The 132955-nt window shown below is 44.1% G+C and overlaps 1 protein-coding gene across 1 annotated transcript; it reads right to left on the bottom strand.

The window, feature by feature from the left end:
• Positions 1–38151: 38151 nt before the first annotated feature.
• LOC144669167 (uncharacterized) lies at positions 38152–117825 on the bottom strand. Its single transcript, XM_078531583.1, has 7 exons — positions 116247–117825; positions 105418–105488; positions 83717–83806; positions 79175–79273; positions 71532–72098; positions 71322–71440; positions 38152–38976 (listed from the first exon to the last, which is right to left on the bottom strand). Exons 1-7 carry the CDS (start codon positions 116398–116400, stop codon positions 38277–38279), a joined length of 1800 nt encoding a protein of 599 aa, XP_078387709.1. The 5' UTR covers positions 116401–117825; the 3' UTR covers positions 38152–38276.
• Positions 117826–132955: the final 15130 nt, after the last annotated feature.

Here is a 132955-nt window from a genome sequence, read left to right as displayed (position 1 = left end):
AAAACTTGCCACATACTGTAGAAAATACTAAGTTAACCAAAATGTTCAGCCTTCCCAACATAAGAGCCCAAATTTTAAAAGAGATGTTTATATCCCTCTAACATGGGGGGAGCACAACAAAGGAATTCAAACAAGTACGATTGCCCTATCCTTAAAAATCCCATTCGATTTTCATTTCATTAGCTTAAATAGCAGAAAAATCAGAATGGTTTAGTCTCATTACTAATGAAATTGTGAACATTGCTTTGCAGCAATTGGGCCCATTTCAACTTCAATCTATTTAAATGACTGAAAGAAAAATCAGGGTGAAAATTTTCCCCCCATCGGTGGGGTGGTTGTGTGGGAGTGGGCTGGGCAGACACAGACCCGACCGGCGTCCCCGATCGGGTCCGCGCTGCCATTTTACGTGGGCGGGCCAATTAAGGCTCACCCAGCGTGACGCGCACCCAGAAGCGCTGAGCGCTCCCTGTGCGGGTTGGTGGGGGGAGAGGGGTTCCCTGAGTTGGGGCCTGCGCTCTTTCACGCTTGCGCACAGGTTTTGAGCATGAGTTTAAGTTTTAAAAATTTAAATAAAGAAAAGGAAACATTTTAAGACATGTCCCCTCATGTGGCAGTGCCACATGAGCTGGGACATGTCAATGAATTTTATTAAAAATTTTTATTCAATTTATAAACACTTCATGAAACCTCATCCCGCCTGTGAATGAGATTCCATGAAAATTGTGATGATCACCTGGGCTCTTCGTCTGCCTGCCAATTTAAGGTTGGACGGGCAGCTCAGTTTATTAGGTTAATTAGTTTTTAAATGGTCTTAATAGGCCTTTGACAGTTTGGTGGGCGCGCAGCCGAGTCGGCTGCATGCCTGCCAAACTGAAAATCTAAATGACGCGCAATGACGTCGGGACACGTGAGGGTGAGGTCAAGTATGTTTTTCCCTCTCATTTGTTCCCTCACCACCTGCCGTAGACCCAGTCTAGCAGCTATGTCATTTAGGACTTGGCCAGCACGGTCAGTAGTGGTGCTACCGAGGCACTCTTGGTGGTGGACATTGAAGTCCCCCACCCAGAGTACATTCTGCGCCCTTGTCACCCTCAAGTGTTGTTCAACATGGAGGAGCACTGATTCATCAGCTGAGGGAGGGTGGTAGGTGGTAATAAGCAGGAGGTTTCCTTGCTCATATTTGACCTGATGCCTTGAGACTTCATGGGGTCTGGAGTCGATGTTGGGGACTCCCAGGGCAACTCCCTCCCGACTGTAGGTGGTAAGAGTGGGACAATTTCCTGGTGAGCCATCCTGCAGAAGACAAGGGCAAACCACTGTAGCATAAACAAATCCAATGGAAGTCCATGGTCACCAACGCCTTCTTAGGACATGGTACCTGAAGGAGGCAAGTCTAAGTATACAAGTTTGGATTTGCTGTCGGCCTTGGCTCAGTATCAGCACTCTTGTCTCTCAGTCAGAATGTTTATTGGTTCAAATTTCACTCCAGAGAATTGAGCACATGATCTAAGCTGACACTCTGGTGTGAGATTGACGGAGTGCTGTGAGAGGTGCAGTCTTTTGGATGAAACTTTAAAACTGCCCTCTTGGGTGGATGTAAAAGATCCTGTGGCATTATTTCGAAGAGGAGCTCAAACTCCTGGCCAATTTTTATCCCTCAACCAACATCTCCAAAAAAAAGTTATCAAATCATTATCATATTGCTGTGTGTGAGGCATTGCTGAGTACAAATTGGATGTCACATATCCTACAAAACAATGCACTTCAAAAATACTCCATTGTCTATAAAATGCTTTGGGAATTCTGAGGCACAAAAGGTGCTATTTAAATACAAATCTTTCTTTTTAATTGATAACAGAGAGAAAATGAAAGCACAAGCTTGAGAAACAGAACTGACAGCTTGCAGCATTCAGCAACTTTGAGAAGCCTTTTTATTTGGCATTCTGTTGAAGTGCAGTCACTGCTGTTATGTAACCATATCCTCAATCGGCTTTCATCCATCAATGAAGAAGCAATCAACAGGCAACCACAGATTGCCATCAACTGCTCTCTTGATGATCCTCCCCCACCATTTGAAATGATGAATGTGACCAAACTCCCGTCTAGAGGCAAAGCTCCCAGGAGCTGTTGCTATCGCAGCTGAGGTCAACGAGGCTGACAGCTAATGCCTGGTCAAGAAACTCACTGAACTCCTTCACCCTATGTGGGAGCAAGGAACCATCCTGCAAGAATACAAAGCCACCTCTATTGTCCACCTGTACAAATGGAAAGCAACTCATCAGTCTTGTGATAATGACAGAGGAATCTCACACCTCTCCATCACCAGCAAAATCTTAGCCAGAATCCTTCTGAACCACTTATTGCAACATGTGATGGCGAGACAAAACCAAGAATTGGCAAAGCAAGACCAGCCTTCAGCAGACTTCAGACATCAGTCTGGGAATGAAGTAGAGTAAGGCCTCAATTGTCCCGGATGCACTAAGTGTGGTGGTGGGCAGGTGTTTTACCTACCAGCTGCAATAGCGACTTTTCATGCCGCGCGTTAATTGTGAATTCCTGGGAAGCACGCAGTTTCCATGGCGGATGGGCTCTCATTCGCCCATCACGCCATCACCTCGCCACTTCAGCACGCCGGATGCCAGATTTAAAGTCCAGCCATGCACACACCTCTCAGCGCTTCCAGCCCACAACTGCTGCAAAGAAGACATGGCCCTGAAAGGCAAAAAGACTGCAGCCACCAGGTTCAATGATGCATCCCCCGAACACCTTTTGGACGCAATGGAGGCTCGCTGTGATATCTTCTAGCCCCGCTGTGGCCGCAGGTGGGCAGCAACCTCACTAAATCTGCTAGGGAGGCGGTGGCAGCAGTGGTCAATACCAATGCCCTTCAAAAGAGGACAGCCACCCAATGGGGCAAGAGGATAAATGATCTCTTCCGTTCCGCCAGGGTAAGTCACGCTTCTCATCACTCTCAACTCACACACTCATAAACCCATCACACATCCACAGGGCTGTCATTCCCTCCCGGTTCAAGGGGCATCACCATTCAATCTCTCACACACACCTTTATTGTCCTCATCCAGCCCATGGGACCACTCACCACCCACATGTGCCAGGCATACTTACCATCTGGCCTGGTAGGTGTCCTGCTTATGCACTGTCCATCTCTATTCATGTAGGTCAAGCTGGCATACAACAAAAGGGAGAGGTCGCAGACCGGTGGAGGAATGCCTGAAATCAAAGTCCTCATGGACTTTGAAAACAAAGCCATCCAGCTGGCCGGCAAGGACCTGGATGATTCCTGTGTTGATGGTGAGGCTGGCTGTGCTCTGCCAAGCGAGGATCCAGCAGTGTAATATCCATCAGATAATCATGCTGTGACTGACGTATCCTGTTTCACAGGCTACTGCCACGCACTAATTATCTCCCCTTGCTTCCATAGGCACATCTGGGAAACAGCCGATGGAGTCCACGACCCAGGGTCTCCAATCAAGCCCCAAAGAAACCCATGAAGAGGAATCTAAAGGCACCTTCCTTGAAGACCCATCACAGTCTCACCCACACCCTCCATCAGCACAGAGACATACACCTCGGTGGGATCTAGCTTTACAGTAGCCTCAAGATCACTGTCTGATCTGCAGCAGGCGGCGGCAGGGACTTCCCAGGTGTCTGGCACTCAGAGGACTGCTGGAGGCCAGAAATTTGCTGAGCCTGAGTCAGATGATGAGCCCCTGGACTCGGTCATGTCACAATTCTGGAGCTGCAAAGGCAAACTTGGGAACATCAGGAAGGGATGTCTGCTGCACTCCTCAGATTGTAAGGCACGATGGAGGAATCCGTCTGCCTTCAGGCTGAGGTGATAGCGCCGGCATGACAATGCACCAAGATCAACACTGGCAAGATGGCTGCTGCCATGGCGACCTTGGTCCAGAACATTGCTCCTGCACTGCTTTTCAACTACATCGCTGAAGCCATAGTTGACCTCCAACAGTGTGTATGCGAGAGGGCTGCGGAGCAACTCGATCTCACTCCAGCTACCCCTTCCCCTCAAGGAGTCAGCTAGGGATCCTTGGGCGCCCATAGGGAGGAGGATCAGCAGGTGTACCCCTGAGACCATCCATCCATCTGACTCTGCAAGTGTCCAGCCCAGCCAAACCCTGTCTCCTCCTTGTCCCCGAGGATCCATAGCTGCAGCTTCTGTGGAGCTTGGAAGACGTCAGGGATCTGAGACCGACTGAGAATGTAGGAGTCATGGACACTCCCTGGAAACCGTGCGCAGACCTGCAGGATGCAAATTTGGTGGTCTTACACCAGATGTATATGGAATCCCTTGCAGTTGACATAGTTGACCATGTGTTGCAGTGGAGGTCTGAGCGCCACGTGAGTGCAGTTGATAACTCCCTGCATCCATGGGAAACCCGAGGTATGGGCAAATCCAATCGCTCTTGCCTCCTGGCTGTCCTGGTTCTGGGTGAAATGCACAAAGTTGTGTGCCCTCACAAAGATAGCATCCTTGACCTCATGGATGCATATGTGGATGGCTTATTGAGAAATGCCCCAGAGGTCACCTGTGGAGCCCTGAAAGGAGACACTAGCATAGAAATTGAGCACCACGGTCACTTTCATGGCCACTTGCAGTTGATGCCCTCCATGTCCCCGAGGCACCAAATCCTGCAGTAGCTGGCAGATGTGACTGACCAGTTCCCTAGACATGCGCAGTCTTCAGCGACACTGGTTGTCGGTCATCTATAAGAGTGAAAGGTGGCATCTATTGACCCTGGGTGTAACTAGGCACTGACCAGCGATGGCTCGCTGTGGCTCTTCAGTGGCGTGTGCCGGAGCCCCAGCTGCCCCTTCTTCCAGAGGGTGCTGCTCCCCTCTCTGTGCAGCCAGGAGCCTCAGTCATTCTCTTCTCTGTCGTCTTCACTCTCTGTATGCCATGAGGCATACAGCTAGTTCACCAGGCTCCATGATCCTGATGTACTCCTCATGCAGGATGAAAGAAAGAGATGCATTGGTTAGCAAGGGTGCACTAAGGTTTTGCCTTGGTTAAGCCTGAAAGCCCCTTAACACATCCCAGAATGTGCTGGCCACCATTTGGATGGCCAGCGTGTATTGCGCTGCATGGCTGCCCGAAACCCCAACCACCTCCGCCCCATTTCTCCCATTGTTCTAAATCTGTGCTCTGAGATCAGGCACAGGCATCCTCCTAACCTGCGCTGCAGGCCTGCACTGTTAGCTTGAACCATGGGGGAGACTGGTCCAAACCAGACATTGCAAGGGGCTGTGAGCACCTCCACCAGTGACTGCTCCATGGCCAGCTTTAGCAAGAAGATTTTACAATGTGTGCAGTCATCCAACTGTTCTGCAGTCCACTAAATTGCTCATTAGTCTGCAGTCTGTGGCTGAAACGCTGTGGAGCGCTTGGTGGCATTTTGATGCCTCTGTGTTGCTTGAATGGGCAGAGAAGCTAGAAGCCTGACTCCAATCATATCAATGTGGCTGTGCCTGAACTGTCTCAGTTTCAGAGGAATGGTCACTTTATACAAAGAGTCCCTAATGTGCAGCCACTTCCCTCGCCCGGCCCCCCACCACCCTGCACATACTTGTTCGTTAACTTCAACTACAGGGCAGCCCTTAACCCACCCACCCCATGCGCTTCAATCACAGGGCAGCCCTTAACCTCAACCTTAAAGTCCAACAGGTGACCCAGGTGAGCACTCCACAATGTTACTGTGCACTCATCTCCAAGTTCTCCTCAAAGTGCAGCCCACCAAGTGCATGCCTTTTATATGCTGTTGTGAAACACATCATCGTGGGTGGATGATCCAGTGGGGGAGGGGGTGGGGGGGGCGATTCTGCCAGGCTGGGCTTATAATGATATGCAGATGTATTACAATGAGGTTCCCAACGAGGCAGAGCGGACGCTCACATACTGGTTGCACAACATCATGAAACCGATTTTTGACCTTCTCGTCATATTGTCCGCTGATGCCACTGAACATGCCCGGTGCCAGCAGGCACAGACAACTCCGACCTAAGTCTGCCTATCAAACTGAAAGTTTATAGAGCAATTGTCCTGCCTGCTCTGCTCTGTGTGAGGCTTAGACTTGTACCAGTGTCATGCCAAGAAGCTCAACGACTTTCACTTGAGCTGCCTTCAGAAGCTTCTGAAGATCAGATGGCAAAAAATGGCAGACATTGCGGTGCTCACCTGAGCTGACATACCAAGCATCCACATCATATTGAGGCAGTCACAACTGAATGCCTGACACTCACTTACCAAAGTGAATCTTATATGGAGAGCTTGAGTCTGGGGTGTGCTCTCATAGTGGTCAAAGGAAGCACTACAAGGACACTCTGAAGACTTCACTTGGGAGTTTTGATATCAACCCCGAGTCCTGGAAGAAACTCACTGCACCAGGCGCAACCAAATAAGAAACATTGCGTTTCCATTGAAACCAAGTGCATTTCAGGGGCAGAGAAAAGACACAAACAGGAGAAACCCGGAGTCAGCAACTTGTCCAAAACTCAAACATATACAGCATCCTGCCCAATTTTCAGTAGAACTTTCCAAGCGCATATCAGCCTTAGGAGTTAGCTACAAACCCACCAGAATCCTAACCAACGCCCCAGGTGATGATCACAGTCATCTTCACCTCGAAGGGTGAATAAAGAAGAAGGGAAGAGTTGTAGGGAAATACAGCAGCTAATTAGGCACAACAAGATCCCGCAATCAGCAAATGAAATGTTTCTGGTCGTATTTTGGGGAATTGAAATGTTAGTCGAAACATTTGGAGAACTCCCTGCTCTTTCTCAATTCGTGTCATGGGATCTTACGTATCTACCTGACAGACCATTAAAGAGCTTCAGTTTAACGTGCCAAGAAAAAGTTGGCACCTCAGGCATTGTAGCACTCACTCAGCACTGCACTGAATTGCATTTGTTGGTTAAGGGAAGACTGTTGGCCAGGACACTTGGAAATTTCACTGCTCTTGTTCTAAAAGAGGGTTGAAATTTTGCTTTGCAATCACAACAGATAGTATTCAATACAAGCGTGTGAATATATTTAAACCAATATTACACAGCAACAATGTCAACCTAAAGCAGAGGAAGAGAGTGACAAAAAAAAACATGAATTTATAGGAATCCAGGTAGAAGAGAAGCCTGGGAAAAGCTGAGACTATTAAAACTGTATCTGTTATCTGTTGGTTATGGTGTAAAGAACTAGTCTTAGTAAGTGAGTTCCGAAAGGCATCAATTAATGTTATTCACTTTCATCCTGCACTGCCACTTCTTCCTGTTTCCAAGCTGCCAGTGACAAGCTGGGAAAGCTCAGGTTCTGCAAGCAAGATAGATGCAAAAATAGGCTGACTGTAATGATCTTCCCTGTGTCTACCCTCTGTCATGGGAAAGTACAACTCAACAGCACTCCACTTGACTTCAGGAACTGAGTGATGTGTAAGATTGAGTCTGAGACTCTTCTCAGCAATAACACTCCAATATGGGGCATGACATCAAATGTTGCACTCATGGCGTCATTTGGAATCAGAAGCTCAGATACCCACTGGCTGAGAAGTGATGAGTTTTACATGACAATTACATAGAAATGTTAAAGTGTTTCATTTGGGATCATACTTTTAGGTGTATTAAGACAAGATAAAACATCGTTGACTCTATAGCAAAGACAAATAAGACATTGGACTTATTGAAGTCAGCATAGGTCAATGTTGCGAAGCATATCAAAGGGAAGAGAGTAGCTGAAGTAAATGTTGGTCCCTTAGAAGGTGAGACTGGGGAATTAATAATGAAAAGGAAATGGCAAGGACTTTAAACAAGTATTTTGTACCTATCTTTACATGAAAACATGAAAATCATCTCGATAATAGTAAAAAAAAAACAAGAGGAAAAAGGGAGGGAGAAACATAAAACAATCACTATTACTAGAGATAAAGTACTAGGAAGACTAATGGGCCAAATGTGAACAAGTCCCCCTGACCTGATGGCCTGTGTCCTAGGGTCTTCACAGAAGTGGCTGCAGAGATAGTGGAGGCATTGGTTGTAATCTTCCAAAATTCCCTAGGTTCTAAAAGGCTTCAGCTAGCTGTAAAACAGCAAATGTAACATCTCTGTTCAAGAAAGGATGGAGACAAAAAACTGGAAACCATTGGCCAGTTAGCATCTGTCATTGGGAAAGTGCTGGAATTCATTATTAAGGAAGTATCAGGACATTTAGAAAGCCATAAAATAAACATATAGATATGGTTTTATGAAAGGGAAATCATGTTTGACAAATTTATTTGAGTTGTACATACGAACATACGAATTAGGACAGGAGTAGGCCATTCGGCCCCTTGAGCCTGCTCCGCCATTCAATAAGATCAGGACTGATCAGATTGTGGCCTCAACTCCTCATTACCCCTACCCGCGATAACCTTTGGCTCCTTTGTTAGTCAGGAATCTATCTACCTCTTTAAGAATATACATTGAACCTGCCTCCACTGCTCCCTGGGGAAGAGAGTTCCAAAGATTCATGACCCTCTGATGAAAAATTTCTTCTCATCTCTGTCTTAAATGGGAGACCTCTTATTTTTAAATTGTGACCATGTTGACTCTGCCTGATTGCTTTGAAATTTTCTAAGTGCCCTGTTATAAACTCATATAACCTCATAGTAGATTCCAGCAATTTCCATATATCAGATGTTAAGCTAACTTACCTGCAGTTTCCGGCTTTCTGTCTCTGAACTTTCATGAATAGAGAAGTCACACTCGCTGGGGAGAATTTTCCCCATGTCGGGCGGACTGAGCAGGAGCGATCGGGTCCGCGCCGCCATTTTACATGGGTGGGCCAATTAAGGCCCGCCCAGCGTACTTCACGACTCCCGTGCATAGCGGGAGTGGGCAGGCGGCGGTGGACGCGCTCAGCCCGCAGGGTCCAATGGCGACCTGGTGGCCTGTATAAAGGAAGGCCTAGCGGCCTTGGAAAGGTTGCTCACAATGGCTGGGTGAAGGGCTCTGCGGAGGGGCAATGGAGGTGACGCAAGCCTGGAGGGTAGGCCTTTGGGGCAGGCCAGGCAGGAGGGTAGGCCTTTGGGGCAGGCCAGGCAGGAGGGTAGGCCATCGGGGCAGGCCAGGCAGGAGGGTAGGCCTTTGGGGCAGGCCAGGCAGGAGGGTAGGCCAGTGGGGCAGGCCAGGCAGGAGGGTAGGCCATCGGGGCAGGCCAGGCAGGAGGGTAGGCCTTTGGGGCAGGCCAGGCAGGAGAGTAGGCCATGGGGGCAGGCCAGGCCAGAGGGTAGGCCTTTGGGGCAGGCCAGGCAGGAGGGTAGGCCAGTGGGGCAGGCCAGGCAGGAGGGTAGGCCAGTGGGGCAGGCCAGGCAGGAGGGTAGGCCAGGGGGGCAGTGTGCCCCTCGTTTTTCAGACGAGTGGCTAGCTGCCCTCCTGGAGGAGGTGACCGGGCGGTGGGAGGTCCTTCTTCCAAGGGGCAGGAGACGGAGGCCCCCCCACCCGACCAAATATGCGTGGGAGGAGGTGGCCGAGAGTGTGATCTCCCGTGATATGGTGCAGCGCACATGGCTCCAGTGCTGCAAAAGGTTCAATGATCTCCTGAGCTCGGGAAGAGTGAGTACCTTGTTTCCTCAATTCACTTAATGCAGTTGTCACCCTTTCCCCCCAACCACCACCCCCTCCCCACCCACCTACATCCCCATCAGCTCTGAATACAGTGACATCATTGAATCCCTCATGGCATGGATCCCTCGCTGGGTGTGACTGCAGAGATTGCCCATGCCCAATTCACACTGAGAGGGTTGAGCTAGAATGTGTTCTGCATCCACAGCATGTGTGACACTGACACCCAGAGTGTAGAATGGGGTTGAAAGTCAAGGATCTGCACCTAGACAGAGTGCTGGAACTGGGAAGCACGTCAAAGTCAGGGTGCTAACATGTTGGGAGGGGAGCGTCCAGTTGGCGGGGCATCGATCCATCTTTTGGTGTTTGCGATCTACGTACTTGTGCCTCCTTGCTTAGCAAAGTGGCACCTTGTGGTGCCACATGTGAAGGAGGCAGAATTTGGCCAATGGCGGTAGGGGTCAGCCCTGGCTTGTTTGGGTGAGTGTTCGGCAGCTGCAGGGTGATGAAGAACTGGAGTCCTGCAATTTCCAAGTCTAGTTGGGGTGGCAGGGATGCAATGGGAATTCAGGTGCAGGCTGGACTAATCAATGCTCCTCTCTCCTTTTCAGGAAAAGACTGCATACAATGCGTCAGGACGAATGTGGACTGGCAGAGGGCAGGCCCAGTTGGCCATTCTTACGCCTTTCGAGCGGCAGGCCATAGACCTTGAGAGGCACCTTGCCCCTAGGTCCACCGGTGGTGATGAGGCTGGGGTGCTACGGAGAGGTATGTTTGACGAGCAGACAGGTCACCATGTGAGTCACAGAAGCCATGGCACTGCTGAATGCTCCGTGATTGAACTTAGCAACATGGATTTACCCTTGATTATTGAAAGATAAGCGCATAATGATCTGGGGTGGAGCGGCATGCAAGTTGACATTGTCTGCACTGTAACTAATCAAATGTCCTTTTCCTTCCTTTCAGCATCACCGGAGCAGGGCCAGGAGGAGGAGGCAGAGGGCCCACCTCTCACCCCTGAAGCCCCCAAGCAAATGCACTCACCAGCGTCACACCATCTCAGCCAGGCAGGTATCAGTGGAGATACTAGCACCTCAGTGGGAATTAGGTCTTCAGCTAGTGTCCTGGGGCACAACGGTGATGGCACTTTACATTTGCTTGAAGTGCAGGCAGAGACAGAGAGTGCCCAGGGCCAGGTACTTGCTCAGTCAGTGGCTGATGATGTGTCTCTGGAGTCGCTCGTGGATGTGCAGCAGGGTATGCGGGACGATCTGACAGAGATACATGAGGTTATACATGGCATGGTGCCCGTGCTGGAGGAGTCCACGCGGACCCTCATCGATGCAATGAGCCTCATGGCTGAGCACCATGCTTCCTCCATGGAGAGAGTGGTGACTCTTGTGGAGAAACACCTCCAGGAGAACAATCAGGTCCTCCTGGGATTGCACTCGGACCTGCAAGCCCTCACAGCGGCATTGGCCACAGCTGGTCAGTGCCAGCATGGGAGATGGTCTGGGCACCAAGTATCCCAGCTCATCCATCCATCTGCAGTGAGCAAGAAGGTCCGAAGCGACCTCACATGGGCACAGCAGCTGCCTGTCATCTCTGCGGGCTCCTCTCAGGGTGCTCCGGATGAGGCCCCTCTGCCAGTGACCATGGCATCTGATGAGCCAACTGTGGAGCTGGCTGCTCCCTCCCAGGCGGGGCCATCAAATGCTCTCCGGGCCAGAGGACACCCGCCAAGGTCATCGAGGCCAACAGGACAGCACAGTGAGCAGGCTGTCTCCAATGCCAGTGCCGGAGAGGGGACAGCATCTAGACGTAGCACCTGTAAACATAAATTTAAGTCACCTTCGACACACCACGGGTTTCTCATTGATGCTTTTGTTAGCCTGTAGTAGTTAATGGAAGACTTGGTGTGATGTCCAACACTGTTTTTGTTTTGCTTTATGAATTTATTTTTTTTGCTCAATAAATCTTGACATGTTGCCATACCTCAGGGTGATTCCTTACTTCTGCATGTGCATGGGAAGCCATGATGTTATGAGTGAGTTGTTTGACATTGAGCTTTATTGACAAGGGCTTTAGTTAATGTTATTATCCAGGCAGATTTAGCACTCAGGTATCGAGTGTGGAGCCTGCAGCCCTGGCGTGTGTTGAAGTTCCATCTGTGGTGGGCTAGCTGAAGGTTCTTTGGATTAAAGCCTCCCTGGTGTCCCTGCCTCTCTGGAGTATGCCCCGGTCAGCGTCTACCCCCTCAGCATTCTCCTATACGTGCTCATCCTCAGACTCACTGCTGGACTCATCGTGTGCATCCGGAGCAACTGTGTCCACATCTTCCTCGTCCACTGCATCGCCCCTTTCCAGCGTCAGATTGTGGAGAGCGCAGCATGGAACCATTATGAGTGACACACGATCTGGGGGGTACTGGATTGCGCCCCCTGAGCGGTCCAGGCATCAGAAGTGCAACTTGAGAAGGCCGATAGTTCTTTCCACCACAGCCCTTGTGGAGACGTGGCTCCCATTGTACCACTGCTCAGCCTCTGTTCTTGGATGGTAGAGAGGCGTCATGAGCCACCTTCTGAGGGGATAGCCCTTGTCACCCAGCAGCCATCCATCCAGCCGGGCCGGAGCACTGAAGAGACCCGGCACCTGGGAGTGTCTGAGGATGTAGGTGTCGTGGGAGCTGCCTGGGTACCTTGCACAGATTGGTAGAATCAGCATCCTGTGATCACTCACTATCTGCACGTTCATGGAGTGGAAGCCCTACCTGTTGATGAAGGCACCGGGCTCACCTGCTGGCGCCTTGATGGCTAGATGTGTGCAGTCTATAGCACCCTGGACACGGGGGAAGCCAGCAATGGCCGCGAAGCCTCTGGCTCGCTCTGTCTGACTGGCATCGTCCCAGTGGTAGTTGATGAAAGTCAATGCACGCCTGAACAGAGCATCTGTCACCTGCTTGACACAAGTGTGGACAGCTGATTGGGAGACTCTGCAGAGATCACCCAGCGACCCCTGGAAAGAGCCGGAGGCATAGGAGTTGAGGGCAGCTGTGGCCTTTAGAGCCAGTGGCATGGGGTGTTCACCCACACAGTTTGCAGAGATCTCAGGGCCTATCATCTGACTAATGGAGCACTGGGCCTCAGTCATATTGAGGTAGCTGCTTCGCCGCCTGTAAACCCTGGCAGCAGGATATTGACGTCTACTGCATCCCCTTCCAACTTACACTTCCTGTTGGCCCTGCGCCCCTTGTGCCTGCGCTTCTCCTCCCAAAGGTGGCTCCCCTGGAGGCTGAATGTGGAATCCTTGCTTCCCCCCTCGACTACTGACCCTCCCTTCCTCCTCAGAGAAGGTGCCTCCAGTGGAAAGCACAGCTCCCATTCCAAGGCTAAGGGAAGGCTTCCTAAAAGCTGCAGGCCCCAGAAATGATTTCTAATGTAGAGTCCTGACCAAGGCTTTTACTCCTGTCCTAGCAGCTTGTATGAGTTTTGAAGTCTTCATGCTCACATAGGCAAGTAAAAGTTACTTTCACACTTAAATACCTCAAACATCACATTCGCAACCCCACTCACCCCTCTTATCCCGCCCGTGGATGAGGTTTATACAAATGTCTCTTACCCACCTGCCCATTGCACCAGTGCGATGTCTTGAAGATCGCACAGGCTATGCAAAATCGAGATCAATTGCTGCCTCAAGGGCCTTAACTGGCCCGGTAATTGATGGTGATGCACACCTAAACTTGTAGCACGCCCACCTTCCCAAATATCTCGATGCCGTGCGGAGATGTTGGGACACTCACCCGACGTCACCGCACATCATTTTACACATGGGCATGCCGGGCCCGCCTCCAAACGCCAAATGTGAAAATTCTGGCAACTATTTTCCAATCTGATGGTACCTTTCCAGAATCTAGGGAATTTTGGAAAATTGAAACCAATGCATCTACTATCTCAGCAGCCATTTCTTTTAAGGCCCCTGAATCAAGTCCATCGGGACCTGGGGACCCGTCAGCTTTTAGTTCTAAATGTTTTCTCAGTACCCTTTCCCTGGTGATTGTAATTGTTTTAAGTTCCTCCCTCCCTTTTGCCTCCTGATTCACAATTATTTCTGGGGTGTTGTTTGTATCCTTTACAGTGAAGACAGGCGCAAAATATTTCCTTAAAGTTCCTCTCCAGCCCAGAGCAGATGTCCTGAACCCTAACACCGGGCAAGCAACCCAGCTGCCTGGATGCCCGCTCTCGGCTACAGAAAACTGTGTCTAACCCCTGATTATACCTTCACTCCCCCCGCTTGAATGACTTCCTGTACTAGGGTGTCATGGTCAGTTTGCTCATCCATCCTGCAGTTGTCGCTTTTATCCATACAGGCTGCAAGAACCTCGAACCTGTTGGACAATTGAAAAGGCTGAGGGTCCTCTACCTTCTTATGCATGGAGGCTTGAGAGATCCCGCACTGGTCACCTGTGGAGCCCTGGAAGGAGCCACTGGTGTACAAATTGAACGCCACAGTCACTTTCACGGTCACTGGCCATGGATGTCCTCCCTGTCCCTGTGGCGCTAAATCATGCAGCAGGTGGCATATGTGACTGAACAGTTCCCTAGAGGCTGAAGAGATGGGGGGTGGCCAGCCCCACCTAAGAGGTCCTGAGAGCACACAGAGAGAATGATGGAATTCTGTGACACTGCCCACACAGGCGACACTGGTCCTCAGACACCAACAGGAATGACAAGTGCCATCTATAGACCCTGGTGCTAGTGAGGTGCCTACGAGTGACAGCTCTCTGTGGATCTTCAGCTGCGTCCACAGCAGACCCTTCCGCCCCTTCATCTTGAGGGAGATGCTCCTTCTTTTGCCAAGCCAGGCGCCTCCACTGCACTATTCCACTTCTTCTCTGCTCCCTGTAAGCCATGAAGCATACTACTAAGTCGCCAGACGCCATGATCCTGATGTTCTCCTCCTGCGGGATCAAAGAGAGAGACGTGTGGGTTAGCATGGGTAAGAACCTCTCTTGGTTAAGTCTGAAGGCCCCTTCACGCATGCAGGAAATTGCTGGCCACCACTGGGATGGCCAGTGTGTAGTGCGATCATTGGTTGTCTGAAACCCCACCCACCTCCGCCCCACTCCACTTGACCGATTGGCGGTAGCTTCAGCCACTGGACTGCATGCTGTGCTCTCAGCTCAGGCACAGGCATTCTCCTAACCCGCACTGCAAGGCTGTCCTGCTAGCTTGAACCATAATGGATACTAAACCTTAATTAAGACATTGCAAGAGGCTGTGAGCACCTCCACCAGTGACTACGCCATGGCCGCCTTTCGCAAGGGGGCTGTACAACTTGCCCAGTCGGCCAATTGTTCTGCTGCCCCTAACATGCTCATTGATTTGCAGTCTGCACCTGAGGGGTGAAAAGTTCTGGAGCATTTAGTGGCACTTTCATGCTTTTGCGTTGCTTGAGTGGGCAGAAAAGCTTCAGAGGCCCAACTCCCAGCATGTCAATGGAGCTGCTACTGAACAGTCTCAGCCACGAAGAATCCTCACTTCAGACAAGCTTTTCCAGTAGACGGCCACTTCAGTCAACCCCCCTCCCCCATCCTCCCTACCCCACAACTCCCTGGCACGTGCCTATGCTGCCTTGCAAACCCCCCCAACCACCTGGGCTCACTCGCACTGGAGCCCTTGCCCTGGCACCGCACTGAAAGCCAACCAGGGAAAGGTGACTTGCCTGTGCACCCGCCCCCCACTACGAATGCTCTTCCTCAATGTCCCACTGGCAATCCTCGCGAGCGCTGCGCAAGGATGTGTGCACTCACCTCCGAGTTCTCCTTGAAGTTCAGCTCGTCGGGTGCACACCTTTTAAAGGCAGTTGTAAATCACGCCGTTCTGAAGTCACGCTGACGTGGGTGGTAAATTTGACATGCGAGGAATGATTCCGACTAACAGGGTTTATAATGAGCTACTAAAGTATTGAAATTAGGTTCCTGATGTGCGACAGCGGGAAACGCAGCCCGCCATTGACAGATGGAGCGGTGATCACAAACTGGTTTCACAACAGCATGAAACCGATTTTTGGCCTTCTCGCCATATTGTCCACTCATGCCCACCATGACGCCCACTGCCAACAAGACTATTTGTTAACTATTTATTCAACTAATGCCCTGGAATGTCAACCTTTTGTGCTGGTCACCGTTTTTTTGTTCTGTGTGTAAAAGAAATTGAAGCACTTCAAACACAATTGCGAGATGCTGCGTAAAAGGTAGAACGAGGACTTCTCCTTATCTGTGTTAATTGGCTGTCCACAGAAGGGGTGAAACAAAGACAAGGAGACAGGTCGATCCCATGTGGGATGAGGCACCAATCACTGTTGGATCTGCACATCTCCAATCCCAGGGGAGGTGACCTCTTGCAGGAATCGACCCAAGCGACGCCAAAGAGCAGCTGGTGGCACATGGTGTTCAGCCAGTCAAAGACCCCATCCCATCCTTGTCACATTTGCTCCCGCCACCACAACAAATCCACCAAATCCAGCCACACGGGGAATTCTTGACTATCATGACCTGGGCTGCTGACAGGCAAATAGATTTTCATATAAATTTTATACAGCATGAAATGTAATTTACAGTCAGCAATCATCAAGTCGTGATTCTACCTACACAGGACAAAATGTAACAGTCGCCTTCGGCAATTCTTTGAAAAGCAGCAGCAGTGGTTTCAGGATCGCTTTGGTTCAAATGGTTTTAAGTGCCAGCTGACTGGGGCCAGATCACTTTACGAGGGATCAGAATTTGCAGCTTTTTCTAGTGGCACATCTGGGACACCAATGACCATAATATAAAAAATGAAAAAGAGAGTGTTACCGTCAACCATAAATGAATGTTACAGAGGCCAATTTGAACAAGTTCAAAAAGAGAAGTTGCTAGATCTATTGGAAAGAAAAGATGGCAAATAAGATAGTGCACAAACCTTGGGAAGTGATTAAACTGGAGATGATTGTATAACAAAGGTTCACAGGACGCCATTTGCAACTGTCAGAAAGATGCATAATTACTGACCAATAACATGAGGACTGGAGCACATGACGTACATATGGCTGCCAATGGTTGATGGTGGTGCCAGGGTGGGGGTTTGGTGGAAAACAAAAAGAAGCAAAAGAGTCAAAACAACAGTCACCCTGGCTGGGAAGATTGTTTCCATGAGGGATGGAATGGCATTGATGTGAGGAATAGGGGTGGCATGGATGGGGTGGCATAGGAGGGGAGAATGTGATGATGGAATTGCTTCAGCATGGTAAAATGGCAGGGACAATTATTTGGTACAACTTATTATTTGAAAGCCATTCTTTGTGCTAAAAATGAAGGTGCACTAGGTTGGAATGAAAACGTTTTAGAAAAGCTGTAAGGCAAATTAAGAGAATGCATTAGTGTTGATAACAATCTATACCCTCCACAGTCTAACTCCAATGGGCATGCAACCTCATGAACTTAGACTCAAAAGGAGCAGTTATAACGGTGCGACAAAACTCGAATCCCAAACGCAGACTTTGTGATGGAACAAGATTGGTAGTTTGAAAGCTGGTTTCTTCAGTGAGTGATGGTGAAATTGTAAGTCAGACTTCAAGGAAATAAAGAGCTCAATCTTCAGCTCGGTGAGTGGGGGCGGGGCCCGCTCGCTGAAGTGTAAATGACGTGGGATGATGTCAGGCGTGCGTCCTGGCGTCATCGCGCGTCATTTAGATTTTCAGCCAAGTCAGCTGCACGCCTGCCGAAAAGCCTGTTAAGGCCATTAATTGACCCGTCCACGTAAAATGGCAGCCCAGACCTGATCAGGGGCGCCTATCGGGTCTGCGCCCGCCCCCACGCAAACCCCCGACGGGGGGATATTCTAATGAAAGTGTTTCTTTATCAAATACGTTTAGCTCACCAGGTGAAAACCCAATTGAACTTTCATAATCTATGGGCTGGATTTTATGGTCCTGCAGTCGGCGGGAAAGCAGGTGGTAGACCGATGAATTAGGGCATCACGATTTTATGAGCAGTGGGCCACCCACCCATGATTCAATTGATGCCCTTAAATGAGCAATTAATGCTGACTTGAGGGCCTCATCGCACCACCACTCAGATTTAATGGGCGGCAGAAGAGGCCTAAGCCCAACGTTAGCCTGACAGAATTGTCCCTGCTGGCTGCCAACCAGTGAAAGGAGGGGCATTTCTTTTCCTGGCCCCTGATTCCAATTGGAGGCCCCCACAGTTTTCCATCCCCAAGTCCACCCCTGCCCAACACACCAACCCCCTCTCTGGCCAGGTCCCCTCGCCGGGGCCTGCCAGCAAAGCCTCGGCGAGATCCCGGACTGATCTGGGTTTCGGGGCATCCATGTTTGCTCTTCCTTCCAAGCCTCCTGCAGTACTGGCAATGGCCACTGCTCCTTGTGGCACTGCTGCTACTGCACAGCTAACGGTCTCTGATTAGCCATCAGCTCTTTGAGATGAAACTTCCTTCTGGAGGACGAGGGTGGTCTCACTTCATAACAATCAAGGCCTGTCGACCAAAAAAATTAAAGCTGGACAAGCTGACCGAGGGAATTTTCACCCCTGAATTTTATGCTGGGGAGCCCAACCTCAAGCGTATAATACGGCCCTATGACTATAAACAAATCACAAGGCCTGACTCTTGACAGAATTTGTATTCCTAGGTCTGTTTTACATCAAGAGACACGCCCCTTAAATTGACCAATCAAAACTGTCCACACAGACAAAAATTGAGTGTGTAAGACTCAAGGTGGTCAATTGTAAATAGCTAAGGCCACACACTGAATAGGCTGACATCAGAGTGGTTCTTTTTCACTCAAAAAGGAATGACTAACTTAAATCCTCTTAATTCTGAGGCTCTTCAGAAGACTCTGACTGGAACCACCTGACTGCTCTCAACAGGCATAGGGCATTGGGGGTGAGCTGACTGGATTTCCAAAGCCAATGGTCAAAAACCCAAATTGCACCCACAAAGTTCAGTTTTGGTGTAATGGAGATGGACCCAAGAAACTGAATCTTGCAAGGCTGCAGCTCAGTTCTAAATTGCCCACTCCCTGGCTTCTATCCACACGCCTCCCACTAGAATTCCATCACAATTCTGTCTCTCTCACCCTGTAAACTGGGATCTGTTACATCTGCCAAGTCCGATAGGAAATAGTGGCAGACAACTGGCAAAGTAGTATTCACAGAAAAGCTGAAGATGTTTAGTTTAATTTTTGGGCAAAGAGAATGAAAAGCCATAGAGATTTAACCATGCTTTCATGTAGAGGCAGAATTTTAATTTTCCGGCTCCCGGTGGGATACTTCACTACAATTAATTAAAAGTTTAATGAATATTGCCAGGGGTAAAATAATGTTGGAGGAGCTGTCTAGTTGGGTTGAAGCCAATATGCAATCCCAAAATCACTCGGGGAGGTCCCAAGTCCTTTAAACCTCTGTTATTCAATGAAAGCAACTAACATCTGGCTGGAGAAATTGGTTTGGGGCCTGCTTTCTAGCCCGAAATAGTTGAGGTGCTTCAAGCTTGGTCCAGAAGCCAAAATGCCCAAAGTTCACCTGAAACTGGGCCTTGCTTTAATAACAGAGGTGAATTGCCTGTCAAGCCTTCAGAGGCAGCTCAGCCATTTCTCCCCTGTGTCGTCTTCTATATTTGGAAGATTTTTCTTCAAATGGAACTTATTGGATCTTTCAAAGAACTGACAAAATGGTTTGAATCACCTTTTTGTGTTGTATCATTCTATTCTATTTATATCAAATGGATGATATTGTGTTGAAGAGATTAAGTTGAGAAACAGTCTTAATGCGATGAAAAATAAAATGAATGTAAAGCAATAGCACAAAAGCTGCCCAGAAAATAATTTGCACATACTTGAATCAGAATGTATAGATTATATGAATTTTAATGAGAAAATTGACTAGATACTTTACAACAATGTCAACTTGCAGATGGTGAAATCTGAATTCAATAAAATTCTGGAATTAAAAGTCTTATGATGACCGTGGGCAACATTTTCCCCCTGTCGGGGGGATGTACGGGAGCGGGCGTGGGCAGGCGAGTTCCCAATCGGTGCCCCGGTCGGGAGCGCACCACCATTTTACGTGGGCGGGCCAATTAAGGCTCTCCCGGTGTGACATCAGCTCGGAAGCGCTGTGCACTCCCTGTGCGGGAGGGGTGGGGGATACCCTGAGCCGGGAGTGCGCTCTTTCATGCATGAGTGCAAAAGAGCGCAGAGAGCTCCCTGAGGCAAAGTTCCGCCTCAGGGAGGTCGCTGGAAGTTTTAAATATTTGTGGAAGTGGGGTAAAAAATTCCTGACATCTCCCCTCATGCGACACTGTCACAAGTCAATTTCTTTTATTTCAATATTTTGTAAACATTTTAAATCCCCCATGAAACCTCATCCAGCCCGTGGATGAGGTTTCATGTTTTTTCTAAAGGCCGCCTGGCCTCCTCGCCTGCCGCCAACCTTAAGGTTGGAGGGGCAGGTCCATTAATTAGCTTAATTACTTTTTTAAAGGCCTTAAGTGGCCGTTGACAGTTCGGCTGGCGTACAGCCGAGTCGGCTGCGTGCCCGCCAATCTGAAAATCTAAGTGACGCGGGGTGATGTCGGGACACATGCCTGACATCACCCCGCAGCATTTCACGCATCGGCGAGCGGGCCCCATGAAACCATTGCCGATTGCCAAACCCATCTAGTTCACTAATGTCCTTTAGGGAAGGAAATCTGCTGTCCTTACCTAGTCTGGCCTACATGTGACTCCAGACCCACGACAATGTGGTTGACTCTTAAATACCCTTTGAACAAAGGCAATTAGGGATGGGCAATAAATGCTGGCCTAGGCAGTGATGCTCAAATCCCATGAACGAATAAAAAAAATTAAGGTAATGAAATCAATATAGGAAAAGTTTTCAAAGTGCTTTATAATCAGAAAAAAATATTGACACCAAGCCTCAAAGAGGTGTATATTAGGATAGTTAACTAAAACCTTTGTCAAAGAATATTGATTTTAAGGAGAGTCTTAAAGGAGAAGAAAAAGGCAGAAAGGTTTAGTGAGGGAATTCCTTAGGGTATTGGCAGCTGTAGGCATAGCTGTCACTGCTGGGGCAAAGACAGTGGGGGGATGCACGAGATCAGTAGTGGAAGAGCACAAAGTCCTTGAGAGCTATAGGCCTGGAAGAGATTATAGTGATGGGGTGGGGAAAGGGCATGGTGAGATTTGAACACAAGGAAAATAATTTTAAAATCAAGGCAGCATGGGCCAGGAGCCAATGTAGGTCAGTGAGCTCAAGAGCGGATGGATGATCAGAACTTGGTATGAGTTAGGAGATGGGTAACAGAAGTTGAAGTTTATGGTGGATGGGTGATGGAAGTTTGGCCAGGGGAGCATTGGAATAGCTGACTGTTGGAATTAGGAGAAAGTATGGATGATCACTTTAGCAGCCTGGGTGCGACTACTCTCACCTGTTTCCATTCTTACCTATCTCATCATAGCCAGAGAATCACAGAATCTGTCTGCACCTGCAGCATTAGCTCTGCTGTCCTGTGCTATCCTATTTCTTATCTACATGCTGCCCCTTGGTGACGTCAATGAAGGCACAGCATCAGTTTTCACATGTGAACTGACAACACCCAGCTCCATCTCACCACCACCTCTCTTAACTCTGGCACTGTTACTAAATTAGTAGAGTGCTTATCTGACACCCAGTGTGATGCATACAGTGTGAGCAGAAAATTCCTCCAATTAAATATTTGGAAGAACAAAGCCATTTGTTTTCAGTCCTAACTTCATTCCCTAGCTATTGACTCCACCCCTCTCCCTGGAAAAAGTCTGGGATTAATTTTACAACCTTGGTGTCACATTTGATCCTGAAATGAGCTTCTGGCCTCATACTCATGCGATCACTAAGAATGCCTTTTTCCATTTCCATAACATCACCAACTTCATCCCATCTCAGCTCATCTGATACTGAAACACTCATCCAATCCTTTGTTACCTCTAGGCTCAACTATCCCAACTAATGCTCTCCTGGCTGGTCTCCCACAGTCAACCCTTTGTAAACTTGAGGTTATCCAAAACTCTGCTACCAATTTCTGAACTCGCAGCCAAGTCCTGTTCCCCTTTCACCCCTGTGCTCGCTGACCTCATTGGCTCCTGGTTAAGCAATGTCTTGATTTTAAAGTTCTCATCCTTGCGTTCAATCCCACTATGGCCTTGTCCCTCCCTATCTCTGTAAGCTTCCCACAAGCCTCCACGATATCTGCACTCCTCTAATTCTGGTGCCTTGTGCATTCTCAATAATAATTCCTCCACCACTGGTGGCTGGGTCATCAGCTGCCTATGCCCCAAACTCTGGAATTCCCTCTCTACACCTCTCTGCCTCCCTATCTCATTTGCATCCTCTAAGGCACTCCTTAAAATACACCTCTTTGATCAGCCTTGATCAGCCTCTGACCTAATATCTCCTTAAGTGACTCGTGTGTGATAGTCTGTTTTATAATGTTCCTGTGAAGAGGCTTGGGATGTTTCATTACATTAAAGGTTCTATATAAATATACGTTGTTGTTGTTATGGAGCTGGAAACAGGCAGTCTTTGCAATGTGGATATGACTTCAGAGCTCAGCTCAGGACCAAATAGGCCATAAAGGCTGCAAATAGTCTGGTCCAACCTAAGGTGGTGGCCAGGGAGGGAGATGGAGTTGGTGTCTATGGAAAGGAGCTTGCGGTGAGGCCGATCGAAGCTGGTGATTTCAGTGTTCCCATGTTTAATTAACAGAATTTGTGGCTTATCCAGGACTGGATCACGAACAAAGTCTGACAACCCAGAGACAGTGTAGGGATCAAGAGGCGACAATTTTAGCCGGATTTTGCAAATTCAAGAACACTGGCACAGTAAATGTGACAGAATTTGCCATCCCTTCCTCTCCAGGCCTGCCCATCACTTTCAAGATTTCCTGCTGAAAGGGCTGGGTCATCGAGCTGCCTATATATGGGCGGGCAGAATATGCAAACTCATGAAAAGACAAAATAAAAGCAAAATACTGTGGATGCTGGAAATCTGAAACTAAAAACAGAAAATGCTGGAAAAACTCAGCAGGTCTGACAGCATCTGTGGAGAGAGAAACAGAGTTAATATTTCAAGTCCATGTGACCCTTCTTGATGAAAAGACATCTTCCAACATGAATGTGCATATAACAACATTGGCACAATGGACACTGATACCTGTAGAATCGATGGCTGAGCAATCAATGTCACAGGCTTGGACTCCAAATTTTTGCATCATTTAAAATTACTTCCCAAATTTACGCTGGCAATGCTGCGACTGTCTGCAGCACAGTGGTGGACAGGCCTCAGAAGCCTCCGTCCAGGAGGCAGGCTTATCAGCAGAGGCAGGGGAGGTGAAATGTGATCTGGGGACAAGCCCAGCACCCATCAACAGCAGCCAAACAAAAATCAGTGCCTCATGAAGGGCAGGAGGTTGGAGAAGAGGGAAAAGTGTAAGTATGGTGGCAGAATTGGTAAGGTTGCTGTGACAGATGCAACAGAAAAGGATTTACGGTAGACCTATTTAAATTTAATGCTTATTGTATGTCATGGGTTGTTATGGGACAAACGCAAATCCACCAGTGGCTGGATGCAGTTAAGTTCTCAATGAGCTGCTCAGGGAATTGAAGGAGCAGAGTTCTAGCCTTCCATGATGCACACAAGGTCCCAGAGAGGCAGATATAAGTGTAAAAGAACAACTCATTATAACAATGCTTCTCTTTCTGTAGGCCGAGTTTCAAGCACTAGAAACCTCACTCCATCAGACCCAACATAAATTATTGTGCTCTCAGTCACACTAAATTGGTGAATTTGAAGGTCAGGTAGCTCCCCTGAGTGAATTTGCTCCAGAACGTTTGTATATGCACCATATTAAGGTGATGCTAATTACTGAAAGGCCAGAATTTATAGAACAGAAACAAGCCATGCAGCCCCACAGCAATCGCCAGGACAGTGGAGTTGGAGGTCAGCAAGCACCCCTGCTTCTCCTGACTCCACAGAAAGGGGTTCTTTTGCAAAACACAAAACACTTACCTTCTGAGCTTGATCCTGCCCCATTCATCAGTAGCCCATTTTTTAAGGGGTCCTTTCAACAGGTGTTAGGCCCCTCATTAATACATTAAATGAGCCTAAAGCCTTTTATACATCAGTATGGGGTATCTAAAAACTGGGCCCTCCGATTTAGCTGTGGGCCCAACACCTCCAAGATTGGGTGCAGGGGTCCCACGGCTAAATGCTTTGCACATGTTTTATAGCTGAAAAACAGACACAATCCGTACCAAATTCCACCCTGTTGTGCCATGTGCAAAATGACCGGAATCTCCTCAGGTATCTTTGTTTTATTCATTTACGGGATGTGGGTGTCGCTGGCTAGGCCAGCATTTATTGCCCATCCCTAATTGCCCTTGAGGATTTGATGGTGAGTTGCCTTCTGAACCGCTGCAGTCCCTGTGGTGTAGGTACCCCCACAGTGCTGTTAGGAAGAGAGTTCCGGCGACAGTGAGGGAACGGTGCAATACATTTCCAAGTCAGGATAGTGAGTGGCTTGGAGGGGAACTTCCAGGTGGTGGTGTTCCCATGTGTCTGCTACCCTTGTCCTTCTAGATGGTAGTGGTTGTGGGTTTGGAAGGTGCTGTCTAAGGAGCCTTGGTGAGTTTCCGCAGTACATCTTGTAGATGGTAGATGCCGCCACTGTTTGTCAGTGATGGAGGGAGTGAATGTTGTGGAAGGGTGCCAATCAAGTGGGCTGCTTTGTCCTGGACAGTGTCAAGTTTCTTAAGTGTTGTTGCAGCTGCACTCACCCAGGTAAGTGGGGAGTATTTCATCACTCTGCTGACTTGTGCCTCGTAGCTGGCGGACAGACTTTGGGGAGGCAAGAGGTGAGTTACTCGTTGCAGGATTCATAACCTCTAACCTGCTCTTGTAGCCACAGTCCAGTTCAGTTTCTGGTTAATGGTAACCACCAAGATGTTGATAGTGAGGGATTCAGCAATGGTAATGCCATTGAATGTCAAGAGGTGATGGTTAGATTCTCTCTTGTTGGAGATGGTCATTGCCTGGCACTTATATAGTGTGAATGTTACTTGCCATTTGTCAGCCCAAGCTTGGGTGTTGTCCAGGTCTTGCTGCATTTGGACATAGACAGTTTCAGTACGTGAGGAGTTGCAAATGGTGCTGAATATTGTGCAAACATCAGTGAACATCCCCACTTATGATGGAAGGAAGGTTATTGATGAAGCAGCTGAAGATGGTTGGGCTGAGGACACTAGCCTGAGGAACTCCTGCAGTGATGTCCTGGAGCTGAGATGACTGACCCCCAATAACCACAACCATCTTCCTTTGTGCTAGATATGACTCCAACCAGCGGAAAGTTTTCCCCCTGATTCCCATTGACTCCAGTTTTGCTAGGTCTCCTTGATTCCACACTCAGTCAAATGCTGCCTTGATGTCAAGAGCAGTTACTCTCACTTCACTTCTGGAGTTCAGCTCTTTTGTCCATGTTTGAACGAAGGTTGTATTGAGCTCAGGAGCTGAGTGGCCCTAGCGGAACCCAAACTGAGCAGGTTATTGATAAGCAAGTGCCGCTTGATAGCACTGTTGAAGACTCCTGCCAACATTTTACTGATGACTATCTGCATAATAATATGATTTATAACTGTAGTGACTTTCACAGATACAAGCAGATTAGCAAAAGTCAGCCAGTTACACTCCATAATCTGGGGTTAGCCCTACCAAATCTGCATTACTATCATTATTGGTTAACCTAACCTACTTACATACTATTCATAAGATAGTTTCAATAGTTTATTCTCATTCTGTGCAGCTTTCTCCAAGATAGTCTTTTCTTCTTAAATCAAACCTCCTCAAAGTGCAAAAAGCAACTAAAGCAAGAAGAGGCAATGCAAAAATGATTCAGTTACCTCTGTTCAAGTTGGGCATAGGGTTCAACAAAAGCAACTTGCATTTATATAGCACATTTAAAGAAATAAGATATCTTAAATTGCTGAGTTCATGCAGTAAATCATTTCAAAAACAGGAACATGGCAGTCTAACTAGTATTAGCACGCCACATCCACACTCCTGAGGATTCTGTGCAACTGACCTAATGACATTAGGATTCAGCGGGAGAGAACAATGCATAACGAGATAATCTAAGAGAGGGTTTAAATTCTGGGGAAAGAATATTTATTCCATTAGTGATTGTCATATTAACGATTCCTATCCCAGTGGCATCTACCTTGATTAGTTCCTGTGGGTATCCATTAAACCATCTGACGATAAATAGAAAGTTTGTGCACCAACATTCTACTGAAATCTCTCTGAACATGGAAGCCTTCTCTAACCCAATTTCTGTAGGTCATCCAAATACACAGTGTCCCACTGGTTCATCAGACTGTGTGAAAGTCAAAGCCATTTGTGGGTGCCCATTCAGTCACAGCTATGCTGTCAAACAGAATACTTCATCATGTATAAGGCTATCATCTCCAGGAAAGTGCAATTTTTAAAAAGGAAAACCATTCAATGCTGTTCTGGGTCATGCCCCTAAAATCACACCAATAATGTCACTTTTTCTTTTTATAACTTCTGCACTTTGCACCATACCTCAAACACACAAACGTGTCAATGCAAGTCTGAGGTAGCTACTGGGAATCTGACAAGCAAACAACCGGATTAATCATTCATTGGAGGCCAATTATCTCAGCCCCAGGGCATCGTTTCAGAAGGTGCCAGAAGCATATGGAGTGGGCAGACAATTACACCAAATAGTGCCTTACACTAACTTGCTGCACCATCTGCCATTTTGGATGTCACAGGTCCTGTTAATGCCCTTAAACACTCCAAGTTGTAAATTCATTCAGCTACACAAAGGAACACCCTCCTCCCTCACCATCCTTCTCACCCCTCACCCCCCACTGCCCTCCCACAATGAGCATTATTTAAGGGAATCATCATGAGATTTCCAGGTGAGCTGCTTTTGACTTTCTATTGCTGCTGAGTGAGTGCAATTACTATATACGAACATAGTGAGTAGGAGCAGAACCTGCTCCACCATTCAATAAGATCATGGCTAATCTGTTTGTAATTTGAATTACACATTCCCATCTACCCCCAATAACCCTTGATTCCCTCGACTAACAAGAATCTATCTACCTCCACCTTAAAAATATTCAACGACCCCGCCTCCACCACCTTCTGAGGCAGAGAGTTCCGAAGTCGCACAACCCACTGAGAGAAAAAAAAATTGTGATTGAGGAGTTTGGAAAAGCTTTTGGGTTCAGATGCAGTGGTACTGTACTTTGACAAGGAGGTGAGAGGAGTTTGAAGGCTTGTCAACAGGAAGCCTGTGATCACTAATGAGCATTATAGTTGCAGTCCCTTTTGGGTAGTATCACGACAAAGACATGAAGTCCAGACAACAAAGAGAGGTAACTGTGCATCGAGGGAGAAGGAGGAAGGCTCTCATTAGTAGGCCATACCTGCCAAGGCTTCAAAGACTGTTCCTATCTCCACATCTGCTTCAGCCAGCAGCAGTATCTGAGGAGTTACGCTTCATCAAGGAGTAGTGACCGAACTGTGCTCCTCCTGCAACCAAACTTAGTACAGCCAGCTGAGGATGGCGGCTGCCACTGATCATGAAGATCACTGTGGCCCTCAATTTCAATGCCAGAAGGTCCTTCAAGGCACTAGCAGGCAACATTGCCAACATATTACAGTCTGTCATATATCATTGCATCACAGGGGTGACAAAGGTCCCGTACACCAGAAAAGGGAGCCTCATTGCCTTCTCACTTACCAGAAACATCAGCCCTCAGATGCTGCAACATGGCTGAGTCTTCAAGTACTGTCATGGGGATGGCCACTACTTCCACACTGGGACAGATGAGCTCCAAGCTCTGTGTGAAGCATTGTGCCAAGTCGGAGCTGGGCTCCGCCATGCTCTTTGACAGTGACAACACACTCTGTGGCAGGCCTGCCAAAGCGCCAAGCAGCTCTGTGTACATGCATTCTCCTGTTTGCTGCTCCAACAAGGCCCTCATCTGAGTCCTCTGTAACTTGCCTGTGGCCTTGCCCTCCAGTGCGTTGGTAAATAGACTATTCACTCCCCGTATACTTGCAGCAGCCTACTTGTGCTTGAGCTGTTACAAAGTTAGGTGGAAATGTAAGCTGTGAGGAGGATACAAAGAGGCTGCAAGAGTCATAAACAGGTTAAGTGAGTGGGCAACAAGATGGCAGAGAATAACATGGGGCAGTGTGAGGTTATTCATTCCAGTCATAGGAATAGAAAAGCAGATTTTTTTTTTAAAGGGTGAAACTTTTAAGTGTTGATGTTCAGAGACACTTGGATAAACCTATACAAGGAACTCAGAAAGTTAACATTCAAGTACAGCAGCAATTAGGAAAGCAAATGGTATATTGGCCTTTATTGTAAGAGAATTAGAGTACAAAAATAAAGAAGTCTTGCCACAATTGTCCAGGGCTTTGGTGAGACTACACCTGGATACTGTGTGGAATTTTGATCTCCATACTTAAGGAGGGATATACTTGCACTGGTGGCGTGATACAGTGAAGGTTCACTGGATTAGCCTCTGGAATGAAAGGGCTGTCCTATGATGAGAGGCTAAGTAAATTGGATCTTTATTCTCCGGCATTTAGAAGAATGAGAGGTGATCTCACTGAAACATCTGAGATTGTGAAGTGGCTTGACAGGTAGACACTGAGAGGTTGTTTCGCCTGACTGGGAGATCTAGAACACTGGGGCACAGTCTCGGGATAATGGGGCCAATCATTTAGAACTGAGATGAGAAATGCCTTCAGTCAAGGGGTTGTGAATCTTTGGAATTTGCTAACTCAGAGGGTTGTGGATTCTCCATCATTGAATATATTTAAGGCTGAGATAGATAGATTTTTGGTCTCTTAGGGAATGAAAGCACATAGGAGTGGGCAGAAAAGTGGAGTTGAAGCCCAAGATCAGACATGATCATGCTGGGGCTCGGCATTGTCTACTCCTGTTCCTATTTCTTATGTTCTAATGTTGTGCCTGGAGCACACCACTTTCTGACCCCGGCTCTATACCACCCTCCAAAGTACATGTAATTCCAGTATCTGAGCTGCCGGCTGAGTCAGTTTAAGTGATGTGTTTTAAGTGATAAGTATTTGCTGTTGCTCCCTCTCACCATTGTGAGGCTACTCTGGCTGGCCAGGCAGCAGTTCTTGGGTATCTGAGAGCAAAAAGGCAGAAGGGAAAGGTTGGGGTAAGGGAAGTGGTGTGGGGTTAGGTCGAAACCAAGAGGTCCATGATCACACCTTCTGCAACTTGCACTTCATGCCAGATAATAGAGTGAGGGTGAAGTGGGGCTTGAGAGGAAGAATAAGGCAGGGACATACTGTCCTCCTGAAGGTTATTCTGATGCTGGATGCAACGGCCTCAGTCACTGCTGGGCCTATAAGGTGGAAAACCATATTCTTCAAAGGGCTCAGTTGATGCAGGTGTGCCTGTCTTCTGTGGCCCTCTACTCATCCCTACTCTTATGTACAACCTTGTCTTGCAAGAGAAAAGGAAAAATGTCAGTGGGTGTATTGCAATGTGTTCTGGGTGATATGTGCCATAGCTGGATAGCTGAAAGTATGTGGAAACTGTGAAAAGTGGATGTGAATCTGGCAACATTGGTGCCTGTGTGGAGGTGAGGTGGAGTATCTGAATGTTTGGCATGAGTTCAAATTGCTGCTGAGTCAGTGATGGTGCAGTGGAGCATTGAGCAGTGTGAAAAGTTAGTGCTACACTGGGTAGGAAATATCATTTGAAGATGCATTCACTGACCTTGTCATTCATGTGAGGTTATTGAACTCTTTGCGGCATGGCAGCCAAGTTCAGCCAAGGGCCTTCTGTGGAAACATAGTGCTGGACTTTACAGGCACCACTGCCCACCCTTCCACCACCCTCTCTGGTTAAAATATCAGTGGGGGGAGCCTGCCCACAATTCTAATGCCTGCCCTGTTACAATTTAACTCTCGGAGCAGCAATGATTGCTTTAAGCTGAGACATCCACCCTTATCTTGGGATGAGAGTTGCCAGCTGATTCGATTAGTCGGCAGCTTTGTAGTCCCACCAAGCACTCGGGAGGCCCTCTAAGGAGCTCTGGTAACTGCTGGGATAATAGGCAGTCCCACCACTGGGACTGGAGAGCCCAGGTAAGACTAGGGTCATATATCTTGGTGATGATGGTGAAGTGGGTGGGGCTGGATTCAAGAGATAAGGGGAGACGGTTGAAGGCAGGGGTGACCTTTGTGGGGCTGCCTACAATGGGCACATGGGGTCCTCTAAGAAGGTCCTCCCCCTCTTGCCCAGCATCAGGCCATGCAGCTAAAGCCGCCGGGCTTCGAACATCATGGACCTTTCTCTGATGTAAAATACTGAGGGCGGGATGAGGCCTATAAGTGGCCCAATAGGCCCAAGGGCGGACATGAGATCCAATTCCTTCCCTGCCCCCTGTAACATTGCAGACAGGTCAAGGGCAGGTGGATAGGTGGCAGGAAGGCTGGATTTTAGATGCCTCCTCACCCCTCCACCACCTTCAAATCCACCGGCAACGTAGCATAAAATCCAGTTCGTGAACTCCTTCCTCCTCTCAACCTCCTGGACTAAGGCCTCCAGCACTGTGTTATAGAACCTCATTACCAACCATTGTCACAAGGTTACCTCTAATTCTGTACGCTTTGATTAGAAATTTCTTTACACAGAGTGCTGTTGGAGCATGAAATGCTTTGCCACAGGGAATGCTTGACGCAGAGATCATTGCATCTTTTAAAGGAAAATTGTATAAATATTTGAAATAGATAGAGGGCTATGGGGAAGAGAACAATACAGTGGGGGTTAATTTTGAATTGCTGTAGCAAAGACACAATGGACTGTCTGACCTTCTTTGTATAGTAAACTTCTTTGATTGTAACAGTTCTACCGAGATTAGTATTTCATCATACTGATAGCTGTGGTCTCAAATCTGTGCCCTATCATTCTATAGCAAAGCAAACTGGAGCTTTTACATAACTTAAAATAACCTTTAAAATTATAATGTTTGTTTATACTGATTAAATTTTCCAGTCCTCCTCCTTCAGCTTTACCCACTCCAGTACACTTTCATTACTGGCAATGGAAATATTATAGATATGCATTGAGAATGTGTTCTGTAACTAGGCTAGAGGCACAGTGGGGGCAAATTAGAGGATGCCTTTCCACCTGCTGCCCTGGTAGCATCTGTACTAATTTCAGCTGCATTATACTGGAGAGTCTTATTAGAGTTTCTTACCACATGCTGCTATTGACCCTGTGGAAGTGTCTGCCTCTGCCTTGTGTGATTAGGGTTGTGAGTTCATTAATGATGCTATTTTTAGCTGATTCCTTCAGAAAATGCCTAAGGCAGTTGAGATATACTGAGCTGTTCCTGTGTACATAAGTATACGGATATATACTTACGCATTCATGATAAGCATAAGCCATATGAGAAATATTTGTCAGTAACGGAACAACATATTTTTAAGATGAAGTATTCTATTCTATTCACTCTGAGCTGTAATTCAAGCTTTCAAAACCTATTATATGCATGTGTCCCAGATAACTCTTTGGAAAGTGGGACAGTTAGCCTGCTCTACTTTCAAGGTGACATAGCAAACAGAGGAGAGCTATAGAGTACATTGCTGCAGATTGGCTCACTTGATAGAAAATTGAGGGTTCAAGCCCCATACATGAACAAAAGGGGTAGGATTTTCCAGCCCCACCCACCGTCGGGATCGTCCAGTCCCACTGAAATTGAATGGGCTTTTGGCTGCTCTGCCGCATTCCCCGCTGTGGGTCCCACCACGGTAGGTTGGAAAATCCTGGCCAGGAAGTTGAGCATGTAATCCAGACTGAAACAACAGTCCTGTTGATAATGTCAATTTAAGGACCCCACAGTAAGATTCTAACAGCAGGAAACTGGCTGGTGCTCTGACAAGCGTTCATCCCCAAGTAGTAACGTTTGTCAGGAACGTGCAGAGGTGAAGTTGAGGCATCGGAGGGGGCGCACAAACCTCTAAACAACCTATCTACCCAACCCTTCAAGCACCACCTGCCCTGCTTGTGGCAGAGTCTGCAGATCGCATATTGGACTTATCAGCCATCTCAGAACCCATCGAACCGGAGTGGAAGCAAGTCATTGTCGATCCCGAGGGACAGCCTATGAAGAAGAACTTAATAAAATAAGAAACGGGAGCAGGAGCAGGCCCCACACAGCCCCTTGAGCCTGCTCTGCCATTTAATAAGGTTATAGCTAAACTTCTACATCAGCTCCACTCTCCACTTCTATCCTCATACCTTCGAGTCACTTTGCTCCCAAAAACTATCCATTTCAGTCTTGAATAAACTCATTGCCTGAGCATCCCCAGTCCTTTGGGGCAGAGAATTCCAAACATTGGCAACCAAATGGGTAATGACATTTCTCCGCCTCTCATTTCTAAATGGCTAGCCCCTTATCCTGAGACTATGACCGCTTGTTCTAGACCCTAGCCAGAGAAACAGCTTGTCAGCAATTATCCTGTCAATTTCTCTAAGAGTTTTATATGTTTCAATGGGATCACTTCTCATTCGTCTAAAATCCAGAGAATAATCTACACTCTCTCTACTCACAGGACAGCCCTGGTATTCTAGGAATCAGTCTAGTGAACTGATTCATTCCACCCGTTCTAAAGTAAGTATATCCTTCCTTAGGTAAAGAGACCAAAACTGTGCATGTTACTCCAGATGTGTAGTTGTGTAGTGGTATCAGTGGTTTCTTGCCAAAATTATCCAGGAAAGCCAAATTCTACTCATCCTCAGTGGGAGTCTATGGATATCTTGGAGATAGGAATCCCCTTTCTCTAACACAGTTTCAGATTAGGTATCCTTCATAATACACCACAGCAAAGAAATCAGATAAAGGATGAGGTTTCAAAGCGATTAATTCTAAATAACTCATTTGTTATAACTCATTCAACTCGACAGTATTAACTAATTTAAATAACCTGTTTGGGACCGAGATGAGACAAAATTTCTTCAGTCAGAGGGTGGCAAATCTTTGGAATTCTCTGCCGCAAAGGGCCATGGAGGTTCAGTCACTGAATATGTTCAAAGGAGAGGTTGATAGATATTTAGATACCAAAGGCATCAAGGGATGAGGGGATAGTGCGGAAAGATGGTGTTGCGGTAGAAGATCAGCCATGATCTAGTTAAATGGCAAAGCAGGCTGGAGGGACCGAATGGCCTACTCCTGCTCCTATATTCCCATGTTCAACAGTGAGGTCACAGTTTGAAAATTATGTGTACTTTTGAACACCCTACCTTTTCGAATCACATTGATATGTTGGACAGGGTTCAGAGAAGTGGTAACAGCAAGGTTTCTATTTGAATGGAGCACAATAATGAAATTTAGAATAACTTTAGCATTTTCTACTCATTTACATCACAACTGCAATCATTAAAGATTTTTTTTCTCTAGGTTGTACAAAATCTTTTTCAATTTATTTTCCCCTACTCATCTCTGGCACCACACACCATGTATAGTGGTGTCTTGTCCCTTAAAGGTTGGGAGTCCTGAAGGAGGCTCATCAGCTGCAAGATTGGCATAAAATCCAGTCAGGCTCCCTCAAATGGCACAGCTGTCCCCGGCTTTCCGGTTCATCATCACTGCCACTTTGACAAAACCCAGCCCTATGTAACTGCCCTTTGAGAAATGAGATAGATGTATATCATTGTTAAAACAATATTATAGGGATCACTTACTATCCAGTGACTCTCACTTGATAGAATCAGCAATGGGAACCATATCTTATTTATCTCTCTTCAGCCCATGGCACTGAGCCAAAAGTACTAGCCTTACTCTTCGTCCCACAAAGGTCAGCAACCTCAACACATACCCTAAATCAACCGGAGAGTTGCCATGTCCATATGGCTCAGTTCTATCGCGGACTGTACCCTCTCAAACTGAGCCATCTGGGAGAACTCAGTGCAATGTTTTCTCCAAGATGCATTTGAATTATACACATACTCTCATTGCATGAACAGAGTGTTTAGATGGCTCATCGCTCCACATGGCTTCCTGTCTCAGTTATGTTAAGTTTTGTTTATAGTGTCAGTTTGCACAACTCATCCAACTCAATTGTATCTCATGAAGTTTTGAATTTGTCTTTTTTCCACAGCTGGCCTGATGACGCTCCACGCAAATAAGATTAGACCTCAATCAAGACAAAATTGATTTCACGCTTGCAGCAAACAGGTGCATGTACATGCAGACACGCAAAGGAAAAAGGCTTGGAAGGAATTAATGTCACTGAAAGCCACCACGATCATTATTTAATTTTTAATCGATATATAAGCTGCTTTACTCCATATTCAGCACCAATCTCAGACAAAATAATTACATGTCAATAGGCCAGCAAATAATTAAAAACAAAAATGAGATCAGGAAAACAGGTAACAGTTTTACATAAATTATTTTCTCATCATTCTTTTTAAATTCAGCAAAATATTCTACATCCATATTTGCATGTGCACTTTTGAATCAAAGGTCATGATAACAAAAAGCTCTGGACACTTCAAAACCAAGCTACTGTGATTAATAAAATATTCAATCAGCTACAGCAGTATCAGTCCTCTTCATTCTTTGTCCACAATTCAAACTGCACAATGTAATGCTCTATTACCAAGTGGGGAAGAAATGTTTGTGAAAGAGTTACTTTAAAAATCAAGCATCATAAAACAGCCATTTTTGTCAGTCAGTTATATTTAAAGGCCTCATTACAAACCACGCTTCTAGCTTCTTGATTGGGGGAAGCCTATTTGAAAATTAACAGGCGGTATAAATACATTCATTAACCAGTCAAGAAGAAGGGCTTCTATCTAAAAGGCTCCTAAACCCAAAGGGGTGACCTGATCAAGTCAACTATTGTAGAGCACTTGATGTGTTAGCGGACTTATGCTCATCATTTCTTGCCCTGTTTAATGACAAAATCATTGGAAAATGGAATGAATGACCCAGATCTTCCGGTCTCCAGTGGGGTCGGAGAGTCAGGGGTGGGTATCAGAGGGCTGGGGGTGGGGAAGGGGGTCAGAGGGTGAGGTGTGAATCAGAGGGTTGGGGGTAGTCAGCGGGCGTTGGTTCAATGGGGAGCCGGTGGGGTTGTGGGGAATGGAGTTACCCGGGAGTTAAATTTGGGTTTTTTCCTGTCTAACATTTCCTGGGATTTCATTCTGGTAATAGAGTCAGAAACCTCCAACATCTCTGACTCTAACTCAGAGTTGGAGATTTTTTGGAGGGTCCTGGGAACAGGTGATCTGTCCTATTTCTCAGGCAATTCCCACAGAGTCCTTGCATTGGGACTTCCAAGGGGTTCCCCACCACATTTTCCAGGGTACCTCCGGGTACAACATCCAGAGAACCTAAGATCTCGGCCATTATTTTATCTTGGCACTTCAGCTCAGTTTTATCTAAAACAAACACATAGAAAGAGGTCAAAATAATGATTTAAAGCATAGCCATCACTTTTACTGCAAATCTGAGATATTGACTGCACTCCATATCTAATTATTTGGATTTTTAGAACATTATTCATTATGGTACTTTCTTACTAAACTGATTGTTCAAAGAATTTATCTCAAAATGAAAGACAAAAATTTCATAAAGACTACAAAGACTGCGTCCCTCGTTGAATGCTCTTCAGTCATCAAGCCAGACCTTGCACAGACTGCTAGACTCAGCCCAGCTTACTCAAGCAGTATGTGGAGGGTGCATTCAATAAAGCAATTAAAGTATTTCTATTGAAAGGATGTATGTCTCACACTGCCGCATTAAGAGACACATTGACGGTTCTTTCACTACTATAGATTATGTTTGGTACAGCGTGAATTGCTGGAGTCCAAAGAACAAATAGTTCCTTGGGTTTCTTATCTGCCAAGATATCACAAGGCAGAGCTATGAAATAACTTTGTTTCCCTCTAGTTCCATAAATATTACATTAAATATACAGTTTAAGATCTATTACCATTCTGTACTTTGCAACTAGATTGGATCAGTCACCGAACTATAGGGCAAATTTTTATCTTCAGTGCTCAGGGCTTGGTTTGTGTGGGGGTGGGGGGTGGGGGGCGGGGAGGGGGCAGGCAGTGGGGTTGTGCATGGAGTTATGTTACAAATCAGCCATGATCTCACTGAATGGCTGAACAGGTTTAAGGCATGATTTACTCCTGTTTCTATGATCCTACCCAAGTTCCCAGTTTGCCCTTACAGCAAACCAAGCACCTTTATGAAACAAGTAGAGACCCCCATCAACAATTCATCCTACAACATCCATCACTCTGAATACATATCAAAGTTATTTTATTTCTATTTTCATCAAAATAAAACCAGCCTAAAATTAAATTGAGTGACTGCACAGAGAAGGATACAACATCTGTGATAAACAATGGAACAATGGGCGTTGGAGTCATGATGATCAGAGACGTAAAACAAAACTGCAGGAGCAACACTGAAGAACACCAAACTATGTAGCACAAGGATGCGTAGCATCTTAATATCCTGGCAATCTGTGTCAGAATGTGCAAGATTAATTTCCCGTAATTTGAGTCCTCTGATCTCACAGGTCAAACAATATATGCCCAGTTGATAATGTACCAATTGTTCAATCACCAGGTGCAGCCATTTCACACTGATACAACAACAACCAGTTTTTAGAAGAAGAGAAACAAAAATGCAATAGGTATGCATATATAAGGAAGAGGTAGTCAGGTTTAAATTGTAGAAGTGTAGAAGATCAGTCTTCAGTTTACATACTTATTTATGCCCTGCTCCAATCCAGTGTGGGACTATATTTATGCAAATAATTCACCACACCAATCCATTATCACCTACCATGTAATCCCGTGTCTCATTGCACATGTGCAAGGGAAACAGATTAGGGTTGTTTAGAACACAAGTTAATGTTTTGCATAACTTATTTGATTAGTGAGTGGGAAGGCAGAAAATAAAGATATTTTATTAGTTTTTTTAAACTCAATATAGAGTTAGAACTCTAATATTAATCTTTCAAAGTGGAATGCTTTCTACCCAGTAAACAACATTTAATAGGACTAAAAGGCCACATCGATTGCTCTAAGAGCCTTCTGGTTCTATAATTAGTGAATTATTTTTAAAGTTTAGATCATTATAACTATTGAATTTGATTTGATTACAACTGGAGAAACCCTCTCCGTACAGGACCCAAACATTCCACCTTCCAGTATCTGTGTTCCACTCCTCCCATCTCTTACAAATGTGGTCACCAACAATGACTTCAATAATAAATTACTGATAAATTACTCCACTAATTAAAAATAGTCACGAGCTAATAGGAACGAAAGCTTGATGAATGTTTACACATTCCACATAACAGAATTAAATGAAATTTACAGCACAGAAACAGGCCATTCGGCCTAATCAGTTCATGCTCAACTTGAACCTTCTCCCATCTTTCCTCATCTAACACTAATAGTGTAATCCTCAGTCCATTCTCCCTCAAATGCTCATTTAGTTTCCCCTCAAATGTATCCACACTGTTTGCTAAACCATTCCCCACAGCAGCGAGTTCCACACTCTCTGGGCAAAGAAGCATCCTCCAAGCTCCCTGTTTAATTTCATGGGGATTATCTTATATTTATAAGTTTTGCTCTTCCCCAAAGTGGAAACACTCTCTCTGTCTGTCTACTCTCACAAAAGCCTTCACAATTTGAATGAGCAGATCACTAATGGGCCTTTAAGAGAAAACACAGCCATGATATCCATCCTTTCCTGATGGTCTCACAGTTCTTATCAACCTTGTTAAATGTTTTTTTTGCACCCTTTCCAGTACCTGTGTATATGTGACTAATTTCTAAAAACAAATGATATTTTAATTTTATATTTGGGAATATGTCTATCCACCTACCTTTAAAGAAAATCCTCGTTGCAAAGCGGAGTAAAAGTCTCCAAGTATTCTCCAATTAAATTGTTCATAACTGCTCAGTATAACATACATGTGTGCCAAACGGCCTCTGCCATTAGCAGACCCCGAAGGGTCATTCTTCAGGTGTAGGCCTAAAGAGCAATTGCTAGGAGACAATCAATCAACGGAGAGATGTTAATATCACAGCCAAACCCACTCCTGTCCCATATGTGATATCCACACATGTGAGTAGCAATCGGGGGAAGGAACCTTGGCTGTTTTCCCCGTTCTAGCTTAGAGGTACAATTCCCTTCGCCTCATGTGAATGTACCTAAAGAGAGACTGTGAATCAAACCAGAAACCATGCAATTTGTATGGTTTAGTTAACAGCTCCCTATACCCTGCCACTGGAAGAACTGCCAACAACTGTCTCCCCTTTGTCCTTATTCAAGATTTTTCGAATTTATGGGCGTTAATTCACAAAATCTTTTTTTACAATCAAATTCTAACAGGACAAACAACATTTTAATCATATCAAATTATTTATGTTCTACTAAAAGATAATCCCATTGTTACAAAATAATATTTTTCTCTGCTAATTAACTATCAAGGTTTTGAATGTTTACTCTAGTATACTGCTGTCTCCTTCAGCATCCTGATTTTCTGCTGTGGGCAGATTGTCATCAGCTATTAATTCAGATTTGCCCATAATATCCCTTGTGCTCTTCGGACCTTCATCCACCTGATCTTGGGTGTTTTCCACTGTTCCACTAACTCCAACTTCATAATGAGGCACAGCTTCTTCTGTGACCTCATCACCTAGTTCATCAGGGGGTTCAATAGCAATCTCAGTGCCTTCCTTAGTTTCATCGTCTGTATCCTTTTCTGCAACAAAACCTTCTAATTCGGTGCCATAGATGTCAACGTTCGCTGCACCGATAGTTGTAGGCTCAAAGAAATCTTTCTGATCTAACTCGGTCCCACAGATATTCTTTCCAGCTTCCTCAGTGGCCATGTCTGACTCAGATTTGTTGTCATCTTTTGTATCCTGTTGCAGTTCTGCAGCACAGACATCTACATCTGCATTAAAATTAAAATTTTCCAGCAGAGAGCTCAGTTCTGTAGCACAGATGTTTCCCTGTGCAATGTCAAGCTGAGCTGTACTTCCATTGCCTTCCAACCTGCTCGTAGGTTCTTCATGGTTTACCCCAACTGCCTCTAAAAAACTGACATTTTCATCCTCAGCAAATGTCAACTCTTCTCCTGAGTTATACTCACTCCCATCTGTAACTGGATACTCCTCCTCATTGTCATTGTCAGCTCTGAAAAATAAATGAATCCCTATTAAACTCTGACATCCTAAATTATTTTATACTTGTTTTTTTCATCTAGATATAGAATTGATTCAACATCAAATGTACACATTGATTGTATTGAATCAAAATCAGCCCAGATCAATGGCATTAAAAGTCATTTCCAGCTGTTGTTTTTTAGAATCCCTTGTGGTGTGAGGATGGTCTGCAAAAATGCTCCTAATTGGCAACTTCACTCAAGGAAACAAAAGAGTGGGAAATGAAAAAAAATGTTACATTTGGGCATGAATTTGAGGAACATTGCTTGGGCAAGAATGGAGGAATTTTAACTGTATTAAGTTGTGCTGTTTCTGACCTTGGAGTGTTCGGTACTGGTCACCCAAAACACAAATGTGCTCCTTTTACTGTTATAAACATTCCTCACTTTGATGAACAGAAAATTCACAAAAGAAAAGGTAAACAATTATAATAACCTAATAAACATTATCAAATGATTTAAAAATAAAGCATAATCAACAAAAAGGTGAGCCTGTTGATGATTCATACAGCTCCACATCACAAGGTACTGATCGGAAAGAGGAGGAAGGGAAGTCAAGCAAGTGGCTTAAGGGCAATGTGACTGGAAGCTATTTGTTTTAGGGAAGAGGGTCAAAAAAACCAGGGTGGAGGGGAATGTCAATTTCTCAACTAAAGATATTTTGCTTTTCAACATCAAAATTAAGTGGCCAATTCAAACGCTTAAATTAAGTAACTTTATCTTTAATATTAAGAACTGTCAAATCTGAATAACATCATCAATTACTGGGTATTGACAAGCACAGAAGTGACTGGAAGGCAGTTGTTTATGTACTGCACTGTTTTTACAACAATGATGGTGTGATACCGAGTGGAAACCTTGTACCTATGTGTAGTGTCACTAATCAGAAACTTGTTAATCATCATAAAAATAATCAAGTAACCAGAGTCTTCTTTCTTACAAATGATAATTATTTCACTATTAAAGCAGAGTTTCTTAATACATAAAAATAACAACCATGAAGAGAAGTAGCAATAGCGTGGATAAAGGAGGCATATCTTCGCTCACACTGAATAAAAGCAGAATTTGATAGGTACTTTTTGATGTCAAATAAATGCAGAGCTATAAATTGGGTGTCAAAGTCCGACATGAGTTGGAATAAAAGCAGAGCGAAATTAGTTCCAAGCTTTGTTCACTTGGCTCCTATGTCAAATCAGCCCATAGCCCTAGATTCATGATGCAATTCATTGCAGCACCAACACTAAATTTGCAGTGAAGTAGACGCTACTAGTTATAAACCTTCACCTATTTTTCAAGATCATTCTATAAAACACAGATTATATTTTTAAATGCTGATGTCTTTAAGTAAACTCAAACACAAAAATAAACACTTGTACAAACAAGTCCCAACCACACATGGGCAAAATGTAACCATTGTCTAATATGTCTGAATGACTTGACAATTCAATGTTAAATTATTTTACCAATTAAAGATTAGTCCTAGTTCATCAATGTGTGAGATCTGGAAACTTTTTTTTATTCTTTCATGGCACATGAGCATTGCTAGCAATGCCAATATTTCTTTCCCATGCCCTACTGCCCTTGAGAAGGTGATGGTGAGTCACTTTATTGAACCACTGCAGTCTATCTGATGTAGGTACACACACAGTGCTGTTAGGAAGGGATTTCCAGATTTTTGGCCCAGTGACAGTGAAGCAACGGTGATATGGTTCCAAGTCAGTTTAGTGTGTGGCTTGTAGGGAAGCTTACAGGAGGTGGTGTTCTCCTGCATTGGTTGCCCTTGTCCTTCTAGGTGATAGGGGTCGCAGGTTTGGAAAGTGCTGTCAAAGGAGTACTGGTGATTTGCTGCAATGCATTCTGTAAAAGTAAAAGACACCGCTGACAATTATGCATGACTGGTGGAGGGAGTGAATGTTTAATGTGGCAGATGGGGTGCTGATCAAGTGAGCCGCTTTGCCCTGGATGGTGTTGAGCTTCTTGAGTGTTGTTGGAGCTGCACTCATCCAGGCAAGTGGACAGTATTGCATCACACTCCTGATTTGTGCCTTGTAGATGATGGAAAGGTTTTAGAGAGTCAGGAGATGAGCTGCTCACCACAGAATTCTCAGTCTCCGGCCTGCTCTTGGAGGCGCAGTATTTATATGGCTTTTCTAATTTAGTTTCTGGTCAAGAGTAACCCCAGGATGTTGATAGTGGGGGATTCAGCGATGGCAATGTCATTGAATGTCAAGGGGAGATGGTTAGATACTCCCTTGTTGGAGATGGTCATTGCCTGGCACTGTGTGCTAAAAATGTTATTTGCCACTTGTCAGCCCAAGGGTTGTCCAGGTCTTGCAGCATAAGGACATGGACTGCTTCAGTATCTGAGGAATCATCAATGGTACCAAAACCTGTGCAATCAGAGTACATCCCAACTTCAGACATCATGATGGAAGGAAGCTAATTAGTGAAGCAGTGAAGTAGATGTAGATGGTTAGGCTGAGGACACTACCCTGGGGAACTCCTGAAGCAATGTCCTGCGGCAGAGATGATTGGTCTACAACAACCACAACTATTTTCCTTTGTGACAGGTATGCTCAACCAGTGGAAAGTTTTCCCCCTAAGTCCCATTGACTTCAAATTTTTAGAACTCAGTCAAATGCTGCTTTGATGTCAAGGTCAGTCACTCTCACATCGTCTCTTGAATTCAGCTCCTTTGTCCTTGTTTGGACCAAGGCTATAATGAGGTCAGGAGCCATATGTTCTTGGCAGAAGCCAATCTCTGCATTGGTGAGCAGGTTATTGCTGAGCAAGTGCTCCTTGATGGCACTGTCGGTGACACCTTACATCACTTTGCTGATGCTCGAGAGTAGAATGATGAGACAATAATTGGTCAGATTGGATTTGTCCTGCTTTGTGGACAGTCATATTTGAGAAATTTTTCACATTATTGGGTAGATGCTGGTCTTGTGGCTGTACAGGAACGGCTTTGCTATGAGTGTGGCTAGTTCTGGAGCAAAAGTCTTCAGTACTATTGCCGGAATATTGTCAGGGCCCATAACCTTTGCTGTATCCAGTGCCTTCAGCCATCCTTGATATCACGTGGAGTGAATCTAACTGGCTGGAGACTGGCATTTGTGATGCTGGGGACCTTCAGAGGAGGCTGAGATGGATCATCCACTCGGCAATTCAGGATGAAGATTGTTGCAAATGCTTCAGCCTTATCTTTTGCACTGATGTCCTGGGCTTCTCCATCATTGAGGATGGTGATATCTGTGGAGCCTCCTCCTCCAGTTAGCTGATCAATTGACCACCACCATTCACAACTGAATGTAGCAGGACTGCAGAGCTTTGATCTTATCTGTTGGGTATGGGATCACTTAGCTTTGTCTATCTCATGCTGCTTCTGCTGTTTAGCATGCATATAGCTCTGACTTGTGCCTCACCAGGGGGTTGGCACTTCATTTTTAGGTATGCCTGGCATGTTCTCCTGCACTCCTCATTGAACCAGGGTTGATCCCCGGCTTGATGTTAATGGTAATTGAATGAGGTATATGCCAGGCCATGAGGTTACAAATTGTGGTTGAATACAATTCTGCTGCTGCAGATGGTCCACAGCATCTCATGGTTGCTCAGTTTTGAACTGCTAGATCCATTCTGAATCTATTCCATTTAACATGGTGGTAGTGCCACACATAATGGACCGTATCTTCAGTGTGAAGATAGGACCTTGTCTCCAAATGGACTGTGCGGTAGTTACTCCTATCAATTCATGATGATGGGATGCATTTGCTAAGGTCAACTGCTGAGGAGGGGGTCAAGGAGGTTTTTCCTTCTCAATGGTTCCATCAACACCCACCACAGGCCCAGCCTGGCAGTTATGTCCTTCAGGGCTCGGCTAGTGCAGTCAGTCGTGGTGCTACTGAGTCACTCTTGGCGATGGACATTGAAGTCTCCCACCCAGAGTACATTCAATGCTTGCTACCTTCAATGCTTCTTCTAAGCAGTGTTCAACATGGAGTACCACTTTCTTCAGCTGAGGGAAAGTGGTATGCGATAATCATGGGAGGTTTCCTAGCCTATGTTTGTGTGATGTCATGAGACTTCATGAGGTCTGGAGTCAATGTTAAGGACTCCCAGGGCAACTTCCTCTCGAATGTATACCACTGTGTCACTGCCTCTGGCGGGTCTGTCCCACCAGTGGGAAGACATACCTAGGAATTGTGAAGGAGTTGCCTAGGACATTGACTGTAATGTATGATTTGGTAAAGTATGCCCATGTCAGGTTGGAGCTTGACAAGCTCCCAGATGTTAGTATGGAGGACTTTGCAAGGTTAACTGGGCAAGGTCTGCATTGTTGTGTCCAATGGCTCAGTTGGTGCCAGATCCAGTTTTATTACTTTGTGACTTTTCTGTCAAGGTTTGCTACAACTGAGTGATTTGTTCAGCCATTTTAGAGCGCAGTTAAGAGTCAACTGCATTGCTGTGGGTCTGGAGTTACATGTAGGCCAGGATGCATAAGGATATCAGATTTTCTTCCCTAAAGGACATTAGTGAATCAAATGGGTTTTTACAACAATTTGATAATTTCATGGTCACCATTACTGAGACTAGCTTTCAATTCCAGATTTATTAATGAATTGAATTTAAATCCCACCAGCTGCCTTGTGCAATTTGAACTGATATTCCCAGAGCAAAAGCCTGGGCTTCTGGATTACTAATTCAGTAACATTTCCACCAGTCCACTCTAAATGTATATGTACATGTGTAAAAAAAAAAAAATCTTCAATTTGGACAGTGCAACAGTTTTGCAGTAAGGTGATATCACATTTATATAGTAAAACAGACTCCACATAAGAGCCAGAGGTCATGCTGGAAATTGGAAATGGGCCGAGACACAGTACAAGAGGTTTAGCACCTCAGTTTCCTGTTACATGCCCTATCCAATATTCAGTTCCGTTGAACTCAGTAAAACTAAATATTGCACATCTGGTATAACGGGGCAAATGCTATTCCATCTGTTTTGTGTCCTAGCTCATGACCAGTTTCAGTCCTGTCCTTTTTAACTTCAATATACATTTTGTAAATTGAATTATTCTAAAATGATTCTGGCACAATGTAGCCTCTGTTATAGTTTCCCATCAATTCAGAGTCAGGCTGGTATCAGTTCTCAGTGTTTGCATGCCTGCATCTGTTGACCCATTCTGTACACCCCACAATGCAGGGCTAAATATTTGTCCTATTCAATTCAGAAACATTGACACCTGCAACATTTGGACATGTGTTAAAGTTGCACTATGTTGTATTACTGAAAGCAGCATAGGGACCAGCAAAATGCAGGAACAAGAGTTCTGAGTTTTATAGTTGCCTCTCCCTTTTAAATCTTTTTATATCAAACAGCATTCTGCAGCTGAAAGGATAGGTAGGGAACCTTTTTTCCAGACCTCTGGTTGACCAAAGCTCTATCAGCTACTGAAAGGTGGGCCATAGTCCAATTTTCCATCAATATGAAGAAATGCATAAAATATTCCTTTGACAATTTTTCCAATGTTGCATCAGAAATCACAAACTGGAAATGTGGCTTCAAACCCACGCCTTATTGTTCCGAGAGGAAGCACATTTCAGTGACATACTAGAAAAGCAATACTTAAATCTAGAAAATGCTTCATTATTCTTCACATATTATTATTGGTAGTGCAGGCTTACCTATTCTGATTTTAAGCTTCAGAGAATTTCTGACTTCGGTCTCTGGTACTAGGGCCTGACTATAAGATAGCCTCCGCTTTCATTACTTTTTTAAAATTCCTGAATAGACAGCCCAAATCGCTTGCTTCTTGATCTATGTCCTGAATTAGTTCTCTGTATCAAGCAGCAGTTCCATTCTCCATCCCTGATCTAGAAAGGATAGGCTAGAGGTTTTCAAATTGTACTGACTTGAACAGGTGACGACAATATATTCCAGTCTCTTGTTGACCTGATGAAGGACCTTGGTGAGAAGTCTAACAGTGTCATCTAGACTGCAGCATCATATAATAAACATAAATCAGTGGAAGTTAACATTAGCTGATTTTAGCAAAAGAGAACACTGCCCACTGGCAAATATTTTCCAAGTTTTTACCAACTTATTTCCAAATCCACCACTTTGTGTACACCTTTGCCTTAATAAAGATCGTATAAAGGTTATGGGTGGTGTTGAGGGTCACTATAGAGTTAAAGCCCAATTCCAAACTGCGCTTCTGATTAACGAGGGGTCTGTGTTTTAAGTATGGATGACCTCTGGGCTAAAAGCTCCGGCTTCAAGTCCCACTTCAGGACTTGATGACATTAGAAGGTGCATTCATAACGAGGACAAACAGGTTGATTCTCAACCTGTAAATCCTTCCAATACATCTGATGGTGGGTGGTAAGAGAGGGAGAGTTTCCTGGCCAGCCATACTACAGAAGGCAATGGCAAACCACTGCAGTACTTTGCTAAGCATAATCATGGACCCATCCAATGAAGTCTGTGATCACCAATGCTCTCTTAGGGCATAGTACCTGAAGGAAGAGGAGGTGTTTTTAAGTGGGAGAAAAAACATAACTGGCATTCTGCTTAAAATTACTGCCAAAAACAGATTTCAGTAATATGTTTATCTGTCACAGAGCCTTGAGCACTAAGATGTGCATAATGCTGCTGATACAACCCATCAAAACAATTAATGTTAATATGAATACAGCTGTTGCTAGTAAGATTTTGCTTAAATATTCCCTTATTTGAAACTCCATAAAATATGGTTTCCAATAATACAGTATAATAATAGTAATAATATGGGAGACTTGTGTTTTAAATTTCTTGATGGAAAAGCTTTAACAACATTGTTTATCATACCTAAATACTTTTCAAAACAGCAATATTCTTTACAGTAATGTTAAATAATGAAGACAATATAACTCTACAGGGCTCCTATAAATTCTTGAAGCATCAACTATCGAGTCCACACCTATTTATGGGATGATTGATGGTTCTGGATTAGCATAAATATAAGGTTTCCTTATGCAGAAAGAAACAAATAACACAGCAAAGGAGCTGAGAAGGATTATCTATTTAGAGAGTTATTGTCATGATAAGTGCTCTATAAGTACATAATGCTATGGCCTGTGATGCAATCAGATTATGTCACCCCAAAGGTCTAAATTTTAAAAATATTTTGAATAAAAAGTATGTAAATTTGAAGAAGTAGTTGAATAAATTGGATTGGAACAGCAGCTTTGCTCAACAGTCAACACGTTTGGGGCAGCCGTGGGGGTAGTGAGGCTGCGAGTGGTGGGGAGGGGGAAATAACCTGAAATTCATCCCCTGAAATGAGCAAGCTACCTGGTGGAAATTTGACAGTGGCTCAGCCAAATGACTGAAGTACGGCCCAAGTCCCAATTTCTGGCTGGTCTTGGACCTCCCAATTGTGGGTGCACAGTGCCTGTGCTGCACCGAATCGGCCGAGATGCATTTGTATCCTCATCAAGTCTATCATGCAGAGTTGTGCTGCCCAAGGTATTGTGATTAATGCCCCCTACCCTTCAGTAGCCTTGTAATCTCCTGGAAGAGGCAAGAGAAAGATTTTTTAAAAAGCCATTTAAAGGGGAAAAAAAAACACAATCTAGAAAATCTCTCTTCTACCACCTTAGGTGATCAGAAACTATTCCAAGCTATCACATTGACAATGTTTATATTACCTGGTTTTCACCTACCTTTTATGAGGTGTGATCTCTGCCCCGCTAAGAGCTGTTCCAGCTCTCCTATGAACTTTTTCAGGGTGTCAGCATTGAACAAGACGGCAACTTGTTTCAAACATCTACCATTTTCTGGGAAAAGAACTGCCTAACATTTAACCCCACCATTATGCAACATATTTTATGAGTCCTGGTATCCCCAATCTATCAAACTAAGTAATCCATCAATAAGAACACAATGTTGTCCTTTATCTATTTCATGTACCCCTATCAAATAATCCTGAAGTTTACACATCTCTGAAGTGAATATAATCCATCTTTTTAAATCTTTCTCAAGCAATTAAAGTTGTTTTAGCTGTGAATCGTTCTTGTGTTTCCCCATTGAACGATTTCCACAGCTTCTATATCACCCTTCATATCAGGGGACCAAAACTGGGTGCAATATTCTGAATGTGGTCTCCTCAAGGTCTTGTACAAGAACAAAATTGTGCACTTTGTTTTATGCTGAATCGTCCTATTAATACAAGCTGATGTCCTATTTGCTTTGGCTATAGCTTAACTCAGCTCCTAGTTCACTCAAAATGAATGTTAAAATAGCACCACAGAAAATTGTGAGAACCTACTGATTTTTATGTTAAAGTCGGAAAATCAAAAATCAACATAATTTCCTTTTAAATTAAAAAGTTCAAGTTGTTTTTATTAAAACACAAATACCCACTGGTAGCAAACTATACTCTTGGTCAGAAATGAATGGTACTTTGTAAAAAATATCCTGGGCCCAAGGTAGTAGCCAATACCTTATGGATGTGACTGCAGGTTTTCTATGAAGAAATTTATCATACTACTGGCTGTTCATCTTTCTAATTTTGCATATTTTGGGAAATATGAAATGCAACCCTCGGGAGGTTTATGAGTTGGCCATTGGGAGTCTCTAGGGGCAGAATCTTTGGCTCAGCAAGCAGGGACGGGGCCCGCTCGCCGAGGCGTAAAATGGCGCGCGGTGATGTCGGGCGCAAGTCAGCTGCGTGCCCGCTGAACTGTCAAAGGCCTTTTAAGGCCAGCTAACTCTCAATTAAATCAATAAACTGAGCTTCCCGTCCAACCCCACCCCCAGCAACCCCCCCCCCCACCCCCACCCCCCCTTAGTTGGCCCGCCCACGTAAAATGGCGGCGCGCAGCTGACTGCGGGCAGCGATCGGCTGCATTCACACCTGCGTTTGCTCCCACTCAACAACCCCGACGGGGAGAAAATTCTCCCCTAGATAAAAAAAGCCAAATGACAAAGTGTCTTATCCAACTTATGATGGGCAGTGCCTGCACTTCTAAAGTACTCCATTGGCTGTAAAGCACTTGGGGACATCCTGAGCTTACAAAAGTCTCAATGTGAAGGCAAGTCTTTTCATTACCCTGTGGGACACTATGGAAAAAAATGTGTTTTCTAATCTATGTGAGATACATTTGTAATCATAAAGTTAATCATTAATACAACTTTATTTACATAGCATTCAGTTTCAGATCCAATATTGGGGGTCTGAGGGGTAAAGCCCTGTCAGCACATATATTTGCGATTAGCATGCCAGCAAACATTACTGCAGAAAACTATTACCCTTATCATACATCATCCTTTTGTTTTACAAGCAATTCATTCTTCACCACACGACACAAAGCCCAGAATTATTCTGTCGTCGGGCAGGCTCGGTAGGAGTACGCGGGGGCAGTCAGGAAGCTGACCGCCGCCCGCGATTGGCTCTGCACCGTGATTTCACGTAGGCGGGCCAATTAAGGCCCGCCTTACGTGGAACGTGAGCAGCAGCGCTACCTGTGCAGGTGGAGGGGAGGAGGGAGAGCGGGCCTGGCGCGCGAAAGAGCGTTTCAATCTCCCTGAGACATGAAGCGCACTTTAAAAAAAAATATTAAAGACAGTAAAAAAAATTTTAAAACGTCCCCTCATTTGACTCTGTCACATGAGCTGAGACATGGTTATAATTCAAAAATAGAGTTTTTAGTTAATGTTTATTTGCTTTAGGAAACCTCATTCCACTCATGGATGAGGTTTCCTAAAAAATGTAAAGGCCAATTGGCCTTTTCGCCTGTCTGCTAACTGCAAGGTTGGACAGGCATCGTTAATTTGATTTTAATGAGCTTGTTAATGGCCTTAGGCCTTTCAATTATTGGCAGGCGCGCAGCCAACTCTGGCACGCGCCCGCCAAACGAAATATCACGCGAGTGCGCGATGACGTCGGGACGCACGCCCAACGTCATCGCGCATCATATTACACTCGGGTGTGTCGGGTGCGCACCCACATGCTGAACATAAAATTCTAGCCTTACAATATTCATGCCAAGCAAATAGGTTTTGACCTTGTACTACACTCTTTTTCTCCTCTTTTCTCCTAAACAGTTACTTCAAAAGTTATAAATTCAGTGAAATGCTTGAGACATTTTAACATGGTAAAGCACTATGAATGCATGGATCCTTGTCGCCTGCTGACCTCGTATGACAGTGCAGATAGGAAGCCTTGATTGAGATCTTTAATGAGGATGAGGGAAGTGCAATTGATGTTGCACATATGGACTTACAAAAAGTGCTTGGTAAAGTAAGAGGTAACAAACTCACTCACTTTTCCAGGACTGTTTCATCCAATTCAGGGTCGTGTGGAGTCAGAGCCTATCCCAATAGGCAAGTTGCACTAGGCAGGGTACACCCAGGACAGGATGCCAGTCCATCACATGGCACACACTCACACAGCCACACACACTGGGAGACAATTTACCGTAGCCACTCCACTGTCTTGTGGGAGGAAACCTGAGCACTCGGCAGAAACCCACGCAGACATGGGACAAACATGCGAACTCCATACAGACAGACACCAAAGCTCCCTGGAGCTGTGAGGTAGCAACATTATTACTGCGCCACTACGCCATCTGAGGTAACAAGCTATTTAGCAATGAGGCGGATGGTAACAGAGTTCAGTAGGGCATAAGACAAGTGGTCAGGTACTTGGTAGATGAAATTTAACACAGAAATGTGGAGTGATTCAGTTTGGTAGGATTAATGAGGAGAGGCAATATAAACTAAATCGTACAATTTTAAAGGGGGTGTGAGAATGCAGAATCAGGAATGGAGTGTATACACAGAGCCTTTGAAGGTGACAGCACAAGTTGAGATGGCTGTTAAAAAATACAGACTACTTGAATTTGTAAATCACTGTGTCTCTTGCCAACACAAGATGGCCGCAGCACCCATCTGAGCATGTGGACTTGTCCACGCACATGCAGAAAACCTAAAGCTGAGTCTTGCCGACAATGGAAAGCAGATGCCCAAATTTAAATTGCCACTCAGAATTTGAGGTTAGTTAACACGTGATTTATATATTTAGTATTCTCATCTAATTTTTTAAAACTTGGTGCAGATTTTTATGTTTCTAACTTGGGCATGTTGAATCATTCAGGTACAGTGCATTGAAAAATCAGATGAGGAGGATCACGTACTCATAAGAGAGCCAGCCAATTTCCCAACCCAATTTTAATCTTTGTGGCTGTGTCCAAGTGTTTCAGTAGCTTTAGAAGCAGGAACATGAAAATCTGCTCTATTGCATTTTAAAGGGAGTTTGAAGTCTCCAACCTCTATCCTCGTTGTTTGAAATGGGTTTATGCCAGAGGAAAAGTTAAAGTGAAAGGAAATTGCCTTTAAAATGGAAAATGGGTATTGTATTTTGTTCTGAAATCTTAAAAAATGAGACACTAAACAGAGAGAATAACGATCACACCGAGGTTGAATGAATGAGTAGAGTTCTGATCTCCATCGCTTGTAATAACATCACGGTGTGAAGAGGTACAACTGTGCATGCACTGCATTGGCAGCAAATGCAGCGTTTATATACAGAGGCTCATAGAGTACAAAAGCAAGGGAGTTAAGCAAAACTTCAATAAAACAATGGTTAGGTCCCAGCTATTTAGGCTCATTCTGCATGGGCACCACACACTAGGAAGGGTTTTAAGGCCTTAGACCTGTAGAGCAGAATTACTAGAATGGTGCTATGGATAAATGACCACAATTACACAGAGAAACTGGGACTGCTCTTCTTAATGCAGGAATAGTTAAGGGAAGATTTGGTGACGGTACTTAAAATCTTCAAGGGTTTTGATAGAATAAATTAGAAGAAATTGTTTCCAGTGGTAGAGGATGGATAACCAGAGGGCAGAGGTTTAGGGCTACTGGCAAAAGAACCAGAGGCACATGAGAAAAGAAATATATAGAAAAACGTTATGATCTAGAATGCACTGCCTGAAAGATGTAAGCTGGATTTTCTGTGCCTGCTGGCATCGGGCATGTTCGGTGATGTGAGCAGACAATATGACGTGATCGGTTTTACAACGACAGGAAACCAGTTTGGTGGGTTGCCATTGAACGTCGGGAACCTCATTGTAATACATCTGCATATCATTATTAGGTCCACCCACCGGAATGGTCCCTGCCCCCCGCTGAATCGTCCATCCACATCAGCAGGAAAGCTCGCCTATGTGTTTCACAACAGCACATAAAAGGTGCGCACTTGGCGGGCTACACTTTGAGGGGAGCTCAGAGGTGAATACACACCAACGATGTGCAGCGCTCTCCAGGGTCACCTGTTGGATTTCAAGCTTGAGGAGCATGGGGGGTGGGGGTGGGTGGGGCCTATGGCAGCCTTGCCATTGAGGTGACTTATGTTTTGTGGGGGTGGTGGGGTGGTCAAGGGCATACCTGCCTTTGAGGCGACTCGTGTTGGGGGGTCAAGGGTAGCCTTGCCGTTGAGGTGACTTGTGGGGGACGGGAGTCAAGAGGGCAGCCCTGCCATTGAGGCAACTTGTGGCGGGGGTCAAGGGCAGCCCTGCCGTTGAATATAGCACACAAGCATTCAGGTTGAGGGAGTTGGGTGGGCAAGGGAAGCAGCCACGCATTGGGGAAACCTGTATAAAACCTGTATGAAACCATTCCTCTGCAGCTGAGACAGTTCAGGCACAGCTACATTGATATGATTGGAGTTGGGTCTCTAGCTTATCTGCCCACTCAAGCAATGCAGAGGCATCAAAGTACCATCAAGTGCTCCAAAGTGTTTCTTGCCCCTGGCACAGACTGGAAAGTCATGGGCATTTTAGTGGGCTGCAGAACAGTTGGATGACTGCACACATTGTACAATCTTCTCGCTAAAGCCGGCCATGGAGCAGTCACCAGTGGAGGCGCTCCCAGCCCCTGGCAATGTCAACATCCCGGTTTGGACCAGTCTCCCCCATGTTTCAAGCTAACAGTGCAGCCTTGCAGCACAGGTTAAGAGAATGCCTGCACCTAAGCTGAGAGCACAGCATTCAGCATAATGGGCAAAGCTGCCGCCAATCAGTCAGATGGAGTGGGGCTGAGGTGGGTTGGGTTTTAGGCAGCCATGCAACGCACTAATCTCTGGCCATCCAAGTGGTGGCCAGCAATCTCCAGGAAACATTAAGGGGCCTTTACGCTTAACCAGGACAGGTTCTTAGTACACCCATGTTAACCATGTGTCTCTGTCTTTCATTCTGCAGGGATCATGGAGCCTGGTAAACTAGCCACATGCCTGATGGCCAACAGAGAGCGAAGACGATGGAGGAGAGTGCGACTGAGGCCCCTCGCTGCGCAGAAGCAGGAGCAGTAACCTCAGGAAGAAGGGACGGCTGGGGATCCTACACACGCCGCTGAAGAGCCACAGCGAGCAGTCACTGATTGGTGCTGAGCGACACCCAGGGTCTATAGACGGCACCTTTCATTCCTGCAGATGACCGAGAACCAGTTTTGCTGAAGACTCCGCATGTCTAGGGAACTGTTCGGTCACATCTGCCAGCTACTGCAGGATTTGGTAGCACGGGGACAAGGAGGGCATCCACTGCCAGTGGCCGTGAAAGTGACCACGGTGCTCAATTTCTACGCCAATGGCTCATTTCAGGGCTCCACAGGTGATCTCTGTGGGATCTCACAAGCCTCCAAAGACAAATGCATCCATGAGGTCACGGATGCCATCTTTGCGTGAGTACACAGCTTTGCGCATTTTGCTCCGGACCAGGAAAGCCAGGGTGCAAGAGCGATTGGATTCACCCAGATCTCAGGTTTCCCACAGGTATAGGGTGTGATTGACTGCACACACATGGTGCTCAGATCTCCGTCGCAATGCACAGTGAACTCCATCAACCACAAGGGGTTCCACTCGCTGAATGTGCAGCTGGTGTGCGACCACCAGGAATGCATCCTGCAGGTCTGCACACGGGCAGAATCATTCCAGATTTACACTATGTGTGGTAGTGGGCAGGAAAAAGGACGTTTTACCCAGTGGCCACAATGACAGCTTTTCATGCTGTATCATCCCAATCATGCCTCATTAATCATGTAATCCCGGGAAACATGCCATTTCAATGGTGGGTGGGGTCTCATTCGCCCGCAACGCAATCACCTCACCTCTTCCTCACGCCAGGCGCCATATTCAAACTGTAGCCGCATGCACATCTCTCAGTGCTTCCAGCCCAGGATCGCTGCACAGGAGACATGGCCCCGAAACGCAAGAAGACTGCAGATGCCCGATTTAATGACGCGTCCTTCGAGTGTCTTTTGGATGCCGTGGAGGCTCGCCGTGATCTCCTCTACCTACGCTCTAGGCAAAGACCAGCAAGGTCACCAATCCAGCATGGGAGGCGGTGGCGGCAGTGGTCAGCGTCAATGCCCTACAAAAGAGGACAGCCACCCAGTGCCAAAAGAGGATGAATAGTCTCATCCATTCCATCAGGGTAAGTCACTCTTCTCATCATTCTCAACTCACACACTCAAAAACCCATTACACATCCACAGAGATCTCACAGGTCATGGGAGAATGTCACTAACTCTCACATACACCCTCACATCTCCATCAGGCTCATATCCTCTGGAGCTCACGTCTTCATCCTGTTCATGACTCCGCTCACCACACAAACATTCCACATGGTGCCATGTCTCCTGCTCACAATCTCCATCTGTTTCCATGCAGGAGAGCTGGCTGACAGCAGCAGGGAGAGGTCCCAGACCAAGGGGTAGAGTGGACCACATTGGGCCCCTCATTCATTTTGAGGAGGGTGCCACTGCACCCTGACTGGTGAGGACATGGACCGTGCCTGTGATGATGGTGAGGTCGCCGGAGAACACCCACTTGAGGATCTTGCACCACATCATCCCTCTCTCAATGCAAATGTGAGTGCTCTCTCTATCCTGCTTTTGACTCTGTTGACATGCGCTAATTATCTCTACTTTGGTTCACAGGGAGTTCTGTGAAGCGACCAACACCCTCAGCCAGTCAGTCCCTCAGCTTCATCCAGGTCCTCACCTCCAGCCAAGAGGACACCACCTCCATTAAAGAGCTGGTAATAAGCAGCCTGGAAGATCTGTCACAGTGCTTACCGACACCCTGCACCAGCGCAGAGACACACACCTCAGTGGGACCTAGATCTAGAGCAGGCTCAGGTTCACAATCTGATGCCTCCTCACGGACACATGTCCGCAGCAGGAGGAGGCAGATTCAGCCGAGCTCCCTGGCACTCAGAGGGCTGCTGGGGAAGAGTCATCTGTGAGGTCCGAGTCAGATGACTAGCCTCTGGATTCGGCCTTCCAACTCATCGTGGAGAATCAGCGGAAGGCATGGGAACGTCACGTAGAGCTGTTGAAAGCCCTCAACAGAGTGACACAGGAGTTAGAGGAGTGCGTCCACCTACTCTCTGATGAAGTGGTGCCTAGATGTGCGCAAATGGAGGTCTCCATGGGAAGGATGGCGAACATCATGGAGACCCTGGTCCACCAGAAGGCAGAGATGTGCGCAGTCCTGCACTCCATCACGGGAGCCATGAGGGAGTTCTTGCAGTGGCAACACGAGAAGGAAACAGGGTGCCTCGGTGTCACTCCAGGTGCTCCTTCCCCTCATGTAGTCAGGCCAGTGCCTTCGGTGACGTGAAGGGTGGAGGAGCGACAGCTGGACACCCCTGGGCCATCCAATCAGGAATCTCTAAGGTAGTCCTCTCCCTCCGAGTCCCCTTTGCCTGTCCCCTCATCCTCATTCTCTATCACCACAGAGGGAGCAGCTGGCCCAGAGGAGGACAGCCAAAGCAAGCCAAGGCCCTCAAAGCCTCGGCTCTCCAGAGGACCCACGGCAAAGTCATCAGAGGCAACAGGGCGAACCATTGCACAGGCTGTCTCCATGCCGCTGCCGATGTCTGCGCAGCCCCTAGAGGTCTGAGGCTTAGGAAAGTTAAGAGACTCTGATCACAGTTGGTTGCACGGGTGAGAACATTTTGTCACTTTACAACCTGAAAATATATTCACTTTCACTGAATAATGTGTAAAAGTGGGCAGGATTTTTACCTCGTTGGGCAGGTGCAGCGGGCAGGCCCAGGAACAGTCACAAAACCGACCACTGCCCACAATCGGGCCCCGATCGCGATTTCACACTACTGGATAATTAATAGCCAGCCAACGTGAATCATGCATTACAACTCTGAGCACTGACGGAGTCAGAGCAGGAGGAGGGTGAGCACGAAAGTTTGCACATATGTGCAGGCAAGCACACTGAAAGCGCCCTGAAGGCACAGGGCTGCCTCAGGGGGGCTGACGAATTTTAAAAACATAAATAAAGAATTTGAAAATGTTAAAAACATGTCCCCTCATGCGATTCTGTCACATGAGCAGGGACGTGTTAAGAATGAGTTTTAAAAGCTTTTTTTTAAAATCACTGGTCGAAACCTCACCCTGGCCGTGGATGAGGTTTTGCAAAACATGCAAAAGCCGCTGGCCTATTCGCCCGACTGCCAACCAAACGGTTGGACGAGCAGCGAAAAATCTGATTTAATTAATTCATAGGCCTCTTAATTGTCGGCGGGCGCGCTGCCGCCTCTTGTGCGCGCTGACCGAGCGAAATATCACGAGAATGCGCGATGACTTCGGGACGCTTGCCTGACGTCATCGCACCTATTTTACTCTCATTCGGGTCAGGTGCACACCCGCCCGAAGAGGGAACAACTCTGTCCAGTATCTTTCAGCTTCAATTACAGGCTTTGTGAGTTGTCCCTCTGCATCATATCCCACCGCCACTTCCCCACTAACAGTTCAGCTGCACGCAGCCGGCCCATGAATGATTCTGGAAGGAGAAGTTATGTGTGGCAGGGCCTTTTGGGACCTCATGCGAGTACCCTCCCACACATGCAGATCCTTCTCACATCACACTCATCTCAATGTCCTGAGCATTTTCAATGCTGCCTGCTGCAGTTCTCTTTCAGTTATCCATCTGAGCTGACCAGCATCTCCGCCCACCCACTGATCACACTCCCATGCAGCGCCTGTTCTCGCCCACTATGATTCTCGTTTCAATTTCGATTTAGCAAACATGATAGCAGTACAGTTTTTCTTGAGGTCTCCCATCCTTTCCCCTCCCCCAGTCACCCATTTCCTTTACTCCATCACTGTCAACACCCTTGGCATCACCTTCCACCTCCCCACTGTCACCTACCAGCCACAACCCTTTTCTTTCCTGGATGTCCAGGTGAATGTGCATGTTCCCTACCTTCCCAAAAATCCCACCCCCATCCACATTCACCTCCCCAACCTCCTCTTTCCCACCCCCAGGGTCCCTGCCTGCCTCCAAGTCCCCACCAATGACCTTCGCCGTCCCTTCTACCGATACCGTCGCACCCTCACCCTCCCACCCTATCACCTCACTCTGCCCTCGGTCATGCTCACCCTCATTTCTCTCCCCAGGAGGAGGTCATCAACTCCACAGATCCCTCCCTTGCACGCTCACCTGGGCATTCCCCCCTTGGACTCCTTGCTCCCTCTGGACTCCTTCCCCCTCTTTGGAACCCCTTCCATTCTTGGAGCTCTTTCTACCACCCCACCACCCCGGACTCCTTCCCGCCCCTCCCTTAAGCATTCCCCCTTCCTGGGTCCTCCCTATACCCTTACTTCTCCCTCCACCCTTACTCTTACCCCTCTCCAGACTCCTTCCTCCAGCCTTAGACCTTCCCCCCTCTAACTCCTTTCCTTACGCTTTCCTTACACATACCTCCCCAGTTGCCGTCTTCTCCCCAGTTACCTCCTCCTCTCCCCATACTTCCCCCCGACGCCTTCATCCCCCACTCCCAATCTCAACACCTTGACACCTTTCTTCCCCACCCCCCAACCTTGACAGCACCCCCCACAACACACCTTCCTTCCCAGTCGAACCTAGACCTTCCTCTCCCAACCCCCCGGTACATCTTCGTCTCCCAAACACAACTGGACCTTCCCCTCCACCTCCTCGACCATCCGTTGCAGACTATGGCCAAGACACTGAGCAGACCTTCAATGGTGACTTTCCACCTTCCTTGAGTTGCTTCGTGGCGGAGCCATGTCCATCAAAATCAAGCCAACATGGAATAGACGTTCCTCCAGGGTCACGACAGGGCTGCTGTCATGCTCCAGCATCTTCTGCTCCTTGGATGTCGGCAATGTGAGCAAGGCTCTGATGGTAAGTCCCAACATCTGAAATTCATACTTGTCAAGACTACACCGGCGTGTTTTCTCACTGATGTGCTCAGATGAGCCAGCATGGTGGGATGATTCCGGTGAGCTGGGCTTATAATGATACGTAGATATACTACAATGAGTTTCCCGACATCCAACAGGGGAAAACGCAGCCCGCCATTGACGACATCGTAAAACCGAATTTTGACCTTCTCACCATATTGCCTGCTCACGCTGCTGAACATGCCCAATGCCAGCGGGCACAGAAAATTTCACCCATACTGTAAGCAGATTCAATAGTAATTTTCAAAAAGGAATTGGATAAATATTTGAAAAGCAAAACTTTGCAAGACAATGGGGAAAGATGAAGGAGGTGGGACTATTTAAATAGTTCTTTTAAGCTTGTCAAAAGGCCTCTTTCAGTATGGTGTCATTCTATGATTCTATGAAATCAAGATAAAGCACATGCAAAGGATAATTGGAAACTAATGTTTATGACTTCATAATAGATTGTGTGCTTTATCCAAAGCCGGGCATGCATCATCCATTGTCCTGATGAAGACTTGGGTTGAAATATTTATATTGTGTGGGTTTATCAATATGCAAGCCACAAATTATTTAAAATAGAATTGGAAACAAAGACATCTTCCTCCTTTAAAACTTGATAATGCAGTCAGTGAAAATTTCTTCTGTGTAACATGATTTCATAATGCACAGGGGAATTCTTCCAAATAATTATTTTTCACAAAGAAATGACAGAAGTCCATCCAACCTATCCTTCTGTAGAACCCATCGATTCCCCCATCACAGCATCTCTCTTCTGAATAACTTCAGAGTTTTTACCTCTACTTCCTGAACATTAAAATAATCATTACTTTATATTTTCCAAATATCAGGGAACGGTCACTTCTCAAGATGACGATCACTGTGGTTCACAACTTAATATAATGAGGGTTATGAGGCACAAGAATCCCTAAAGCCTACTAGCATAAAGTTTAAATGCAACCTTTGGGAATGTGCCTGCAACATGAAAATGGGAATCACTTTACCAGGTTCACTTTTGCAATTGTACAATTGCCATTCTTTAAGGAAAGCCTGAGGAAATCATTACCACAACACTCAGTCATATATATGCATCTACAATTGACTGTAATTGAGTCAAAAACACAGAACCATAGAAAGTTCAGCAAACTAGACCACCTTTTGTCCCTTACATTTATTCTTCAACAAGAATTACTTGCCTTTCTCACTTTTCCATATTCACATGCCACTTTATATTCCTCCTTATCCTTTACTAACAATGATATTATCTCAGACTTGAATATGTGGTAAAAATATTCCATGTTGTAATAAAACTAATATAAAAAAATTAACTTCCTGCTTTCTTCTTCACCCTGAATCTATGAGTTCCTTGCAGCTGAACTGATGATGAATGCAATCAATCTGTCACCACTTACCCTCTTAAAGCCTTTCATAGTCCTGAAAATCTCTTTTCGATCTTCCTTTAACCTCTGTTCGAGTGAAAAATAAAATTTCTGAACTAAATTCACAACCATAATCTGTATTCTTCTTACCACAATATCTAAGTCATTTACATTAATAGAAATTAATAGAAAAAATTATTCATTAGTATATGGGAATAGACCAAACATGAGTGTGGTGAATAACAGTATGGTTCAAAAGCCTGAGAAAGAGTGAGAACAGTTGAACTGAACGGACATTATGAATAACTTGTCAGCAGGTCTTATGAACAACCTTGGACATAGATAACTGGCAGTGTAATAGATGAAACCTCTGGGAGTTAGTTTGGTGCCAGAGGTGGAATGTTACTGAAAAGCTGGAACTAGTCTGGGAAGAATAACTGGAGATGTGATAAAAAAAATGAGGTAAGATTAAATATGGCCAGAAGGTACATGCTCAAGAAATTAATGGCAGGTAAGTGACAATAAAGGTGAGACTCTGGAAAGAAGCTTCAGGAGAGGAATGATCTTCAACTCTAGGAAGGTCTGTCACAGCTGCATCATCCACTGCTGTGTCAAAGACTGAAAAGGCATGGAAGATCTGAGATTTCAATGCACTTAGACAGCAAAGCCAAAAATGACCAACTTCCTGTACCTCTGTCAGGAAAAGAAGAGATAATTTCCCAATGATATTTTGGGAGGACCGTCAACTTTCTGTAGGCAGTGGCAAGAAAGCAACACTTCTCTTTGTATGAGGTTGCTCCACTATGGGCAATGGGAAGAATTGCTGAGAACATAGGAGACAAGACATCCTCATCTTCGGTAATGAGATGAACATCCTGTTGACAATTAACTCTGGGACAAGATTGCTGTCCAGGATTCTGCAGCTTCAGAAGTGCTAAAGATTCTGCCGCAGCTTTTCTGTGCTGACCTCCAGCTCTGAATGGAAGAACACTTTCAGCTGGGACTGCAGTGTGGGTGCCAATTAACTTTTACCCTGGGAAGGTACCAGCTCTTTAGTAGTGTGATCCTCTATGGAATCTAACCTGGACTCAGGCAAAGTATTCTTTGTGGAAGACTCTTCATGAACAACAGGAGATAAAGTAAGGAGTCCATTGGTAGATTCAATGGAACTAAGGTCTGAATGCTGCTCAACCACTAGAAGCACAGCTGATTCTTATAAAAAGGCAAGAGAGACTTCATAAAGTGCATCCACCAACAGGAAAGACTAATCTTTCTCTAGGACTTCAACCTCCAAGAGATTACTCAGTGCTGCAAGGGAATTTTCCTCATCATTCTCTACAAAGAGCCAATTCAGGTCCAGCAGATCTTCATGGGGGTGGTCACCATTTGCCACCTCTGGCTTTACTTCATGAAGAACTGAGGGATTCATAACTTCCTTGTCTGCTCTGGTGTCTCTGTGAAAGAAACAAACTCACTGCTAAGTGTATAAACTTCCTCAGCTTCTGAAGGCAGAATATCAACTATTTCTCAGAAAAAGGTTGAAGAATATTGCATGAAAGACAGTGAGTTGGTCAAATGATGATTATCATTTGGTTTTTCGAGGATTTCTTGAAGTATGCCAACATCGTCACTCAATAAGGATGGACATTGATTGTGAAGAACATAGAGAGAATCAACAATCTGTCGCCCCTTGTAGCTATGAGGGGCAATAATCCTGTCTTTGATTGGAAGATCTATGCTGCCTGGACCTTGTAACTTGATGTCTGATGGATAAAGGGTCATTGCCTGAAGCCAGTCAAGGTAATCCACTAACAGCTGCTCCATTATCAATTTTAAAAGTAGTATCGAAGCCTTGAACTTAGACTGTAACTGACCAGTGGTTTGGATCAAGAATATCTACATCCCTAGGAACTCTGTAATCTTGTCTTATTCAGGACTTTCCATTTTTTTGAAGAATTGTGTTTCGTAAATATTTTCTGGCCTTTGACTTCGATGAAAATTACTGCACTTTCAGAAACACTTAAAGTGTTTTACCACACTGGAAACATTCCGCACCCCCTGCAGTGAAATGGGTGAGGCAAAGGCATGTTCACCAGGTACAGTCATCGTTACTTCTCTCCAGTGTGCCTCCTTCGTCCGCCGAAAATTTTGAGCTGCTTTCAAAGCTTTCTTCACTCTATGGTTCCTGCAATAGCACCGATTTGGTTTTGTTTAACGTCGAAGTTGCTACTGTTGCCACAATGTTCTGAGATGGGTCCTTCTACCTTGGTCTCTAGGCATGGGACTTGGTTCTTAAACAGACTGTAAACATACTCTGGTATCTGCGTAACACTTGTTTATTAATACGACATCGAAACAGGTTACAGAGTAGGAACGTTGCTCCTACGCATGATTCCAACCTCTCTCTCTCTCTCTCAAGAGAAAGAGAGAGTCTAACACATGACTGGCTGATATCAGTAGTACATCATCATCTACGTCATACATTAGCATAACCCATCTTTTAAATTGTTATACTACAAGTGATATTTATGTGATGACCCTGTTCAGACACCTCATTTTCCTCACAAGCAGCTACAGCTTCAACTTCATTTGAAAGCGTAAGTAGCTCTGGGTGATCCTATTTTACCTTTCCATTCTGCCTTTCCCACCTTAGCTCAGGTAGCCAGGCCATTTTCCTCCTCTGCTGCGTGTTTTCTCATCACTGAGATGACTCTTTCAAAGCCTCGCTCCTGAAATTGGTCTCTCTCTATGTTGGATTGTTTACATCTCTTTCACCAGTTCAGAGCAATATGTCTTACTGACACTTTGTTTGCCAAATCAACCCGGTGCATGAATACCGCATGTTACAAGAAAATTTGAGTGTCTCAAAACAGGCAACCTCAAGACCAAGTGTGTGCCGGATTTTGGATTTTTATGGTTTTCGGAAAAAAGTCCTGAGGCATTTCACAGCACCTGTTGTGTAATTAGATAAAGATTGACAACAATCAAGTCCAAGTCTAAGGCTGAAGCTAGATAGCGCTTTGGTAAGGCCACAGCTTAAAACTGTGTTCACTTTGGGTCACTGGAATACTAGGGGAACACTCAAAATGAAAGGTGTGCAGAGAAATACAGCTCCCCGAACTTTTCCGAGCTGGGTTGGGTGGGGTCAGTGCAGGAAACAACTGGCATGTGAAATGGATAACTACTCGGTATGCCGCAGCGCTGATGCAGCAATTACCCGAACAAGCTCAATAAGATTTTTCACTCGTTTCGTCACACTTAGGGCAGAAATTTTCGCTCAGCGGGCAGGTGCATGCCCGACCCGCTCAAGTGTGAAATGACCATAAGACCATAAGACATAGGAGCAGAAATTAGGCCATTCGGCCCATCGAGTCTGCTCCACCATTCAATCATGGCTGATAAGTTTCTCAACCCCATTCTCCCGCCTTCTCCCCGTAACCTTTGATCCTCGAACCAATCAAGAACCTATCTATCTTGGTCTTAAATACACTCAATGACCTGGCCTCCACAGCCTTCTGTGGCAATGAATTCCATAGATTCACCACTCTCTCGCTAAAGAAGTTTCTCCTCATCTCTGTTCTAAAAGGTCTTCCCTTTACTCTGAGGCTGTGCCCTCGGGCCCTAGTCTCTCCTACTAATGGAAACATCTTCCCCACATCCACTCTATCTAGGCCTTTCAGTATTCTGTAAGTTTCAATCAGATCCCCCCTCATCCTTCTAAACTCCATTGAGTATAGACCCAGAGTCCTCAAACGTTCCTCATATGTTCCTCATATGTTAAGCCTTTCATTCCTGGGATCGTTCTCGTGAACCTCCTCTGGACCCTTTCAAAGGCCAGAACATCCTTCCTGAGATACGGGGCCCAAAATTGCTCACAATATTCTAAATATGGTCTGACCAGAGCCTTATAAAGCCTTAGCAGCACATCCCTGCTTTTATATTCTAGTCCTTTCGAAATAAATGCCAACATTGCATTTGTCTTCCTAATTACCGACTCAACCTGCAAATTAACCTTAAGAGAATCCTGGACTAGGACTCCCAAGTCCCTTTGCACTCCAGATTTCTGAATTCTCTCCCCATTTAGAAAATAGTCTATGCCTCTATTCTTCCTACCAAAGTGCATGACCTCACACTTCTCCACATTGTATTCCATCTGCCACTTCTTTGCCCATTCTCCTAACCTGTCCAAATCCACCTATCTTTGTATCATCTGCAAATTTAGCCAGGATGCCCTCAGTTCCTTCATCTAGATCATTAATGTATAAAGTGAAAAGTTGTGGTCCCAACACTGACCCCTACGGAACTCCACTAGTCACCGGCCGCCATCCTGAGAAGGACCCCCCTTATCCCCACTCTCTGCCTCCTGCCAGACAGCCAATCTTCTATCCATGCTAGTACCTTGCCTCTAACACCATGGGCTCTTATCTTACTAAGCAGCCTCCTGTGCGGTACCTTGTCAAAGGCCTTCTGGAAGTCCAAGTAGATAACATCCATTGGCTCTCCTTTGTCTAACCTACTCATTACCTCCTCAAAGAATTCAAGATTTGTCAGGCATGACCTCCCCTTGATGAAACCATGCTGACTTTGCCCTATTTTACCATGCACTTCCAAGTATTCTGAAATCTCATCCTTAATAATGGACTCTAAAATCTTACCAATGACCGATGTCAGGCTAATCGGCCTGTAATTTCCCGTCTTTTGCCTCACTCCCTTCTTAAACAGGGGGGTTACATCAGCGATTTTCCAGTCCTCTGGGACCCTCCCTGACTCCAGTGATTCCTGAAAGATCACCACTAATGCCTCCACTATCTCTTCAGCTATCTCCTTCAGAACTCTGGGGTGTAATCCATCTGGTCCAGGTGATTTATCCACCTTCAGACCTTTCAGTTTTCCTAGCACCTTCTCCTTGGTAATGGCCACCATGCTCACCTCTGCCCCCCAACTCTTTTGAACTTTGGGGATGTTACTCATGTCTTCCACCATGAATACTGACACAAAGTACCTATTCAGTTCTTCCGCCATTTCTTTGTTCCCCACTACTACTTCTCCAGCGTCATTTTCCAATGGCCCAATGTCCACTTTTGCCTCCCTCTTACCCTTTATATATCTAAAAAAACTCTTGCAATCTTCTTTTATATTACTGGTTAGTTTACCCTCATATTTAATCTTCTCCCTCCTTATTTCTTTTTTAGTTGTCCTCTGTTGGTCTTTGTAGGCTTCCCAATCCCCTGGTTTCCCACTGCTCTTCGCCGCATCGTTTGCTTTCTCTTTAGCTTTTATGCTGTCCCTGACATCCCTTGTCAGCCATGGTTGCCTCGTCCTCCCTTTAGTATGCTTCTTCTTCCTAGGGATGAATTTTTGCTGTGTCTCCCAAATTACTCCCAGAAACTTCTACCATTGCTGTTCCACTGTCTTTCCTGCTAGGCGCATCTCCCAGTCAATTCTGGCCAGCTCCTCCCTCATGCCTCTGTAGTTGCCTTTATTCAACTGTAATACCGTTACATCTGATTCCAGCTTTTCCCTCTCAAATTCTATCATATTATGGTCACTTCCTCCTAAGGGTTCCTTCATCTTAAGCTCCCTTATCTAATCTGCCGTGTGTGGACATCAGCCGAGCATGCCAAAGTCAACGCACAGTCCCGCAATAGTTTAGTCGGTGGGCATACGCCGGAGCCGGTAGCGTGCCCGCCAACAATTAAAAGGCCTGATAAGGCTATTTAGTAATCAATTAATGTAAACTTTTCGCTACCTGTCCAACCTAACGAACCTGCCCACCATGGGCAAAATTCTGCCCTTAAAATTCTTGCATGGTCCACTTAAAAATGTCTGGTTTTCAGATAGCTAGATTTGAGGTACTGTACTTGTATTACATAATTCTCCCTGTGTCGCTATTTTTAGGTTTTGCTCATTAATATCACATTAAAATTTACTTTACCTATACATAATAACAGTTAATCTACTTAGAATCTCCTGTCCCCTCTGCCCTGTATTTTCATTCTCACCAAGCTCTCATTTTGGAAGACTGTTCTCACTCCATGAAGAAAAATGTAAACAGCCAAGACACTGATGATTGTTAAAGTTCTGGGATAAAGGCCAAGAGGAAGTGGTACATTTTGGGTGTTTCTTTCCTTGCTTTTGCTCTATTTCTGGCTCCCATGTTTCACACTACTTTTCAGGTGAACTTTAGGTTACTGTATCCCAGTGAGTGTTTTCACTTGTTCAGATTCCACATATATTCACAGCACACAAAGGGAAAGAGCAACAATAGCCCATTTACTGTATTTTAAATGGGTTCTCACCAATGTTAAAACAAAATGCAAGTAGAAAATTCCAGGCCAGAGAACCCTCATTATTTTATTTCAAATAGAGAATAACACTACAATAGGTTGTGTCTGCCAAATTTATTACACGCTGAATAAAAAAGTGAGTAGTGGCTGTAACGCAGCTTATCCATTTAGAGTAATTAGTAAGCCTTGCTAACTCGTCAAATAATAGGAAATAGTAGCATGTGACTGCTGCACTAAATAAGTGTTCTTACGTGTCACCTCCTTTCTGTTTCTCACCACCTTCTGTCTTGTATGTTTTTAAAGGATTCAGACAGATGCCCCACTATGAAAGAGACAGGCTTCTAAATACATTAAAATGCTGCAGACCCATTAATTTAAATAATTGTATCAAATTAAAAAGAGAAGTCAATCAAAAATATAGTTAAACATATTACACAAAATGTTTGCATTTGAATTGAATAGTTTGGCTTCTCTGTTGGACATATGGTCAACAATGGCTAATTCAACAATAATTACTGTATATTGAAATGAATTGGAATATTCCTTTGTCAGTGAAGCTAATTTCAACCCCTTATGAAATAGGTGGCAGCATTAATAACATGCATGCCAAGTTGAATCTGAAGTTGAATTGGGAAGCAACCACAAATACTTGAAGGGAAATTGCTATGCTTTTAGGATTCCTAGTCAAATATAGGATGTTGGAAATGGTGGCACAGCTTTCCTTTCCCTTAGGACAATGTCACAAGAAATAGTGGCTAGTCATTTTAGCAGCTATCACAGAACCTTTCTGGTGCAGCAGGAGGCCATTCAGGCCATCGTGTTTGCGCCAGCTCTCCAAATGAACAATTTACTTACTGCCGTTCTCCGGCCTTCTCCCCATAACACCGCACATTTAGTTCCATTTTGAATGTCTCAATTGAACCTACCTCCACCTTACTCTCAGGCAGTGTACTCCAGACCTCAAACACTTGCAGCTATCATGTTAGCTGCAGGATAAGTCCAAGACAGGTCTCTATATAAGTGGAGACACATCCAAGCTATTAAGCTGGCAACAGCAGCAAAAGATGGCTGTGAAAGGTCAAGACCCACAAAAGAGGAAAAAGGTAGGTTTGCTTCACTTTTACAGCATATAAACTCAGATTTTAAAGTTAATGCTCCTTCATTTGCTGTGCCACCATTTCCAACATCCTACATTTGCCTAGGAACCCTAAAAGCAGTGCAATTTCCCTTCAAGAATTTGTGGTTGCCTCCCAATTCCTACTTTTGTCAAACATAATAAGGATAGATTCTGAACACACATAGTTAGATCTGGCTGATTAGGACAACAGGAGAGAGATGGAACAGGAAAGAATCAACTCAATTGGCAGGGAAACTTGTCATCCAATTAGGATTACGACTGACAGCAAGTGACAAAAAAAATCAGTAGGGACATGGTCTATGCGGATGTCTATGCAAATCGCTGTATCTAGTATGAGTCTATTATACTTCATTACAAGAAGAGAAAGAAAAGCAGTAAATTTTTATTCCGGCTTCTTCTGGTCTGGAACCAAAAATTTAGGAGTAGCTACAAATGTCCTCCAAATGACCTTAGGAGGTACAAGCTTCAGCTGAACATTATAATCACCTGGATTTGCCTATTTAGACCACTTCCCCAGAGGGAGTATTTGAGCAATGTCATGAGGTGTCAGCTGTGGCTCAGTTCATAGCACCCTCGCCTTTGAATCAGAGGGTTGTGTGTTCATGTCCCACTCCCGGAAACCAAGAACTGTGATTGTACTCGAAAGAGTTGCAATCTGTGATTGTTGATAACTCGAAAGAGTTTGAGCAATGTCATGCAGGGGACAAGTTAAGTACAGCTCAATTTTAGCAACTAAATGTCACAACTACCCAAACTTTGGATTGTTGATCAGTAATGCCACAGGAGACTGACTGATATTAATATTAAATAAACCAAGAATCAGTACATAAAGTAGAATGGCAAAAATCATTCCACCTCAATATCGTGATGTAAAATATCACATAAATAGCCATTTTTTGTGATCATTTATCTACCTTTGATCTGATTAAACTTCAGTGCATTTAGAAGTTAATTCACAGAGTCTATTTTTTAAACACAAACTTGCACATTGTTCTATTCTTAAAAACTTGAATCAATGAGAATAGTGTACTACAACTGCTTTAGACAATTTGTCTACATAACATTAGCGAATGCATTTCAATTTAATTCATCATACGTGAAGCTTTTTTGAATATTTCTGAGAGACATGATAAGGCAACTACATAATGCAAGTTCTTTCTTCCTTAAACAGAAGCTACTTTACTGCTATGACATTGCAAATCAGAATTTCTTACTGATCATTTTCACCAGAAGTCATGTGTTAACCTTCCATTACTTGGATTGTATTGGGGTCACATAGAAACTGATCCACTCTATGAATATTTTCTAAGCAGGAAATCATAACTTAAAAGATTTCAGAAATTGCAAACAAGATCTACAGCATTTTTTCAAAGTAAATCTGTTTGTGCTCCTTGTTGAGTGAAGTATTAAAATGTTCCGCTGAACAAAGAGACATGCTGTTGAAGATTTTTGTCTTCATTTATCATGACAGATTCACAAGAATACAAAATATAAAGGAAACAACAATGTATATTTCATGAGAAGATTGGTTGGCACGAGAACTCTGATTGGTAGAGGTGTTGCCATGGAGAATGCACCAGGGAACAGCTAACTGCCAAGCTCTTGCTTAAACTCAAACCAGGCAGGTTGACTCTAATTGGTAAAGGCATTGCCATGGGAAGTGAACTCTGCCAATCAGAGACCACTTGCCAATCAATCAGCACCTTCTTCTCATGCAGTATAAATTGCTGTTTCCTTTGGATTTGGTAGTCTTGAAAATCTGTCCTGTTGTGTGCAAGACGAAAAGCTTAGATAGCATGTTTCTTTTTTCAGCAATACTCAAGTTCTAAACTACCAAGTAACTATTTATTAAAGTGTTATAACCAATGTAAAGTTCAATTTTACTTTAAGATTATTTTGTGCTGCTGGATAGCACGTTATCTGTTGATTGTTAGACTGAGCCCAGGGTCGATCTTCAATGAAAAGGGTTTACGTAGATTAATTAATTCTTAGAGGCAAAGATCCACAGTACATAATGGTCAACAAATCGTTGCTATTAAAACAATCTTTCTGAAAGAACATCAGGCTGAGAAATAAACTGCTTCTAGAGAGGGTGCTCTTTTGAAGTCGAGATTCAGACATGTTGATGGAGACAGGGTGGACGAAGCTTTATTCTGCCTGACATCGTGCTATATCTGAATTGCTTTGCTATATTAATGCTAGCAGTATTTTGTTCTACAAAAGTAGCATCACCCACCTTAATGGTTGTAAGTGCTGCATTTCTCAGTCACAGCTTTTTAAATTCACACATATTCAGAAGTGGTCTCCAGTCATGCAACCTCTTTTAAGGAAATGCAATTTTTAAATTTTAAACTGTGTTTAAAACATGATAGAAGGAGTTAACTTATCAGTATCTATTCCAAATTCAACATTTTAAAATAAAGTGTTTCAGCTGGAACCCATACTTTCTAACTTGAAGGAAGGTAAGTTAGAAAGAACTTTGGAAAAAGTTCAAACTGGTGTCAGCAATAACAGGCACTAATTAAGTCCAAGGAGATTTTTCTGAAATTGTGCGGCATTACAGAATGGAACATAGAAACCCGATTGAAAGAGTCAACCCTTAAAATCAGCTTGCCTGTTCTCCGTGCTCATGCTAGTAAAGGCAACTGGTTTTGCACATTTTGCACATTGGCAGTTCCCAACAGGATAAGTATGCCAGTGTGGCTTTAGACTTAATTACTCTTATTCTACAATGTTATGATGATGAGACAGATTATTTCCTTATCTATTAACTTTTGTGTTGTATTCTCACATCTGTATGAATTGGAAATGAATATCCCAAAACATCTGTTGATTTTCTAACTCATTATAGCATCACCACAGTACACTTTTTTATTCAGGATGGAGACTAATATCACAGCATTAATGGGAAATCTATAAATAGTGTTGTTGTCAATGCTGACTATAAGCTGATCCAGCCTTGCTCTCATGGTTGAGGATATATCGTGGCACAATTTATTGGATTACCCTGAGAATTTATGGGGAGGATTTTATGGAGCCCACAAGAGTGAGAATTGTAGCGAGCAGGGTGACTTAATTAGGCAGGATGCGAAATTTCGAATTCACGATGGCGGCTGAAATGCAGAGATAAAGTCAACTCTGAAGAAAGGTCATACTGACTCAAAACGTTAACTATGTTTCTCTCTGCACAGATGCTGTCAGACCTGTGAGTTTTTCTGGCATTTTCTGTTTTTACGTAAGTTTTTCTTGTTTAACTCTATGTCATAAGGGAGGGGAGTAGGAGGATGGACTCTTGCATGGATGCTCAGGACCGACAAAGGTGAATCAATGGTGAGGAAGGGCGTGGAGTGGGGTCATGTGCATGGAGGAGTGGAGGAGGGATCCAGCGGAGAACAGAGGATGAGGTTGGAGGCATGGAGGAGTGAAGTGGGAAGGGCCTGGTGTCCTGGGTGTGGGGAACGGGGTAACTAATGTGGTGGGGACAGCCAGTCAAGGCAAGAATTTGAGGGGCCTAAAAGAGGGGGAGTCAGTGCTGTCCAAATGTGGGTCCATCTCAGGGTGTTGGCTAGCAGAGTACCTACAGGGCTTTGAGTTCACCTACAACATTTCAACTACCTGGGCTGAGAGTGATCTCAGACAATGTCCTTTACAATGCACAGAAAGGAGGGTCAGCTGATCCTGCAAGCTCAGCCATGTCCCATAGATTGGTGAATACAATACTGGACACTAATACGAACATTCAATAAAGAATGAATGCAAAAACGCAAACATTGCTTCTTACACAATAAAGGAAATGTCCCTAACACCCCTGCAACCATCAATGCATGCCAACCATGAGCATGCCAGTACATTTAGCTCTCTGATTAAGCTAGTCTCAACAAATAATGATGATACACTCAAGCATAAAGTGAAATTAATGTATGTGGAATATTTACAAGTGAGATTTAATTTTGAAAAACACCCGTGCCACATTTGTGCTCTCAAGTCTCATGTTCATGGCAATGTAGTTGGGCAGGATAGTTATGGTCATGATGCAGAGTCTCCCTTTTTGACCAGGAGGCTCTTTAATAGGCCGCCCCTAAATATAGTATTGTCAGATGAAGGTGAGTTTCACCAACGAAAAGCTTCCCCCACCACTAAACTGATGTGTTTTGTATGTACAGGGCTGGCACTTAGAATTTGAACTATAATCACGTTAACATCGTTGATAGTGATTTCTACTCCTAACCATTTACTATTTAAGAATCTTGCATGGTGCACTTGGTGACTACAAAACTTGGAGTTCTCACTCTGTCCTGCTAATGCAAATGGACTAACCTAATTAGCGTGGGCTGACTTTACACGCTTCTTCATTTTCTTCAACCAACTGATGCTGTTCAAAGTTGATGGGAGTTATACTAGCACAGGAATAATTGTAAGACAGGACATGCTGAATGCACAGACAAATTTGGCAGGAAGCCACATCACACACAATGATGGACATAGTCACAAATGATTTAAAACCATGCATCTTAACCAAACCATGCTTGACTGAATAAATATTTATGTTGCAAGGGAAGATACAGTCATCAGGTCAATATCGTTGATGTCAAGGCATCATAGTAGACATTTTCCTTGTCAGTGCCTCAGAAGAACCCACAGGTCATGATGTTCCATCCAATAAAAAAATCACAGTCATGGGGAAATGCAATTTCCCAATGTGCACTAAAACAAAATATTATACATTGCAAAACACCTCAAAAGGGGTATCATGTCTTAATTGTATTTAACCCAACAGTCTGGGTTGATGATTTAGAGAAAGAAATAGCTCCTTAATTTTGAGACAGATGATTTTTATGTCCAACTATTTTGGTGTTATATGCTTTAACTTATGCAAATCCTGGAGCTTTTATTCCATGTCAGGCTGATTCTATGTAAACTGAATGCTATGTCAGAAGTATACTCGCTGAAGAAAAGTGCTGAACTTTTTATTTTATTTGCTACATTTTAAATGGATGTACATTAGAAAATCAAAACACTTTAAATGCTAAAATGATTCTACTACTCCCTCTGTGAAAAGAAAACCTTTACTGGAGTAATTTTTTTCATATGGCTCCTCAGTCCACTGTTTGAAATATTTATGTTTGGAATAGTTGGCACAAAAAAAACAAAGTTAGCAGTGCATTTTAGTAGTGAACCAAAAGTACTTTAAGATGCGGCAGTTGAAAACACAGGAAGTATTGGCCTTTCACATATGTCTGCTGAACCAGTGGATTACAGAACTCACTCAGTCGGATTGCGTGATTCTTCTTTCAATTTCTTCCTCTCACTGTAACCTCTGTATGCTGACTGTATGACCACAGCAGCGTGCTCTTCAGCGGGATTTCTTGTGTCCTCCTCCTTCTCCTTAAAATAAAAAAAGTACTCTTTAAAATTAGAAGACCGCTTGTAAGACAATAATATCCTGCTTTGAATGATCAGCTTAATTCTTAATTACCATTACAGGCAGTTCCTCTGGGGATTGAAATTGTTCTATTTCGCCTGCTGTTGGTAGTATTTCTATTATCAGGCCTTCTTGTGGTGTTCCTTCAATTATCTGAGAGGTTGTGTCTTCACCGGGACCTTCATCTGCTGCTGCTTCAATCATCTGGGGACTTGTGTCTTCCATTGGACGTTCCTCTGCTACTGCTTCAGTCATGGGAGGGGTTGTGGTTTCACTGGGGCCATCATCTGGTGCTGCTTCAATCATGCGAGGGGCTGTGAATTCACTGGGGCCATCATCTGGTGCTGCTTCAATCATGAGAAGGGCTGAGAATTCACCGGGACCATCATCTGGTGCTGCTTCAATCATGACAGGGGTTGTAACTTCACTGGAGCCATCATCTGGTGCTGCTTCAATCAATACAGGGGTTGTAGCTTCACTGGGGCCATCATCTGATGCTACCTCATATACCTGAGTGGATGTGCCTTCCTGTGGACTTGTTTCTAGGTCTGTAATTGTCAGAGTGGCTGTATCATATACTACACTACTTGATAAATGCTTTGAGCTCTTTAAAAAAGAGTCCTACGAAAAAAAAATGGATTTATTATTTTAATTTCAGTACAATTAAGACATTGCAAAACTGCTTTACAAGCAGAACAATATTGCTCATCTAAACAAGGAGTCACTCGTCTGGGCCAACAAATGTTACTTGTTTTAGTATTAACTCACTCCTATAAATAGGGAATTTGGAACAAAATTATAAATCAGATCTTTAGAAACAGGTTTATAATTTTTCTCACACTTTTTGATCAAAAATCTCAGCCCTAATATTTTGTCAATTTTGGCATAGGAACAGGAAGAGGGAATTCAACCCTTCATGGGAGCTCCACCATTCAATTAGATCATCTTTGGTCTGTGCCACAATTCCATTTGTACACCTTATCTCTAAATCCTTTGTTATCCTTACCTAATAAGCATCTATCAATCTCAGTCTTGAAAGGTCCAATTGTCTCAGCATTTGCCTTTTTGAATGACATAATTCCAGATTTCTATAATCCGTTGTGTGTAAAGATGCTTCCTGATTTCCTTCCTAAATAGTTTAACTGTAAATTCAAGATTATGTACTCTGGTTTTTGTTTCTATATTGGAGGAAATAGTTTCTTTGCATCTGCTCTATCAAATAGTTTTAAAATTTTAAATACTTAATCAGATCACCCCTCAATTTCTTATACTCAAGGGAATTAAAGCCAAGTTTATGCAACCTGTCCTCATAATTCATATATATAAATAGCACTCTGTAACCCCAATCACATTCTGATGAATGTGCATTGCATCTCCTCTAAGGCCAATATTTTCCTGAAGTGAAGAGCACAAAACTGAACTTGTATTCCATAGTGGGTCTGACTAAGGGCTTTTGACTGGGCCGCCGAGTCTACCACGGCAGGTCCCAACTCGACAGGGTCGGAAAATCCCGGCCTAAGGCTCCATAAGTGCTGAAGCATAACTTCTTCCCCACTGTAATCCATCCACCTTGAGATAAAGGTCAACATTCCATTAGCCTTTAGATTGCTTTTTGTACCTGTCAATCAGCTTAATGATCTATGTACTTGTACTGCCAAATCTTAATACTCCTCTACAGTTCCTAGTCTCTCACCATTTAGAAAATATGCCGATTATTTTCCTTGGGTCCAAAATGGATAACCTCATACTTACCCACACTGAACTCCATCTGCCAAAGTTTTGACCACTCACTTAATCTATGTCCTTTGCAACTTCCTGCTGCTATCTATGCTACTTACTGTCCCTCCTAATCTAGATTTAATACCTGCAAACTTGGATGTACAACTGTCTATTCCTTCAGCCAAGTGATTTATAAATATGAGCAAATTTGAGGCCCCAGAACAGGGGAAGCTCTTGTCATATCTTAAAAGCAAAAAACTGCAAATGCTGGAATTCCAAAACAAAAACAAAAATACCTGGAAAAACTCAGCAGGTCTGACAGCATCTGCGGAGAGGAATACTGTAACAATACTGTATTCCTCTCTGCAGATGCTGTCAGACTTGTCATATCTTGCCAGCCTGACTACTGTTCTGAGAACTAGTAACACTAAACAATACTGGGTTAAATGCAAAACCTTGTTCATGTCCTTTTGTTAACCATGGTAGTGTCAGCCAAAGATCATGTTGTTTTGTGAGGTGGTGTTATTTTAGCTAAATATATCCAGCACTCCTTTTAGTTCATTTTTGTGTTACATTTCTACTATGAACATTTCAGATTACCGCCTCTACTTTTTAGAACATTTGGAAAGCCTCTCCCTGATGACTGAGTAGCCAAAATTTTTCAACCAGTGATCTTTCAACACTGGTGTTAATTGGCCACTGCTGGTATTAAAGTAACGTCAATCACAAAATCTGGGTAAGTGAATGTATTCAATGAACTACAAGCTTATAATAAGGATATTAGCTGAAGTAAATGTTGGTCCCTTAGAGGCAGAGACAGGAGAAATTATCATGAGAAAAGAGACATTCAACAAATATTTTGTGTCTGTCTTCGCAGTTGAAAACTTAAATTACATAGAGGATATTCTATGGGCTGAAAAGCGTGAGCAATTTAAGATAATTAATATCAGCAGAGAAAAGCTTTTGGAGAAACTTAAGGGACTAAAATCCAATAAATCCACTGGATCTGATGGCCTACATGCTAGGGTTCTAAAAGAGGGAGCTGCAGATATGGTGGATGTGCTCATTATGATTTTCCAATGATTATGGTTATGATTCTAGAACAAACCCAGTGATTTGGAAGTTAGCAAATGTAACCTTGCTATTCGAGAAAGGGGGGAGAGGGAAAACAGCTACAAGTCAATTAGCCTGACATCAATCATCAGGGAATGTTAGAATCTATTATTAATGAAGTCTTAACCATGCACTTAGAAAATCATAGCGCGATCAGCCAAAGTCAACATGGTTTTACGAAAGGAAAATCATGTTTGAAAAAGTTATTAGAGTTTTTTGAAGATGTAACTAGTACGTTAGATAAGGGGGGACCAATAGATGTAGAATATTTGGATTTCCAAAAGGCATTTGATAAGGTGCCACACACAAGATTAATACGCAAGATAAGGGCTCATGGAGATGGGGCTCATGTATGAGAATGGAGGACTGGTAGCAGAGCGTCAGCATTAACAAGGCACTTTCAAGTTGCCAGACTGTAACTAGTGGAGTGCCGCAAGGTTCAGTACTGGAGACTCAGCTACTTACAATCTATATCAATGGCTTAGACAAAGGGAAGAATTTTCCTGTCGGCGAGCGGGGGAGGGGCCCACTGGCCAACACGTAAAATGACGCGCGGTGACCTCGGGCGGGGGTCCCGACGTCACCACGCGTCATTTAGATTGTCAGTTCGGCGGGAGCGCAGCCGATGCGGCTGTGCGCCCGCCGAACTGTGAAAGGCCTATTTAGGCCATTAACAAAGTATTTAAAGCTGTTAAGAATGCTGCCTGTCCAACCTTACGGGCAGGTGAAGAGCCCAGGCGGCCTTTGCATTTTTCATGAAACCTGATCCACGTGTGGGATGAGGTTTCGTGAAGGGTTTATTAATTACATAAGATTGATTACATTACAAGGAGATTGAGAGTAATGTAATTAATTTTGCTGATGATATATAGCTAGGTTGGATTGTAAGCTGTGAAGAGGATACAAGGAGGGTGCAAAGAGATAGGGGGTAATCATCCATGCTTGCTGGCATTGGGTTTGGTCGGCGGCGTGAGCGGACCTTATGGTGAGAAGGCCAAAAATCGGTTTCACAGCATCATGAAACCAGTTTGCAATCATCCACTCAGCCTGTCAATGGCGGGCTGTGTTTCCCATTGTAACACATCATTATAAGGCTAGCCTGCCGGACAAATCCCCCTCACGCTGGATCGTCCACCCACATCACACCGACATGTTTCACAACGGCACATAAGTGATATGCACCTGGCGAGCAATTCGCTTGGGACTTCGAGGTTTATTTGCCTATTTTGCTTTGGAAAGCACTTGCAGTCATCAGCACCAGGCTTCACAGCCAGCACCATAGCACTTTTAGGGGGGCTCACAGGCAGGTCTCTACCTACTAGACCAGTCATAAGGCGGGGGTGGCTTTGTGCGGCTGTAGGGCTAGGGCTTGCATGGGGAAGGGGGAGAAGTGGCCTCAGGCAAGGGAAGAGGCTGCAGAGTGAGGGCTGTACTGAAGAAGAGGGGTATCGCAGGGTTTGTGTGGGGTACATGTTGATCTGTGCAAGTGGACTCAAGATGGTGAGGGCTGAGGAGGCAGTCTCCAGAGCAGATGAGGCCAGAAGGAGATGTGAGGGTATGTGTGTGAGAATGGGTGGTGATGTCCCTTGAGCTGGCAGTGAGTGAGATGCCAGTGAATGTATGATGGGCTTGAGTGTGTGAGTGATAAGATGGTTGCCTTACCCTGGTGGCATGGATAAGATTATTCACTTTTATCTGCATTGGATGCCCAACCTCTTCTGTGCAGCATTGGCACTGATCGCCACTGCCATTGCCTACCAAGCCGGAGTGGCAATGTTGCTGCCCCTCCTGCAGACAGAGCGGGGGTAGAGTTCATCACAGTGGGCCTCCACAGCGTCCAAAAGGCGTTTGAGGGACGGGTCACTAAACCTGAGGGCTGCCATCTTCTTGCCTTTTGGGGCCATGTCTGATTTGCAGCAGTCCTGGGCTGGAAGCACTGAGAGGTGTGCTTGCGGCTGGACTTTAAATGTGGCACCCAGCGTGATGAAGCTGTGAGGTGATGACAAGGCAGGCAAATCAGAGCATACCTGGCATGGAAATGGTGTGCTTCCCGAGAATGCATAATTAATGCAGTGGGTTTTGGACAATACGGCGTTAGAAGCCACCATTGTGGCCGGTGGGTAAAATGTCGTTTTACTCACCCGCTACCACACAGTGCAAATCTGGGACGATTCCTCCTATATAGACAAGTTAAGTAATTAGACAACAAAGTGGCAGATGGAGCATAATGTGGGGAGGTGGGAGGTTATTCACTTTGGTCAGAAGAATAGAAAAGCAGAATATTTTTTAAAAGGCATGAACATGTAAATGTTGATGCTCAGAGAGACCCGAATATACTCATACAAGGGACACAAAAAGTTAACATGTAAGCACAACAAGCAACTAGGAAGGCAAATGGCATGTTGGCCTCTATTGCAAGGGGATTGGATTACAAGAATAAGGAAATCTTGCTACAATTGTACAGGGCTTTGGTGAAGGGTACACTTGCATTGGAAGCAGTATAGTAAAGATTCACGAGATTGATTCCTGGGATGAGAGGGTTGTCTACAATGAGAGGCTGAGTAAATTGGATCTATATTCTCTGGCGTTTAGAAGAATGAGAGATGATCTCATTGAAACATACAAGATTCTGAAGGGGTTTAATAGGGTAAATGCTGAGCGATTGTTTCCACTGACTGGGGAATGTAGAACATGGGGGCACAGTTTCAAGATGAGGGGCCAATCATTTAGGACTGAGGTGAGGAGAAATTTCTTCACTCAAAGGGTTTTGAATCTTTGGAATTCTGTACCCCAGAAGGTTCTGCATGCTCCATCATTGAATATATTTAAGGCTGAGATCGAGTTTTTGTCACAAAAACAAGAAATCCTGGAAAAACTCACCATCTGTGGAGAGAGAGAAACAGAGTTGATGTTTCAAGTCCAGATGACCCTTCTTCAGAGCTACAGATAAGTAGAAATATGATGAAATTTATATTGTTTAAGGGGTCATGGAGCAGATGAAGCTGAATGGAAGGCCAGCGATAGGTGGGGGCAAAGGAGAGATTGACAAAGATGTCATGAACTAACGGGCAAAGGGAGTGTTAAGAGTAGTGGTAAAGCGAAAAAAGGTGCTGATAGTGGCAAAGGTAAGAAAGCAGAATGTGATAACAGCAGAACAAGGGTAAGCACCCTGAAAAGAACACCATGAACAAGTAACAGATGGCCCTTGTGGGGTTGGGGTGGGGGACAAAAGTGATCGAAAATGGGATAAAAAGGGGGGATAAAACAATGAATAAATGAATAAAATTAAAAATGAATAGAAATAAAAATAATTGGATAAAAAATAACAATGGGATAAAAATGGGGTAAAAAAGGGATAAAACAATGAATAAATGAATAAAAATAAAAATAATTGGATAAAAAATGACAATGAATTTTGAAAAAAAGGATAAAAAAGGGGTGAAGAAAGAGAAGAGAGTTCATGGTCTGAAGTTGTTGAGCTCAATGTTAAGTCCTGAAGGCTGTAAAGTGCCTAATCAGAAGATGAGGTACTGTTCCTCCAGTTTACATTGGGCTTCACTGGAACATTGCAGAAACCAAGGATGGACATGTGGGCATGAGAGCAGGATGGTGTGTTAAAACGGCAAGCAACAGGAAGGTCTGGGTCATGCTTGCGGACACGAAGGTGTTCCACAAAGCGGACACCCAGTCTGCGTTTGATCTTTCCAATGTAGAGGAAACTGTATTGGGAGCAGCGAATGCGGTAGACTAAATTGAAGGAGGTGCAAGTGAAGTGCTGCTTCACCTGAAAAGAGTGTTTGGGCCCTTAGACAGTGAGGAGGGAGGAGGTAAAGGGCCAGGTGTTGCACCTTCTGCAATTGCATGGGAAGATGCCGTGGGAAGGGAATGAGGTGTTGGGAGTGATGGAGGAGTAGACCAGGGCGTCCCGGAGGGAACAGTCCCTACGGAATGCTGACAGAGGGGGTGAAGAGAAGAAGGTGGTGGTATCATGTTGGAGTTGGTGGAAATGGCGGAGGATGAGTTTTTGTCTCTCAGGGAATCAAGGGATATAGGGAAGCAGGAGGGAAGTGGAGTTAAGGACGATGATCAGCCATGAGCATATTGAATTACGGAGCAGGCTCAAGGGGACGTATCTCCTATTCCTGCTCCTGTTTCTTATGTTCTTCTGAGCGATAAAAACGAGGATGTTCTCAGGTACTATCTCTGATGTGCAACGAGTTAACTGGTCTCAGGTGGGATCATAGAAAGGATCTTATCATTGACCTTAACTCCATTGGTTTGCAAAGCAAGACAATGAGCAGGTTTTTGTTCCACTTCTAGAAGTATGCATGTGTGAAATTCAGGAAAAGGCAGAATTGGGCTCAGCTGTGATGCTGCTATAGTTGAATGGACAGCTGATTTCATTATCAGAACTCACAGAAGTAGTGGGGTAAGGAACTTGACTGCCTCTATGGAGCTGTACCCCAGAAGAAAGAAAAGAGAATCAGGAAACTGACTGAGAAATATTCCCTTACAGAAGCACCAGGGAAATGCATGTAAAAAGTAGTTTCAAATATGAGGCAAGCTACAATTGCAGATATCTGCCTAGAATTTCCGCTGGAGTTTTCCCTGTTTCTATAGGGTTTCTGCAGATCTTCCACTGAAGTTATGGCAGGAGTTGGGAAATCTATACAGAAATTCTACCACAAGCAATCCACCTAGCTTGTGGCTTATGCAAAAGCTACCTCTTAGTATGCTGGTCCCAAAGATCAAACCAATGAATATTTGACCATTGTTAAAGGTCAGATCTATCATTACATTCATTATTGTTAAAAGGAAAAGCTATTTTAGCACATCCATTCCTGCTCTCAAACTTGGTACCTTACCTCCAGTATCATAGAAATAGTCTCTTTGGATATGAATGAGAAATCCTTCGGCACCCTTATGCACTTCCCTTGTTTACCCTCAGTGCCTTCTAGATTGGCCTGCAAAAAATAAAATGAATGATTATTAGAGTCATCCTATATGATTGTAGTAACCATGATAGTCTTATGCTCTTTAAAGTAGGGATCATAAAATATTGCTGCTGCAAAGTCAGCTGTGACTCCAGGACTTTGGTCTTGACCTCAAACTTAAAAGCAGAAAATGACAGAGAATATCAAATAAATCGGGCTCAGTAATACAGGGGTGAGGAGGGGAGTGCCATGATGTTCCAGCCGCCCCCCCTCCCCCCCACCCCACCAGAAATGAGGTTAGCTTGAACCCGACCGACTCCACGCAGAGCAGCTCCACAGCAATAAAGCACTGTGGGTAGACTAACGAGGGCTGAGTGGGTCTTCGGCCAAGTTCTGCCCACTAGAGCTACCGGCCAATCAGATTGGCAGGCAGCTTCATCGGTCCCGGCAGCGCCAGGAAGGCATCAGTGATAGCAGGAGCCCAAGACCTAAGATGCCAGGAGTGGGGGCCGCCCCACAATCGGCAAAGGGCAGCCCCCGAAGAGCGACCACCACCCCTCCAACCCTTCCTTCTCATCCTTTAACCAATTGAGGTTAAAAATCAGGCTTCCCACTCCCGCCCTGCTGCCCACGTCAAATGTATTACGGTATACGCAACGTAATATTAGAGTCAATATGCTTGACAACAAGCCTAACTGACCCTTAAATGGTCATTTTAATATGGCGGACACCGAGTGAGCTCAGGGTGAGTGGGATGGGCGCCCTTGCCATTTTACGTAACCACCATCTCCCCCACCCCAGCCCTGGAAACATACCCACCAGGGGCATATAAAATGCAGACCATCATTTCAGAAGAACTACAGTAATAGAGGGATTAGCGCAGAGGTGCTTAAAATAGTGCTACAGGCATAAATCACCCAAAAACAACATGGCGTTCCCTCTTGCCCAGGAAGTGGCAAGATTTTTTTGCAGTGAAGGTGGTTCAATGGTCATGTGCCATGTTTTGAAGATTCTGAAAGAAGTCAAACTCTCTCTTATGGATTTGATAATCCAATATCTGAAAAAGGTTGGTCAGCTGTAATCCAGAGCATTGTTAATGATCAAGCAGGCAGCATGGTACACTCATGAAACTTGCAGGAATAGACCCATCTCTGAGGGATGAAATTCTGCCTGCTTAGACTCTAGGCAACTTTGAAGGTCAACATTATAATTGTTAGGTTTGTCCTACTGGAAACATAACTGAAAACTTGACACTATTCTGGCTTTAGTTGGTTAAACTCCCTGCACCCGAGCTCTCTGGAGCTAATTAAATCTGACGCGTCCCTACATGGTGAGAAGAGATATAGGCAAACTAAAACCTTAAATGTTTCTTAGTAGCTTCGAAAGAAGAATGTTAAACTGTTATGATCCCACCTGAGGTTACCCCTGGACATCTGATCCCAGAGTGGAACTCAGCTTGATAGATCCAAACTTTTATTTGCTTGTTTAGACATGTGGAGAGTAGCTACTGAACAGAGGCATAGGGGATAGCTGATGAACTTCTAACAGAAGAATAAAATGTTTATTCAACAAGAAAAGATGAACTATAATTACAATATTCCTTCACCCACAACTATACTTTTACAGATGTATACAGATTTGTAAGGATAACACAAGTTACAAAGGCTATCTTATACTCTAACGTACACATTAAGTACACAATCAATGTAAATCTACGGCATCCTGTGGTCAGACACACCACACTCTGAAATCAAGTGACAGATACCACCTTAACCAGATGCTATGGATCTCTCCTCAACTCACCCCAGATGCTTGTCACACTGTGAAGCAACCAGTCTCACTGAATTCCATCCTTCACATGAGAGTTTCCAATTTCCATTCTTCAAGACCTCGCCTTGGAATATTCTCCCAAACCAGTGGTTTCTCTCAGATGCCTTCAACAAGGGTTCACCTCCAGGGTTTCGAACTCTCCTTCCAATGTTCCTCTTCCCTAGATCACCGTATGCATTCAAGCTGTCTTTCACGCACTCTCTTTCATCAACTCAGTCGTCAACGGTATGCCACTGTTTCACATGCCCATAGCAAAGAGTTACAGACCTTCAGTCATCTCTTTGGACTTTCTTGCCTCTTGCAAACTGTTCTCACTTTAAATCTGCTTTCTGCAGCTTTTGTCTCTTTAAAATCTGAAGCATGGAACCTTTCTCCCTGCCCCTCACTCTTAACTTCACTTAACAGGACCTTTTCCAGGTTCCTGTCCTTCCTTTGACAGATCTCTTTGGACTTTCCCCTCTTCTACTGATTTCCCCTGGATTTTTTGGAATTTTTCTTTAGCTTGAGACTGGCTAGCTGTCCCCTTTGCTCTTATCTCTCCTGGCAGCAACTTTCAGAACCAACTGCACTCAAACAGCTTCCAAAACAACTGCTGTTTCTCTTCTTGTGTGTGTGTCTGTGGGAGGGACCTGCCTCTCTGGCCCCCTGTTGCTAGGCAACAGTCCAATCCCTCTACCCTTGTTTGTTTATCTTCTCTTTAGGGGTCATAAAACTCTTCATTAGAAATGCAAGCACCTTTTTAAAGTGAAACTAAAACTCCCTTTGCCCTTTCTTAACACACAGGTACAGAAATACAAATCAAACTTAAACTTTAAAGCTAAAACTCATTCCTAACACCCACAAATACGAATATAACTTATTTAAACTATCTCTATTTCCTAACATAAATAGAGCAATGGATTTCCACAAGAGTGAAGATTACTATGTATGTCAGACAGAGCAATGGGTTTCAGTGTGCGTTAGATAGCAAAGGATTTGTCTTTGCATTAGACAGCAATAAATTTCTGTCTGTTTTAGACAGCAATTTCTTTCTATGTCAGTTAGATAGCAATGGGCTTCTTTTCTGCAGACAAAGCAATGAGTGCCCAAAATCAAAATACTTTGGATGCTGGAACTCTGAAATAGAAACAGAAAATGTTGGAAATACTCAGCAGCTGGTCAAGCAGCATCTGTGAAGAGAGAGATCAGAGGAATGATGTTTCCAATTCTTGGCAGACCAAGAATGTTGCTAACTTAGGTGCAACCATATTAATAACCCAAACAATGTGGCAGTAAATTCTCTTGTCAATACCATTTCGCAAAATGGTACATTACTTTAACAAAATTGATTTTTTTAAAATTTCTTTAAAAGATACATTCAACATGTAAACCAAAGAAGACGCAACAGTGAAAATTTCGTAAAGGATATCTATCTGTATTACATTGCTCAAACTCCAAGTCTGCATGGAAACTACCTAAATTAAATAAGTACAATGGAACCTTGTTAAATTGCTACAATGAAAGGAATCACCCATTGAATTATGAAAACTGCTGGATAATTAGGAGTCCCCAAATTGCAGTGTTGACTGACTACAGCTTTGAAATTTGGAATTTGCATCTTTCCCCCACTCATTCAACTCTGTACGCCCAGTAGGACACCTTTAATGTTATCAGTCAAATCAGCTAATACTGATCCACTGTTCATCCAGGCACCAGAGTCATAAATATGTGTGGAAGGTGAAGCTTGACCTGGTCAAATTACCTAATGATAGAACTATTGCAGCATAAGCTTATAGAACCTATGGAAGTGAATGTTGCTAATAATTAGCACTCAATTTTCCTGCTCCTGAATAATTAAAAGTGGGATAACTGAGGTATTGTTTATCTATTTCAGTATAGAGGACTAGGACACAGTGCTCTGATTTAACAAGGTGGCATCCAAAATGGCCAACAATTAGGAGCCATGTGATAAAAATATCTTATGACTATAGTTGATGAAGATACACCATAATCCTCTCTCATCTCTAAGCTCCAATCTCTCATGGGAAGGAGGCATGATTCTTACTTTTGACAATGATATAAAATGAGCAATGCTGAATTAGTCAGCAGAAAGAAAAAAATGGTGAAATGTGTATTGGGCCATCAATTTGACATTGGTCATTTTACACCATCGATCATTATTAAAATGATTCCCACTATGTTTTTATCTCTTTATTTTATCATTACCATTACAGTCTGCTCTTGTGAACACTCCTCTTTTGTTCCTCCTGTAAATACACTATTCCAATTGTCTTCTCCACCCTGCATACAACTTGCGTTGAAATCAAGGCTCATTATACATTCTTTTGCCACTAATTCTTTTCCAGGACCTTGAACTGGAACAATCCTTACCCTCTTTTAAAATCCAAATTTGGTGTTACTTAATTTCTATCACTTCATTGTTCTTTCCAACTCTTTTCAGACCTTCACTATGGGGCAGAGCCCTCCAGCAATGTGGTTCAGCCACCATGAACTGAAATATTGCAATTTGGATTTCATTGTGACTGTCTATGGGTCTGCAACACATGATAGTGATTTTGCTTAGCCCCTAAAATCTGAAAGCAAAAGAAAATACAGTTGCCTTCTCCTATGATTACAAATATGTTGAAATTGAGGAGCACTCACTGGTATAGTTATGTCTTTTTCTTCAAATGCCGTATTAATTGTTACAGGGGGAGCTTTTACTTCATCTTCGGGTATTTCTTTTCGTATCTCCTGCAAAAAAAAGTATACAATTATTCTGATCATACAATGCAAAGCAGAGATCAAAGCAAATGTGTTGCCTGAACAACAATTCATTCTAGTTTGTCTTTGAGTTGAAATGAACAGTTCAGCAGTTATTCTAAACCTACTTCAAGAAAATTAGGAATAACCTGGGTTTACATAATGCCTTATATGTCTCTCAGGAACATCTCAGAGTACTTTCCAAGCAACGAGTTTCCTATTTATGGTGTTAGTTAAGGGAAGAATATTGGCCATAATGTCGCTTAAACCCCTTCCCTTCTCCAAATCGTGCCATAAAAATCTCAATATGCACCATGAACAAGTAGACAGCACCTCAATTTAGCTTCTCATTAAAAGGATCATACCAGCAACAATGCGGAATTCTCCCAGCCTAATTTATGTGTTCAAGTCCTGGAACAGGACTGAATCTACTGACTGACAGGTGAGAGTGCAGCCAACTTAGCCAAGCTGATGTTTAAGATTTTAGCCACTATAATGGTGCCATTTGTTCTGGTGAATCAGTGAGAATAGCCATTGTGGTTTTAAGTTGTTCGCAGACAATTTTTCCTTCAGATTGCACTTATATTTGTGTTTTCTACTGTATTTGGTAGGTGTTTCATTTTGCTCCTGCATAACTAAAATATGCACATATCTTTACTTTGCCACTTCTGGCTTTAAATCTAGGGACCTGGCTGAAAATTCTAAAATATAAACCAGCCATAAAAACCCATCTGGTTCACTAATGTCCTTCAGGAAAAGAAATCTGATGCCCTTATCTGGTCGGGCCTACATGAGACTCCAGACCTACAGCAATGTGGTTGACTCTTAACTGCCCTCTGAAATGGACTAGCAAGCTGCTCAGTTCAAGGGCAATTAGTGATGGGCAGCAAATGTATGAAAGAATTTTTTAAAAATGGCCTCCGATTTGCCCGCCACGCTGTTACCTCGCCACTTCCTCACACAGGGTGCCATATTTAAATTGCAGCTGCGCACACACTTCTCAATGCTTGCAGCCCAGGACAGCTCTAGTGAAAACATGGCCCCAAAAGCCAAGAAATGTGCAGCTTTCCGATTCAGTGATGTATTCCTGGGATGCCTTCTGGATGCTGTGAAGGACCGCCACAATGTCCTCTGCCCCCCACTCTGGTCACAGGAGGCCCATAAGTCTCATCAGTCCGGCTTGGGAGGCGGTGGCAAAAGTGGTCAGTGCCAACGCTGCACTCAAGAGGTCGGCCATCCAGTTCAGAAAACGGATGAATGATCTCATCCGTGCCGCCAGGTAAGACAACCATCTTATCACTCTAAACTACACACTCAAGGCCATCACTCATTCACTGGCATCTCATTCACTGCCAGCTCAAGGGACATCGCCACTCACTCTCTCACACACCCTCACATCTCCATCTGGCCTCATCTCGTCTGGAGGCTGCCTACTCAGCCCCAACCATCTTGAAGCCACTTGCACAGATTAACATGTGCCCCCACTCACACCCTGTGATACCACTCTTCCCGAGTACACCCTCGCCGTGCAGCCTCTTTCCTGGCCTGAGAGTACTTCTTCCCCTTTCCCAAGCAAGCACTAGCCCTGCAGCCATTGAAAATCCACTGCCGCCTTACAGTGGTCGGTAGGGACCTGCCCATGAACCACCCTAAAAGTGATGTGGTGCTGTCTGTGAAGCCTGGCACTGATGACTGCGAGTGCTGCCCGAAGCAAAGTAGGCAAACAAACCTTGAAGTCTCGAACAAAGCACAGGTCACGAGGTGCATGTCGCTTGAGTACAGTTGTGAAACTCGTCGGCGTGCAATCACAGCGATGTGCCCTGACGATCTAGCATGGGGGGGATGATTCTGGTGAGCAGGGCTTATAATGAGATGCTAAAGTATTGAAATTAGGTTCCCGACGGCAGGAAACGCAGGCCCATCACTGATGGGTGGAGCAGCCGATTGCAAACTGGTTTCACAATGGCATGAAATCCATTTTTGGCCTTCTCGCCATATTGGACCCCCCCACCCACCATGGCACCCAACGCAAACGAAGCTGGAAAATTGCAGTCATAGCCTCTTATAGCACAGAAGGAGGACATCCAGTCCATAGTGCTTGTGCCTTTAAAGTGTAAAGAAAATATAATTTGTCCAATATTACTGTGGCATACTGTGAAGCAGGCTTATGGGGGCTACATGTATGTTGGGTGTGCGTGACTAATTTAATTAAACTGAAGACAGTCAGACTGCAAGGTTTAAATCATCAAATGTGTTAGGTGTAAAAGCAGGCATTTTGAAGTGGAGATGGGTGAGCTAAGATGGGATCCCAGTAGATACAGTGTGAATAGGAATTTCCATCAGGAGATAGATAAAGAGTTGAATTTTTATCTGTTGAATTTCAAAGAGACATAACAGGACATTTTACAACCTAGCAAAGATAATAAATAACTAAATCAAAGTTATTAAGTTTACTTTTCCCAACAGTGCTGGCCATAATGACAACATGAAAGATTTTTAGATTCTGGAAAAGGTATCTTTCAAAAGAAGGTTAAGAACAATGAGTAAAGATGAAAGGGGAGAAATATATTTAAGGAAAGATTGAAAGCTGTATGAGGTGCGTGGCCATGTGAGATCTTGAAGGGAGTGCTGTGCGAGCACAGTCTTGTGAAGGAAGCAGCTTCTAGCCACCCTAGAGAAGTATCTGGTTGGCCCAGGAAGCAAGGTTTTCTTACAAGCTTTGGATTTCCATTGTCGAGTGAGAGGGAGAGAAAAGCTTGTGAAATACCTCCCTTATAGCAACAGTGGGTACCTTGCTGTAATAATACTGGATGTTTTATAGATTAAGACCCTATTGGGACTGTTGCCTGGAAAGGGTGCTTATTTGTGAGTCTAGCCAAGTAGAAATCTTTTGGGAAATGTTATAAGACTAAATGTAACTGTAATCCACGTGCGTAAGTTTTCTTCACTTTTGTTAATAAATGTTTTAATTTAATATTTAAAATCTCCAAAAGTGGTAGTGGAATCTTTACTTCTGACTTCAGTGCACATACCTTCTCATAATAAAATATAAATTGCGAATTGTTGTGATATCTTGGCCAAGTTTCTCTTTGGGATTTGGTCAGCCCGGCAATTAGCTCCTGCCATATCAGAACAAAATTGGGGTCTCTTTGCGGGATTTTTAAAATTCCTTGACTGGCTTGGAGTTGGTGAATCTGAAGCCTGCGTGTGGGGGAAGAACACTGAACTCTGGAGTTGGTGTTGAGGGATTTTAAAGTGGTTAAACTGCGACCATGACTTTAGCAATTGCTAAGACTTTTCTAGGAGTGGAGGATGTAACCTGACGGATTTACAAAAAGTATCTAAGACTTAGTTAATAGAATTGGAAGATAAGTTGCAGTTAGGATTAACCGCAGGGGCAAGGAAGGCAGACAAATTTGAAATAGTAGCGCAACATTTAAAATTGGAAGGGATACTTGAAACTAGTGAGTCACAGCTGGAGGCGTGAGACTTCAGTTGCAAATGAAGAAGCTTGAACTTGAACAAGCAATGGAATTGAAATTATTGAATTAGAGGCAAAAGAAAAAGAAAAGGAAAAAGAAAGCATCTCAAAGGGAGCAAACAGAAAGGCAGGAGAGAGAAAGGAGGCAGGAAAGGGAATCGGAAATGGAGAAGTTAGCAATGGAGGAAAGAGAGAAGAAAAGAGAAAGGGAATACCAGCTTAAAAGGTTGGGCTTTGAAAAAAAGACCTCAGATGCTGAGGGAGGTTGTGATGGTGAAACAACCACCTTCAACCCAAAACCCAGTGGGGGGATGTTTAAATTTGCACAAGCTCTTTCGAAGTTTGAAGAAAGGGATGTGGATGCATTCTTTATTTAATTTGAGAAGATAGCTAAGTAAATGATATGGTCACAAGAAATCTGGACATTGATTTTACAAAGTAGCTTGGTACGTAGAGCTCATGAGGTATATGCATCGCTGTCAGAAGCAGTATCTGTGCATTATGCTACAATAAAAAAGGCTATTCTGAGTGCATATGAGTTGGTTCCTGAGGCATACAGGCAGAAATTTCAGAAGGTAGGGAAACAGCCTGGACAGACTTATATTGAGTTTGAGAGAGTAAAACAAAGTAATTTTGACCATTGGATACGGACAGTAAAGGTAGAGACAACATATGCAGCACTGAGAGAAGTAATTCTTTTGGAAGAATTTAAAGATTCACTTCTTTCGGTAGTTAGAACTCATGTGGAAGAACAGAAGGTTAAAATGGCTAGGCAAGAAGCAGAGATCGCTGATGATTATGCAATGGTCCATAGATCAAATCCTTTTTTCCGTTACCCTTTTAAATCCGAGAAGGATAGGAAGTGGGAAGGTGATCGGAAGACAGGTAGACAGGGAAGAGAGGGGAAAGCTGGTAATTCTCAGGAAATTTCTCCTCAGACCAGAAATGAAGGTGCTGAGGGTAGAAGTGACACTCAAAGACTTAAATGTTTCCATTGTAATAAGTTTGGGCACACAAAGTCAATGTGTTGGAGGTTACAGGGAAAGCCTATGATAGTAATCAGCACACAGGAAAGTTCTGGAAAATAGATTACTGTGGGCTTGGTGATCCAGAGGCAGGAAAAACCAGCAGTTCGTGTACAGGTTGAAACAGGAAGAGGAAGAATCTAAAAGACAGGGGAGGGATGCTGACATCCAGTTAACTGGATCTGCCTTTGAAAAGATTGTTCAGGAATTGAAGGTGGGAGAGAGTGAGGCTGAAGTGTTTAGCTCAGTGCAATTACAGGAAGTAGTGAAGCCAAGTGCAGATAAGGGGGCACAAGCTCGTAGTTTTGTTGCTGGAGAAAAAGTAATAGTCTTGTTGCCAGTGTCAGGTGAACTATTAAAGGCAAGGATTAGTGGGCCTTACTGGATTTAAAAGGGACTGAATGAAGTGAATTATTTAATAAATACTCCAGATATAAGAAAGCAGCAGAGGATGTATCATGTAAATATGCTTAAAAAGTACTTTGGCATGAAAGATAACCAAAAGGAAGTATTGGTAGTGATAGATAAGGAAAAGGAGGTAGAAATGAAGGATTCTGAAATTGACTTTCCTCTAATTAAATTGGACAATGAGGGAGTGCTTAACAATTTAAATGTGATACTGAGTTACCTTCCAGACAAGTGTCAAAGAGATTTGGGGAAGAACTTTACGTCCTGTGGGTGGATGCATGCCCGACCCGATTGGACTTAAAATAACGCGCGATGGCATCGGGCGAGTATGCCAACGTCATCACGCACTCGCACGATATTTCGGTCAGCGAGCACGACCGAGAGTCGGCAGCATGCCCATCGGCAATTAAGAGGCGTATTAAGGCCATTAATCAATTAATTAAAAGCAATTTTTCGCTGCCTATCCAACCTTATGGTTGGTGGGCGACGAATCGGCCAGGGGGCCTTTGGTTTTTATAGGAAACCTCAACCACAGGAGAGATGAGGTTTCCATAATTGAATTAAAAAGAAATAAAATTTTTTGGGCAGAATTTTCCAAATATACATGTTACGGTGAGTGAGTCTGCTGTATGTACATTTTTTCTGGATTTTTAAAAACTTTATTCAGTAGTTTAAAAATCTTCAGCTCCCTGAGGGAGCTCCCTACCTTCAGGGAGCTTTCAGTGCATGCTCTCCAGCACATGCGCTAACTTTTGCACTTGTACTCCTCCCAACCCCATCCTGGCAGCACTGAGTGTTTGTGCACATGTTTCACACTGGCTGACCGTTAATTAGCCAGCCAGAGTGAAATCACGGGCGGCAGCTGATCGCGGGTGGCGGGCCATTTCCTGGCCGCTCCTTGGCCTGCCCACCACACCCGCGCACCCCACCCGCCCAATGACCTGAAGATCCTGCCCTTGGAAAAGCTATTGCAGTCACACAAAGCTATTTGTGGGAATACGCTAGGGAAAACAAATTTGGCTATACATGATGTAGATGTTGGAGATTCAGTTTCAATAAGGCAACATCCTTATAGATTAAATCCAGTAAAATTAGCTCAAGTGCAAAAATAAATTGAATTCATGCTTCCATGACATCATAGAGTCTAGGTGCAGTAACTGGAGTTCACCCATTGCGATGGTATCAAAACCAGAGGGAGCACAAAGACTGTGTGCGGATTATCGAAAAGTGAACGTAGTGACAAAAAACGGGTTCATATCCTTATTCATGATTGGAAGATTGTACTGAGAAAGTGGGACACTCAGAGCTTATTGCAAAGATTGACTTGCTGCGAGGATATTGGCAAGCACCCTTATCGGAAACAGCAAAATAAATATCAGCTTTTGTGATGCCAGATGAACTATATCAATTTAAAGTCATGCCATTTGGTATGAAGAATGCACAGCTATGTTACACAGACTGACAAAGTAATTGCAGGAGTGAGCAATTGAGCTGTTTATATTGATGACATGATAGTTTTCAGTCAAACGTGGGAGGAGCACTTACAACATTTAAAAGAACTGTTTGATTGACTACAAGAAGCTAATGTGATCGTGAACTTGGCCAAGAGTGAATTTGTAAAAGCGCAAATTACATATCTAAGCCACACCATTGGACATGGTCAGGTGGCCCCAAGAGATGTAAAAGTAAAAGCCATCATGAATGTCCCTGTGCCTACAATGAAACAGGATTTCTAGGTATGAGTGGATTTTATCGAAAGTTTAAACCAAATTTAGCAGTGTGCTTGCTCCATGCTAAAAAAGAACAATAAATTTAAATGGACACAGGAGTGTCAGAATGCATTTGATAGTTTAAAAACTATGTTGACTACTACACCAGTTTGAGCAGCACCTAATTATGCCAAGCAGTTTAAGTTGGCGATTGATACAAGTGATCTGGGTATTGGTGCTGTGTTGTTACAAGAAGATGAAACAGGAATTGAAAAGCCAGTAGGATATTTTTCACAGAAGCTAAATGTACATCAGAAAAGATACTCAACCATCGAAAAAGAGACTCTAGGTCTCGTGTTAGCGTTGCAGCATTTCGAGGTTTATGTTACAAGTAATTCTTCAGAAACAATTGTTAATACACACAATCCTTTAAAATTTTGAAGCCAGAATAAGGACTGTTCAGATGGAGTTTATTACTGCAGCCATTTAATTTACAAATTATACATGTGGCTGGATGAGAAAATTTAAATGCAAATGCATTGTCAAGGGTTTAAAGTTCGAAGGAAGTTGAACATTTGAAACATGGACAATTGACTGAAATGACCTCTGTTGATACAAAGGCCTTGTGTATATTGTCATGTTAATGCATGTACCTGATGGTGTAATAGCTTTGAGTATAGAGGTAAGTATTGTAATGCAAAATAGGTTGAGGAAATTAAACCATCTGTTAGAATTATGACAGTTAATTTCTCCATAAGGATGGAGGTATAAAGAAAATATCATTTTTTCCAATATTACTGTGGGATACTGTGAAACAGGCTTGTGGGGACTACATGTTTGTTGGGTGCGTGTGACTAATTTAATTAAACTGAAGACAGTCAGACTGCAAGGTTTAAATCATCAAAGGTGTTAGGTATAAAAGCAGGCATTTTGAAGTGGAGATGGGTGAGCTAAGATGGGATCCCAGTAGATTCAGTGTGAATAGGAATTTCCAGCAGGAGATAGATAAGGAGTTGAATTTTTAGCTGTTGAATTTCAAAGAGACATAACAGGAAGTTTTACAACTGGAAAAGATCATAAGTAGCTAAAGCAAAGTTATTAAGTTTATTTTCCCAAAAGTGCTGGCCATAATGACAACATGAAAGATTTTTAGATTCTGGAAAAGGTATCTTTCAAAAGGAGGTTAAGAATAATGAGTAAAAATGAAAAGGAAGAAATGTGTTTAAGGAAAGATTGAAAGCTGTAAGAGGTGTGTGGCCATGTGAGGTCTTGAAAGGAGTGCTGTGCAAGCACAGTCTTGTGAAGAAAGTAGCTTCTAGCCACCCCAGAGGAGTATCTAGTTGGTTCAAAAAGCAAGGTTTTCTTACAAGCTTTGAAGTTCCATTGAAGATTAGGAGGGAGAGAAAAGTTCGTAAAATACCTCCCTTATAGCAACAGTCAGTACTTTGCAGTAATATTACTGGATGTTTTACAGATTAAGAATCTATTGGGACTATTGCTGAAAAGGGTGCTTCTTTGTGAGTCTAGCTAACTAGAAATCTTTTGGAAAATGTTATAGAATTAAATGTAACTGTGTAACTATGGGAAGAACTTTCTCCCCGTCGGGCGGGCTGGTCGGGACGGGCGCAGAGCCAATCGCCGCCCGCAATCGGCTCAGGGCCGCCATTTTGCATGGGTGGGCCAATTAAGGCCCACTCATTATGACACGGGCCTGGAAGCGCTCAGCGCTATCTGTGCGGGCGGGGGGAGGAGGGAGAGTCAGGGCCTGCACTCTTTCGTGCATGCACGCAAAAGAACGCAGAAATCTCCCTGAGGCACCTCCGTGACTCAGGGAGATTAATTTCTTAATGTGAATTTTAAATAAAGAAGCTAAAAAATCATTTACACATGTCCCCTCATGTGACAGCGTCAAATGAGCTGGGACATGTTTTTCAAATGTTCCAAAAATATTTATTAATGTTATAAACTCCTCATGAAACCTCACCCCGCCCATGGATGAGGTTTCATGAAAAATGCGAAGGTCGCCTGGGCTCTTTGCCTGCCCGGCAACCTTAAGGTTGGACAGGCAGCTTTTTCAATTGGGTTAATTGCTTGATTAATGGCCTTAACCGGCCTTTGACAGTTCAGCGGTGCATGCCCACCGAATGGAAGATCGGAATGACACACGGTGACGTCGGGATGCATGCCCAATGTCACCATGCATCATTTTACACATCGGCGTGCGGGGCCCGCCCCCGCACACCGAACAGAAGATTCTGCCCTATAATCTTGTGTGTTTAAGTTTTCTTTTCTTCTGTCAATAACTGTTTTAATTTAATATTTAAAATGTCCAAAAGTGGTAATGGAGTCTTTACCACTGACTTCAGCGCACACACTGTCATGAAGAGATATTAATGTGTATAATTTTATTGGAAATTATTGGTAAATTGGAATTGTAGTAAGGTCTGTGTCTATGTGTGTGTCGTTATGTGTGTCTCTGTATGGCTTAATTGGATTAAAGCCAGCCAGTCTGGGTGCTTTTATGTATAGTAGTTTTGTGATGTAATTAGAAAAACATAAGGAAGTTAAAAGGTAAAGTGCAATTTGCATTTTTTGAATAGATCAGTCAAAAGAATGGATAAAACTTCCCCCAACTGGGAGACGCCAAGCAACGTGTTTATATTACTAATAAAATTGGTGGAATGAAAGGATTATTATTAGGAGAGGTGAAGATTTTTAAAAAGCCAAGTAATACAATGGAAAATTTACATTCAATGGGGAAGCTAGGTATAAACAGAAACAGGGTTTGTGTGTGTCAGTCAGAGGCATTAAAGATATAACCAGCCTGTAAGCCTACAACTGTCTGCAATAGAACCAAGTTGCAAGGAACCTCATTTTGAATTTGTAAGGTCAAATGTGCTTTGCCTGGTGTCTGTTTAAAGTCTATGGGTTATTGTTGCCTTGGTGAAGATTTGCCTGGGAGTGATTAATTTGGGGATTTGTTTAAAAGTTATTATGGTAGTCATTTGTAGACATGTGTATGTGTTTAGTTTGTTGTTAAATTAATAAATGTTTAAATAAATTTTACATAAAAAAACCTCTTGAGGTTTTGTGCTTTTATTCCTGAATTCAGAGCTGTATCTCAAATATACCAATTGAAAATATAGGTTATGACAGTTGTTCAAGTTTCCCTCTGGGATTTAAACAACTCAGCCTTTACCAACTGCTGTGTCATAACAATACTTTCTCGGAATAAAATACAAATTGCAAATCGCTGAGATAGCTTGGCCAAGTTTTCTTATGGAATTTGGTCTTCCCAGCAATTACCACCTGCCATATCATAACAAAAGAAGCTGTCTAAATTGATGTTACACCCCAACCTTTTGTCAGTAACTCTGCAAATTAGTTCTCTCCAAGTATATGTCCAATTGATTTTATTTAAATTGCCATGAAATCTAATTCCACCAACTTTTCAGGTGATATATTCCAGATCCTGAAAGACCTCTAGATAAAGAAATTTCTTATTTCCCCTCTAGTTTTTTTGCCAACTATTTTACATCTGTTATCTCTAGTTGCTGACCCACATGCCAATGGAAAAAATTCTCCCTACTTGCTCGATTCCTCATTATTTTGAATGCCTCTATAAAATCTCCCCTTAAATGTCTATGCTTTAAGGAGAACAACCCCAGTTACTCTTGTCACTTCACTGAAATCCTTCAGCACTGGTATCATAATAGTAAATTATTTCTTCTGCACCCTCTCAAAAGTCTAATCAGAGATTTATAAATATTTAGCATGACTTTCTTGTCTTTGTAATCAACACCCCTATTTACAAAGCCACTTTCAAAGATCTGTGAATATGCACCCCGAGGTCCCTTCACTCTTACAATTCCTTCAAAATAGTGTGATTTAGATTATACTACGTTTTAATGTTGATTCTCCCAAAGTGCATCACTTTGCAATTATTTGCATAAAATTGCACTGCCGTGTGTAACCTTCATTAGATTACTCTATTATTTTGCCATAAAATGTATAAATTATCATTATTGATGAGTCTTGCTTTTCTGAATTAGGTGATGTGCAAATTCATCACCATACAGGATTTTCTTATCACAGCAAGTAAATTGTTTCCTTCCTTTTGGTAATTCTGTTGCTGTCCTCTTTCTGAACCAATAACTCATCCTCCCCAAACACCCCCCTCCGCCACCCATACACACACACACACACCTGAAAATGAATGAAAGTAATGCCACATATTAAAAATAATGAGTTTGATCAATACAAGAAACAAGTTCATTGCCTTCAAATGATGGCTAATTTTTGCATGCCTGATATTCTTTAGTGCTGCATCAGATTTGCACAGAGCAGTCTGGTGACACTACCTGACACACCATATGTTGGCATGCAGTTATCAGTATGAAGTTTGCGCCAATGATTCCTCATATGGTGAGGTCCTAGTTGAAGACTGAATTCTAAACAATCCTGTGATTTCAGAGACTCGTAGTAGATTGTGACACTTGAATCTCAGTGTAAATGTCCAATTAGCGCAACACAGTACCATGCGTCCTGGCTTGGTGAAAGGGGGGAGCTGATTCAAGAAAAAGGAATGAGGATTCAAATCTTACAGTTTTGAGAGTCTGATTTAATTCAAGCAGCCTCACAGTTCATTTCAAAAGGGATATTCAAAGTCCAAACCTTGTAATCAAACTGAAATCACAGTAAGGAAATTCATATAATTTGTGGCAAGTGGACTATAATTAAAAATGATTGCAGTCAAAACAAATATGAATTTGAAATTATAATACACATGGAGCTTTAGAAACAGATGTAATGACAACAGACTCACAGTACTGGTTTTGAACTGCAGTTTAATATTGCATTCCTCGGCCCAACTCTTCTAACCTGAGCAGTGAAGACCATCAAAGCTTTCAGCTTTCCAATTGGATCTCTTAAAGATACATTGCCCTTTAGTTTCCCTATCCCAAAATAAGGGAATAGCTTTCAACATAGCTGTATCAAAAAGAAAGCCAGTCAAATAAGGTATGCCAGGGAGATCCGATGGCACCAGAGCTAAGTAGCCTGCATTTATGCTACTGTTGGCGTAAATAATTATTTATGCCACCAACTATATCTGCAGGCCCCAGTACACCTCCTGGGCACGATGGAGGAACACTGCCACAGGCTTAGGTTCAGCAAGGGGGCACTGCCGAGCTGTATCATTTCCTGCTGGGAGATTTGGTTAATTTTCACAATAGGGAGGACATTGCTAATGGAAAAGGAATTACTGCCCTCAACTTGCACACACTCACCTCTCTCCGAAGTAAGATAGCGATCATCCATAATACTGGCCAATTGCTGTCCAATGTCAATTGACTTAGGCGCTATTGGACATTTTCATCAACTCCTCCATGGAATAACAACACGGACAGACCATAGCTGCCAAATTTCATCACACTATTGAATTTCTCAAAGTAGTTACCTATGGTACTCAAATGATCATTCACACAGCAGCTTTCAGTTCCTCCTCTTGTCATTACCTGGGAACTGTGTCTCACTCTGCACTACCTCCTCAAGATTGCAAGCTACATACACCATGAAATACATAGTTATACAGGCTTGTGAACATTGAAGACTGACTATGAGATGCTGGCTTGCTTAGCGGGTGCTGCTAGGCTGCTCTTCTAAGCTTACAATAATAGGAGAGGAAGTATGTTACAATGTTGGGCCCAAGAAACACCTTCAAGTGGGGGCTCCATTGCATATAATGTGTGATGTTATTGTGGGTGTATGCCTCTATATCATTGCATGAATAGCTGGGCAAGACATAACAGGAACATGGTGTTACTAACCCCAGGGGTAAAGGATCTTTGGCTTTCTCCTCCCCCATTCCTTTGATGCTCCCATAGGCAAAGATATCTAAGATGGTTGCCTCTGAAAGGTAGTTATTATTTTGGGGCCCTCTTCAAGTTTGTGTTAATTTCATTATTTTGTGTTACCTTGTCATGCAAGGAAGTAATTTTTGACTTCAGTAAACTTAAGGAGCATTTATAATGATGAATATGTACCAATATGCATTGTGTCAATAACTGAACATGCATCATTGCAGTTAAGGTGCATTAAAGAATATTCCTTATGAAGCCTCATTAAAACTTTAGGATCTAACGTAAGTTGCAGTCTGTATGTGTGCCGTGTCACTTTATGGCAATGCATGCTTTGAATGCACTTTGTGCCATGCATAGTTGGAGTAGAAACTTGTACTTAATATAGGAAATTGTTGAATCACATTTTGTTACATTTCCTCAGGTCTGCTAACTCTAAGCATAATTTGGCTAGGTTCTCTTGTGTTGCAAGAGCTGTCACTGTGTCATGTCCTTACAGGCATTGTGGATGGCTTTTCTGGGACTCCTTTACCTAGCTGCATGCATTAGCACCTCAAGGATACCATTCATAAAAGTTCCCATGTTCTAACTGGAACCCTATCATTGGACGGAGCATAAACCTTCAATCTCCTTCATTTCTTTTTATGTCAAGTGGGGGCTGCTTAAATGAGTGCAGCAGGGCTTGAAATTTTCTCTTCAGTGGCTCGGCCATCCACAGGCACTGGTTCAAACCAAGCAATTTGGGTAGGAATAGCCATGTGCTACAAATTGGAGGCAACACACATGAAAAAAGGAATATTTATCATTATATTTTAACATTGTTATGAAAACAAGGATTGTGGGGTGCACAAAGTGAAAGGAAGGAGGAGAGGTGAAATGGTAGAACAGCAGGAGAAAAACAAACAAAATATAGTTCTAGATTCTTACAACAATGAACAAATTGGGGTTATGTGATATAAAGCAGAAGCAAATAAAATACGGAAAGAACAAGAAAACTGAAATAAGTGTAGACTGACCAAGGACAGTTTGGAAGTAAAGATTTTTAAGAACAATCTTGAATACAAAATCTTTTTATAGTCATGTCTTTTGAACTCTAAAGTAATTGGCAAATGCTTAACATGACATTTTCCTGAATGCTGTTTTTACACATTTTTTATAATTGAATTCATGTTTCAACTAAAATAGTAAGCAGAGAAATGTCATATGAACACATTCAGCATGCATCCGTTAATTGCTAGGCTGAAATGTCCCACTCTAATCGACTTACAACAAGCTGTGAGCAAACCACTACAGTGTTTACATACAAATACTGTGGAGCCCTCTTGAGGCTAACTGCAGTTTGTCTGTAAAAGGGACAATTGCAGTGATTACACACAGGTTGTATGGGCTCAGTCTGGTTAGGATAAGCTTCCTAAATAATAACTGTGGAAAAATCCACAGCCTGACCGACAGGCTTGGCTCCTTGTTAGGTCGAGGATGCTGCAGAGGAGGCCGTAGCTCAGAAGCACATAAATTTTTAATTGTTTCAATTGATGAAGCAGACAGGTTTCATAAAGAAACAGTAAAACTTTATTACAGAGACATCTTGAAGTGCTTGCACACTAGCCCCGATGTCTGTCCAAAAACCCCCATGCCCCTTAGATTGCCTGCGCTAAGAGCTCACTGTTCGAAGCTCCTGCAGTACTTCACATGACCCATAATTGACAGGAGAGGGACAATACATGAAGTTACCACATTTCCTCCCCCTTTAGTTTTTTACAATTACTCTTTAAAAACACTTTTGTACATTAAACAAACATATACACAATTTCAGGTGATTATAAATCAAGTCTTTGAGGTGTTCTTTGTGTATGGCTAGAGCGGCATAGCTCTACCACTGGAGGTTCCTGAACAGGATTGACAGGATCTGGAGCTTCACTATGAGACACACCATTGGAACTGAGCAGTTCAGGATTGGCAACACCTCTGAAATATCTGGAATGTTTATTCTAGATCGATCACACACCTCAGAAGTCAACGGTTCAACGTTAATCACAGGGTGATCAGTTAATTGTTGGAATGTCTCTCTGGCGCGGATATGATCTATCTGCTTACGGACGATTCTATCTCCAACTTGTACTTGGAAACGTAATGAACCAGTCACTGAAACAATAGCTCCCAGAGTCCAACAGGATCCACTGTTGAAATTCTGCACTTATACCGTGTCACCTACACTAAATGTGTGAGCTTTACTGCGTATGTCATGGTTAAATTTCTGATTACTCTGGTTCCGCGCTACCTTCCCCTCTAAACTCGGAAATACCAAGTGTAAACGTGTACGTAGATGGTGTTTCATTAATAACTCCGATGGTGTTGAACCCATAGTCGAATACGGTGTTGTACGATAACTTAAGAGAAACCAGGAAAGTTGAGATTCCAGAGTGCCTTCCGATAACTTTTTCAGACCAGACTTAAAGTTTGTATAGCCCTCTCGGCTAGACCATTCAACGAAGGATGCCAAGGAGCTGTCTTTACATGGCGGATTCCATTCTGATTCATAAATTTCTGAAACTCAAGATCATGACTGTACCATTATCAGAAATGACAAGTTTAGGTAGACCATGTATGCTGAAACAGTGACGTAGCTTCTCGATAGTTGAGTTCGATGTTGGTGATTTGACTTTGTATATATCCATCCTTTTGAATGTGCATCTACAATTAACAAGAACATGGTACCTAGGAATGGTCCTACATAATTGATATATGGTTGAACCCAGGGTCAACCAGGCCACTCCCACTGATGCAGAGCAGCTGAAGCAGGCAGCTTCTGTTGTTGCTGTCAGTGGAGACAGTGCTTGACCGTGCTTTCAATGACACTGTCAATGCCTGGCCACTATAGACAGCTTTGTGCAAGCATTTTCATCTTTGACAGGCCTGGATGCGCACTGTGGAGCTTCGTCAGAGTGGATGTCTACCTTGTGATGGGACCACAGCTCTTGAACCCCACAACAAAATTCCGTCTTGACAGCTGGAACTATGGGGGTGGCCCACTCAGAGAATTGGACAGGTATATTATTCCCAGGCTTTCTAACCTGCACAGATCTGCATCCACCTTTTCTTTCAGTGTACAAGGCACGGATCTAGCCTTGAAGAAGCGTGGTGTCACCTGGGGATCGACATATATCTTGGCATGCATGCCTTTCAACTTTCCTAATTCATCCCGAAAAATCATGTTGTATTTCTTCAGAAGTTCTGGAATTCCATCTGATTTTAGGTGAAATATCTCGGACCAGTCGAGTTTTATCTTCTGTAGCCAATCTTGACCTAAAAGACTGGGTCCCACCCCTTTCCCGATTATCACAGGCAGTTGGGTTGTCTGTTGCTTGTAACAGACTGGGACAGTGGCAATGCCCTTGACTTGAATAGATTCTCTCATGTAAGTTATTAACTTACCGGTTATCTGCTCCAACTTAATGGTCGTATTCCTTCTTTAAGGTACCTGAAAGTGTGCTCTCCAACCACCATAGTTGAGGCACCAGTATCCACTTCCATACACAGTGGTTTCTCATTTACTTGTACTGTCACCATAATAGGCTCTGTTTTCACAGCAGTTACATTATACAGGGAGTACAGATCAGTATCAGCAGCTTCAGCCTTTTCTTTATGAAACCTGTCTGCTCCATCAATTCAAACAATTCAAAATTTATGTTCTTCGATCATGGTTGTTTGGTGTCTTGCAGCCTGCTCCAGCTTTGTTCGGCATTGCCTAACCACATGCCCTTTCTTATGACAATAATGCCATTCTGCCTCTCTGAATTTACAAGTATCTGTTCCGTGGTAACCTCCATATCTGTAGCAATTTTGTCTTGAAGTCGTTGAAACATTTCTGTTAGGCTTCTTAATGTTTCTTTCAGTGAACATTGAATCGTACTTTAATTCTGCAGGTCTGGTTTTCACGCCACGCTTGACAGTAGGTTCCCACCCCACATTAAGTACAGCACCATTATCCATGTGTTGCAAAGCCTGCGAGTCTTTCGCAGCACTTTCCACAGCAAGGGAGATTTCTAGGGCGTGTTTAAAGTCGCTGTAGATTTCGGCGCTGTATGGCATCATCCTTGGCTCCGCATGCCAGTCTGTCCTGCAGCACATCGTTTAATGCGTCCCCAAAGTCGCAGTACTCCATTAACTGCTTGAGGTTCACCACATAAGTTGCGATGGACTCTCCTGGGGCACGAACTGTTGAATTAAATTTAAAGCGCCGCATTATCATGGACAGCTTTGGTAGAAAGTGTGCTTTCACTAGGTCCACTAACTCACTAAACGTCTTGGAATCGGGCGCGCTTGAGACAGTCAAGTTGCGCATCAGGTTGTATGTTTTACTGCCACATACCCTTAAGAGGATCGCTTTCCGGTTTTCTTCAGCAGTTATTTCATTTGCTACAAAGTAAAACCTGAAGCACTCAACATACTGGCTCCAATCTTCAATATTGGCATCATATGGATCGATTCTTCCAAACAGTGGCATGGCTGGTGAGTAGTTTTTAAAATTAGATTTACTTACAGTAACAGGGCGAGGTACAGAGTTGAAGTCAATTTTACCCTCACTGCTAAATGTTTACTTGATGGAGTAAACAGGTTTTGTAAAGAAAAGTAAGATTTTATTACAGAGACCTCTTGGAGTGCTTGCATGCTAGCCCCGATCTCTCATCTGAAAACCCCCACGCCCCTCAGATTGCCCGCTCTAAGAGCTTACTGGTCGAAGCTCCCGCAATACACCACATGACCCGTTTGACTGAGAGGAAGGAGGGCCAATTCATGCAGTTACCACAAGACCGATCGTGGTACAATGTGGGTGGTCAAGGTATGATCATGAGGGGTCAGAGAGAGTTTGGGGGAGAGATGAGGGGTATTCCAGGAAAGATCCAAAGGCAATATGGGTTTGCGGGGAGATATCAGAGGGGGTCCAAGAAAGGGAGAGATGGGGGGAGCAGCGAGGGAGAGTCGATGATCATGCAAGGGGTCAGTGATCATGGAGTAGTCGATGATCGCAGAGAAGTTGATGATTACATAGGAGTCAGACACAGAGGGGTTTGGTGATCATGGGGAGTGTTCAGTGATCATGAGGAGCTTGTTGATCACTGCGGGGAGTTTGATGATCAGGAACAGTGTCAAGGGAGTTTGGGAGGTGGAGGCTGTTACAGGATAAACTTGTTGGGCCAGGATGAAGTAGCACAGTACCAACCTCATACTCGAACTCTCAAACCTTCCTTTCATATTCCTTTGGAGGATTTTAAGCTGAGAATCTCTGTCCAAATCCCTACAATATAAGAGCAAACGTCAAGTATCCCCAAGTTTCAACCTGATTTGGCTCCAAAAAACCTATATAAACCCTAACCAACCCATTCCTTATAATGATCTGAGGAAATAGTAAGATGGTGATACATTAAGTGTAGAATGGTGTTATGTTTTTGTCATTTCACTCTAAGTATTCTACTTGGATTTAATATCATCCCATTAATGAACCTTAATTTCTTTTCAAATCAGAATGCAACCTGCTGAATATCTAGGTAAAGAAAGAATGCAGCAGAGGTCAAACAGAGAATCCTTGTACTCAAGCTTACTACACTATTTCATGTGATCTCAACTTCAAAAGAAAAAAAAAACTCTATCAGAACGCGGCCTAGGCTATAAACCAATGGACAGATGTTTTGAACATTAAAACAAGTAAATAAGCAAACAGCATATTTACCACTATGTTACAACCGGTCCCCAGGCCCCAATTTGTTATGATCCCGGTTGACGTACCCCAAATTGTTATGCCCTCGGGTGAGGAGGGATGAACTGGCTCCCCTTCTTTATTCAACCCCCTCGGTTGGTCGCAACAAGGTTAATTTAAAAAGGATCCCTTCCCTCGTGGATACCTTTTCCCAGTCCAAATGTATTTATGTTTTAAAAGGAGCCAATTTAACCAGGCTGCATTGAGTTAAGGAAAGAGTAAGCTTGTTAGTTATTAAACGTGAGAAAAAATTATAAAAACGCAACACACATACACACAGATTAGAAATGTGAAATTTGAGTCCAAAAATAAAAGTTAAAAAGATATACGAATCAGTCCTTTGGCTTGTCTGTGAGGAGTAGATGGTGAAACATTGAAGCCGTTAAGTTGGGGTGATTCCGGTAGCGCTGTCTTTGGCAGTTGAGCAGTTGGGTTTGAGATTCTTGGTTCTGCAGGTTAGCTGAAAGGAGTTGTCCTGTTTTCTTTTTGACTGTGGCTTTGTTAACTTATGACTTGCTTCCAGCAATCAGAGAGCAAGCACAGGGATGCCCAGCTGGTGTTCTTCAGCTGTGAACTTCACAGCACACACCCCAGAACAGAACACCAGATAAGCACATAAAACTAGGGTTGCAGTTGGCTTTTTTAAACCCCTTTCCTTATATATTCCTGGAAGGGAAAAAACAAACATGTCTTTCACCCAGATCTGTTTTCTTTTCAACTCAGTTCATGTCCATAGTCTGGGGTATAACTCAAAGGGGGTGGTTTCCGCTGAAATGATAATCATTTTCCATTATCTCCACAACCACAGGAAATTACAGTTCAGTTCGCATTGTATCTGTTCCTTTGAAGTGCCTCTGTCTGAAGTAGGCCCTGTCACACCTTTCCGATGCAACATTCCATTCTCTCTGAACTATTTTGTCAAGTAATCCATATAAGAATTTTCCAGCAAGTGGTTAACTTACAGTCTCAGCCAGCTTTTGCTTGTATATCTTTTTTTAAAAAACACGTCTTACTTAGAAGTTCAATATGTCCATAAGTATTTCGGGGATAGGATCCATGGTCACGACAACTGTTACAATCTCCTCAAGTTGTCAGAACAACAAAGAATGTTTTCCTGCTTTAACCCTCAACATAAAACTTATCCTTGAAACAAAATTACTCAATTCTCACATGGCAGAACATTGGGTCTCATTATGTTTACCTTGATATTGAGCAGATAAAGGCACACAATGTTTCATAGAGTTGATGGAGCATTTGGATTGGCACTTAACAGATATAATAATAATAATTATGCCCTTTTGTTTGACAGGAACAAACCACATACACGTGTTAATGGATTCAGCATATCAGGCTATAGTGAATATGCTGTACAGATTACCGAATCAACAAACTGTAACCAAGTTTAACCCTGTGAGCTCCTCAACTAACAAGAAAGAATCCAATAAATAAGTGCTTAATTTTTGACAAAGCTAATATGAATATTTTTAAAAACTAACTTTTTTTCAATGCTAATATTCCTTATATAACACTGGAAACTCGTAATCTGAGAAGAAAAGACAGACATTTTTATTTAAAAACAAAAAACTACTGCAGATGCTGGAAATCCAAAACAGAAACAGAATTACCTGGAAAAACTCAGCAGGTCTGGCAGCATCGGTGGAGAAGAAAAGAGTTGACGTTTCGAGCCCAATGACCCTTCAACAGAACTGGACATTTTTATTTGTCTGTGCTGGACTGAGAAAGGTCACACTGATGATGCCTCCAGTATCAGAACAAACTAATACCAAGGCACTGTGTCGCTCCACTTTTGTGCAGAAGATTAAACAATGAATAAGCAAAAAATCTGATGTACCCATACCATACATCTGGGCCAGAATATTACCCTCGTCGGGTGGGCACGCGCCCGACCCGAACGAGTGTAAAATGATGTGCGATGATGTCGGGCAAGCGTCCCAACGTCATTGCACACTCGGGAGATATTTCGGTAAGCAGGCGTCCGTGGGGGTCGGCAGCGCGCCCGCTGACAATTAAAAGGCCTATCAAGGCCATTAAGATCCCAATTAAATGTTATTTTTCGCTGCCCAACCAACCTTAGTTGGCGGGCAGGCGAAAAGGTCAAGCGGCCTTTGCACTTTTTAGGAAACCTCATCCACAGGCGGGATGAGGTTTCCAACAGCAATTAAAAATAAAATTAAAATTTTAACATTTCATTAAGGTCATGTCATGACAGAGTCACAAAAGGGGACATGTTTCTTACCATTTTAGAATTCTTTATTTTTCATTTTCTATATGTTCAGCTCACTGAGGCAGCCCTGTGCCTCAGGGAGCTTTTCCTCTGCACATCTGTGCGCATGCATGAACTTGCACGCTCGCCCTCCACCCCGCATTCCCCCCTCCCCGCCATGCACACACAGGCAGGGTGAAATCGCCGTCTGGCCCTGACCGCAGGCAGCGGTCGGCTTCCTGGCCGCCCCCGCCTGCCCCCGCTGAGCCAGCCCGACGAGGGCACAATTCTGCCCCTGGTTTTGCAAATGCATACAAAATACAGACCTTTTAAAATCCATGTTTCATCTTTTTCCCCTCATTCCTTGGACTCTTGCAACCAGCTATACCACAAGGCTTCCTTCTGTCATCAGAAAGTAAGCTGGTCCTGCTCCTACCTCTAAGTTGCAGTGTTCTGGTGTTCTGTTACCAAACAATCCTACACCTAGAAATCTGGCCTAATTGATCTCACCCTGTGAATGTACACTTCAAATAGAATTACATAAAATCACAGAAACAGGCTATTCAGCTAAACTGGTCTATTCAAGTGTTTGTGCTTGACACAAGACTTCTCCCACAATACTTCATCTCACCGCATCAGCATAACCTTCTATTTCTTTCTCTATCATGTACGTGTATAGTTTCATCTTAAATAGAGCTACACACCTCAACTATGCCATGTGGTAGCAGGTTCCACATCTAACCACTCTCTGTGTAAAGATGTTTCTTCTGAGTTCTTTATTGGATATATTAGAAACTCTCTTGTGTTTATCACTCCTAGTTTTGGATTCCCCACAAGTGGAATCATTTTCTCTATGTCTACCCTGTCAAACCCGATCATAATTTTAAAGACATTAATTAAGGCTGGGTTTCAAAAATAATTATTCTCCAATTGGCCAAACCCCAACAACTACCAGCCAGTTGAAGATGTAAAAGAGGTGTTTACAGCAGTATTAGTGATGAACTAAAGACACTTAGAAATTGGTAAGCACATCATTTATGGATTTCTACTGTAGTCTACAAGTGAGTGTCACATATTTGTGAACCTTAGGTCATCTTCCAATGGTCATTGACTTTAATCAGTAACTGAGTACAAGCACCTACCTTGAAAACGTGGTTGTTGTAGAATCGATCCTCTAATTGTTCTGCCCATTTTGCAGGGTCTATACCAGTGGCTGAAATTAATGTGGGGGATGGGAGGAGGAAGAAAAAAAGAGTTGCAATAAAGAACATGGAAATAGTTACAGCACAGTGCATTCATTTCAAAATAGTGAAGCAAATTTAACCTTTAAGAACTAAGTTAGAATTTACAGTGCTCAGAAAGGCTTTATTTTTATTATAATATAGATAAAAACAAAACACTGCGGATGCTGGAAATTTGTCTTTATTTTTATTAGCCTAGATATGTCTATTTATTATAACATACAGCACAAGCCAAATAATTGTAAATGCTTGTTATAGGATTGATGTTTTATTTAATGCCACAAGTATGTCCATGAATAATGCCTTTACATTTCAGCTGCTAAAGCACCCTTGGATACAGTGGACAATGGTTATACTACTGGATTAGTAATCCAAAGGCCTGGATTAATAATTTGGAGACATGGGGTGGAATCGTCCCAGAATTGCACTAAATGCGGTAGCTGGCATGTAAAACAACGTTGTAACCACCAGCCGCAATGGCGGGTTTTCGTGCCCTATCGTCCACTTCCCGCCTCATTATTTATGCAGTCACAGGAAACACGCTGTGTCGCTGGCAGGCTTCCTCTGATCTGCCCACCATGCCATCACCTTGACGCTTCCTCACGGCAGGCAACATATTTGAACAGCAGCCACACGCAGCTCTCAACACTTGCAGCCCAGGACTGATGCACAGAAGATAAGACCTTGAAAGGCAAGAAGACTGCAGCCCACCGTTTTTCAGACGCTTCCCTAGAATGCCTTTTGGATGCCGTGGAGGGCCGCCATGATGTCCTCTATCCCCACTGTGGCTGCAGAATGCCTATCAGTGTCAACACTCCAGCTTGAGAGGGTCAGTGCCAACACTGCACAGAAGAGGTTCGCCATTCAGTGCAGAAAGAGGAAAGATGATCTCATCCATGCCGCCAGGGTAAGGCAACCATCTCAGAACTCTAAACTCACACGCTCACAAGCCCATCAGACATTCACTGGTATCTCATTCATTGCCAGCTCAACGGACATCACTACTCACTCTCTAACACACACCTTCACATCTCCAACTGACCTCATCTCCCCTGGAGACTGCCTCCTCAGCCCTCACCCTCTTGAGGCCACTTGCACAGATCAACATGTGCCCCCACACACAACACGGGATACCCTCCTTTCCCAGTAATGCCCTAGTCCTGCAGCCTCTTCCCTTACCTGAGGCCACTTCTCCCCCTTCCCCAAGCAAGCCCTAGCCCTGAAGCCATTGAAAAGCCACCCCTGCCTCACGGCTGACCTCATAAGTGGAGACCTGCCCATGAGCCCCCCTAAAAGTGATGTTGTGCTGTCTGCAAAACCTGGGGCTGATGACCGCGAATGCTGCCCAAAGCAAGGTAGGCAAACAAACCTCAAAGTCCCGAATGAAGTGCAGTTTGCCAGGTGCACGTTGCTTATGTTCAGTTGTGAAACACGTCAGCGTGATGTGCCTGGATGGCCTAGCTTAGGGGGATGATTCCGGCAGGTAGGCAAGATGATGAGATGCAAATGCATTGAAATTAGGTTCCCAATGTTGGACGGCACGAAAGATCATTGATGGGCGGAGCAGACGATTGCAAACTGGCTTCACTACAGCATAAAACCGATTTTTGTCCTTTTTGCCATATTGTCCGCTCACGCCTGCCATGGCATCCGACGCCAACAAGGGCAGAAAATTTCAGCCATGAGTTCACATCCCACCGTAACAGTTGGCAAATTTAAATTCAGTGAATTAAATAAATAAAGCTAGTATCAGGAATGGTGACCATCAAATGACTGCATTGTTGGGAAAAGCCAGAGTTTGCTAATGTTCTTTACGGAAGGAAAACTAGCACCCTTACCCAGTCTGGTCTATATTGCTACGATCCCTGCGGAGACCGATAAGTTTTAAAAAGATACTTGAATTTCCAGTGACTGACTGAAAGGATCACGCAACAAGGTTTCAAGCTTTAATGCTTTTATTGCTAACCAATCATTAGTACAGGCAACTTATAGTTTAACCTACAGAAGACTTCCCATGTGGCTTTTAACATGACCGGCAATCCCACACCACTGTTATACATTACACTGTCCCTTAAGTGGGCACTTTATTCTCCCGGAACTAGTCCAAAGCTATTTTCTGCTCCTGATGGCATGCTTCATTTTTCCTTTCCCAACTGGGTAACTGCTAATTCCAGAACTCCCTATGAGACTTGGAGACTAAGGCCAGGATTTTCCAGCCCCACCGCGGGGGTAAGGCGGCGCCCCCAGCCAGAGGTCCATTGACTTGAGGTGTGACCGGACGTTCCCAGCGGCGGGCGGGTGTGGAAAATCCTGCCCTAACAGTCTACTCACAGCCAACGCAACTGCTCTTACCATTGCTTACGGGTGTGAACATCCAGCACCTTCTTCCCAGTAAAAAACCTGGGCCCGCCCTTTAACCTTTAACAACCAAGCCACACAGGCTTGTTGTCGGGCAGAATTCAGAGCAGGTCACATGACCCCCTCATTCCTCCAATTACCTTAAATCAAAGACGCAGTCCCAAAACATAACAACCTTATAAACTGTATTTGTAACAAATATGACTCCAGACCTACAATGTGGTAGACGTTTAACTGCCCTCTGAAATGCCCGAGCATGCCACACAGTTGCACCACCTCTTTCTCAAGAGAAATTAGGGACAGGCAATACATGTTGGCCTTGCCAACAGTGACAACATCCTATGAATGAATTAATTTAAATAATTTCCATTGATGTGCTGCACATTATGCAAGTTACATATTGTGACTAATCACTGGATTGCTAATAAAATCTGTAAACTATTTCAAATTATTTAACTCTTCCAAGTTTAGAATTAAGCTAGCTAGGTTTATGTTCTGAAAAAGAGTTGTTTGACTCAAAACATTAACTTTGTTTCTCTTTCCACAGATGCTGCCAGGCCTGCTGCGTTTTTCCAGCATTTTCTGTTTTTATGTCAGATTTCCAGCATCTGCAGTATTTTGCTCTTTATAGATTTAAACCAGCCATTTTTTCATATATAGATCATTTTATTTTATAACTCACATATGAAGAAATACATTTACTGATAAAGTTTCACAATGGCAAAAACTGCTCAATCTACCAGTTGCCCTGATTTTTGATCCAAATCACAAATATGAAAATTCAATTCCATTTCTCTCAAGTTCATATTTGGTTAGACGCATTGATTCCATGTGTTGTAATGCTATCAGTTAAATGGCTCACATACGAGACATTCAGAGACTGTCTGCACTATGAGTATCAGGTTGGAAAAATGGCAAACGATATCAAATGTTTTAAACATTAATGAGCCCATTGCCCTTTTCTCAGTAGCTATCAGGAAAACTAGTGAAACATAGGTGATATTCCATTTATTAGGTAGGTAATCATATTCTTGAGGATTTGTTGCAACGGGAGTCACTTGATCAACTTCATTTACCAGCATACAAAGTGGTGCATGCTGGAGAGGCATGAGCTACTATTTGTCGCTTGCTCAATTATACTAATAGCAAAACCTGAAACCTCAGTCATTTTGAAGGTAACATCACTGCTTATATCCACTGGCTGTTACAATTAGTCTTTCTCAGCACAGTTCATATATCCACATGGCTACAAGAAAGCTCCACTAGTCATTCTCATAAATAATCCAAACCATTCAAGTTGCCTAGTAAAATTACTACTTGTTGGCTTTCATGGAATCATACAGCATAGAAGGAGACCTTTCAGCCCATCATGCCTGTGCCAGCACTTTGGAAGAGCTGTCCAATTAGTCTCACACAGTTGTTCTTCTCCACCTGCAAGTGCATCTGCAGCCACCACTCTTTCAGGCAGTGCACTCCAGATCATAACAACCCAAAAAGTTCTCATTTTCACCCAGGTTCCTTTGCCAACTGTGTCCTCTGTTTATCCACCCTCTTGTCAGTGGAAACTGTTTTTCTTCATGCTCAACACAGCTGAAGTTCCTCATCCCTGGTATTATTCCTCCCTGCACCATCTCCAAGGACATTACATTGAGTGGAATTTTCCTGGCCCGCTGGCAGTGGGTGTGTTTGGGGGCATGTGCGGACAATGTGGTGAGAAGGCCAAAAATCAGTTTCACAACGTCGTGAAACCAGTTTGCAGTCATTATAAGCCCAGCCCGCTGGAATCATTCCCCCATGCTGGATCATCCGAGCACGTCGGTGTGATTGCACGCCGACGTGTTTCACAACAGCATATATAAGGAGTGCATTTGGCAGGCTGCACCTCGAGGGGAACTCAGAGGTAAGTGCACAGTAACGTTGCACAGCACTCACGAGGGTCGTCTGTTGGACTTCAAAGTTAAGGCATTCGGGCGAAGGCACAGGCAAGTTGCTTTTTCCTGGCTGGCTGACAGTGCGGTGCTAGTGCAAGGACTACCCTGCAGTTGAGGCGAGTTGGTGAGGGTGGTGTACAAAGGGTGCACTGCGGTTGAGGCAACTCAGCGGGGAGGGTGCAGAACTGCACTGCGGTTGAGGCAACTAGGGGGTGCCAAGGGTTGCACTGCGGTTGAAGGTAGTGCACAAGCACGTGCGGGGTGTGGGCAAGGGAAGCGGCCATGCATTAGGGAAACCTTGTATAAAGTGACCATTCCTCCACAGCTGAGGCAGTTCAGGCGCAGTCACATTGACATGCTTGGAGTCGGGCTTCTGGCTTATCTGCCTACTCAAGCAATGCAGAGGTATTAAATTGCAACCAAGTGCTCCAGAACCCCTCAGGCACAGACTACAAACTAATGAGGATTTCACTGGGCTGCAAAACAGTTGGACGACTAGGCACATTGTACAATCTCCTTGCAAAAGCCAGCCATGGAGCAGCCACTGGTGGAGGCGCTCACAGCCCCTTGCATGTCATCATTCCGGTTTGGACCAGTCTCCCCCACAGTTCAAGCTAACAGTGCAGCCTTGCAGTGAGGGTTAGGAGAATGCCTGTGCCTGAGATGAGAGCACAGCATGCAGTCCAGTGAGCAAAGCTGTGGCCAATTGGTCTTGTGGAGTGGGGCAGAGGTTGGTGGGGTTTTGGGCATCCATGCAATGCACTATTCTCTGGCCATCCAAGTGGTGGCCAGCACTCTCCAGGATGAGTTAAGGGGCCTTCAGACTTAAAACACCAAAGCAAACCCACACATCTCTCCCTATCATACAGCAGGAGGAGTACATCAGGAGCATGGAGCCTGGTGAACTAGCTGAATGCCTCATGAAGTATGTGGAGTGGAGACAAAGAAGAAGAGGGTGACAGAGACACCTGTCTGCGCAGAGGGAGAAGGGGTGGCTGGAGCTCCCACACATGCTGCTGAAGAGCCAAAACTAGCCATCACTGGTCAGCGCCTAGCTAAACCCAGGGTCTAAGGGCACCGTTTTTCATTCCTGCAGATGACTAAGACCCAGTGTTGCCAAAGACTGCGCATATTTAGGGAATTGGTTGGTCACGTCTGCCAGCTGCTGCAGGATTTGACACCACGGGGACATGGAGGGCATACATTGCCCGTGGCCATGAAAGTGACTGCAGCGCTCAATTTCTACTCCAGTGGCTCCTTTCAGGGCTCCTCTGTGGGATATTGTGAGTCTCCACCCACAAATGCATCCATGAAGTCATGGGCGCCATCTTCACAAGGGCACACAACATTGTGCATTTCATCTGGGAGCAGGAAAGCCAGGATACAAGGGCGGTTGGATTTGCTCAGATCTCAGGGATTGCACAAATCTTAGGTTTCCCACAGTTGCAGGGTGCCATCAACTGCATTCATGTGTCACTCAGTTCAGCTGGTGTGAGACCACCACAAACGCAGCCTGCAGGTCTGTGCACGGTTCCCAGGAAATGTGCACGGCTCCTACATTCTCAGTCGATCAAAGATACCGCTGACGTCTTCCAGGGTCCACAGAAGCTGCAGGGATGGTTCCTTGGGGACAAGAGCTATCCGTGGAGATCATGGCTGATGATACCCATGCAGTGGCCTCAGACTGCAGCAGAGCGTAAGTATAACGAGGCTCATGCTACAACTCACACCTTGATGGAGCAGACCATCGGGATGCTGAAACTGAGGTTCCAGTGCCTGGACCGGTCTGGTGGAGCCCTGCAATATAGTCCACAGAGGGTGTCACGTATCGTCGTTTCCTGCTGCGTCCTTTACATTCCGGCGCCACAATGGGTGGAGGAGGAGCTGGCTGAGGAGGAGATGGAGAAGTTGGACATCTGCTTCAATGAGGAGGACGTCGACAGGGATCAGGGTTGAAGGCGGTGAAGCCATTGCACTGACCAGACGAGGCAGGCATGCTCAGGAGGCACTCCCAGCTGCGAGATTTGTGGACAATGATGATGACATGCAGTGAGGAGACACCATAGATCCTCACATTGCGTCTGTGAATGTTTGACTCCAGTCTGGCTGATGGCAACGCACATATGCTCTGTGAGAATGCTCCTGTCATGGAGACGCAGTAGAGACCTTAATAGTTGCTCGATTCCAGGGGGATGATGATGACATGCAGTGAGGACACTACTTAGATCTTAACATAGCCTCTGTGAATGTCTGATTCCTGTCTGGCCGAGGGCAGCTCGCTTGAGTTCTGTGATCAGGGTCATATCATGGAGATGCAGCCGTGAAACTTTAAATGCACCTGATCCTTTGTCAGCCTTCAGCATCTGACCCCTTCAGGAGCACAGCATCACTGGTTACAGATGTTGATTAGCGGTGGGCCAGACCCACCTTAAAGGTGCTGAGAGCGCACAGAGAGAATGACGAAACTCTGTGAGGCCTGCCCACGATATTCTGTGAGCAATGACAAGCACTGTCGATGTGTAGGCATCAGTAATGTGTCCAGGGAGTAAAAGGCTGGGCCATCATTTTGGTCTGAAGGCTGCACAGATCACAGGGAAGAAGCCCTGGACTGGGACACCTGCCTTCATCTTGTGCAGGAACCAAGGTTTCACATCTGAGTGACACGAACACTGCTCATCAGAACAAGGAGCAATAGGCAGGGAGACATTCTTGGGTGTATATTGACAACGGTGAACATTATGTACAAGTGATTAACACCCGTGCCCAGGCTGTACAACTACATCTTCTTAACTTTCCTAACCCTGTCGCAGCTGCCTTGGTGCTCCCCCGACATCCACAGCAGAGGTGGAGGCAGCCTGCTGACTGCTACGCCCTATCTGTGATGACTTTAGCTGGCATTCTCTGGAGGACTGAGAACTGGAGGGCCGCGGCCTGCTTTCGGGGTCCTGTTGTGTGACAGTGACACTCTCTTCAACCTGTGGACCTGGAGCTGCTGGGGTCACAGGAAGCGGGGACTGGAGTCACGTAAATGGATGGCCCCGGGGCGTGCACATACTGATCCTCCTCCTGAGGACCCCTGACTGTCTCCTTGAGGAGAAGGGTAGCTGGAGTGAAATCAAGCTGCCCCGCACCCCTCTCGTGTAAACACTGTTGGAGGCCAACTATGGCATCAGAGATGGAGTTCAGCCCACACAGCAGTGCAGGACCGATGTCCTGGACCAAGGTCTCCATGGCGGCTGCCATCCTACCAGTGTTGGCCTCGGTGCATTGTCACGCGGGCACTATCACCTCAGCCTGAAGGCGGACGGACTCCTCCATTGTGCCTTGCAATCTGAGGAGTGCAGCAGACATCCCTTCCTGATGTTGCCGAGCTTGTCTTTGCAGCTCCAGCAACTGTGACATGACCGAGTCCAGAGGTTCGTCATCTGACTCGGACTCAGCAGATTTCTGGCCTCCAGCAGTCGTCCGAGTGCCGAACACCTGGGAAGTCCCTGCCATCGCCTGCTGTGGATCAGAGAGAGCGATGTGCTCACCAAATTATGATCCCAGGTCTACTCTTTAAAAAGGTCCCACCGAAGTGCTTGCCTCTGCACTGGTGGAGGGTGTGGGTGAGCACTGTGACGGGTCTTCAACAAAGGTTCCTTCAAATTCCTCTGCATAGGTTTCTTCGGGGATAGATTGGAGGCCCTGGTCATGGACTCCATCGGCTGTTTTCCAAATGTGCTTGCAAAAGCAAGGAGAGGTTATTAGTGCGCGGCAGAGGACTGCGGAACAGGACACATCACTCAAAGCATGGTTGTCTGAGGAATGTTGCACTGCTGGATTCTCACTTTGTAGAGCACTGCCAACTTCAGCGTTAGCACAGGAATGGTCCAGGTCCTCGTCAGCCTGCTGGATGGCTCTATTTTCAAGTTCTTGAGGGCTTTGATTTCGGGCATTCCTCCACCAGTCTGCGACCTCTCCCTCTTGTTGTGTGCCAGCTTGTCCTGCATGAATAGAGATGGAGAGAGTGTAAGCAGGATGCCTGACAGGCAGCTGATAAGTATGCCTGGCACATGTGGGTGGTGAGTGGTCCCATGGATGGGATGAAGACATTGAAGGTGTATGTGGGAGAGTGAATGATGATGTCCCTTGAACTGGCAGTGAGTGAGATCCCTGTGGATGTGTGATGGGTTTGTCAGTGTGTGAGTTGAGAGTGATGTAAAGACTGACTTACCCTGGTGGAACGGAGGGGATCATTCATCCTTTTTTGGCACTGGGTGGCTGTCCTCTTTTGCAGAGTGCTGGCACTGACCACCGCTGACACCACCTTCCATTCTGCATTAGTGATGTTGTTGCCCCTCCTGTGGCAGAGTGGGGGTGGAGAACATCAAGACAGGTCTCCACTGTGTCCAAAAGGTGCTCAAGGAACATGTCATTAAACCAGAGGGCTGCAGTCTTCTTGTCTTTTGGGGCTGTGTCTTCTGTGCAGCAATCCTGGGCTGGAAGCACTGAGAGGTGCGCACTTTAAATATGGCGCCCAGCGTGATGAAACGGCAAGGCGATGGCGTGGCAGGCGAATGACCCTGCCCACCATCGAAACGGTGTGTTTCCCAGAAATGCATTATTAATGAAGCAGGATTGGGAAGATGCAGCATGAAAAGCCACCATTGCGGCCGGTGGGTAAAACATTCTTTTTCCCACCCGCTTGCTCACTTAGTGCAGATATTCTTTTTCCTGCCCGCTTACTCAGTGCAAATCTGGGACAATTCCGCCCATCCTTCTTGTTTGCAATATTCCCGCCCACCCCTTTCATGAACCACCTCTTTACTGGTGTCACGCTCAGTACAAGCATAAGGATATTGGATATTATGGACTGTAAGATCATACTTTGTGAAAGTCGCCACAAGTGGCTGCAGATTAACATGTGACTTTGGGCATTTAAACTGTGAACAGTGTTTGATCCTGTGGTCAAAATTTAGTTCAACATGGATGTGAATAAGAGTACTTCCAGGCACCTCTGAAGTTTACATATCTCATTCTTTAAGGATGAGACAGCTTTTGTGGACTATGGAATTCCTAGACTGTTCATCTCCGAGTGTCATGTTGAACAAAGGGGTATATTTGAGCTCAAGTTGAGCCAGATATAACACTATTGTCAACTGCCATTGTATCGTAGGGGTCTGGACCCAGAAGTGTTAACCCTGCAGTAATGTGACTGAAGCTAACTTTCAGGGACTGCAGTGTAATACAACCTGAACAAAGCAAGTCTGGCAAAGAGGAATAGTTGAAACACCAAAAACATCTGAAACAGCGAAACCCTCATAGCTGAAAGTCTTCTAATGCAACCAAAGTACTGTACTTGTGCTGTACTTATTTCACCTTCCAAGTCCACATGATAACCAATCTCCAGGCTATTTGCCTACAAGAGGAAGCTTTATGAGAATCCTTTATTTCTAAAAAGACTTTCACTCCAACTAAAGTATCAACTCAACTAAGGAGACATCAAGCCCGCATCAACATAGAGACTAAGTTAAATTCCATTTTTATAATTACGGCTTTAACTTCATTGGTATCTAATATTTGCATGTATGATAGTGTGAGCGAGACGAGTATCTAGTTGTTGCATTTTAAAAATCTGGGACAAGTGTGTGATAATAAATAACCCTCTTTATTTTTAAAATCATCAACAAGCCTGCTGCTAAAATTTATTTTAAATTAGGAAAAATCACTCAGGGTAAAGAAATACACATACCTTACACACAAACATCCTGATTATGGGCTAGAAGGGACCACACAAATTCTATCTATAACGCTGGGGTAAAGTTTGTAGGCATAGCTGCCCATGAACCATAGTTCAGTAGCGTACCCAGACTCTGTGTATATCAGCAGAACATCGAAGGTATCATTCTGTCCTGGTCAGATGTCCTTGTGGACATATTTTCCTGCACAAGTTATTGGAGCAATCCATAGCTGGTACACTGGCTAATGCCACAGACTACAACAACTTGCATTTATATCGCACTTTTAAGGTTGGTAAACAACCTAAGGGAGTGCACAGAAGCATCATCAATCAAAAAATAACACTGAGTTGAAGAAGGAGCTATTAGGAGTGATGATTAAAAACTTGGTCATAGAGGTAGATTTTAGAAGGATCTTAAAGGATGAGAGAGAGGTAGAGAGGAAGTGCATTCCAGAGCTTCGCACCCAGATTGCAGAAGGCACAGCCACTAATAGTATGGTGAAGACAGTGGGCAATGAACAAAAAGCCAGAGTTGGAGAATGCAGAGATCTCGGAGAGTTGTAGGGCTGAGGGAAATTACAGAGATAGGAAGGAGCAAGGTCATGAAAAGATTTGAACACAAGGGTGAGAACTTTAAATTGAAGAGGGTGGGAGATTGGAAGCCACTGTGGATCAACCAGCAAGCACAGCAGATAAGGTGTGAAAATGGTTGCAATTACCTTCCCTCCTTTCCAGCAGCTCCTCGAAATATATGGCAGCGAACTCTATGATGTCATTTGGCTGATGCCTCAGCACCTCTCTGGACAGGCCCTCCAACAAATTCCCGAAGCCACGGGGAATCCGTAGCGTAGTGTTGGAAAATGGCACTGACATATTGACACTACCTGCTAAAAATAAGATTCAATATCCCACCCTCTTTTTTTTATCTCTCCCTGGCCTGAATATAATTAGTCTCTGCTTCCTGTCCCAGACACAGACACCGGCTTTTGGACCTAGATCTCCAACTGACTTAATCCTCTCAGTCCCACTCACAGGTCTCAGGACTTCTTCCAATCCTTGTTCCTCTCCCAGTACCACTCCCTCTCCCAGCCCCTCTCCCTCTCCTAGTCTCAGTTCTAGTCCCTCTCCCTCTCCCTCTTCCAGTCCCTCTCCCTCTTCCAGTCCCTCTCCCTCTCCCTCCCCCTCTCCCAGTCCCTCTCCCTCTCCCAGTCCCTCTTCCAGTCCCTCTTCCAGTCCCTGTACCTCCAGTAGTCAGGCTCTCTCCCAGTCTCAGTTCCTCTCCCACTATTAGACCCTCTCCCAGTCCCAAATCTCTCTCCTGGTTTGATCCCAGTTTAATCCTGGTTTGATCCTATTGTTTTTGGATCCCAGTCCCAATCTGATCCCAGTTTAATCAGGGTGTCGGATTGATCCTTGTTTGATCCCCCCCCCACCAACCCTGTTTGATCCCAGCCCTACTGTTAACCCGTATGATTCCGGTGCCAATCTGATCCTGGTTTGATTCCAGTTTTGTCGTGATCCGGGTTTAATCCTGGTGCTGGTCAGATCCCAGTGCTGGTTATATCCTTGTCTGATCCTGGTTTGATCCCAGTCCCGGTGTGATTCTGGTGTGATCCTGGCCTGATCCCGGTGTCAGTAAGATCCTGGTGTGACCTCGGTTGATCGGTGCTGGTTTAATGCCGGTCCCAGTTAGATCCTAGTCCAGGTTTGATCCCGGTCTCGGTTTAATCCCAGTGCCGGTGTGATCCCGATCTCGGTTTAATCCCGGTCCCAGTTTAATCCGAGCCCCAGTTTGAAAACGGTCCCGGTGTGATCCTGGTGCCGTTGTGATCCCGGTCTCGGTTTAATCTCGGTGCCGGTGTGATCCCGGTGTGATCCCGGTCTCGGTTTAATCCCGGTCTCGGTTTAATCCCGGTGCCGGTATGATCCCGGTGTGATCCTGGTGCCGTTGTGATCCCGGTCTCGGTTTAATCTCGGTGCCGGTGTGATCCCGGTGTGATCCCGGTCTCGGTTTAATCCCGGTCTCAGTTTAATCCCGGTGCCGGTATGATCCCGGTGTGATCCCGGTCTCGGTTTAATCCCGGTGCCGGTGTGATCCCGGTCTCGGTTTAATCCCGGTCTCGGTTTAATCCCGGTGCCGGTATGATCCCGGTGTGATCCCGGTCTCGGTTTAATCCCGGTGCCGGTGTGATCCCGGTCTCGGTTTAATCCCGGTGCCGGTGTGATCCCGGTGTGATCCCGGTCTCGGTTTAATCCCGGTCTCGGTTTAATCCCGGTGCCGGTGTGATCCCGGTGTGATCCCGGTCTCGGTTTAATCCCGGTCTCGGTTTAATCTCGGTGCCGGTGTGATCCCGGTCTCGGTTTAATCCCGGTGTGATCGCGGTGCCGGTTCTGTTTCGGTTGCTCGGGGGGGTTGTTTGTGTTGAACTGTTGCCTAGAAACGCCTCGGTTGAATCAAACTACGGAACGCGCAAGGGGTCTAAACGCTAGAAACGCGAAAATCAAAACCCAACTGCCACTGATGTCATCTCAAATTCTATTTTACTAATGTCACCAGTAATTAAATTAACACTGTTAATGCACCAGGGCCATTTAGTCAGCACTTTATGTAATTTTTTTATAAGTAAGCAGATATGAGTTAAATAATGAAGCTATAGTGGGTTCATGCCCAAGTAGAAAGGTGTCCAAAGAGACACAACTTCAGAAACTCGCCTGTGACATCTGGAGAGAAATAATTACACTGAAACTGCAGCAGGACATGGGATTGAAATTTACACTATACATTTCCCCATTCCTTCATTCATATTGGAGGAAAGAAGCAAAAAGTAGGTGAAGGATTTAAGGAGATTCCAGTATTGAAGGTAAAGGATTTATTTTTTGAGGGGTCTGGGAAATTTTGTGACAGTTGTATCAATTTTATTCCCCCCCACACACACCCATCCACCCCTCACCAACTTCTGAGGTACTGGGAATAAGATGAACCACAAATGGATTGCAGCATTACAGGAGCATGAGTTATGCCTGCATCTGTAGACTGAGCTGAGCTGCACCAACAAATGATTAGCGCATGTGATAACTCGAACTCAAGGTGAAATGAAGATATATATTAATTTAGTGATTTCATAGCCTCAGGGTGTTCTGTGCACTTCACAATGGATTAAATATTTCCAAAGAGGCCACTGTTGTTCAGCAGCAAATTTCTGCACCAGAAAATCTTGAAAGCAGTAAAGATCTAACTGAAGTATACAAGATTCTGAAGGGGCTTGACAGGGTGGACACTGAGAGGTTGTTTCCCCTGTACGGAGAATCTAAAACGGAGAGAAATAGCTTCAGGCTATTTGGGATCATTTGGGACTGGGATAAGGGGAAAAAAAGTACCCAGAGGGTTGCAACTCTTCAGAATTTTCCACCCCAGAGGGTTGTAAATGCTTCATTGTTAAGGCTGAAATAAATAGGTGTTTGATCTTTCAGGGAATTAAGGGATATGGGGAGTGGGGAGGAAAGTGCAAAGTTAAGGCAGAAGATTGGCCATAATTGTATTGAATAGCAGAGCAGGCTCTAGGGGGCATATGGTCCACTGCTGCTCCTATCTATGTTCCTATGAAATGAATAGCATTATATGTTTTTGGTCGTCTTTTATGAAAGGTAAAAGTTGTCCAGGATCCTGGGAGAACTCTATTGTCTGCACTGATTACAATATTGTATCTTTTATGTTCACCTGAAAGGGCTCATAGGAGCTCTATTGAAAGTGTAAAGAACATATCTTTTTATCTCTGTTGGACTGTGGATTAAAATTACCACAGCTGCAGTTTGAAGGACATGTCTACTGAAACAGTGTGAGGGATATACACAATGTTATTGTCCTGGAACATAGCGTGGCATGAAAGACATGAAGGTGCTGAGGAGGAGTCTGGCCTAATGGGGAACTGCCTGGCCACAACGTTTTAATTGGCTCCTGACCAGGGTTTGTGTGAGAACAGTTCAGCAGAATAGCTCCTAGCCTGAAAGGAAAAAGAGCTAAAACCTCTCTCTCCTGTATGTGTTATATTCCAGTAATTCTACAATAATATCTCGCTGGCTTTCTCTCTTCATATCTCTATAACCTACTGTCTCTCTGAAACCCCTTGTCAAGAGGCAAAGGAGAAAATCACTGTTAGAGACATTGAAAGGCAAGTGCTCAACCAGCAAACTAAAGACTGAAAGTGCTGGAAGACCACCTTGTGTCATCAACAAAGAACTGAAAGGAATTCGGAAGACATCGATCAAAATTAACCCATTGAATCCTGTACTCCGGAATTGGTGCCAATGAACTGTTTTATCCCACCCTTAAAATCCATTTTTTTTTGTGTCTTATGTGACTTGTACGCGTGCGTATCAGGATTTAAGAAGGGGTAGAGTTTAGGTTATAGAGTTAGAAATTAGCAGTTCATATTTCTTTCTTTTGCCACTGGTTAAAGACAATTTGTTCAATAAACAGTTATTTACTTATTAAGTTTACAAACTTGGTGCTCGTATTCTGTTAACCTAAATTAAACAATTAGGTGAGTTGATCAAACTTTTTCACATTTATCGCGGCTCAGGGAGCAGTGGGGATTGATATTGCAGCGCACTATTCCAGTGAGTCGTGACAAAAGACATCAACAGCACCAATGTAGCAGTCCCTCAATATTTTACTGAAATGTCAGCCTGGCTGTTGGTGTGAGGCTGAACCTGCATTCTTCTGATTTAAATATGAGTGTGCAACCATTAAGGCAAATTGACAAGGTGGACTGCGATAGTAGACATGATGGCACAGATTGTGAGGGCCTCATGAACTGTCATGCTGGATGTTTCTTCAGATGCACCTTGTAGCATGTCAATGCTTGAAAGATTGCAACAGCAACAACAACAACAACAACGTATATTTATAAAGCACTTTTAAAGCAATGAAATGGCCCAAGGGCACTTCACAGGAGCATATAAAGCAAAGCTTGACACCGAGCCACGTAAGGAGATATTAGTTCAGACGGCTAAACCTTGGTCAAAGTCATAGGTTTTTAAGGAATGCCTTAATGGAGGAAAGTGAGCTAGAGAGGCAGACAGGTGTAAGAAGGTATTCCAGAGTATTGGATCTAGGCAACTGAAGGCACGGCTGCCAATGGTGGGGCAATTAAATTCGCAGGTGCTGAAGAGGCCAGCATTAGAGGAGAACTGATGGTTGTGGAACTGGAGAAGTACAGAGGTAGGGAAGGGTGAGGCCATTGAGCAATTAGAAATTAAGGGTGAGAATTTTAAAACCAAGATATTGCTTGACCAAGAACTGAAAGTAGGCAAGCAAGCCCAGGCATGTTATGGGGATGGGAATTGGTAGGAGTTAAGACACAGGCAGCTGAGTTTTGACCTCAAGTGCATGGAGGGTAGATTGTGGAAGACCAGCCACAAGTTGGAATGGTCAAGTCTAGAGGCAATGAAGAAATGTATTGTGTGGAATGTATAAAACAGGAACAAGACATTTAACCCAACTGGTTATTGCCGGTGTTAATGCTCCACACAAGTCTCCTCCCACTCAACTTCATTCTATCAACATCCTATCAACATATCCTATTTTTTTCTGAGCCGGTTTATTAAAGTGGAACCAGTCGATGCAGTTAAATTTGGACTTCCAAAACAAATTGATATGGTGTCACATAAGAGATGCGCAAGATAAGAGCTCATGTGTTGGGGTGATATTTTAGAAGGGATAGAGGATGGCTTACTAACAGAAAACAGAGGATTGAGATAGATAGTAATTTTCCGATTGATAAACTGCAGTTAGTGGAGTGCCACAGAGATGACTCTTGGGGCCTCAACTATTTGCAATCTATATGTTCTATAATCTATTATTACCTGAAAAAGAAGAATGTGCAGGGTTGCTGGGAGGAGGTGGGGGAGTGGCACTAGGTGAGTTGCTCATTCGGAGAGCTGGTGTAGACATGATGGGCCGAATGGCCACCTTCTATGCTGTAACAATTCTGTGATCCTGTGATTCTCATGTACTTATCTAACTTATCTCGTCCTGATTAGTGAACAAAGCAACACACTTTCAGACCTCGTTTCGAATTCAACATCATTTACCACATTTATTAACAAAAAATGAACAAACAAAAACGGTAACAAAAATTATGCATTTAAATATTCACAACAAAAAGTTCATTTGTGTCACTCCTTCAAAATAGCAACTCCAAGCACTAAGCTAATCCTTTATCCATGACATACAGATACACAACTTTTCAATTTTTCTGAATTTCCTATGCTGGCAGGAGTCTACAATAATCCAAATCACTTGGTAGAAATTGGAAATGGATTTTCCTTTTTTCAGGGATTTCAAACTGATGAGTCCTTCTTTAAAAGAACCTCTAAACCGATTCTCAATTCAAACCCCTTTTCAATCTCCTGGCAAAGATTTAGTGGATCTTTCTGGATTTGCCCAGTCAAGTTACAAGGAAGCATTCCTTCATTTGTATAAACTGAGCACATCACACAGAATTAAGCTTTAATTATTCTTCACTCCAGCTGACAAAATTTTTGTCATGATCAAACTGATCCGGGAATCTGTCGTAGTTGTTTCTTTAAACTGATTATGTAACGTGATTGGACATAAAGGAACAGACACGAAATCAAAACTAGATATAAGTGCAAAATTTGTCACATAAGTAAATCAGCCTGATTAGCTACATCCATTATATTTGGAGGAATGGCTGCACCTACCAGCCAATGGCTGTGGTGGAAGCATCTGCATAGAAACAAATATAGGATCATAGGATTTAGGAGCAAGAGTAAGCCATTCGGCCCCTCGAGCCTGCTTCACCATTCGATAAGATCATGGCTGATTTGATTGTGGTCTCAACTCCACTTTCCTCTCTGTCCCCCACAACCTTTGACTCTCTTGTCTATCAAAAATCTAACTCAGCCTTGAATGATTTCAATGACCCAGTCTCCACTGCTTTCTGAGAGAATTCCACAGACTAATGACCCTCTGAGAGGAAAAAATTCTCATCTCCGTCTTAAAATGGCAACCTCTTATTCTTAAACTGTGACCCCTAGTTGTAGTCTCCCCCCACAAGAGGAAACATCCTCCTAGTATCCACCCTATCCAGCCCCCTCAAGATCTTAAATGTTTCAATAAGATCAGCTCTCATTCTTTTAAACTCCAATCGGTATAGGCCCAACCTGTTCAACCTTTCCTCATAAGATAAGCCCTTCATCCCAAGAATGAGTCAAGTGGACCTCCACTGAACTGTGCCTAACACAATTATACCATTTTTCAAATAAGGAGACCAAAACTATATAAAGCACTCTAGATGTGGTCTCAAAATGGAGAGGCAGTGGCATAGTGGCATTGTCACTGGATTAGCATTCCAGAGATACAGGGTAATGCTCTGGGGATCTGGGTTTGAATTTCAACATGGCAAGTTTGAATTCAATAAAAATCTAGAATTAAAAGTCTGATAATGACCATGAAACCATTGCTGATTATTGTGAAAACCCATCGGGTTTGCTAATGTCCATTAGAGAAGGGAATCTGCTGTCCTTACCTGGTCTGGCCTACAAGTGACTTCAGATCCACAGCAATGTGGTTGACTCTTAAATGCCCCTTGAAGAAGGGCAATTGGGGATGGGCCATAAATGCTGGCCTTGGCAGTGATGCTCACATCTCATGAATGTATAATAGAAAAAGCCCCATTACAGCTGCTATAAACTTAAATATTCCAATCCCCTTACAATAAACACTGCCATTCCATTTGCTTTCTGAATCACTTGCTGTGCCTGCACACTAACTTTTTGTGATTCAAGTACCAAGACATCCAGATCCCTCTGTACCATTGAGTTCTCCAGTCTCTCTCTATTTAAATATTATACTGCTTTTCTATTTTTCATGCCAAATTCGACAAGTTCACATTTTCCCACTATATACTCCATCTGCCAATTTTTTTCCCACTCAGTTAACCTATCTATACCCTTTTGCAGACTCTTTACCTCCTCTTGACAACTTACTATCCTACCTATCTTGGTGTCATTGGCAAATTTAGCTACCATATATTTGGCCCCTTCATCAAATTTATTGATATAGATTGTAAATGGTTGAGACCCCAGCACTGATCCCTGCAGCACACTACTAGTTACTGCTTGCCAACATGAAAAAGACCCATTCAAATCTATTCCCTAGTTCCTGTTAGCTAACCAAACCTTTACCAATGCTAACATGTTACCCCCTACACCATGTAATCCTATCTTATGTAGTAACCTTTGATGTGGCACCTTATCAAAAGCCTTTTGGAAATCTAAGTACACCACATCTACGGGTTCCCCTTTATCCCCATGCTTGTTACATCCTCAAAGAACTTGAATACATTAGTTGAACACAATTTCCCTTTCACAAAACCACGTTGACTCTACTTGATTCCATTATGATTTTCTAAGTATCCTGCTATAAGCTCCTTAATTATGGATTTTAGCAATTTCCCTGTGACAGATGTTAGGCAAACTGGCCTATAGTTTCTATCTCCCTTATTTCTTGAATAATGTTGTTACATTTGCTATTTTCCAATCCACTGGGATCCTTCCAAACTCTAAGGAATTTTGGAAGATTATGACCAATGCCTCTGCTATCACTGCAGTCACTTCTTTCTAGGATTCAGGCCATCAGATCCTGGGGACTTATCAGTCTTTAGGTCTAATAGTTTTCCCAGTATCTTTTCCCTGGTGAAGGTGATTGCTTTAAGTTCCTCCCTCCCTTTCACCCACTCATAAGGTCCCAGTCAGCAGGAAGCCAGTTGCAAAGCTGTGCAATCTGCTGTAAAGTTACCAGCTGCGAACATGTGACATTTGCATTTATGTAGCACATTTCATGACCTCAGAATTTCCCAAATTGCTTTACAGCCAATGAAGTACTTTGAAGTATAATCACCATTGTAATGTATTAAATGCAACAAGGTTCCATAAACAACAAAGTGATCATGACTGGGTACAGTAAAATTGGGTGTTATTTTTTATTCCCAGCACTATTCTGCTCTTTACAGCTGTAAGAATTATGTGAATACACTGACCCAGGCGATTTTTATGCTACTATTACATTACTGCTCAGTGATGCAGGAATCATGAAATTCATGAATGAATGAGGCCATTTGGCCTAACAGACCTTTGCTAGCTCTCGGAGAGAGCCATCACTTAGTCCCATCATTCCTGTCCTTTACCCGTGCCCTTTCAAGTTCACAGAATCATAGTATTTTACAACACAAAAGGACTAGCACTAATTCTTGACCCTGTACACATGATTTACAAAAGCAGAAGAAATTGTCTACATAATTTCAACAAAACTACCAGGAGACAGAACAGAGTTAAAGCAGTTAGAAACACCTTCACTGTATACAATAGACATGTAAACATATAGGTATTTCCAACTATGAATGTGGCTGAAACCACTTCTAACCCAGTATAGATTAAGATAATAGTAATGTATCAGCTTGGTTCAGTTGGTAGCATTCTAACCATTGACTCCGAAGTTTCTCAGTTTAAGGGTTTGAGCACATTATATAAGATCCAGGGTTTGAGCACATAATCTAAGATTGACACCTCAATGCAATAATGAGGGAGTATTGCATTGTTAAAGATCCCATCATTCTGATGTAATGAAAATAATAATTGTATGGTTATATAGCACTTTTCATGACCGCCAGACATTTCACAGTGCTTGACAGCCAGTGAAGTACTTTTTGAAGTGTAGCTATGGTTGTAATTTAGAAAACACGGCAGCCAAAATGCACTTAGCAAGATCCCACAAACAGTAATGTGATAATGACCAGATATCTATTTTTTGTGATGTTGATTGAGGGATAAATATTAGCCAGGACATCAGGGATCACTCCCCTGCTCCCTTTTGAAATAATGCCTGAATTTTTTGATACCCAACCCAAGGAGGCAGATGCTTTAACATCTCATGCAAAAGGCACCACCTCCAACAGTGCAGCGTTCGCTTGGGAGCACACGGGAGATTTTTTTTTTTGCGTGCTCAAGCCCTGGAGTCATACTTGAGCCCAGTTGCAATTCAGAGATAAGAGTGCTAGCAACCGTGCCATGGCTGACACACCGTGAGTTTTAATTAAACTGAGACCCTGTCAGCTCGGTCAGGAGAAGGTAACTGATTCTTTGGCACTTTTGGAAGAGTAAGAAACTATCTTAGTTGCTGGCCAACATTACTCAACCAAAATTGTTCATCTCAGACATTGTTTGTGGAATTTTGCTGCGTCCAAATTGGCTGCTATGTCCATGCATAACAGTAACTGCATTTCAACAGGTTATTCATTGGTTATGCAATGCCGTTGGATATCCTTGATAAAATGCTGTGTAAACGCAAGTCCTCTATTTTCAATTGAACAGGCAGTAAAAAGTCAGGTGATCTTATAATGGAGAATTTTCATACTAAATTGATTCATTATTAATCAGACTGCTTTATTGTGTTCATAATGCACTATTCCCTTTTATTTAGTTTGAGATTTTCAGTTAAATATTTTCTCTTAAATTTCCATCCTCTACTTACTTTCCAGAAACACTAGTGTCGTTTTTTTTTAGAGATTTACAATTGCTTCTCTTTTCCTCATATGGGTTTCACTCACAAGCTGAATTCAAATGAACAGGCTATGATTTGAAATTAAGTCAAAGGCTTTTGTCCACAAAACCTTTCATCTCTGGAAAACTATAATCATGTTTCGTTGTCAGGGTTTCTCACCAAAGCCCAATGCCCACAGTCAGAGTCTTTCCTCATTGCACTTTGGTCTGGATATTCATCAAGGGCTGGGATGAACATTCAGATTCAATCATTGAGCACACTCTCACCCTTCTCCATCTACAGCATACTGTGGAGAGTGAGGTTATCAGGCTCTAGTTAAAAAAAGGGAAAATTAGCTTATAAGAGATGATGAGCTGTTATCCCATGGAGCAGTCTTACTGCAGATTGACACCAATGGTAATATAATTATAATAACCATATTTAATAACAAATTATTTACTCACACTTTGAGTGCAACTTCAAAAATTAAACAAAACATGAAAATACTCGAGAAAGGTGCATATGTGGCAGTAGATGTGTGATGTCAACAAGTGTGTTATATCCTACTGCAAATAGAACAGAATTTCATTATTTTGACTGAGCCAATTAATGGATCACTCAGCATTATTTGAAATGTAGACAATATTTGAGGGTGAATCAACACTAAACTACAGAGTTGGCACAGCAGAATGAAAATTGGACTTATTAATACCTATATCACAAATCTTTATGAAATACCAATTTCTGCATTCAGTACATGTTTTGCAAAGCAGTTTTCAAAAAATTTACCCAAAGGTCTTCACTTTCCTACTTCATTATCCTCTTTCACCAAATTATGAGGTTCATAGTATCTCTTCAAGCATACATAACTATTAGTATGGAGTAAGTCTTTCAACCTTACTTACTTCTGCTGAATCAAGGGCCTTCACAGGAGCCTTTTATGTTCTCCTGAGTGTTATTGTCCAGTTTCTTTTCAAATCTTATGATCAGTTAATCACCAGTCACCACTTGTGACAAAGCATTCAATTTTATAGGCACTCTTTCAATGCAAAATAATTATTTTTCTTCATTCATTCAAGGGATGTGGGCTTCACTGGCGAGGCTAACATTTATTGCCCATCCCTAATTGCCCCTGAGAAGGTCGTGGTGAGCTGCCTCCTTGAACCGCTGCAGTCCATGCGATGTAGGTACACCCACAATGCTGTTAGGAAGGGAGTTTCATGGAGTTGATCCAGCAACAGTGAAGGAACGGCGATATATTTCCAAGTCAGGATGGTGAATGGCTTAGAGGGGAACTTCCAGGTGGTGGTGTTCCCATTTATCTGCTGCCCTTGTCCTTCTAGATGGTAGTGGTCGTTGGTTTGGAATGTGATGTCGAAGGAGCCTTGGCAAGTTTCTGCAGTGCATCTTGTAGCTGGTACAAGCATAAAAGCAAAATACTGTGGATGCTGGGAATCTGAAAAAAAAACTGAAAATGCTGGAAAAACTCAGCACGTCTAGCAACATCTATGGAGAGAGAAGCAGAGTTAATGTTTCGAGTCTATATGACCTGTATAACGAAGGGTCACACAGACTCGAAACATTAACTCTGTTTCTCACTCCACAGATGCTGCTAGACCTGCTGAGTTTTTCCAGCATTTTCTGTTTTCATTGTAGATGGTACACACTGCTGCCACTGTACATCGGTGGTGAAGAGAGTGAACGTTTGTGGCTGGGGTGCCAATCAAGCGGGCTGTTTTGTCCTGGATGGTGTCGAGCTTCTTGAGTGTAGTGGGAGCTGCAGTCATCCGGGCAAGTGGGGAGTATTTCATCACACTACTGACTTGTGCCTTGTAGATGGTGGACAGGCTTTGGGGAATCAGGAGGTGAGTTACTCACTGCAGGATTTCTAGCCTCTGGCCTGCTTTTGTAGTCAGTGTATTTATATGGTTAGTCTAGTTCAGTTTCTGGTCAATGGTAACCCCCATGATAGTGGGGGATTCAGCAATGGTAATGCCATTGAATGTCAAGGGGCGATGGTTGGTTTCTCTGTTGTTGGAGACGGTCATTGTCTGGTACTTGTGTGGTGCGAATGTTACTTGCCACTTGTCAGCCCAAGCCTGGATGTTTTCCAGGTCATGTTGCATTTGGACATAGACTGCTTCAGTATCTGAGGAGTCACGAATGGTGCTGAAAATTGTACAATCATCAGCGAACATCCCCACTTCTGACCTTATATGGAAGGAAGGTCATTGATGAAGCAGCTGAAGATGGTTGGGCTGAGGACACTACCCTGAGGAACTCCTGCAGTGGTGTCCTGGAGCTGAGAAGATTGACCTCCAACAACCACAACCATCTTTCTTTGAGCTGGGTATTACTCCAACCAGTGGAGAGTTTTCCCCCTTATTCCCATTGACTCCAGTTTTGCGAGGGCTCCTTGATGCCACACTTGGTCAAATGCTGCCTTGAAGTCAAGGTCAATCACTCTAACCTCACTTCTGGAGTTCAGCTCTTTTGTCCATGTTTGAACCAATGAGGTCAGGAGCGGAGTAGCCCTGGTGGCACCCAAACTGAGCATCAGTGAGCAGGTAATGAAAACAGAAAATGCTGGAAAAACTCGGCCAGTCTGGCAGGATCTGTGGAGAGAGGAACAGATTTAATGTTTTGAGTCTGTATGACTCTTCTTCTGCTGAGTTTTTTCAGCATTTTATGTTTTTATTTTAGATTTAAAACATCGGCAGTATTTTGCTTTTATATCAATGAGCAGGCCATTGCAAAGCAATTGCCTCTTGATAGCACTTTTGATGCTCCATTCCATCACTTTACTGATGATCGAGAGTAGGCTGATGGTGCGGTAATTGGCTAGGTTGGATTTGTCCTGCTTTTTGTGTACAGGACACACCTGGACAATTTTCCACATAGCCGGGTAGATGCCAGTGTTGTAGCTGTACTGGAACAGCTTGACTAGGGGCATGGCAAGTTCTGGAGCACAAATCTTCAGTACTATTGCTGGAACATTGTCAGGGCCCAAAGCATTTGCAGTATCCAGTACCTTCAGCCGTTTCTTGATATCATGTGGAATGAATCAAATTGGTTGAAGCCTGACATCTGTGGTGCTGGGGACCTCCAGAGGAGGCCGAGATGGATCATCCACTCGGCACTTCTGGCTGAAGATTGTTGCGAATGCTTTAGCCTTTTCTTTTGCACTGACGTGCTGGGTGACGGGGATATTTGTGGAGCCTCCTCCTCCTGTGAGTTGTTTAATTGTCCACCACTATTGACGGCTGGATGTGGCAGGACCGCAGAGCTTAGGTCTGATCCATTGCTTGTGGAACCGCTTAGCTCTGTCCGTGGCTTGCTCTTATGCTGTTTGGCATGCAAGTAGTCCTGTGTTATAGCTTCACCGGGTTGACACCTCATTTTTAGGCATGCCTGGTGTTGCTCCTGGCATGCCCTCCTGCACGTTTCATTGAATCAGGATTGATCCCCTGGCTTGGTGACAATGGTAAAGTGGGGGATATGCCAGGCAATGAAGTTACAGATTGTGGTTGAGTACAATGCTGCCGCTGATGGCCCACAGAGCCTCATGGTTGCCCAGTCTTGAGTTGCTAGATCTGTTGGAAATATAACCCATTTAGTATGGTGGTAGTGCCACACAACATGTTGGAGGATATTCTCAATGCGAAGATGGGACTTCATCCCCACATTGACTGTCTGCAGTGGTCACTCCTACCAATACAAACATATAAATTAGGAGTAGGAGTTGGCCCTTCAAGCCTGCTCCACCATTCAATAAGATCATGGCTGATATGATTGTAACCTCAACTGCACATTCCCACCTACCCCAATGACCTTTCACCCCCTTGCTTATCAAGAATCTATTTATCTCTGCCTTAAAAATATTCAAAGATGGCTTCCACCGCCTTTTGAAGAAGAGAGTTCCAAAGACTCTCAATTTTCTGAGTGAAAAAAATTCTCCTCATCTCTGTCCTAAATGGGCGATCCCTTATTTTTAAACAGTGGCCCCAACTAGGTTCTCCTACAAGAGAAAACATTGATCCTATTAAGATCCCTGAGGGTCTTATATATTTCATAATTTTTTCTAATTTCTAAGTAATTCTTGTCAATTGGCAATGGCAGAAGACTTCAGTAAGATTTCTGCCTGTTCCTTAGTTGAGGCTGCGACCCCTCATCGTTTCCTGGACAACATCAGGGCATTGATTGTGAGGTACTGTGGTACTATGTAATGGTGGTTCCATCAAAGGAGAAGGGAAGGTGAGAAGGTGCTTGAGCTTTCTATGGTTCAAGGTGGTCTTTACTTGGTTCTTACCTGGTGTAAATGGTACAAGCCATTTGTCAGACCAACTTTGTATTTTATTCATGTGCGTTGTAGGCTGATATACACTGCTTTATTACCAGAGGAGTAGTGAATTAAGTTAACCACTGCGGAACAGTCTCACTTTATGACAGGGAACGTCATTGATGAAGCAACTGAAAATGATTGGACCAAGAGCAATTTTCGTTAAATTTATTTATTCATCGGGTGTGTGTTTTGCTGGCTAGGCCAGCATTTATTGCTCATCCCTAATTGTCCTTCAGAAGGTGGTAATAAACTGCCTTCTAGTACTGCTGCAATCTGTATGATGAATGTAATCCCACAGCACTTTTAGGTATGGAGTTTGAAGATTTAGCTCCTGTGATGATGAAGGAGTGTCAATATATTTGCAAGTTAGGATGGTGTGTAACTTGGATGGGGATGTGGAAGTGATAGTGCTTCCATGCACTAGGCGTCTGGATTACCAGTCGCGTGATGGAACCACTATGCCACCATACCCATATTAACACAGGTTAATAGGAACTCCTGAGATATTAGGAGGGGTGTGATGATAGGCCACTGACGGCCATAATCATCTTCCTTTATTGAAGATACAACTCCAGCTAATGGAGTGATTTACATTTAACCATCACCCCCCTACCCCCATGACCAGTTTTGCTAGGACTATATAATACCATGCCCAGTTGAATGCTGCCTTGATGTTGAGGGCAGCTCCTGTTACCACTCCACTGTAACTGGGCTCTTATTTCATGTTTGACTAAATCCTGAAGAGGTCTGCAACCAAATGTTCTGCTAGCGCCCAAACTGAGCATCAATAAGCAGATTGCTAGGGAGTAGTTGTTGTGTGATAGCACTATTGATTACTCCTTCCATCAATTCACTGCTGATTGGGAGGAGACTTGGTAGGGTAATAATTGACTGATTAAGATTGACCTTTTTTGTGGCAGGACAATATCATAGCTGTACTGGAACAGCTTGGCTAGAGGAGTGGTTACCTCTGGTGTGCAGGTCTTTAGCATCATTGTTGGAATGTTGCCATGGCTCATCCCTTTTGCCATATCCAAGGCACTCAACCACTACTTAAAGTTGCATGGAATAATGCAGGTTGGCAGCCCACTGATATCCAAGGTGGTGAAGCCATCAGGAGGATGCTTAATAGGATCATCCACTTAGCACTTTGGGGTGAAGATGCTTTCAAATACTTTAGTCTTGGCTATTCTCTCACCTGCTGAGCTCCACCATGGTTTAAGACAGGGATGTTTATGGAGCCTCCTCCTTGCATTAGTTGCTTAATTTTGCACCATCATTCTTGACTGGACATGACAGGACAACCATGGTTTCCTCTGACCCAATGATTGTAAGACTGTTTTGTTCTTCTATAGTCAGTTGCTTTTGAAAATCCCATTAGTGGCTTCCATATGTTCATTCCAAGACAGGTCTGGCACTGCTCTTCTAACCAGCACATTGAACCAGGGCTTGTCTCCTTGCTTGACGGCAATTACAGAGTGAAAGATAAAAGCAAAATACTGCGGATGCTGGAAATCTGAAACAAAAACAAAAATAGCTGGAAAAACTCAGCAGGTCTGACAGCATCTGCGGAGAGGAACACAGTTAATGTTTCGAGGCCATATGACTCTTCATCAGAACTAAAAAATATAGAAATGTGGTGAAATATAAGCTGGTAGAGGGGGGGGTGGGACAGGTAGAGATGGATAGAGGGCCAGTGATAGGTGGAGGCAAAGAAGAGATTGCCAGAGATGTCATAGACAAAAGGACAAAGGGGTGTTGATGGTGGTGATATTATCTAAGGAATGTGCTAATGGTGACATTAAGGGTAGAAAACACGACAAACAAGTGGCAAATGGCCTTAGTGGGGGTGGGGGTGGGGTGGGGGGAAGGGATCAAAATGGATTAAAAGGTGGAGATAAAACAATAGATTTAAAAATAGGTGGGAAACGAAAAATATATTTTAAAAATATAGATTATTGGAAAAAGGGGGATCGGAAAGGGGGTGGGGATGGAGGAGAGAGTTCATGATCTAAAGTTGTTGAACTCAATATTCAGTCCGGAAAGCTATAGAGTGCCTAGTCGGAAGATGAGGTGCTGTTCCTCCAGTTTGCGTTGAGCTTCACTGGAACATTGCAGCAAGACAAGGACGGACATGTGGGCATGAGAGCAGGGTGGAGTGTTGAAATGGCAAGCGACAGGGAGGTCTGGGTCATGCTTGAGGACAGACCGACGGTGTTCCGCAAAGCGGTCACCCAGTCTACGTTTGGTCTCTCCAATGTAGAGGAGACCGCATTGGGAGCAGCAAATGCAGTAGACTAAATTGAGGGAAGTGCAAGTGAAATGCTGCTTCACTTGAAAGGAGTGTTTGGGCCCTTGGATGGTCAGGAGAAGGGAAGTAAATGGGCAGGTGTTGCACCTTCTACAGTTGCATGGGAAGGTGCCGTGGGAAGGGGTTGAGGTGTAGGGGGTGATGGAGGAGTGGACCAGGGTGTCCCAGAGGGAACAATCCCTGCGGAATGCCGCCCGGGGGGGTGAAGGGA

Source organism: Cetorhinus maximus, chromosome 2 (assembly GCF_964194155.1).
Source record: "Cetorhinus maximus chromosome 2, sCetMax3.hap1.1, whole genome shotgun sequence".
Taxonomy (NCBI): Eukaryota; Metazoa; Chordata; class Chondrichthyes; order Lamniformes; family Cetorhinidae; genus Cetorhinus; species Cetorhinus maximus.
This window is presented reverse-complemented; position numbering and strand designations above follow the sequence as displayed.

Excerpts from the sequence above, each read along its gene's own strand:
- LOC144669167 (XM_078531583.1), bottom strand. The coding sequence starts at position 116,400 with ATGTCAGTGCCATTTTCCAACACTACGCTACGGATTCCCCGTGGCTTC. Across the intron at positions 83,807-105,417 it reads ACAACAACCACGTTTTCAAG|GAGATACGAAAAGAAATACC; the intron begins GTAGGTGCTTGT and ends TTTTTTTTGCAG. Across the intron at positions 72,099-79,174 it reads CTATTTCTATGATACTGGAG|GACTCTTTTTTAAAGAGCTC; the intron begins GTAAGGTACCAA and ends TTTTTTTCGTAG.